The sequence below is a fragment of the Coturnix japonica genome, chromosome 2 (assembly GCF_054131305.1).
Source record: "Coturnix japonica strain WE chromosome 2, WE-NBRP24, whole genome shotgun sequence".
Taxonomy (NCBI): domain Eukaryota; kingdom Metazoa; phylum Chordata; class Aves; order Galliformes; family Phasianidae; genus Coturnix; species Coturnix japonica.
In genome coordinates, this window is record NC_140664.1 from 53311827 (window position 1) to 53440211 (window position 128385).

General features: G+C 42.1%; 1 protein-coding gene across 6 annotated transcripts; it reads right to left on the bottom strand.

Moving 5' to 3' along the window:
• Window positions 1-18487: 18487 nt before the first annotated feature.
• Window positions 18488-118955, bottom strand: ZNF516 (zinc finger protein 516). 6 transcript variants are annotated; one of them, XM_015855123.3, is made up of 6 exons: window positions 118775-118950; window positions 76861-78870; window positions 35187-36674; window positions 29261-29365; window positions 28295-28362; window positions 18488-21756 (listed from the first exon to the last, which is right to left on the bottom strand). In XM_015855123.3, exons 2-6 carry the CDS (start codon window positions 78755-78757, stop codon window positions 21697-21699), a joined length of 3618 nt encoding a protein of 1205 aa, XP_015710609.2. In that variant the 5' UTR covers window positions 78758-78870; window positions 118775-118950; the 3' UTR covers window positions 18488-21696. The 6 variants fall into 6 exon arrangements, 4 of the variants coding, with proteins under 4 accessions (XP_015710609.2, XP_085393700.1, XP_015710610.2 ...); XM_085537574.1 differs by lacking the exon at window positions 118775-118950 and adding an exon at window positions 117514-118193; XM_015855124.3 differs by lacking the exon at window positions 118775-118950 and adding an exon at window positions 116853-117498.
• Window positions 118956-128385: the final 9430 nt, after the last annotated feature.

Sequence of the window (128385 nt, forward strand, 5' to 3'; positions counted from 1 at the left end):
TTCATGTTTTGAAATCTCAACATGCTTTAGGTTCTCCAGCAATGTAGTCATAATTCACAGGAGGCAGGACACTGCCAGATGAACACGGTATCTGTTATGTCCTACACAGGAAGAGCTTCAAACACACAGTCTCTCCACTCTCATCCAGATTTGGCACTGCCCCACTACACATGAATTCCCAGAGTAACCAACACGTCAAAAATGCATCAGTAGATGTTAACGCTGTTCTGCAGGGGCACAGATGATAAATGGTTTTCTGTGCTTTCACAGGATTTTGGAAATATATATATATGTATATTTAATCAACCACCAATGAAAAAAAAGGCTTCATGCATGGGGCAGTGTTCACCACACACAGAATAGGAGCCATAAGGGACATATCAAGGGTAGAGAAGGATTAATAATGGGAAACGATGAATAGAGAATAGAAAGTAAGAAGCAGTAAAAGACATGGAGGCATGGGATTAAAGCAGTAAAATCACTTTGAAAGCAAACTCTTTCTCACGTGGCTGGTTGAAAAGAACAGATGGCATACAGTCACTCCTTGACTTACATAGCTGTTTGTCAACATAAGTAAGAAGGCCTGCCTACAGATACTCCTGAGCCTGATGATTTCTTGCTGCCTGTGACACATGCTTTTATTCAAAGTTCACATGGGCAAAGGCAGCAGCACTCCAAAACAGGGATTTTTTTGGTGATATGAAGAAAGAGGACTGGAAAACACTACGAAGTCTGTCCCATGGGGGTTAGTGGTGAAAAAGATGGCTAGCTCCAATGATTTGTAAGGGAACTTGTTTTCTAATATTTCTTCAGCAGCACATCCTTATCTATCAAAGCTTTTGCACTGACTTTATACAGTTGGACACTAATGTGTCTACAGACCACCTCCAGTTAAGCTGGATCAAAAATGTCTTCAAAAATGAAAAATGCAAGCACTAACTGGTCCCTACTTCTGAACAGAGTGCAACTATGGAGTTTAGTGCTGAAAAGGGTTGCCACCAGATCCCTACCATGTCCTAGCAGTTGTGATGTAGCAGACACACACCGGGTTATTTGGATGAGATGGTTTAACTTCTTATGGAACTTCAAGGTGAATCAAATATTCTAAACCAAATAAATATAAATGAATAGAATTAAATACAGTTTAAGTCAACTTTTTACCATAAATGAAAGTGTTGTGTTTATATGCATTTATACGTCCATGTATGCGTGCAGATTTTGTTGAATTACTCTGCCTGCCTTACAGCTGCAGCATTTTTGCTCTGTTAATGAATGCTGTGACCTTCCCCTGCATGGGAGACTGAATGCAAGAGCAGAAGAGGAATCCGTATGTTCTCCCCTGTGCTTTTCCCTCTTCTGCTTCAGTCCTCCCCCACATCCTGACACTCACTCAGATACAAAGGTCTGATTTTTTCCTTGTTCATATGTTGGTTCGGTTTATTACACCACCATTCTTCAAAACTCACCACCCCCATCTACGTTCACACTACCTATGCTCTACAGCGCCTTCAAATACAACTCCGCTCTGTCTTAAGTGGTTGTGCACTGACCTTATCAACTTCCCTCAGCACGATAATTATAAACAGCACTTTAAACACCAGATTTATTTAAAAATGAAGTGATCAAGTGAGCACAGCATGACCAGGGCTCAGGAAACATGCTTTTCATGCCTGGCTCTCTTGCTGACTGAGTGTTAAGACTTCAGGCAAGTTACTGGGTTTCTCTTCAGCATGCAGACACGTCCCTGTCTAAACCTCATGGTCTCAGAGACAAGGACTGTCTTTTATCCCACATTTGTAAAGTGAATGACACAGTAAGGCCTTGTTAGCAGCTGAGATCTATAGTCATTACGGCAATACCTCAAGCGCTGTTAACATTTTATAATCAAATACTATATTACAAATATATTTAGCACCACATCATCAATTAACGCAACAGATCCCTGCCACGTAGTCAAGGTTAGATTTCACTTAAAACAGTAACATTACAGAAGGCATTCAACTGTAGAAGCTGGAGCATAGGTGGGGTATGCCTTCTGTGATAGGCTTACCAAACCTTTTCCACCCTTCATTTGTTCTAGAGCAGAGTAGGGGTCTATTCATGTGTGCTGATTTTTGCACTTGGGTGAAGCTGTCGAGTTCATCTCTGACATATGTTAGCTAAAATTTGTAAAAAACTATCACGTGACATAAAGTAAAAAATCCCTGATGAGCTTTCTCTGTCACAAGAGTCTCCAGCCCTCTGAACTTTCCTAGTAAAATATCCGTGAGAAGCACAACCATGCCATTTTTAGTCATTGTCTCATTTTCCAGCTGTTGGTAATGGACATGCTGCTCTTTAGCTTATAACGATAAAGCTGAAGCCACACTCTCCATGCTTATGGGTCTCTGCTATTTCCAAGTGGTGACAAGCATGCTAAAGTAAGGCTTTTTCTTCTTTTTGCCTACAGCTGGAAAAAGAAAAACCACACCAATAAGACAGTTGCCTGAAACTTATTTTATTTTAAAGAGGTGAGAAGGATTACTACAAAAATTCCCATAAACATAATGGTGCCTCTTAAAGATTTTTAAATGCTGAAGAAGTACTTGATTTATAAGGAAGAACAAAAAGCCTGCCCTATACTGGGTATGGTCTTTCTGTATCTAAGAGTGAAAATTCCTATAGACTCTTTTAGCTGTAGATATGGTTTTGGCAGGGAGGAAGACCAGCCAATCCAGCCAAAACAATCAATTTACATACTGTGTATGAGCAAATCAGTGCTGTGGGGACTGAGACTGCCTGGTGAAGACTAAGGAGAAGCCTCTAGTCAAACATTTTGCCATAAATGACTATCTGAAGGCTTTTCTAGAAGGACAGTCCTCTATCAACAATAATTAAAGCGTCATCTCCAATCTAGGAGACATTATGATCCTGTCTTGATGGACTCCAGCAAAATATGATTGATAGGAGAATGCCTCGGTACTGGGCTGTTACAGGGTCACACATGACTGTCTAAAATTATATCAGTAATCAACTGTCTGTTGGAGATGCAAGTCTTAGGAGACCTCCCAAAATGCAATGATGTCATTTCTTCTGTGCCCTGCTCTGCCTCAGGCTTCATGCTAAATGTTCCTTGGATGGAAGTTCTGTGTTACCCACCACCTCCTTTTCTACCTAATGGCAATGCTCATATCCACTGTACTTGAGCAAACATGCAGAGGCTGGGTTGTGTTTATGCCCCCATGTTTCACATGTATTCTCAAAAGCAAACACAAAGCAAACTGAGAAAAAAAAATCCAATCCTTCTATAAAAGAAAGCATTGACAGTGCTCAGGAACTGCTCCTCTTAGTTCACCCACTGTTGCACCCATCACACTCTGGGTGACTGGAAGGTTAGGATGGGAGAAGTGGGAGCAGCATATGTTTCAAAAGCTCCCAGCCAAGCAGTCTGGAAGATGTTTCACATCTGGGAAGGAAAACATTCACGTGTGAATAGCAGTAGTCACTTAATCCCTATATACATAGAAAATTGGAGATGGCGGCAAAGACTGAGGCCTTTCTGTTTGTTCATGTTGAAACCCCCTGTTTTGGCAACTGAACCAATTTCTTTTTACCTTGACCCTCCCTCCACTCTCACCACCAATTTAAACTGGAAACCAGTTTAGATGTTTTTCTTAGGCCTGTAATTCTAATTCTTTGTAGCCGTGTAGGGTTTGGGGTTGGGTGTTTTTTTGTATGTAACATATGGTCTTTATAAAGGTGTCTGTGTACTAAAGGTAAAATAGTAAAGAAAAAGACTGAAGTTTATTATTTTACACAGTGAGGTGGACAGTCTATACGGCTGATTCTTGAGTAAAATGAGTTTTCCAAGAAAATGTTTAGTCTTTCATTGAACAATTATTTTAAATACTTTGCCACCAAGAGAGTAAGGCAGTGTAAGTTATATGAACATTATTTTTTTTCCTTCCATGGAAACATTTGCTTGACTGATCCCTTATAGTTCCAGAAACAAATATGAGTGCATTTGCTTAAAATAACAAAACCACACACAATACTTAACTCATTAGGATGATTTAGCAGTGGTTCAGTATTTCTTTTGGCTGAGTGCACTGGATGAAATCCCATATATACAGTCTTATATTTTACACCCCTACTTTTTCTTCAGGTTATACAGCAATCTCTGTTAGACACCATGCCCCAAGTAGTACAAAAGGATATCTGCTTATGGAGTGTCCCTGTCAAAAGGGCATATGCAAAAGAGATTTTTAAAATTGAACATGTTTAATGCTTTACACTTTATGGGTGCTAGAGCAGGGAATTAACTGAAATAGTAAACGCATATTCCCCACCACCAGGAATATAAACACAATAGCTGAGCAAAGGCTGTATTCACGATGAGGCAAAAATTCACCTCAGTTCTACAAAACCTACATCGGACTGCCCTCCCTCATCTTCACACCTAACACGTGTAGAAATAAAATCTCTGAAACTGTAGATTTAATTCAAAGAAACATTGTTAAATACGTTAGTACAATCTCCTTGAGTGCTCCTCTATACAGAACTTTTACTGGCTTCCCTTTTCATATGCCAGAATAATCATTTGTGAGATTTCTCCTTAAATACCTTTAATTCATGCCCCCCCGGTGGTGGCACTCATACTGTTCATCCCTGCAGTATTAAGGCAGTTGATTTTAGCCTAAGTATCATGTAGCAAGTGTTGCTGCATAAACCTTCCATTCTAAAACTTACCTGAGGTCTTACTGCAACCCCATGCTCAGCTGCCTACTGCTTGAGACCACTTAGGTACTAAAATGTGACTTTGCCTTGGGAAGAGTGACAGAAAGTACTCCTAAACAGGGACAGGTATTTATAGGTCATATTCCTTCATCTTTCCCCACATATGTTTCCTGCTGATTTTATTGGAATTGGAGGGGACCTTCTAACTTTTTTGGTCACGTTTTATTATCCTTTGATTTTTAGCCATTGTTCTTCATCTTTCTCTTTCTTTTTCTTTGTTTCTTTGGTTGATTTGGTTTGGTGGATTTTTGTTGTAGTTGTGGGGTAGTTTTTTGTTGTTTTGTTGTTGTTGTTTTCTGTTTCCATAAACAAAATTATATGCATATATATATATATATATATACATATGTCCAAAAATGAGTAATTTATTGAAAATCAATTTATTCTTTTGTCAAAGCAATTGCTAGCTGAGGGTGATAACTTCTTTGTTCAGAGCAGATACAAAGGCTATTGTCTTGGCCTTCTAAATCGGTACGCCATACCCCATGCTGCCTGCAAGTATCAGTATGGAGCCATGCACAGTGGATGCTGAATATACTATGTAAGAGAGGTGTCCCTGTCTAACAAAAACTGACTCTTTTTTTTTTTTTTTAATGGAAGAGAAATAATGAGACAACCACACAGCATTTTAGTCCACATTTCTCTATTTCCTTCCCATAAAAGGTCTCAAAGAAATGCAAAGCACCATTGAAGAGTTCAAAGACGTACCTCCGAATGTGACTGCACATTCAAGGCACACTGTCATATTCAAGACTGGATAGCTCTATTGGAGAAAAAAGGAGAAGGAGAGAGAAGAAAGAAAAAAGGCTCAACATACAAAATACAATACACAATATCCAGTTCTACCGTGTGAAACTCACTGCATTCATTTTGCTCATGGAGCAAACTGGGTCCCAGAGTATAACACACACAATAAATCCTCCCCATTTTTTTTTCCATAGGAGTTGATTCCTAGAGAAGCTAAAAATCATTTGGTGTAAATGATGCAGAGGCTGATGCAGCTGAATTTATAAATTGGGTTGAAAAGTTTGACGTGTTGAATTAGATTATACCATAGAATGCATCACTAAGTAATTGATATGTACATTATGTGCAAAAGAGAGCTCCGCTAACTCAAGTGTAACTTCTTTTTTTGCATTATTGTGTAACTCGGCCATCAGTTCATTGCCAGTTGAACAGATTTTCAAAAGGATATTTAGTCCTTTATTAGCTGAATGAAAATACCATTTTGTTATATTTCGGTATTCAAAAAATTAAATAAGGAATAAAGGTTTTTTAAAAAATAGAAAACAAAAAAAAAATGTGAAAGACCTGTTGGGGAAATCTCCCCATCTTTAGGAAATTTTCTCAGTGTTTGTTCAAGGAATGCAAAAGTCCAAATGAACGATGCGCAGTATCAGCACCAATTGGAAAGGTGATGGGGAATGGACAGGAATGAGGAACAGACAGTATCCTCAGCTAGTAGGAAATAACATAACACAGAGTTCACACGTTGGTTCTAGGAGCAGAAGAGGAATTTTAGAAGTCCTACAAAAAATACGTCTTCGTTTTATTCTAGCTGGTAGGTATATTTCAAGACTTCTACTGACGATCTGCATTTATTTCTAAGAGATGAGAGCATTTCCCTCCACAATTACTGGAATATCTGCCCTGATCCACTGCTGATTACAGCACAGGGTCTTAAATCTCTGTAATCTGTCTGAAACGTTATTAAATATTAGATTTCAGTGTGATTTGTTTTCTTATCACTTTACTTGTGACTTTACTGCCATTCACCGCCAAGAGACCTTGAACTGGAGGCTGCTGCTTTAATCTCAATTTGTTATACTAAAATGCAAAATTAAAGAAAAGCGAAGAAAGTTGAATATTACCAAGGAATGTGATTGATCACATTGTGTCACTTCTGAGTTTTAATATTATAAACTGAATTTTATGATACTCTACCCTAATAGTGACGTATTTAACATTTTAAGACTGCATATAATAATTTTATGGGGCAAAATGGGTATTGTTAGAAGATTATACAGTAGTACTTTGTCAAATCCTTGTATATTAAATACCAAAACACCATGATAAAATAATAGTAAGAGACTGACTTCTTCTCAGAGAAGGGAGATAATCCATCCTTATTCCTCTTCTCTGCTTAAAGATCTCCTAGAGGTCTCTGGTCAGCAAGAACTGCAGCATGCAGCTTGTGCCACCATACTGCACTGCACGGCAGTAATGGACAGTTAGCATTTATGACATCCTGGCTGTTTTAATTTGAAAATGCAAAGTAGGGCCATTTTTATATCCTGACAAATTCTTCTTAGCTTCCAGGCAATTCTAGTTTGATATATACCCAAAGGACGCATACCAAAGGGAGCAGGCATGAGCACGCTTTCAAACAGCACAAGAACAGCCAGGAATGGATCCCTTTCTTTTTCTTTAAGTATTTGACCAGTTCCCAGAAGAGGGATCCTCTCTTTCATATCATATCATACCCTTCCCTACACCCATGTTCCACTAACACATTTCTGGCATGCTGCTGATATCAATGCTTGTTGATTTGTATCCTGTTTTCTTCTGGTGTCCTCTTTCCCTGATCACCTCTACCTTCCTCTCAGCCCCACCTTAATACTAACATGATAGATGTTGGTGGACTTATGGCCTCCCTGGCTGAGAACAAGGAACTACTCTCTGTAGTCAGGAGTCTGAAACTCAGATGATTTCCAAACCCAAAATAAACACAAAGTAATCATAATTCATCAGTAGCAATATCAGATGCTGTACCTTTATAATGGCACTATGCAGTACACAACTGCCTTACTAGGGATACAGTTGGAGAGCATGGTAGTGATGGCTGATGGTTGGACTTGATGATCTTGGTGGTCTTTTCCAACCTTAATCATTCTGTGATTCTGTGATCACATGTGCAGTGTATGGACATGCCACGAAAGCCAAGAGCACAGGATTTACAGCCGTGCAGATCGGTAGATTGGAACACAACATGAGCCATTCTGCTGTGCTGTGTCTGTCTGAATCATTGTGAGCCATCATACAAGCAATATTCCTCCTTAACAGTCTATTCTTAAAGTGCATACTGTAAAACGAGGCCACTGAGACTTGTACCGTCTCTACTGATTTTAATTCACTAAGTAGCAATGCTGCTCAAGGTCAGTTTCTGTGGAAAAATCTATATCGGTGGGGGCACACATTGACCCTCCTTTAGGGAGAAAATGATAGGATTTCAAATTAGGTTTTCCATATGGATGTGTAAGGTCTCATAATGAGCAAAATGTCTATTGAAAAGAATCGCAACAGATTTTTATATATACGTTGAGAGAGCCGCAATGAGTAGCAGTGCTGCAGATTGTTAATTAAATAGGTTTCTCTGGAAAGACTGTGGATTCACAAAATTTCAACATGTCAGAGAGTGAGGTCTGGTGAAATTTTCAATCTATTCCAATAAAAGAAACACACCCTAAATAAGAAAAGACAATGCAACCTATCTACAATTAATGCTCACAAAAGGGTTAATTTTAGAGTTGGCTGCTCTAGAATGTGTTACAGTTCTGCCTGAGAAGCTCTGGAGCAGTGATATAAAGCTTCAAGCGTGATAATTTATTGCTTAAATGTGTCATCCTGTACTGGTGAGATCCAGGGACGGAGCTCTTTCCCCAGTCCCTCTCCACCAAACACAGGTTGACAAAGTCCTTCCTAGATGGGTGTTTTCCTGGCTCTCTCTCAGATCCCCATTGGTGATGAATACCTTACACCTCTACCATCTATCTTCTGCTCCCTGGTTTCTGTGCACTTGCAGAAAGGGAGACACTCTTTATTTTTGGTCTGTCAGAGAGATGAAATTTTTTTTACTGTATTGTTTAGTTTAGAGAATCACAGTGCAGGAAAACACTGAGTAAAATTTAGGGAAACTCAGAGGTGTCTAACTATAGGGAGAGAAATAAAGTTGAGATTAGTTCATCTGTTGTATTGAGTTTAAACCTACGAGAAACAATAGAAAATATGAAGGACAAACTTCATATGGAACTGTTGGAGCTCTGAGGAAGCTAAATAGATTCTCACTCCATCCACGGAGGGTCCTGGGAAGAAAGGTCAGAATTGCCTCCCATGTTCTACTACCAAATAATTCCTGAGACAACAGTGTCAAAAAGAAATCAATTTATCTGCCTCCACCACTATCCAGGGGCTCAGAACAGAATGGGGAAAAAATGTTTAAAGATGCCAGTTTTGCTCATGGTGAAAGAAAAATCCCTTAAGAATATTTTTTAGAACAAAAATGAACAGCAATTCCCCCAATTAAAGTAAAATAAGAAATCAGCATTTATGGAATGTGAAATGAGTCCTGTCTGATCACACTGGAGGAATATGTGCACTTCTGTCATACAAAACAAGGAAATGATGGTGGTGAATTTTGCCTGGCTGTTGTTGGTTTTGGGTTTCTGTTTGTTTCTTTTTTTGCCTCAGAAAACTCAGAAAAAAATAAAAAGAAGGGGAAAGGGGAAGGGGAAGGGAAAGGGGGAGGGAAAATGGAAGAGGAAAGGGAAAGGAAAAGGGAAAGGGAAAGGAAAAGGGAAAGGGAAAGGGAAAGGGAAAGGGAAAGGGAAAGGGAAAGGGAAAGGGAAAGGGAAAGGGAAAGGGAAAGGGAAAGGGAAAGGGAAAGGGAAAGGGAAAGGGAAAGGGAAAGGGAAAGGGAAAGAAAACAGTGGGAGCTGTGCTTTCATTAATTCTGCCCTGGGATATGTCAGCAAACATAAAGAGATTCAGTGGCAATTGAGAAGATGGTTGTGGCAATTTGGAGCTGCATGTTTCATGCCAGGGTCATCCCAACAGAGGTGCACACCTGCACAGAGCAGTTCTTGGTGGCAAGGCTGGGGTTTGCTTTGCTGATGCTGCAGAGCTGCTTCACAGAATAGCAGTGGCGGATTTGGGGCAGGGGAGCACCTCTCGGCATAAGGGTCCTGCACTGAGAGGAAAGGACTCAGTGCCTGCACACAGTGGGGTGCTGGGCTAAAAATGACTATTCCTGACATAACACTGCTAGGACTTGCACGTCTCTCTAAAAAAATTATCAAAATCAAAATCCACCTAATAGATGAGTTAGACTTCTAACAACAGTCTGATTGCATTTCAGACATATTTAAGCAGAAAGCCTGAACAGCCTGTCCCAAAGCTCTAACATCCCAGCAATCATTTCAGGGAACATTTTTATGCTATGAGACAGTTGTGGCACAATACAGTCATGGTGTTTGGGCTTGTCAAAACAAACAAATGCTGCTAGGTGAAATCTGCTGCACAAAAGAGCTAAACAAATTATGGAGTAGAGGCAAAATCGGCCACACCATCAGCATTCAAGACCTGAAGGAAAGAGTGGAATCTTTCAGGGTCTGAATGCAAGAGTGGGAAAGCTAATTGAGCACAAATGAAAGGATCTATTACGGCTGAAAGAATAAGGGAGGGTACAGGCAGGACTGTCCTCTCATTTATGATTCAAATATCCACAGATAGCGTGGAGTACAGCTTTAAATACAATTTACAGCCTTGATTACAAATGACTATGTGCATCAAATTGGAAGGAATGCAAAGACCATGAGCAAGAGAAACAAGCTGCCTTGTCTAAAAGGAAAGAGAAGGCGACAAGTGAAGGCAGAACTCGGCTGGACAGTCAGAAGCAATTGGAATGTGTGGAATTATGAAATAGCGCTTTTAGAAACCTGAAGATGAACTGATTAGTGGCCAAGAAGGCTCACATTTAAAATAACCGAATTGCCCAGTGATAAGATTATAAAAGGAGATTTATGCCAGATAATCGCAGCGAGATCAGAGGAACGGGAGCATCATTCTGTCCCTGTGTCTTCCAAAAGCAAGATAAAAATATGAATGCGGTAAAAATAATAAGTGCTGGAAATGAAGAGCAAGGATGGGCTCCTGCTTTTATGGGAAGCAGCAGCAGCTTTACTCCCCAGCTTACAGGAGACCTAAAACCGCTTTCAAACCACCCCGCTTATGAATTACTCTCTACCCAAGAGCTGCCCAATCCCTACTGTTTTGATATTATTTATTCCTGTAATTCATACAATTATTCATTCACAGAGCTTGAAAATTCTAAAAACCTCACAAAATCTCTGGAGTCCTTTGAGCTGTGCAGCAGGCATGTCAGGCACAGCCCCATGGAGAGGCACATGCCCAAAAAGCAATGCAACCTTCAGATTGCATGGGCTGTATCTTCTCAGGCTTACTTTCCTATGTTCACTTCAGGCTCCCAAGGGCATCACATACCACTATGGCTAGCAATAGTCAGTAGAAGAAACATCAACTTGCCACAAGTCACAACTTCTCAATTCTTACTGAGCCTGTCTGAAACAAAAAACTCACTGAAAGCAACTGATGGGAGTTACAGATTGGTTACAGGCGGGTTATGTACAAGCAGAAGCAAGCAGCTGGCTGAATGTGTGACGGGCAGACACCAGTGGCTGAGCACTCAGCCACTATGGGATTAGGGTAAGGATGCACAGATCTCTAGACAACCCTAAACGTGGCTCACTCAACTGTGCCTCTATGATTGTTGGGCTGAATTATCAGCAGTGTTCCACGTGCTCATGGGTAAACTTGAAATTTAAGAAGCCTCCACTCCTAGCGCACCATGCAGCAGCCCCTCAACTAAACAACATTAGGGAACTGTGTGTGTGTCACTGCAACATCACAATCAGCTCCTGCTGGAGCTGTCAGAATCGGTTTCCAGAATTCACTGGTCTTGAGAATAAAGGCATGGCAGCACCTAGTTCTTCTCCCATAACCAAGAGCCACATTCCTCGTGACTCTGGGTGTCTGTCTGTGCAACAAGAAGGAAGAAAGGAGAGGCATCTTGATGGCTAATTCAAATCTACAGATACTGCATCTATGAGCCCAAAAAGTAACCACACAAAGGACAAAACCAACATCTCCTCTGCTTTCCTCATCACAACCACTCATTGTGGAGCACAGTAGTGCAGGGGTAACTGTGTGCATTTTTATCTCTTTTGTAAGGGCACTTTTCTTAAGGAAGGCAGTTCACATGAATAGCCAAGCACTGCGCCATTTCCCCACAGTTATTCATTTTCAAGAACATTGTTTGTAAAAAGAAAAGAGAATGAAAATATATGGCATGTGCTCCCAGTTTCAGACTGGGTGTGGAAGAAAATAATGGCCACACACTGCTATACAATTAGGTCTGTTTTGGAAAGGAATTATAGTGATATTTTTCTAAGCAATGCCAGGTGGTTTATTCACCAAATAATGAGACACTAAATGCATCTAAAGATTCTTGGCAACTGGTAGATGCTTACCTTGGACTCCCTATTCCTCTCTTCAAGAAATGGTTTGCCTTTCCCAAGAGTTTTCCTAAGCAGTTCCTCAGTGGTATTCAAAAACAAATAACAGTGGACTGAAGGTTGGTTAACTAACACTTGTTTAATGATACAGCTCAGGGAACCAGAAATGCACATGAAGTGTTTCTCATTGATTTAGTAAACAGCTTCAGCTGTCAGACGGACTTGCTTTCAAAGTCCATAATTCCCTTAAAACAAAGAAACAAACAAACAAAACAAAACACCTGTTGTGGTTAATTTCATGTCTGTCCAAAATCCGATTAAAAAAACCCACATTTTCAGCAAGAGCAACAAAGGAGTACAATTATTTTTACCTATGCTACAGAAGAAGAAAGACAAGTCTCAAAAGCAGGAGAGTCTTTAGCAGCAGTGGCTACGGCAAAGACTTGCCAGAGCCCAGCACTGAGCACCACAGTGGCCAGGCTTCCAATTGTTCTGAAGGTGGGTGAGGAATGGAAAGGCCGTACATCAACAGCATTATGGCAGCCTCCTCACTTCACATTGATGGTGAATCAAGTCTGTTCCAAGGAGCAAGAAGAGGGACTTGAGTGTCCCACTTCCAACATCTACGTAAGCCCAACTGCCAGCAAAAGGCGAAGTTGGGCCAGGAGGTCCATGGACACTCTTGGGGCTGTGTCATGCCCACAGCAAGAGACCCAGCTCAGCAAAACACCATATGAATCTCCCCATTAATCACTGGGGAAACTCAGCATATCCAGCCTGGCTGTACCCATGTACACTCCACTGCTCTGCATCACTCTGTCTTCAAGAACTGGAAAGAAGGTGCTCTAGCTCCAAACAAAACTAGCCTGGAAATGGCGCACCTCATATATGTGTATCCATAAAGCAACATAATGAATAAACCTGGGGCTGCCAGGGACTGCTGATGTCAGAAGTGTGGGCTTCTCTGTTTTCCTCATTGCTGCAAGTTGGCTCCTATATCAGACCCTCATTGACCAGGACTGAAGCCAAGGTGCAGAGAAGCACAAGCACCTGGTAGGTAACAGCAACCTAACATAATACAGAGGAAAGGCCCTGAAGAAATACACTGATATGTAAATGTCAGCAGTTGGCAAATCAATTAGCCCATGTTAGAGGGCAAAGCACATGATAAAAGAAAATAATGATGTAAAATAAAAATGCTTTGAATCAGGTTTTACTTATGATTTCCTTTCCAAATATTTGGTATTTAAAATTAGTACTACTTTGGTCATTTCTGTCCAAGACCTCTCCCAGTCACTTGAAGAGATGGCTAGCCACAGACAGCAATTCTAAATATCGTTTGTGTGAATATAAATGGATAAATGGATGTAAAACCCTACAATATGTCCTCTTAAGAGTAATTTTCTAGAATATTCTGCAAAATGCTAAACATGTCGAGCATTGTGGAGCTTCTCAAGAAGAACTAATTACAATGCCCAAATTAATATTTGAGGAAAATCTTGAAGCAATGGCTCTGTTGTCATTTAAATATGTGACTATTGTCTTTATAATGTGCAAAGCATAATAACCATTTGTATATGCTCCAAGTGATACATTACCAAGTTGAACCTAGAGTTTCCCCTTCTTTTGTTATGGGTTCATAACCCTGCTGTATTATCTTCCATTACTCTATAGCTCGCTAATGCATAATTCAAGCCTCTCTTATTGACAAAAAAGTGGCAAAAAGAAAGAATATTTCAATGGCACTTTCCCACATAGATAGCATTGCATTCACTTCAACTGGCATCATTTCCATACTAAAGCCAAATCCCTTAAAGTATATTAAGTATCATTTTCCCTGTTTCATTGCGGTTGATTCACTGGGGCAACTACACCTGTTTACCTCCATCTTCTGAGAACACTTTATGGCAAGGCTATTTTTTCTGTTTAAGATGGGTTTCTTGCTAAAAGAACAAAGACAAGGAGCTAATGTACGACATCAGCTGCATGCTAATCTCTTGGTTTAACCAGAGCTTGGCTTCAGAACTGGTGTCACTCTTTCCTCAGCTGTGTGTGATCCTTTGGTGATCATTCTTCATTCCTGGTTTGAATTCCTTTCCTTCACAAAATAACTATGGAAATAAGCATACTTACAGTTTCCATGCATCACTAACCGGAGGTCAAATTTGTCCTCATATACAGCTATGCAGTATGTAAAAATCCCACCCATGTTAATGCTGTTGCTTCAAATTACCACAGGCGGGAAGAAGTTTGAACTTTTCCCATGCTGGAGAATCACGATAAGAACTCTGTGCACTTTTAATCCTTACCTCACATTCTTCCAACAATACAAAAGTGACACGGAATCATGGATAAGCAGAAAAATTAGGAACAATAATTAAGTTAACTATAGATAGAGTGATGTATCAAACTGAGCAGATTAAGACTCACAAGTTCTTGAGCCTCCACAGACCCTGAGCTCAAAGTCCTCCTTGTTGGAGCACCTTTTGGACACATAGAAAGGACACCACACCTTTCTTTACAGATTGCTATAGGGCAGTGGGCTACTGTTCTCCCTTTAGAATGGTGCAGTGCAGAGGCTGCCATCATATCCTCTTTATGCTGTCTGTTGTTTGCAGCAGGGCATACCACAGCAGGGGATGTGTAGGTAAGGTTCATTCACAGCTTTCCTACATGGCCACACATTTGTCTGACCTGCGAACCTCTGCTCTTACATCTAAGCTGCCCTTATGGGCAACATGGACTCAGTTAGAAATCCCACCTGCCTTTGTGACAAGCAACATCCACAATCAAGACAGCATTATTTGTTAGGTATCCTGGTTGCAACAAGAGCAGATTGACTATAAACCAGGTATGCTGGTGCTCACGAACAGGGCAAGCAATGCCTTCAGAGCACTGCACATGTGCTCCCCGCACCACACGTTGCTGCGCAAAGCTGCAAGAGGTTTGCCTTACAGGCAATTGGAAGGCACTCGAGCATGTAAGCAAGGTGGGCAGAGGGTGAATTTGCCCTCAAGCCCAGCTGAGAGTCACTTCTGCACAGCAGCCTACATGCTGCTATACAGTGCCTAGCGCAGACACCTACCTAAAAGGACCTTTTTATAACAATGGAAACAGCAGTCTTACAAAGGAAGTTGTTCTGTCAAAATTAGTAAGAAATATGATCTGAGGAGTCCCTCCAAGACACATGGTATTCCCCACAGTCGCATTCACCAAACCACACAGTGGCCAAGTCAATGTTTAGCCAGGTTGCTTCTTCCCATGCCACCTACGCACTCACTTCCTTCTTGCAAGTTCAAATTTGTGAAGCACTGCAGCTCTGGCTACTGCCAAAATCATTTCTCTAAACTTACATGCTTGCCTTCTAAGAGCTCGTGAAATCTCAGTAAAGACTCACTTTCTGCAAGATGCTCAGAAAGTAAAACTCAAGAAGTAAAATTCAAGTGGGTTTAATGGTGTCTCCAGCTGTGTCTCATTTTAAAGACACCATTTATTTAACAGAACCAATGCAAAGAAGAAAGAACTCAGTTACTAAATAATTTAATGTCATGCTCTGTAAAAAAATAGCGGTTTAGGACAGTAATGCTGCTGCTGCTTGAACTTTTCCCCTTTTACTTGCCCCAACCTAAAAGACATGTAATTTCTCACATCTTGTGCTCACAGATAAGCAAAAAATAGAAATTAAGTAACTTTGCAGGGAATTCCTTAGATGTTTCTAACTCTGAACACACTAAAAATTTCAGGAAAATTATAAGAAATGGAGTAGCCCATAAACAGTGTGCTAAGAGGTAAATCATCAGCTTCTCCAGCAGCAAGTAGAAAGCCTGTGTCATTTCTGACACTTGCTGCCACTCCTTCCTGCTACCTCAAACACCATGGTGGTCAAATTGCTTTGTCAAACATTGTGTACAATGCTAAGCAAAGAAACTGATCTATAAAATCATCCATCACATCATCAGATTATCTTCAAGAATAACAAATAGTGAATTTGCTGAAATTTCCCTTAGGTCTGCTTGGATTTAACCCCGGTGCTGTGGACAGCCTAGCTAAGGAAGTTCCCAGAAGCTTTCTGCGTGTCTCTCCTGCCCATGAATGACCTCTGGCTAAATGCTAGGGAGCCTTGCACAGGCAGAGGATGAAAGCAGTCTTGCCAAGAGCCTCTCCAGAAACCACCATCCAGAGTTACTCGCCACACATAGTGTACCCCAGGGATTGCTGGCACAGGTTCTCAGCTCAGGAGCTCAAGGCTGCTGGTTCCTCTCAAGGTATGTTGAGCAACCAGAGACCAAACACCTAATCAAATTTCTGCATAATCCCACCTTTTGATTAGCAAAAAAAAAGCATTTTTGGAGCACCACCCCAGTACTCTGTTGCACGCCACAGGTCTCAGAAACTACAGGTGGCTTGGTCATTGTCCCAGGTATGACACAGGAAAAGTAACCTGGAACTTGGGAGTAAAATGAACCAGAACACCAGTGCCCCTTTTCTTTTATATCACACTAGAAAAAGAATATTCAGAAGATGAATTAAGTCATTTTCTCTCTTCTTAGAAAAGTCTTCTAAGACCCCTGTGATACTCAGGTTGATGATGATGAAATATGACATAGAGATTTCATCATCATCATGGAAACGTGGGTACATCACATTTTCAAAACTATTGACAAGTAACTTACCTTTGTAGATAACACTGATGACATAGGAACAAATAAGTCAAGCCATCCAGTGTATCCAGCAGAACTGGTTTGCAATAGAAAGCAGTTCACAGAGAGAGTCAAGTGCACAGAGCCATCTCAGTATTGCTCATTTTTGAACAGCTTGGAGCATTCCCAGCTCTTTCCATCTAACATATTATGAGGCATCTTAAAATATTCTGGGTTGGAATGCTATCTGAATGTACCCTCGAGCATCCTCAAAGGATTGCTGCGGTTCAGTATCTGCTTAAAACACTGTGCCTTCTTGCCTTTTTTTTTTTTCATCTCCTGCTTGGGGCTAGACAGAGCTTGCTTATTTCTTGAAAAGAGCAATATGCTTTTCAAAACCCCTTGGGTACTGGACCCTTCAGTCCAGCCTGGACTACTCATAATTATGGTCTTAACTGCAGTTTGTGTCTCTTGCAATTTTCAAGACCTGTTCTAGTTAAGTTCCACAGTTTCTGCTCCACAACCACAATCTTCTGATCCCTCATGTTGTGGACTTTGCCTTTTTTTGGCAAGCTTTTCACTCAGTAAGTTTTGGTGATTCTCTATGAACCTCTCGTTGTGCTGCTAGCTTCATCTTAGTCCCATCCTCAGATAACACATTCCATCTACTTATGTGAACTTCAGAGGGTCAAAACTTAGCCTCTTACTTCAATGTGCTTTCTCCATCTCCTTTTTTTACTATATAACCCTGTGGCAATATCCACTTCAGTATTCAAACCCACAGAGCTGGGTCATGTTCATGCTCTTGACCTCTTACCCCAAGCTACAAGCAAACTACCTTGCTTTGTGCCTTCTTCCTACTTCCAATATGATATCTTTTCTGTATCTCTCAATAGCAGAAGTGTCCTTCACTTTGACTACTAACAGGTGATCAGATTTTTTTGCTATTCATGCTTTGCCCTCTGTCCAACAGCTCTGAGCTAAAGGCAATTCTGTGGCACAACTATCCGTTTTTTAATATTTTTCCCCACAAAATAGTATAAATGAATCTCAAAATACGTTATATATATATTTATATTTATATATATATATAAGTGTTTCTCTCTAAGCACCAGGATCATGCAGGCACCTTGCTACCTCTTTTCATAGAACGGCTCAACATGGCACACATACTCTGAAGTGTCAGGCATGAAGAATATATGTGTGCACTCCAAGACACAGCAGCAAACAGTACCACGGGAACACAATGTGTTTTGAGGTTATCACAAAATGGGCATGTTGTCAAAGCTTGGGAACCACTGAAGATCTGACAGTTAATAGCAGAAAACTTTTGCATGAATGGAAGATGCTGTCATCTAAAGGATGATTTTAACTACTTTGCATATAAGCAGTCTTCTATAGGACAGCCGGGTGCCAATTTAAACTTAGTCTTTTCACTGAGGGCTTTAAGTGGTTTACAAATACAAAACTAAAAACTGTTTTGGCTAAACTGCTTTCCACTTTGTACTATGTAATGACTTACTCATAACATAGTAACAGAAAGAATTTCAGGAATGCAAACAGAATTATGTCAGTGCCGTAGCTGACTACCAGCACAGAAAATGTTTCTCCAAGTTCAACTTTTGGTCAGCCCAGGATGCTCAGGACACAACACCGCTGTGGTGAAGAGAGGTCTTCCTTTCACCTGCACTTCAGCTATAATGAACCACACAACAACAGAGAGAGGAGTGAGAGAGAGAGATGGCAGATACACTGAGAACCTGCAGTGTAGATAATCAAACCCTTTATTGTCTAAGTTACATTAGACTTGCAACACCATAAAAACCTGTTAAGAAGAAGAAACAGTAGACTGGTAGAGGTAGTAGAAAGTCCCTGTAACAGTCATAAAAGGGCTTTTACAGGAGCATGTCATGCCAAAGAACTTATCGCGTCATTTAAAGGAGCTGATCAAAGCCTGTTGACTAAATAAATAAGGAACACAACTCAATTTTAAATACTACGGCCTAACTAAAATAACAAATCAATACAATACAACGATAAAGAAAAAAGAAGAAATCATGGGAGTCGTTTCAGAAAACAGATGGTCTTTAGGGTTGGCTTTCTCCCACCCACTCTTATTTCTGGTTTAATTAAGAGAAAATCTCATTTCTGTGCTATATGCAGCATATAATTATTTAAACTGATTTCCCCTGCCGTTGTTCTTCACGTTGCTAAATCATGATTGTAAACTTTGCTGATTAGTACCCTGGTAATGGCGATGACAGCACTGGCTTCTCTGTCAGATATTTGGAAGAAGAAAAAAAAAAAAAAAAAAAAAAGAGAGAGAGAAAAAGAAAAAAAAAGAGAGAGAGAAAAAGGAAAAGGAAAAGAAAAAGGAAAAGGAAAAGAAAAAGAAAAAGAAAAAGAAAAAGAAAAAGAAAAAGAAAAAGAAAAAAGAAAAAGAAAAAGAAAAAGAAAAAGAAAAAGAAAAAGAAAAAGAAAAAGAAAAAGAAAAAGAAAAAGAAAAAGAAAAAGAAAAAGAAAAAGAAAAAGAAAAGCTTCTGGCTCTAAATGTTAACTAAAATTTTCTATATCAGCTTTCAAAAAAAAAAGAATTGAAATAAAAGAAAAAAAGAAATTACAAATGTACGCTACGCTTTTGTGCCATTTTGGGTACACAAGAGTTTTTAATAACTAAAACACAAACAAACAGGCTAAGCAACTAGCTTCTGTGCATTCCTGAACCATCACCGTTAATTCCATTCATGGAAAACATGACTCAGAAAAGCAACAAAACAAAGAACAAAACCGAAAAAGAAACTAATAATAATAATAATAATAATAAAAACAAATGAGAAAGCTAGTGCAAACCCAAAATGATAATCATTAAGCAACACAGCAAAATATTTCTCTTTTTTTTTTCATTTTTTTTTTCTTTTGGCGTACAATGGAATGTGTCTATGCGACCTCCCTCAGAATAAGTTCAAAGAACAGTTAATTACAGTCACTTGTAAGCATTTGCACAGGCATTCCTAACTACACCAAGACTTACAGAGAATTCTGGAATACATCTGGTGTAACGGTATAAGGAAAAACTAATAAAAAAAAAAAATACACAACAGAGTTAATTTGCATCGTTGCAAGTGTTGCAATGTAACAGAAGCTGTCAAGTAATTTAAAACAAGTAACAAGAAGTACCCAGAACCAATTACCAACTAGATTTTTCTTTTTAAAAAAGCAACCCCTCCTCCCGCCAGCCCCTCCCCCCACCCCCCTTTCCACCCACCAGCACTGTTGGAATAGAAAGATCACACTTTAAAGAGGTGGGGTTTGTTTTTTGTTTTTTTGTTTTGATTTTTGTTTGCTTTTTTTTTTTTTTTAACAAATCTTTGTGTCAGAAGCCCTACAAAAAACAGAACTATTCCGTTATTGTATTAAGTAAACTGTTGCTCTCACCTGTAGTAAAGGTTAGCATCATTTCTGTACATGTAAAATTATTGCTTTTTTGAAAAATATATTTAGCATGCTAGGTTTTTGTTGTTTTTTTTTTTCTTTTTAATTCCATTTCCTGCCTTTACAAAATGTTACAATTAAAAAACAGAACAAAACAAAACAAAAATACCCCAAAACCTAGTAAAGCTTTTGCAAAAAATTCTCACAGAATGTTTTCTTTCAAGGCAGCAGTAACTTTTGATAATGCATAAAATTATATGTGCAAAATCTGAAAGTCTCAGAACTATTACCATCACACATAGTGTCACAGCAATAAGGAAAGGAAATATTTATATCTGTGGAATACATTTTAATTGCTTACACTGCACGGTTAACAACCTGTTATGTGCCACAACCCCACCTTGGAAACTTGCAGTTAAAGAGTTACTGTAGAAGAGGTATATAAAGCTTTCTTTTTTTATCCTTTTCCCCCCCTCGTAACACCACCAGTGACCACCGCGTACAAGACACAACACATCGTATGAACATTGACCTGCCACCACAACAGAAGGACCTCGTCTTCTTGGAGCGTGGCCGGGCCCAGAGAGGAGGAGCAGAACAGCTTCAGGCTGAGGCACTCCGTGACGCCTTCTCCATTAGCAACATACGGATGGGTGGCGTTAGACAGCTGAGCAGATCTATTTATTTAATTGTTTAAAACGTGAAGACTTCCTTTGTGATCAGGTCGAAGAAAGTAGCCCTGTTACAAAAAAGGTCCTGAGAGTAAAACACAGAAGCCTGTTTTTCTTAGTGTTCAACTAGCTTTTCTTTTCCCAAACAGAATAGAAGCTTTTCTGTCGAAGTGTTTCCATTTCCATATTCACATACTATTAATGGTGCGCAGTCAAGAACAAGAGCACTAGAAATGCAAGTGGTCCCCAAACTGTAATGAAACAAACCATTGCAGAGTGACGGTCTTTCTCTTTAGTCCCTTTAATCCTTCATCAAGCATTGCTTTCTCAGCACCAAATGCCACCTTCTCCCCACACCCCCTTTCTTCCTCTCTCTCTTTTTTTTAATTTGCTTTTCAGCATGACAGGCAGTGGCAGTTTCATTAATTAATACTTCTCCAGCCCTCGAATCCACTGCTGTTTTTCAAATGTATCAAATAGTCATTGTGAGCATCGGGGAGGTTTTTGTTACAGTGCTTAACTTCTTCATGCTGTCCAAATCACATAAAGTTTAATTTTTCCAGTGTCTCAAACTTCTCTTGATTAATATAGATGCCTTGTGCTGCCACGGCGCTTGCCAACTCCACTGTTTATTATAAAGGAAATAAGGAACCATGGGACTGATTAGTACGTCAATTTATATATATCTCGGGTAGCATCTTCATTTATTTCCCAACGACGAGCAGCGCGGCGGCACCCCCTGCTAGCAGAGCGCGGTGCCGCTCCCAACACTGCACATTGATGCTGGCCAAGGTGATGCTCCATGCTCTGCAGGGACGCCAGGATGCCAGCGGGGAGGGGGTTGCAGGGGGATCCTGGGCCGGGGCTTTAGGTGCCCTTGCGGAGAGGCAGTGTGTGGGCAATGTCAGCGCCGGTGTGGTCTCTACCCTGTAGGAAGGAAAGAGGGAAAAGCTCATTCTCACCTCCTCCCCTTCCCTATTGCCCCTGCATCAAGCATCCAGCGAGCCCTTCTGGTGCTCGTTCCCTCTGACTAGCATCACACATTTGTCAGCCCCTATAAGGTCTTGGACAGACTAGAAAAAAAATGGAGCCACTCAGAAATGTTAAGGGCATGGAGGGATGTTCCTCCAAAGAGGGGTTCATAGCCCAATGAGAGCTTCAAAGAGGCTGAAGGTGGAGGTCACAGAGGCAGCTCAAGGAAGAACAACCAAATTCTTGTGTGGGTCTGTCAAAAGCTAAGAAGGCTCCTTCCTTCCCCTTGTCATCTTCCTTTGGGTTTTTGAGCCAATTTCAATGAATAATTACCACGTGGAAAAAATAGAAGGGATATTATGAAAATCAAGTGAAATTAAAGATAACATCATGAATAAGTGGGAGCCTGCAGCTCCCAAGAAAGGCTTTAAAATGACATTTAGAACATCACTGTCGGAACAATGCAGTTTACAATCTTGATCCTAAAACAACATGGCAAGATTAATCTTACATAAATGCACTATCCTTAAGCTAAAGTCTTGATGAAGCGAAACAGACCATTTTAAATTAATGCAACATAAAATACAGCACCCATGTAAAATCCAAGCGCGTTTCAAGCTGTGCCTATGGCAGCCCTAGAAATAGCTGAGGAAAGCCCAGCTCTGGTTGACATAATGTATTAAGTGCATCTCTTTTGTTAATAGATTTAGAAAATTCCTAATTAAACCTGGCTCAAGATTCATGACATTTACCAGTCAAAGTTTGGTTTAAGTCGGAAAGATTTGCAACAAAATTAAAGAAAAAAAAAGCCGCTGTACAGACCGCAGTATATTTGAAATGTAGGAAACAGTAACTGAATGAGAGATGTGATAAAACTTCCTTAGTTGGATGCTGAATTTCCTGCAGTAAACTAAGAAAGATGCTTTACATTTTTGCACGGCTACATCATGCCTGAGAGACAGAGCCACAATTCCGAGCAGAGGCATTCATCATTAAAACCTCTCGCATGGAACCAGCCCCACGGACATGGGGGAGCATGGCAGGCTTCCTCCCAGCTGTAGGAGGGGGAGAGAGGGGGGACGGGCATCTTGTCATGGTTTCCCCAGGCAAGAGCTGACAAAGAGGGTGATAGGGGCTGCTGCTTTGGGACAGCCGTACTGTGGGCAGCACACACCCACAGAGCATCAAGGATATGTGAAAGGGAAGATTTATCACTTTTCCACCTGGAAGGGATGCACAGAGCATCAGGGACATTTCCCCACTGTCTTTCTTGGCACTGGAGAAGTCCTCCTCCTCAGTGTGGAGGAAGGCTTTCCTGCAGCAGCACTAGCAAGAAGAGATGAAGGCTTTAGAGCTCAGCTGAAAAACTGCCCCAGCAAATGGGAGCTCCTGGAGAACACCAGCAAAAGGAAGGCAACAAGAGCCTTCCAGAAACCACCTCACCATAGCGGAGGAGGCTAAGGGGTGGTGGAGGTGAAGATGATGGCCCTGGGCAGGAGACTACCTTGGGGGCACTGCTGTGCTCTCCATTCCACCAGGAAAAGGTATCTGAGCTTTCCGAGGGCAAAAGTGGTTCTCTCCTTCACATCCATGCCTGCTCATGGTAAAGGAGGGATGTCCCCCAGTTTCAACCACACAAAGTGGGATCAAGGACAGATTTTCCAGTAGATTGAAAGCTCTTGCTAAGCCTTTGGGTTTGTGATGTGTTAGCAAGGCAGTCAAGTTCTGAATCAAGTTTTGAGCTTTTTTGTAGAGGACATCTTCAGCTTCCATGACAAAAGCTGTTTCTGTACTGAGTTTTAGAGCATTACACCAGTTAACTAGAAAAGGAAAAATTAGTCTGCGTGCATTTTACTGTATTGGAGATAGATGATCGCATGACATCAAAATAAATTACAGTGATCATTTTGGACCATGGACACCTTTTCAGTTTGTTGGCAAGGGTATAAGACTTACAGCAGCTTATCCTGTCTATTAAATTCCTAACCTGGTGGGCTCCTGGCACATGCATATTACTCAGATTCCAGTACAGCAGGCTCCATGATTCCTTGATTGTTTGCATTATAATCTCCATATGTATGAACGAGACAAATTAGGTTGCCATTTATTTGTTCATTATCTATTATTTTGATTAATGGAATTCTTGTTCTCAGAATAACTATTTAAAAATAACATTTGCAATAATGAAGACTGAACTATTAATCATGATCTTTAGAAGAAACTCAGCAAGGAACTGGGGCAAGACATTCCGTATGAACAAATGTCATAAATAGGACTTCTAACAGGCAGTGCCAAAACTTCAAATGCAAAAATAAAACCCCAAACACAACTCTAACAGTTTAAATAACTTTTTAAAAAATATATTTTGTTTTATTTATTTTCCTTTCACTCTTCCCCCTCCAGTTGGTTAACTAAAGCACCTGGTTGTGCTGTAGTTGGCCTACAAGCCTGTCAAAGATAACAGAGGTCTCCAGCCTTTCCTCCAAGTTTCTTTGCAACACCTCTTGGTTTTTCAATGATGGTCTCTTCCAGTCTATCACTCAAATTCTAGCTTCTCGCATCATTATCTTATGTGGGTATTGAGCACTACAGTCAGTGTTTTTAAATAGACATAGTGGAGAAAGTTAAAGCTCACGGGCTCCTTAATGAAGGTGTTGTGCTCTTACCACAGAGGCTCTGCTGTGTCTCTAATTCTTTCACAGAAAAGGAGTGCCACTGCATGTGGAAAGCTTCAGCCACAGATATCCATGATACTAACCGTTAGCTTTCTTTCTTGGCCTGTAGCTTTCCCATGACCTTCTGTGAGTAAAAGAATGCTTTTCTGGACAGGGCAAAGGTTAGAGTTTTGGGGGTTCTGCTTGTTTCATTTGAGCAAAAAACAAACTTGCAGAGAGAGCTCCAGCTTCTTTGGCTCCAGCACTGTAAACATGCTTCACATACATGTGTATTCTCAATTAGAGAGAATGCTGCTAACCAGCAAGCTATGCCTTTTGAAAATCCAATTACTTGTCCTTTAAAAAATTTTAGAGCGTATTGTTTGACACAGCAGTGATAAACTATATCCCTAAAGTGGAATTTGTTTTTATATGTTTTTAAAAAATGATTAAGATAAACATGAGGCATATGCATTAGAAACTGCCACCACTGCTGTTAGCATTTTGCAAAAGCAGACTATGGACTGATCCTTGTGCTACTGAATGCACTTGGGAGCTGGGCTTCTGGCTGCAGTGCCGCAGCATCAGGATGTTCCTCTGCAATGATCCCACGCTTTAGGAGAGCTTTGTTTCAAGAGCTGCAGTGGTTTTGAGATTCATGCTGTAGCAGGGGCCTTTCCAAAAGGGAGCTAGCTTTTGTCATGCTACATATAAGCAACTGGAGTGTGCTTTCCTGGAATTCATGCTTACTAAATCAGGCCTTTTCATGCTGGTTAGTGTATTCCAAATTAAGATACATATTCATAGTGGATAAGTAAGCTTAATTATGGATATATTGGGATATTTAGCATTTATAAAAATATTCAGAATATTCAGTATGTTTAGTATGGCATAATTTCAAGAGGATCTGCAAGACTTTGCACATATTGTATTGACTTGGGGTATATTATAAGCATCTTTTGTCCTTTAGAAAAAGAAGGCTAGGAAATATTCTAGAGTTCAAGAGAAAATCATTTGGCGAAAATTTTCGTTAAGCATTTGGGGAGAACAGAACACAGAAATTAATGTTATGAGATACAAACAAAATGTAGGAAATAAGGTATTTAATTCATCGGTGCTAAATGCCAAAGCATACTAAAAGCCAATGCAGACTAATGCTGACATGACCAACATTAGGTGTGCATGGCCCTCTTTATGTACCCCTACAGGTGGCCTACTTTTGAGTGCTGCTGAACACCTGCATCTCCTCTGGGTGGTTCGTTACCCTAAAGTAGGTTTCCTATTTGAACACCTAAATATAGACTTAGCTGGCTCACTTTTGAAGAAGCCTTGCTGTAGACTCTATTTTTAACACGTGGAATTAAAATTATTCCATGAGAAAACTGCTACATAATGCAGCACTGTTGTAACCTACTGTGTCGGGGAATTTTAAAAGCCCTACGTAACTTTCTTTTATAAGGGAAACCTTTAGAGATGATCTTCTCTGACTACTGAAGGGAATGGGGGAACTGTGAAGTACTAATATTAATATTTTTACTCTTTAGCTACTACTCAAGGGAAGATATTTCACCTGTAAGGAGGAAACATTATGTAAAGTGAATCATTTCCACTTAACGTTAAAAAAAAAAAAAGTCTCATTCTAAAGCTACTGAACGTGCTAACTATTGTTTCTTGCTTGAAGCATGTGCGTGGCACTTCTGTAACTTGAACTGACTTTACACTGTAAACTCTCAAGAATAGATCTGTCCCCAATTAAGAAACAGAACGAAGACACAGAGTGACAATTTTTAAAGTGGGAAATTGTAATGTTACCAGAGTGCTGCAGGCATTGTTCCTGGTGCAAACTACTTCCCGTGCTTCTAAAGGTCCCTGCAGCTGTGGGTAGAGACAAGCGTATTCCCTTGCTGAAGCCTGGGGACTGTGCAGGTGGAGGCTTCTGGGGGAGTGCAAAGCCTGCTTGCGATGAGAACAAGGAAAACAACAGACAACCGAATAATCCTAACTGACACAGACACCGACAAACTGAGACAAAGGCTGATACTGAAGAGCAAACAAGACAAAAGGAACGAAACTGTCTCACAGAAAAGTGATCACACTGCTGCTTCTGTGGAAGAAACACCGATGGGGAAGAAAGAAAGTGGTTCATGAGCCCAACCGCTACCCGCTATCCTAGTGCACTGAAAGATGCTGTAATTTAAACAAATGATTTGAAGACAGATTGGCATGGACTGAGTCTGCAATAGCAAACTACATTTGTCAGCCAATAAATTCTGGTGTAGCAGGTTACTAAGACAGGGTTATGAGTAAAGTGTTTGTTAACAAATACAACACAACTTTTAAGAAGAGTCCAACTTAGTTGCCACATGTCTTTTTGGTAGATATGGCCAATCAGTTTTTGGAAATATATTTCCAACTGTGATCTTACATAGTCTTTTAGAGCAAGATGTCCAAAAATGTAACACTGCATTCAGAATTTGATTTCAACTATATAGGAGACAATCACCTGGCAGGAAAAGATAAAAGAGCATTTTCAAGATGTTTGTATTTACTAAATCTACACCACTAAACTGATGAGAACCAAAGAATGGCTAGGCTAGTTTGCAGCACTGCAGTGTTCCACCCCAGCATACTCTTCTTGTAAGAGGGATGTCGTGCATCATAATGACAGCATTTTCATCTAGTTCTCCAGCTAGAACAGAACTTAGCTGCTACTTTCGCATGAAACCAAAATGAGCATTGCCCAGAACAAATACTTGAAAACCTTATGAAGAGAGCTGTTGGCCGCTCGTAAGACAGGCCAGATGTCCTGGTGGCAGAGGCTGAGTTCCCAGAGTAGCCTCCAGGGCAGAAAGAAGCAAATGCAACAGAGAAGACATGAAGGATTTCCACAAAGGGTGCAGAGCACATGAACTAAGCAACGTGGTGGTGCCTGGTGAGGATAATTACTGAATATGTTGAAACAGCTCCTCATCGTTATGAAGGTAGGACTAGTATTGAGCTCCATTCTCTAAGCATGAACATAATCAACTGTAATTGCTTACTAAGAGACGAGAGGAAAATCATAAAAAACTATCTGTAGTAAAATATTTGAAACATGGAAGGAGTGAGTGATGTTGCCGGCAGTTCCATATGAAAGAAAACTGCCCATGAGAAGGTGTGCCCTGAAACCCTCCTGACAAGCTTGAAGATGGAATGAGAAGGCTCACGTTATGACTGTGATATCCAAAGATATACATATACAAATACACATACAGGATATTCAAAATAAATTGAGTTTAATGGTTTTCTAAGTAATGGATTTCTTATACGTAGTTCAGAGTGCTGAGAAGTGCTTGTTAAGACAGGAAATATTCTGAAAACAGGAAAGCAATACCACCTCAAAAAGTCCACATAAAGTGGGAGATGAGCCTTTGAGAGACTAGATACTGGCTGTTAGAGCATGAATACTCTTCAGAAAAATACAGTCTAAGTGCTAATTGAATTGTTGTAGCAGAAAGCATGTTAGATGTAAAAGCAAATTATTCCTAGGAATTCTTTAAATTCCATCTCACTATTTCATATCACAGCGCATTACAGAGCTGGCTATCCCACCCACTCTCCGGTAAGCCAGTAACATGTTTATTTAAACACTAACTACCTGATCCACAATTTACTGACTCCCTATATAATAGACATTGACAAAATGCTTAAAAAATTTAAGAGCTAAATATCAAGCAACGCCATCATTATTATTTATACATGTTATAAAACAGTCAGTGCTTTACTGATGAGTATCACCGTGCAACTTTTTCCCAGCTACCACATTAAAAACCAAACATCCAATTAATTGTAAAACATACTTGTTTTGGGGCATCTGCGGAGGTGGTGTGAACTTCAGTACCTCGGAGTCCATTAGACTCAAACACCACTGTGGGAACAAGGGGGCTTGTTAACAGATGAACATTCAAGCTTCGTTAGTGTGTGTACATTATTTGAGACCATTACAGATTAACCACGTTCAAAAAAAGACACCAGCTACTAGCCTGTGGCCGGAAAATACCAATTTACCGTAACACTTACTGTAAGAGAGTGTGCTAATGGCAGCCTAGGGCCACTGCCCTTTTTAATTCAGACTTCAGCGCTGAAGAAAGCAATCACTGACAACATTAATTATCGGTGTATGTGTAAAGGGACCCTCTTCTTGCATTACTTACCATTTGGCCTCTGTCATTTTGCATCAGACTGGCTTATGTATGCATCATTCACACTTCTCAAAGAGAGCCCGCTAGTCTCACTGTCTCGTGCCACGCTCAGAAGGCAACGATACCACTGGCTCTGGCCTCCCCCAGCTCAGCAGCAGGCTGTGCCAGGTTAAAAACCTGCTGCTGAGGGCTGCTGATTTTGGGACTGATCTGTCTGAGGGAAATCTCGTTTCCCACCAAAAATGGTCCTGTCAACAGCAATGATGAGGCAAAACAAAGCCTTATGTTCTGCTGAAAGGAGTACTTTGATTTCAATTTGTGCTGGTGGCAACGGAATTCATTAGCATATTCATTTCTGAGTACCCTACTCTCTAATTAAAATAAAACATTTGCAAACAGACTTATCTTAAATGCATTGCAATTTTATGGAGTTCGGGCGGGGATCAGGTAAGCAATATCCAGAGAACAAGAGCAATAGTCGTAAAAATAAAAACCTGTATATTAGATTTAGGTATTGGAATTACCAAGGTTAACGTGGTACTGGAAACGTAATTCTTGGCATTTTGTCAGCTGAATCTGATAGAAGGCAAGAGAGAAAGGGAGAAAGCAACTGTGAAAATGTACCTGTGTGGGACCTCTGATGAGTTCTGAGGTGACTGGGTTGGTTAAAGCATTTTCCACATTCCCTGCAGACGCAGTCTCCTTGGCGTGTTTGTGTCCTAAGCATCCCTGTAGTTGATAGGGAGGAGGGGAGGGAAGGAGACAGGGAGGAGGCGGGGGATGAGGAGAGAGGAAAGTTGAGAAGAAAACATTATGCCAGAAGAAAACATCATTAGTATGTCTAATGTGTCATTATGTGAGACTACCTTCAGGCCCTGGATGACAACTGTCAGCCTTCATCTAGGCACCGGCTGACAGGCCAGGCACACACAGGACTGCAAGAATGCATAAATTACATTGAATTAAAAAATGCTCCCCATGATGTGCCCGCACCAGGACTGGCATGTCAGGTGTGCGCTTTTCAGAGCAGCTGGATCCACTTTTCAGCTATCACCCAGCTTTGTCAAGCAGTACATCAGGCAAATCAAAGTGACTCCAGCGTGGCGGAGACAAGTCACATGGATAATAGGAAGTGAGTAGGACCAGAGCCCGACTGTCCCCCCCGGGCGGCAATACCTCAGAGACAAATGCAGAGTGAGTGGAGCCATCACAAACTGATCAAACCTTTAGCCCCTGCCTACCTGCCTGCCGGTGCTGCTTTGACCCCGGAGCTCCAAGGCACAGACGAAAGACATCTGTGAATGAAAGTGTCATTCCGGACATTTTGAGCTAGTCGGGCACAGCAGTCTTCCTCCGGCCCTCGGTAAACATGTTTTCTAGGCCATTAGCATTTGTGGAAAACCGCTCAAACCTCTCCTTTTTCTCCAAAGGTCAGTTTACAGTATCTGACTTAAAGGGCTGGTCTTTGTCTTTTTGCTGCTGATCAAAAAAGACACATTTGACTTTTATTGGGCTTTAAAAAATAATAATAAAAAGAAAATGGCTGAACATCATCTTTTCTATTTTGGTAAGGCGCCCTCTTCAGAAGGGAAGAGTTGATGTTTTCATTTGCCATACTTCGGCTTTTAAAGTCATTCTCAGGGGGTTGTCAGCAGAGATGAAGTTTGAGCCTTTCGTTCGTTTTGCTTTGCTTTTTTCCCCCTACCCCCCCCCCTTCCTCCTCCTTTTACGGCATTTTAGAAGAGTGAAACTGTGAACAAAAACAGTGCCGGTGAAGAAAACAAACTGACAAACATATACTGAAATCACCTGCAGGATGCCAGACGGCCCATCCAAAATACAGACTGCTGTACCTCAAAATGAATGGAAAAGGAGATGGGCTGCCACTTACTGTGCTTGTATAACACCAAGCATCCTATGATTACTTTTACCGTAACATGGATTATGAAGAAACTGCCCTGGCTAAGGAAAAAAAACAAAACAAAACAAAACAAAACCGACCAAACCAAATCAAAAGTCCTATGGCTGTTTTCTATTTCTATAATAGCACCTCCAGTAGATAGCAGTATAGTCTACATAATGTAACTGAACAGCCACATCTCCAAAAAGTTCATGGCAGTCAAAAATCAGCTCATGACCTAGGGACAAATCCAGACTTCTGTCTCACACACACAAACCCAATGGCTCCCTGAAGCCCAGGAGACTCGGGTTTCTCAGGTGGCTGTCTGAAACCTCTGTGAATCACAGAATCATTTGAGTTAGAAGGGCCCATTAAAGGTCACCTAGTCCAGCTCCCCTGCAGTGAACAGGGATACCTACAGCTACATCAGGGTGCTCAGAGCCCCCTTCAGCCTGACTTTGAGTGTCTCCAGGGATGGAGCTTCCACCATCTATCTAGACAACCTGTTCTAGTGAAAGACAAATATTCTTTTCTCCAACTTCTCTTTATATTACCACACACTCTGAAGCAGAAAATGTTCTTTTCTGCTATCAAGTACAGCAAAATCTGTCCTGTCTTCTTGTTTCCAATAATATGAGCAGCCACCACAGTAACCCACTTGCATTCAGAAACAGTGAGGCTTATTTCATCCTCCATCCACACACACAGCATGTGTACTCTGATGAGCACAACTCCCCACAATAAACACAACTCCCCACCCAGGAACGAGGACATTAGTAACAGGCTCTGAAGCAGCCCAAAAGTTGTCCCAGCAATATTCATGGAAGCACACTTCCCATCTCATGTTTTTAGCAGGGAAGGCTGAGAATTACACACACACACACACCAGCAGTTACTTAATGGCAGTTATCTTAAAACACAGGTGGAAAGATGGAGATAGCTTCAAGGTACGATTGCCATTGTTATATATCCTAAGGACACCATAAGGCTTTTGATACCCCACAGCTTTGTGCTCTGGGCATCACTGCTGCAAACAGTCCCACGAGTCACCGTGCAGGACACACTCTCTACACATGAACAAAAGATGCTGGATGTTTGCAGGTGTCAGCAAATTCAGGTAGCTGAGGGTGACCATGTGAATGGGAGCTCCTGTGAGAACAGCTCTCAAACCTGCCCTCAGAGGAGCCCCAAAGAAAGAGTGCACCTGCCACCATAACCCCTCATTTCCAAGGACCACAATTGATGTAAATACTGCGAACGAAATAAATATCTGCTGTGATGTGTAACAATAAGATTTTTTCTGTGAGTGTTCAGGAAGTTTGGGCAGCACGAAAACAAACCTATTCCAAGCACAGAACACAGAATTTTCCAAGGATGTGTTGAAATAAACACAAATGTAAAAGGAAGGGTCCCAGAAATAAACCAAGGCTCCACAGAGGAAGTTAAACCACCCTGCACAGCCACACATTAAAATATTCCAGTATGTTTCAAGATGAGGACATACTAATTGCCCAACACCCAAATAAAGTCTATCGGGAACATTCAAACAGGAAAAAAAAAACATGTGACAAATAGGATATCTAAGTAGGATTTTTCATTGTCCCTTATGTCACGATTGCCATATTCACATTGCCATATGCAGATTTAATTGTATGCTGCATACTGACAAGACTCAAAGGGATAAGCCTAGGCCTATGTCTTAGTTCAGACAAGGTTCGTTTAGCCTCCTCTGTTTGCAGCTGGGAGGCTCTTGTTCCTATTGCCTGCAACAGTTTATTTTTTATGAGGAGTGCTCTGAAAGTAATGCCTCCTATTTTATTATGTTGGTCCACAACAACAGAGGCAGATGTTGGTGGTATGGCAGTAGAGGTTGAACCTTCCCACCAACATCCCATTATACATCATTGCCGTGAATCAGATGGCAGCACAGGAGCAGTCTGACACAATGGCGCCTGACATGGAAGTGCAAATGGAGCAAAGGCATCACTGAATTCCTCCATGCAGAAAAAATGGTACCTATTGACATTCAGTGATGTTTGCTAGACATTTTATAGAGACCAAACAGTGGATATGAGCACAGTGAGGCAGAGGGTGGTGCATTTCAGCAGTGGTGACAGCAACTGTGGGTCACCTCTGCTGGTGCAGATGTTTACAAGTGCAGCATGCAGCCTCTTGTTCATTGCTGGTAAAAATGCACAGCTAATGGTAGCAACCATGTTGAAAAACAGTGTTTTGTAGCCGAAAAAACCTGACTGCTGTAAAACACTGTGAATGGAAGAAGAAATGTCAAAGCAGAGATAGGCACTAAAGTACTTCCAGTTAAAGTGTCTTTGGAAATCAGTGCCCGGCAAAAACACAAAATAAATGTAATAAAATCCCTCTCTTTAAAAGCAGGTAAATTGAGACCTCCTTGGAAACCCTGTCCCTATTTTTACTGTGCTCCAGTGTTCCTCATAGGCTTTCTGGTGCCTGCATTCACTCAAGTCAGCTTCAGTTTATGTCTTTTATTGTTTCTCCCCACCTCTCTTAACATGGCTGGGAGCTCTCCGGATCAATACAATTTCTCTGAGCAGGCTGACAGGATGTAGTCTTAGATAACATCAGCAAGATGACCCACACTAAGGTACCTCAAGGTGCTGGTGGAACAGTTAACCAGTACTCAGAGCAGGAAGAAACTTTGGACAACATTCCCAGCCCCCGTGATGCCAAAAGGGGACTCAGATAAGATTTGTACATGAACACTGCCCCTGCATTTGTAGAAAACGATCACAGAATCACAGAAGCACCAAGGCTGGAAAAGACCCACAAGATCATACAATCCAACCATCCGCCCATCATCAATAGCTCTCACTAAGCTGTATCCCTCAACACAACATCCAAATGTTCCTTGAACACCCCCAGGGTATGTGACACTACCACCTCTCTGGGCAGTCCATTCCAGTGTCTGACCACTCTTTCAGAGAAGTAGTATTTCCTGACTTCCAGCCTTAACCTCCCCTGGTGCAGCTTGAAGCCATTCACTCTAGTCCTATCACCAGTTACACGAGAGAAGAGGCCAACCCACAGCTCACAACAACCTCTCTTCAGATAGTTGTAGAGAGCAATAACGTCTCCCCTGAGCCTCCTCTTCTCCAGACTGAACAATCCCACAGCTCCTTCAACTGCTCCTCATAAGGCTTGTGCTCCAGACCCCTCACCACTTCTCCTCTTAACAAAAACTATGATCTTGATGTTCTTTATAATAATTACACAGCTTCTAAGCACCTGCTAAATGACTTACTCAATAGTAGTAACAGTCAGCTCTCATGCAGCATTATTTTTTATCTCATCAAGTAAAACCAACAGAGTAGCTTATAGGTGCACCTCATTTGGCCTCCCTGTCTTCTCCAAAAGGCTTTCACAGAGACCTGACCGAACATTATGGGTCTTTCCCTGCCTCACAGCTGCCAGAGCAGTCAACCTGCATACAGCTTCTAGGAACTAGGCTGCTGCTGGCCCTAGACTACCAGCTTTTCAGTGTCCCATGTTTCAGCCCTCATTGTAAAATGGGCTAACAATCTCACAGTCCTTTGACGAAACAGAGCATCGTGTCATGCAAAGACACGATGCAAAGGCACTCCCAGCTGTAGGAATAAAGATGTGAAACACACGCTTTTTGCATGTGGAAGTCAGTTCTTGAACAGCTTCTAGTATGAGAAGAAATGTTTAAGAAGCCTGGACAGCTTACAAATGGCAAAAGCTGGGACTCCAGTTACCACTCTCCAATCCTACATGCCCATCCCAATAGTAATAAATCACTGTGACTTTAAGTTTCCAGCAAGGCAAGCTAATTTTGGCAGATAGTCAGAAGAATATGGTTTCAAATGCAAAAGCACGGGTTTCTTTTTTATCATATATATATGTGCCTTGTTTTGCTTTGTTTTTACATGACAGTTGACTGGCAAGAGACAGAAGGAGAGCTGCGGTACTTACTTTCTTATTCCCTGAACTTTAAACTGGTTATCTGCACAGCAGTCTTTCCTGCTTACGTGAATTAGCAGGTAACATATTCAGCTCCACCACTTTTTAATTATAAACATTCAAATGGATCAAAAGAATCATTTGAAAAATACCATAGCAGTCTTTGGTACGGACAAGGAAGATCTTAAGACTTTTGTCAAGAAAGACAAAGGACACTGACAAGTGATTATCTCTTTCTGTAGTTGGAAGACTTGTTTGCAGACAAAATTGAACAAAACCTCTGAAATAACATCACAGATAAGCCCCAGAGGATGTTTATTTTGCCCGAAGCAAAAAGATTATGATGTTTTCCAGCACCAGCATATCACTGGAATCACAGTGTGACAGCGCATCTGTGTAACTCCAGCCTGCTTGAAGCAAGGGGACAAAGGAACAGTAACACTCCAGGTGGAACCAAATACATTTAACCCGTGACAGAAATGTCACGCAGTGCACAAGGGGGGATGCTACAATGTTAGAGATCAGTAAACAAATCTATTCAAGCCTATCCAGAAATGACGGAACACTGAATTTATAATCCCAACAGCTAAATGGAGAGGAGGAAACCATTAAACAATGTGTTGTGGCTCAAATTGAAGAAAGAGCAAGCAATCCACATCTCCAGCTCTGGAAGGGCTTGTGAAATCTTACCTGCGTGATCCAGGACTGGGCTGTTGGCACCGCAGGTTTGGTACAACGAAGCAAGGTCCTTTGGAATGTATGTTTTAAAGATATTTAAAATGTCCAAACGTTTCTCATGCCCATCTGATCCCAGATCCTGTTTACTGGAGTGTAAAACCGAGGAGACTCCTGCTGCACCAGGCTGGGGCTGCATCAGTGGACTTGCTCGTGTCATGGCTGTGCAGTTTGCCAATGTCCTCATCTCATTCCCAGCCTTTATGTGAGACTCCCTCTGAGGCACCAATGGCTCTTCATGCTTAGTGTACTGCTCATTTTTGCAAAGGGGATGATACTGTGGCGGTGGGTTGTATTTGGCCTTCATGGAATCAGATGCACAGTGCTTACCTGAAGGGACAAAACCAGTACTTCCTTGGGGAACCATGTACTTTTCCACTTGTTTACTGTTGGTAGGCTGCATGCTAGGCCTGGATATGACTGTCTGAGTAGGCGTTACGCTTCCGCTATAGGCTCCCATTTGCATAAGTTTGGAATTTGCTTCATATTTACTTTTTAGAGGAGACTGTTGTGCTGCTGTGCTGTATTGCTCCTGTGAATGGTTTACTTTGGGCTGTCTGTACCCATCCAGACCTGATAAGCGAGGACCACAGTGGCCAAATGCATGACTGTCCTTTGATTGATGCATACTCCCAGACTTAGCAGTCATCCCAACAGGAAGAGAACTGCTTTTGGACCCTGGTAATGCACTTGGCACTTGAGTACGTGTAAATCTGGCAACGGGCAAAGGCTGGCATTCCTTACCACCAAGAACGGGAGGAGGGCCGGTACGCCCACTCCTTGCCAGGAAAACCAAGTTGTTTTTAATACTCTTGAATCCATTCTGTTGAACCCATGGGGGGACCATGGAGTTACAGCTGATTTTGTGCAAAATTCTTTTGTGCATCCACAGGACCTCAGGGTAGTAGGTCTTGTGACTGCAGAAAGGACATGGGTAGATAATTAAAGCAGCCTGCAAGGATATATTCAAATTTTTATTGCATGAATTATCCCTTGTTGATTTTTCACTCAGATCAAGCGGAGCTGCCTCTTCAGCTTCAGCACCTTTTTCTATCAGAGGATGCTCCCTGTGTAAGTCTAGCAAATTTTCTCTGGAGTGACTAGCTTGCATTTCAAGTGATGTTTTCAAGTCCATGACCATGTTTGAAGATGTCTGGCCTACACCTGAAACAAAGCCAGCAAAGTGACTGGAACAAGGAAGCCCTTGGCTGTGGTGAAATGCTGGCATCTTTATATCTGCAGAACCTTTCAGATCCTGGTATTTAGAAAAGGGCTCCTTGATGACACTCTCCAATGTGGACACCAACACTGGAATCTCTGGTTTAGATTCACTGGCCTCATTTTCTCTTGCATTGTGGCTTCCCAGCTTCATATTTTCCTCCAACTGAGATGTTACCATAGGGGTTTCCTCTTCAGAAAAACTGCAGTGGTATGGCTTTTCATCTGAATGGGACAAACAAAAAACATAATTGTCACTTGATGGAAAAAAAGGAGTACAACAGACAAAGCAAAAATCACGAATAAAGTAAGATAGAAGGATAAAAGAACAACGTTGGAATTAGTATTGTAATGACACACTACAAACTAAATGTACTGTATAAGCAAGAAAACTGTGAAATAAGACACAACTGTTCAATTTCCTTTTAACAATCACGGTGAAGTCTGGATAAACTCTCTAATGCTGGACATTTTGAAGAAAAAAACAATTCAATAATATACCCACGTTAAAATTCTGTAAGTCTAAGAAAGATAAACAAACATGCAGCCATTTAATGCTTTAACAAAAGCAAAGATAATGGAGCCAGATAAGACTGACCTAGTTAAAGGTCTGTCAGCATTTCCATTACAAGCCCCTATTTTCAAAGCGTTTATAACTCAGCAATAAAAATTGGCTCCACACTGAAACCAAAAATATAAGCAGATACAGAGTATAGAATAAATTGCTCACTTAAGAGAGACTTTAGCAGTGGCCCAGTATAAAAGATGAGTCATGGAGAATGTAAACTTTGGGTTTTCTGTCGGTTAGTTTAATGCAGACACGTTTTATTTTAACATACGTTTATGTTTTGAGTCAAACTTTAGGTAAATTTTATGACAACTCAATCTACTGAGAGATAAGGAATTCATTCATTGTCAGCCACTGAGATTACAGAATTCAAGCCAGACTTTCAATTCTTCTCAGTTTCTCCTTTGCTTCTCAGCTCTCCAGAGCAAATTTATCTAACACATGTCCTGGAAAGGGAACATACTGGGCAGTAATTAAAGTAGTTTAGAGGGAAGCAGAAGAGTATGATTTGTTTGCTCAGAGCGCAGTTACCTCCACCCGTTCTCACAATGCTTATCACTCAGAGCTGCAGATAAAGTCGTTGAATCCCTCCAAATCAGTTCACAAATCAATTCCAGAGAGATTTTCATCACAGCAGTAATGCTTACTTCACTGAATCCATTTAACATGTAACTGAATTGAATCATCTGACAAACTTTCAGTTTCAATTAGCATGCAGTTAATGAGCCACTGCCAGGCAAGTGTAAGGAGACTATGCTCCATCTAAAATGCCACCAGTCCAAAGTGATCAGCGTATCCAGAGGAGGAGTGACAATGGGAAAGGAGTGAACTGCTCTGTAGGTGTGTATCCTCTCCCATCAACTCATAAAAGCGCTTCAGAAAATGAAGTGCTGTTCCCCAGCAAGACGCAGTGCAACTGGCATTCTTCTAAATTTCAGAATGGAAGAAGCATGCCTCCTGGAGTTGGAGTTCCACTTCAAATAAAGGCTATTTAACCTCATATTCAATTCAAGGGTTAAAAACAACAACAGCAAACAAACAAACAAAAACCCTAAAAATCATAGAATGGCCCGTGTTGGAAGGGACCCTGAGGATCATGAAGCTTCAAACACTCTGCCACAGGCAGAGCCACCAACCTCCACATTTAATACTAGACCAGGCTTCCCAGGGCCCCATCCAGCCAAGGCTTGAACACCGCCAGGGACAGAGCACCTGCAAGCTTTCTGAGCAGCCTGTGCCAGCTCCTCACCACTCTCATAGTAAAGAACTAAGTAATTTGGCTAAAAATAACCCACAAGATTTCCAGTCCTGGAGGGCTGAACACTCATTCTGCTACTCTGCTAAGATTATTTTCCTTTCAAACTCTCAAAGGGAATAAACTCAGGAAAAAAAACCATAACCCCCCCCCAAACAAAAACACACCACCAAACTTGTTTTTCCTGTCACAGGGGGCAGGGCTTTGGGAATGCACATGCCTGGCACTACTGGCTAAGTTTACAGTTTGAAACAAAGACACTGCATGCAGCAGTGAAATCTGACACTGCACATCTGCGTTACTTTCAAAGCACATCTGTCAAAGCCCAAAATATTTGTGCTCTTAAATAAGATTTTAAAGCTTCCCTTTACGATCACAAGGAGCGGCTCCTTTGATCAGCGCAGTAAATAATGAAGGAAAGCAAAACCAAATCATTCAATAGCAGCAACATTCAGCAGGGCTGAACCGGCCTCCAGGCTAAGCTCAGCTCAGCACAGAGAAATGGGGAGGTGCGGAGCACCCCAATCTGCTGCCAGGGCTGAGGTGCATCAGTGACTCTTCCATCCTCACAGCTGTTATCCCATCATTTTCGGTCAGCTTGTCTGCGATGAAGGAGCATAGTCACAGAGGCCATCAGCTGTGGGGAGCTCTGCCTACCTCTGGTCCTCCTCAATGCCTCCTGACTTTGTCCAAACCAACACACTGTGCTGTTTCAGACAAACTGATTGAGGCGGCTTGATGCTGAGATGTAGCAAGGTCCACACCTTTAAGTCCATGCTTAAGGAGAAGGGAGGATACAGATAGACGGATCACAGATCTGTGAGACCTAACAGTTGTGAGAAAGCCTGGGAGATGGCTACAGCCCTTTTAGGCCCACCCAGGTTAGTGCAGCTAACAAGAAAAAGGGATTTTCCAAGTGGGAAATGAAAATGTATGGTGGTGGTGATGAGGTAAATCTGTGTACTCCCACAATGCTGAAGTCAGACAGTGACAGTGAAACTCATGGAAACCATAGAATCATAGAATGGCCTCAGATGAAAAGGACCATAATGATCATCGAGTTTCAACCCCCTGCTACGTGCAGGGTCACCAACCACCAGACCGGGCTGCCCACAGCCATAAAACACAGCCTCTATCACCTTGCAGTACCATCTTGGTACATTCAGTTCCTCTCACGGCTCACACAAACAGTACTAAACATACCAGAAATAATTTTAAAGATCAAATGAGGAGCCTCAATAGCAGCATTTGTATTAATTGCACAAGCAATTAATAACAATTTTAGCTTCTAGCAATAAAATGACAGAACGATAAATAAATAAAATCTAAAATTAGCACTAAATAAACACACTGCTACCTCTCTCCCCCAGGATCTGCACACACACACAGCCTAGGTCTCTATGCATGCCTTCCCACCTGCCCCAGGAACCCAACACCCACAGCAGGGCCAGGGCTGTCCCATCCCCACAGCATGTTGGGAAGCACGGGCTGGGTGCAGCAAACAGTAGGAGCTGGGGGAAGTGGGGATGCAGGCAGAAGGAAGGGGAGACAGCACATGGCCCAGTAATAGCATCACAACCTTTTTTAGAAAAATAGATGAAATTTATTCCTGCCCGCTCCCAGCCGCTTGCCCCAGCTGAAAAGGGGTACTAACAATCCTTTTAAATCACTGGTATAAAATATTGCTCTAACCAGTGCAGTGCAGGCATTACTGTCACCAGAAACTTTTGAAATTTTATTATGGCCAGGTCAAAGCAAAAAGTCATGAATGGGATGCCTTTTGCACAATCTCCAGGGACTATAACTCATGTTCCCCATTGAAAGACTTCTTAGCTAAGCACTCTCTCGCTTTCTTCCCGTCAGTCTCTGTTATCTTATTTTCATATTAATTCCTTTGCTTATTACACAAAACAGCAGTGTATCTCTTGTACTTGAGAGTGACAAAGGTCCTTTTACCACAACCTTAAAGCATTACAGGTTTTGTGTGCTGCAGACAGCTGGCCAACACTTACAGTAGAGGAATTTTGTCCAGTGCTTTGGAAGGAGGTGGCTGCTGATGCCATCTCATGCCTTCAGTTTGGACATAGCTTCAGATATTGGTGCTCTTAAATTAGATGTTAAAGCTTCTCTTTAGGATTTTTTGGACATAGCTTAAGATAAAACAGGCCACAGCAGGACAAAGTAGAATAGCTAAAAATGCTATATGGGAAGAACAGATCCAGAAATAGAAGTACACCTGGGGATTCAACCACTTCTTCAGAAACAGATATATGACTTCTACTCCTTAGTTATGTATCTTACACATGCAGACAAAAGAGAATCCAGTTCCTCCCCACACAACCCCCTTCCCTCCTCTTCTTTCTCACAAGCACAAACTCCACTTATTTCCTCCCAGCTCTGACCTCCTCAGAACTAGAATTCAGAATGGGCTGCACAGCTGTTTTAATTCACAAGGCTTCCTATAAAGTAAACCAGGCTACAAGCCTGAGGACAATGAAACTGTGATTTCTATTCAGAATCTATTTAGAACAGCAGAACCATCTAGAAATTGGCCCCTTTTCTGGCTAGCACTGTAGCACAAAGAGTTGAGGGAAAGGAGCAGATGTGATGTGTTTGATTTTCAGTAAACATTTGATAGTGATTTGCACTTTGATATGAATGCTATGACTTGATTTGGAAACTGAAAATAAATTATGATAAAAGCAAAGGAAAAAAGGTGCAATATTTCAAAGATTTGGTTCTATTTCACTTGATATTTTCCTTAATAATCCAGAAGAGACTCTAGACAGCACGTTAGCTGAAGTTTCCAGGAAATGCCACATTTGGAGGAACTGCAGAAATAATGGGGACAAGGAAGTAACGCACAGGGACTTGGAGAGAATAGAAATGCAGTCTGAAAATAATCAAATGAGATTCATTCTGAAAGAAAGCAGGCTAAGACAAGTGAAGGGAAGCGATCCAAAAACCCCATGAAGTGGGAGGGAGAAATCTGGGATGGAGCAACACTGAAAATAACAGATGTTACAGTAGACAACAAGTTAAATAAGAGTGTACTAGGTGAGGTTCTTCAGCATAACTTTCACAAACAAAAGCATGCTATAAAAATAAAACTACTCCTCTTAAAAGGACACTTACATGATGACAGTACCAGCTGCATTGTTATACAAGCATTAAGCATAATATATACACTGCAGTCATGGGCAGGACGGAAGAGCCTGCAGTAAGTACAGACCACGGCAAGAGGGAGAGGCAAAAAGCAGGTATGCAGTACAAAATTGTGGCATTTCACCCTGAGAAAGGAAGGCCCATCAAAAAGATACCGCACTCTCAGAACAACTGTGCAGACCTGCAAATATAAACAAGTTTGGAGGAGTTTCAAGGAACTGTGACAGAAAAGTAACCAGCTATGAAATAAAGATGAAGAGTTAGATGTCCCTAACCTCACTGGTGGAAGACAGAAAGGTGACAGGTCAGTGCCTGCAAGCTCTTGAGGAGCACCAAGTTCCAAAGGAGAATTATGTCATCCTGAGCACTGGAGTGTATCACAACAATAAGATATAATTGCAAATAGGAAAACTTCCAACAACTAGAAAAATAACCTCCCAGTTGTGTGTACTTGCATAGTAAATGTCAAGGGAAGAGTTGGAACACCACACGGAATGTGAAACTTAGATGAAACACTGCTTATGTAGGATAAAAATCAATCATTTTCATAGGGAGACAGAAAGCACGACTTAGTTCTTCCCTTTGCTCTACTCACACAGCAAACCAAATCCCCTACTAAGCTAATACGCACATCAGTAGGGCTGCATTGTGCACACACACCAAAAACAGCCTTTTCATACCACATCCCTACGGGGTTAGCCATGAGAAGGACTCCTGGGGAATTCACCCCAGGATGTGCCCTGATCCCATTTAGCAGTGTGCTGATCCTCTGGGCGCAACTCACACTGTTCAAAGAGACCCATTACCTGTTTTGTTGAGTATGATTTGCTTCCCAGTGACAATGCCCTGTCCCAAGGTTCTTATATTCTACACCACCCATTTTCTGCCCCAGCTGCATTACACAGCAGTACCCCAACATGGTGTTAAAGTGGATACGAGGTGAGAGACAACTCCAGGGCACTCTCTTAGATTTCCTTACAGAACAAGGCTGCTTGCTGCAGTGATATACCAGGAAGAAAAAGTTACCTTGTTTTGCTACAGCCAGCGTCTCATCTGAAAAGCTCACCTTGCTCTGTATGTTGTTGGATATTTTTAGATGCAGCTGCAACAGCTTCTCAATAATTCACAAAAACAGATGAACACGATTAGACTGGAATAGTCAATACAGCATGACAGGGCACACTAGTAGATAAGATGGTAATACTGAAGGATAAAAAGCACAGGACCAACTAATAACCCTGCTTCCTCTTGAACTAATTTTAGAACAAGGGTGTTTTTGGCTGAAGTTTGAGTTTTTTATCAGAGCAAACTGAATACACCTCTTGAGATTGTTGATTGTTGCAATGCTGCCCAACACAAAGGGTTTGTCAGTCTCCTACTTCTCCCCACCCCACAATGACTTCACTGCAGCTATGCTGGAGGGAAAGCCAGAGGTCAGCCGTGCATAGAAATAAGTCCAAGATGCTCCAAGACATCCTGCTTTTTTCCCTGTCATCTGGTCACGAACAAGAAGTTTCTGTTTTATACCACACTGCTTCTCCTTATTGTTATCAGCAGATTTTATTTTTTTTTTAATTTTTTTTTTCCTTGGCTATATGTTGGGGACTTACTTCTCCCTCCTAAGCTATTTGCTGTGTATTTGTAACAGCACTACATTGTCATCCTTAGCAAATGAATCCAGAGGCAATGGGAATGCTTGACTTCTCTTGATAACGACACAGCAATTTTAGTGTACCGATCAGAATACCTGCCCTTTGGATTAGCTTTGTTCATGATCTCCATTCCCCTTTTATAAACCTTAGAGTTCCTAAAATGATTCTCAATTACTGTTTTTTTAATCTCATGTCTTTCAGTTTCAAGACAAGGATGCATGATGATCATTGCCAAATTTCTACCAAACTGAGAGTGGATGTGGAGGACAAAAAAACACCGTCTAACAAGAACAGGGAAGAGCTGCAGTTCTGTGTTGGTTTTTGGGAGTGGGCCTAGAGAAGGGAAATTATCATCTGAGCATGGCAAATTTTAAGTATTTTAGGAACCTTACAGCAGCAAAATTGCATTTCTTTCCACTCTTATTCTCCTCAAACAGCACTATTATGGTTCTCACGATGATTATATGACTAATGCTTGGATCCCTACACATCAACATTAACAGTATTATTCTTGAGTTATTTCTCTTGCACACTTCTTTCTGTTCCTGAAACAATGATTTACAGGCTTATACCGAAGGTCCATTTGTTTTATTTTATCAATTTTACACTCTGCAACTTCTGACCTTACACACAAGTTGCTGCTTCTCCTTGCTGTGGAACATGTACATTCTCATGCTGCCCTACTTCTTCAGACAACACATCCCCAGTGTGCAAACAGCCAACCGTCCCATCATCATATTGCTCACTTCTTCACAGCAGAACTGTGGACGGTCCTTGAGATGAATGAGAAAAACGACAGCCCAGTCCAGCGCTCCCATCACTGATTCTCCATCTGACTAATCTCTCCTGCATTGTCTGGGAGGACACCTGCTGCTTGTGGAAACAAAACCCGCTGAGCTCTTACAATCTGGGCAGCAGAAAAAATGAATAGGCAACCATCAGTCTGATTCAGTAAAGTTTGTTCAGCACTGGACTGCACATGTTGTGGGTTGTTGTTTTTGCTTTTTAATTATTCCAGATTATTATTATTATGATTAGAGCCACTGACTGCACTGGTTTTGCATTTTGGAAAGGATGCAAAAGGTCACTGAGCTGATCAGAAGAAAAAAATACGAAAATCTTAGTTGATTAAGTTTGAAACTTAACCTTTTAATGCGAGTGAAATCCGAGTCTGAGCACAGTTACGGTAAAGCACACAAAGGACCTCTTCTACAAGGTATTCCCTTGCTCAGTGAAATTACAAATTCCTTTGCACAGCAGAAATGCTTTAGAGTTATGTCACACTTCAAGGATCTTTTCTTTCTTTTTTTTTCTTTAAAGGGGCCTGAAACCTCCCTCCACCCACACAGCTCCAGCTGCAAATGCCTGCAGGTTTACTGGAATTTCAAGCACTATCTGAGAATATGTACTAGCAGAGTAACAGAGGAATTCAGAGGGGAAGGGCATCACGTCCAAAGTCTGGCTGAAGCTTTTGTTGATAAAGAAGAAAAAAAAAAAAAAAAGAAAAAAAAAAAAACAAGCACGAAAATTCACACTGAACTTTTTCTTTCCAGCTACTTGTATTTTTCCTCAAAGAATATTTGGCTTCATTTTCTAGGGTACCGATGCTACACGCATTTCAAAGGCCAACTGACTGCAAGAGCAGCTCCATGTGCAAATGACACCAGCCTGCCCCACTTTCTACCACCCTCAGCTTCACAGAGGTGCTGGCAAGCTCATGGTAATGCCTAAATTCAAGCTCTCTTCTGGGACCCATCTTCAATGGCACCATGCTGGTGCCAACAGCAAGCCTCAAGCAGAGGACTGGCCTTCCCAGCCATGTCTCACAGCCACAAACAAGAGCATCCTGATACGCATTGTCTCCTCAGTCACCCATTAGGCAAAGGAAAGTGAACTGTCTGCATTACACAAAGCTCTCGCATCTCTGTTACCACGCCAAAAACTGCCGCTTCTTCCTAAAAAGAAACTTAAGGCAAAAGTGCATGCACAGGGAAACAGAGAGTCACAGAATGGCTTAGGTTGGAAGGGACCTTGAACACCATCTAGTTCATCAGGAAATCCGGGCAAAGCAGTGACAGCACCACACAGGTTTGAGAAGTACAGGTACCTTCACCAGGTTTGAGAAGTACAGGTACCTTCACAGTCCTTTCACCTTCTGGATGCTGAGAGACTGACAAGCACTTATCTACAAATTTGGGGAAATAGAAAGACAGATCACTACCTACACAGGACCAGTGGAAAACGCTTGTAGGCATGGCTTGCCAAAATGAAAACTGTACAATTTGGCATAGCCTGAATATTGCTGATCATAAAGTATTTAAAGAAAATTACAGGATATAAAACCCTTGGAATGCTTTGCAAAATTAGGAAGTGATCAGGCCAGACGATACCAATTTGACTGTAACACAACTTTGTCATAATTCCAGACTTAACAGCAATGCTGCCTTAACTGGTCCAAAACTTAAGTGCAGTACTTCCAGGGCACTGCCTTAGCATTTCACTGTGTGTGGCCCTGCTTGTTAACCGCAGCACAGGTAGAAGGGGGGAAAAGGAAAGACCATTAACTCAGCAGGGCACATAATTAAATTTGAGAGGGTTAGATTTGGGTGGCACTTTTTCATTGTTATGATTTAAGGCACAGAAAGAGAAATACAAATGGTTTTGATGCGACAAAACTACTAGGAGAGGAGGTGAAAAACTGTGATTCAAATTTATTATGATATTTTCTTTTTTAAACAAGTGGCAGCCTGCCTTGCCTGGACAGCCACTCCAAACACAGAACGATACAGCTGTAAATCTTTCTGGAGATTTTCCCTTTCATTCCTACAGTCAGACATGCCACAACGTCTGCTCCACAGCGTCTTCTTGACCACCACCTGTTCTTCTTACTTCAAGTATAGTAAGGAAAAAGGCTTTCCAGGCCAGGACTGTGGGTTGGCAGCTACAGCCAGTATTTCATTTCTCCTATCATTTGTTGAGCACAGGCAGCTTTTTGCCATACATCATAAAACCTGTTACTAGAGCTGCTCAGTCAAAAAACAGAGGGCACAGCTGTGCTGCAGGCCAGCCTTCTGCCGAAATACCTCAGCTGCAGCCAATGATTGCAATGTGATAACAGAGGTAGCACGGCTACGGAAATACAAAGATCTGCATGATCTGACTTACATTGTTTCTCCTACCAGAGGCCATGACACCAAGGCTGGCTCTTATGTTCATAGGCTTAAAGACAGACAAAGATCTGTACTCTACACGTCAGTCTTGTCAAAGGCAGTGGCATATCACTGAAAGGTGAACTTAGATTATAACTGCAAAAGTACTACAGGTATTCAAAGGTGCTCTAGTTGTAGAGTATTTGGGTAGAACATTTTTTTTTTTTTTTTTCTTTTTTTCTTTCCCAGACCATCAGAGGGAAAAGGACTGTAGAAAGAAAACAGAAGAAAATAGGGCTGGAATAAGAGGGAAGTCCAAAACCAGAGACAGACTGACATTGGTGAAAACAAGAGGGTCAGTGGGGGGTAAGACTGCGGGATCCCAACTATCCAATTTCATGGGATGCAAGCACCAAGCTGCCATGAAGCCGAGACAGACCTGGTGTGCAGCAGCTCTCCTATACTTGATATCACATATCTCTGTGCCATGGCAAGAAGGATGTGGCAGGACAGGTGAACATGGGATGAAATTTCCTCAAGCGAGGCTTGGTGGCAGGAAGGCTCCAAACTATTATTGGACCAGAAGTTGATTTTAATAGCTCTGCTTTGGCTGGACTGAAGGTGAACTGTAAGGGAACCAGGGTTACCAAAGAGGATGGGGCCACAGCCAGAAGGGCAGCAAAAGACATGCTGCTGGGGCCACCAGTGATGTGCTGACTGCAGCGACAGCAATGACCTTCACTGGATGCTGGCTTCAAATGACCAAATGTGTTGTACATGTGCTGCAGAACCTGCAGATCTGAGCAACAGGCCTCAAGAAAAAGCCAAACGCCCTGCCTTGCCATTCCCTCTGCTGAGCATCCAGCACGCCAATGGCGGCATTTGGTCCATTTGACCTTGTACAGCAGTGATATTCACGGGTTAGTTAATTGCTAGGTAAGTAACGTTTCCTTTCGCCTTCCAAACTCAGCATCCTCCCTTGCTCTTTTGTGTAGAAACAGAGGAAATGGTCACAATAAATATGGGAGGCATTTCCAACAAAGTAAATGGCCCTTCAGACCAGTCTTGAAACAACTCTGTGACAGCCTTGTGGAGATCACTAAAGACATCAGTCATTTACTGGCAACTTCCACAATCCCCCTGAAGAGCTAATAGACAAAGAATCCTGCAACCCACTGCCAGGAACAAGAAAACAGAAAAGGCAGTTGTTTGTGGTTGTTTTGTGCTCTTAAAGGGATTTCAGGGTTTTCATTATTTATTTCTTTTTCCTGGTGCTTTTTCTTTTATACTGAGAGGTAAATTTTAGAGCTCCCAAGAGCACCAAAGTTCTTGCCTAACTTAAATTCTTGCCTTTAAAAGCCTTTGTAATCTGCAAAATGAGCCATAAACCGTAATTTTTAAGGAGTAATTTAAAAGACGTAAGAAATTTTGAGCACTTATTCACGTACACCGTGCAGGCTTCCCTTTTTTTAAAAGGAGGAAGCCGTCTGTTTGGAAAGGAAGTCAGATGAGAATCATCCCACAGTGCATAATGTAGATCAGAAAGGTCAGGAGACAGGGGGATGTCTCAAAGATGCATCGGAAAGAAGAAAGGAGAACTGGCCGTAAATGTGTTTTATTGAATCTTTCAAATAATAGAAACATTGTTCTGCTAAAGGAAGAAGGGGAGAGAAATCAAATCCATTAGAAAAAGAGAAGCAATAACAGTGCATCGCATTTAAAATAATTTTCATAGACAATGAACTCATGGTAACTCTGCGCCTGGGAGTCGTCATTACTTATCAGACACGGTCATTTTAATAAAGGATCGTGTTAAAATGCTTAAATACCAACAACTGAAATTAACTATTGTACATAGGAAGCTGCCCAACTTTTCCAATTAGTACCACAGCTTCAGCTTTAAATGCAGAAGCAAAAGAAATGCTGAAAAACACTGCCACAGGCTGGCTTGATTTGGAATTTCTCCTTTTCAAAAGGATTAAGACACACATGCACACAAAACCAGAAGGGCTGGAAAGTGCTTCAGATTTCAGTCCTTTCCCTAGTCCTTGTCACTATATATGTTGCAAAAGAGCATGAAAGTATGTTTAAAAGCAACTTGTAATCTTGGTTTGATAGAAAAGAGCGTCTGTATTCACATTTACAGCAGACTGCCACCACCATTTTGGGCAAGAGGCCTCGTTAACCTCACCTCTGCCTTTTGCCTCCATATTGAGAGCAAGCTCACAGAAAGCTACGTGAAAAATCCCTGCGCCTGCCAGAGGATTATTAAGAGACTTTAAAATTCAGATGATCACCTACTGAAATGAGGTGTCTTTAAACAGAAAGACACCTGCCATCTCAGTTCAAAACTCTTATCCTCAGTCTTGAGAAACTAGTGGGATGTAGGAACCCATCCTGGGGTCTGGCACATCCTTGCAGTAGCAGTACTGACACCACTCCTCCCCAGGAGTTTCAGTGTTAATTATTCCCCAGCATTCAGCTCTTGCAGGGAACTGATATTTGGAACCTCAGGGAGGCCATCTGTTCTCCCAGCAACGTGCAGCGGCTCTGCTCACAGAACTCCATTAGGGTTTAACAGCGTACTGGGGGAGGGATGGGGGGAATGGAGGTCACCAAACCACCTCCCAGCCCCGCTGCCCGAGGGTGCATCAGCTGTGGGCTCTGCTACATGCAGAGAGAGGAAAAATGAGGGTTAAGTTATCAAAAAAAAAGAAAAAAAAAAAAAAAAAAGAACTCTTCAGATTACCTGCATCGCTTACCTGCTATTTATCCATATCCTCCTGTTAAAACACAATGGACGTGAGTTAGAGGGAATGGTGGTGATGGGGGTTATGGTTGGACTAGATGGTCATTTCCACCCTTAATAATTCTATAGCTCTATGAACAATCCAGGCACTCCCCACCCCAACCACACTGCTCCTTGGAACTGCCTTCGGTCAACAGAATAAAAATTCACCTGAAGAGTATTGGATTTAACAAACGTGGCACAGGCAATGCAATAATCTGAATTTGTATGTTTTTTTCCTCTTTAGCCCTAAGAAAAAAACAGCTTCCACAATGTCTTGAAGTAGTCATGAGAGAGAGGAGACGCAGTTAATGGAGTCACCAACCTGCAGCAATTCAGATGCATGCAGTGAAGGCACTACAATGCTGGAGGATTGCACTGTGGTGAAGTTAAAATGCTGCGCTAAGAATTTATTGCTCTTTGCAATTCTTCACCTCTTACAATCATCATGCTGTAATCCCTGCGCCCAAAGAGTACAGCTAGAGAAACCTTTTATATTCAAACAACACACACGCGCGTGAAAAGAATCAGAGTTTTCCTTGTTATTAAAGGTGCTGATACTTCTGCCTTCCAGTCACCTCCTGTACGTACACCTCAGCAGCAAGTGGGCACCAGGCAGCTGCAAACACGCAAAGGCAAAAGGAGGAGGATGCGGCCATAGCTGTCCCTGTGCTACCGCCAGGTGGCATTGCCGCACAGCGGATGAGCCCCGCCGCCTTAGCGAAGCCCGACCCGGGGATGGATATTAGGGAAAATTCCTTTTCATAAAGAGCGGCGCTGCAGTGGCACAGGCTGCCCAGGAGGTGGTGGGATCACCGTCCCTGGAGGTGTTCAAGAACCCGTGTGGATGTGGCACTGAGGTCAGTGGGCAGCGGGCAAGGCAGAGGTGGGCTGATGGCTGGACTGGTTGATCTTAGTGACCTTTTCCAACACCAGTGATTCTATGGTTCTACATCTACATACTCCAGCCAAGCAAAAGATGCTTCATGTGCACACCTGCAAGATGGATGCATTCTAACGTGCTCTACAAGGATGAGATAAGCATCTATGTTAGGGACAAAAGAAAAACACCCTCAGACGCAGAGGTTTTGACTTTTGTTCAGTTCTCCTGATATGCAGAAAGACCTCAGTCAAAACAGGCTGTAGTTTGTGCAGTCAGCAGTAGAATGAGGTAATGCCAATCTGTATCTTTCTTTTCATACGGTCATTCTTGATGTATAGTGATCAGCCCGCATGCATCTCTCTGCATGGAGGCATCACTTAAACTTTTTAAGCAGACACTCAGGGAAATACAAAAGCACGGGAGAAGAAAATATAAAGACCTCACAACTTTTACTTGCAGAGTGCTAGCTGACTGACTGAGCATTCTTACAGATCGAGACAGTGCTTTGAGAAGGCTTAAAATCAACTAGCAGGAAAGTAAAGCAGTGAGCAGTAACAAGAAGACATCTATACGAAGATGGTAGCCAACACCTGCAGCTAGGCCAGTTTTGAACTATTCTGGATTGATGTTTTAAGATGTGAGAAAGGCAAGCTAAGATGCTGCAGTGATGCATTATTAAATTGAAAATATTAGCAGAGGGCACATGGGAAAACAAACAAGCAAACAACGACTAAATCCACCTTCAGATTTTGCCAAATTTAACTGTGAAAAAACACAATGCTTCTGTGTTTGGAATTCAACTACAAGCATAAAAAACAGAACAGGAATAGGACACATATTGGAGCCATCTCTTAACTCTCAGCTAAAAAATAAAAATAAAAATAAAAATAAAAATAAAAATAAAAATAAAAATAAAAATAAAAATAAAAATAAAAATAAAAATAAAAATAAAAATAAAAATAAATTGAGGACTTGGGCAAACAGTCTCTGATTGAAAGGCCTACCTTTGTTAATGCTATTAAGGATTTGGGGTTCCATATGTTTTTATTTTTATTGTTGTAGCATTGAAGTACATATAAAATAATTAACGGGATACTGGTTTCAGACTCAAAGTATATTTCATTTTCTTCTGAAAACTTGGAAATGATCACAGAAATCATAGAATGGCCTGGGTTGAAAAGGACCACAATGATCATGTAGTTTCAACCCCCCTGCTGAGTGCAGGGCCACCAACCACCAAACCAGGCTGCCCAGAGCCACATCCAGCCTGGCCTTGAATGCCTCCAGGGATGGGGCATCCACAGCCTCCTTGGGCAACCTGTTCCAGTGTGTCAGCACCCTCTCAGTGAAAAACTTCTTCCTAATATCTAACTTAAACCTCTCTTGTCTCAATTTAAAACCATTCCCAAGTGCACTTGGTGTTTGACAGGCATTTATTTTCCATTTCAGGGCTCCTCCGCACTGCTACAGTTTTCCTCCTGAGTCTTCAGGAACTGAGAGCAACAGTAACAAAGCCAAAACATGTGGTTTAAGGATATTTGATGAAAATATAAGAACGGGAGGTACTTGGTACTTTCAGGATAAATTCTAAAAAAATAAGATATAAAAATAATTAAATATTAAATTTTTTTAAAGCAAAATGCCTGAAGATGTAGGTTCCACTTACATATTAATTATTTCATTATTTCACAATAAAGGTTTCCTGCAAAAAAAGAAAAACAAAACAATACAAAACAAAACAAAAAAAAAGAAGAAAGAACATAAGTGAGCAGAGAGAGCTTACCAGGGACTTTCCAAGGCTGTCTTAATTCTTTATTTTTGTTCATGAAATACTGAAAGACTGGCTTTCCCAGCTCTGTGCCTACAGTTCCCCCTGTCTCCTCCCTCTTTTTTTCTTTCTCTTTTTTTTTTTTTAAGAGCCTTTAAAGTTTTCTTTTGTCCACAATTAAGAAATTACACACTGTGAGGTACCTCTTTCCACCGTGTCTGGTGTTTGCAAGCAGGTTTCCCATGAGAAGAGAATCTTTAGCGCAACTTTTACATGCTGCTTCTAATCCTTTTCTCCTTTTCCCTTCCTGTTTGAATCTTCCCTATCTATCTTTTGGTATTATTCAGGCAGCTGAAAAGCTTGTTAGAGCTTGTTTTGCCTTAGTCAAAACCATAAAGGTGACTTTCCGAGCTCCTTCTCCTACACCCTTCTACCATTTTAAGAATACATTCTTGTTACACACCTGTAATCTCTGCAGATTTGCTGTGCTCCATTCTCTGGTCCATAAGAAAAAATAAATAAATATGCATCACTGAGAATGGAGTTTTGCAGTTAAAGGCATCCTAAGCCACTCCAAGTTACAATTTTCAGTTTGACCACACACTTTAGTGCCACGACTGACCACAAAAGAGTTTCTCAGTCACTCTGAGGTTAAAGTCATCTATTGTCTAGAACAGGAGTACTATTACTCAGAAGTACGAGCATGTCTTAGCTCTAGCTAAGTTCCATTCGTCCTCTGTCTAAGATCTCCATGTAAAAGTCTCTACCATAAATTTCAGTTGCAGTTCCCTTGCCTTGTTCCTACCTTGGTCAGGACAAGAATCTTAGGTTGGTCCACTGCCCATTTTTGAAGATGGAATGCAGTGAGAACAGCCGTATACTCAGCAAATCTCCTCCCCTCTTCATTTACTACAACCGGATATTCAGATCAATCTGGTTATTCCTTCTTTTCACACAAGTTAACTACTTGCAGTGAAGCTCTAGATAAATACATACAATGAAATAACTCCCCTCATTATGGGAAAAAAAAAAAAAAAAAAAAAAAAAAAGCCATAAATTTGCAATAAACAAACAGTACTTTGCATGCCTTTCTCCTCTCAACATCTCTCAGCAACACTTTTCATTCTTTTTCTCAGCTTCTTTATAGATTCAGTGGTTTATACTTGTGCTTACATAACGTAGAAAAGCTTCTTTAGGCAACTTATCTTGCCTAAAAAATTCAGCCCCCTTCTACCTAAACATAAGATTCAGGTTTAAATTGGACAACCAGGAATTTTATCCAGCTGAATTTTGCTGGCACTTGCACTGTGTGCTAGGTATTTTCTTGCTTCTTAGTGTTGAACTTCAAAGAGAAGTTTTACCCTGGAAATCTCAGCAGAAACAATTTAAAGCATTTAAGACTGCCAAGTGCTTTTAACATCACTCATTTCTTTATGCATACCCTATTCCAGTTTGAAATTGATGCCCTACTATACTGGTTGCAAACTTAAGCTGAAGTGTTAAGAATATACAACATTATTATTGTTTTTATTATAGAAATTGTTTCTACGTTAAATAATTACCCAGGTTACTATCTGAGTCATCTTGTTACTAGGCTGGAAAAAAAAAAAAAAGCCCTACCAACAACAAAGCAATACTTTGTGTAATGACATTACTGAACCACAAGAAATTATTTTCTATGGAAAGTAGCGATTTAAGCACTGTAAGATCGAACTGCTACAAATAATATTTCAAAATACACATATTTGACTCATTTTCAGAGGCTTCCATGAAATTGTTTCAAAAATTAAGAGAACTCTTGTGGATCAGTGTAAATTCAGTTAAAGTTGCTTCAAAATTATAGGCTGGCAGGTTTAATAATGCAAGAAGGGTTGTGAAGAGTGTGTCTGTTCTTCTGCCAGTCTTCTCAACCCTTGCTGATTTTTTTTCTCTCTCTCTCTTTAAAGCAGGAGGTTTTCCATTCCCCCAAACCCAGGCCTATGCTACTAACAGCTCATTAGTGCATTTTGTGGAGGGTGGGTGTGCCAACCTACCTCTTTACCATGCTGCTCCCTGCATCTAAGAGGATCTACAAAATCCCTTATTTGGTGTGGTCTGCCCTCTAAGACATGAAGGCTGGGGGGTGATAATGGGTCAATACAGCCTAAAGATAGATCAGCCTGCCCTAACAACTTAATAGCTTGTTACAGGGAACTGCAGCGCTTAGTAAGACAAAGAACAAGAGCCCAACTCCTGTGAGGTGTTGCTCCCAATTGCTGGGAGTGGCACTCTATAGCTTGGCCAAAAAAATAAAAATAAATAAAAGAGATAATTTGTGGTTATCATCTTACTATTCATTTCTAAGCCAATCTCAGAGCTGATGGCAACATCCCCATAGCCTAGCTGCAAAACTCATGTTTAGCAGTTGATGCCTGTCACAGATGGAAAGGATAGATCACTTTTGCCTACTCAGCTGCTGAGCTGGTACCTGAACATACTCACCAGCAGTCTTCCGGAAATGGGTGCCAGCTCCACCACATCTCCTCCTCATTGGTTTAAAGGGAAAGCTGAAAAGCTGTTGGGTTGGCAGCTCTTCTCCTTTACCTTGCTGAACTCCAGCAGTGGATCACCTGCTTTGGCAGACAGTCTTCACCCAGCCTTAACCCATGTACCTATCAAGCACTGCCAAAGAAGAGCCCTGACTACAGCCTTAGGATACATGGTTTGGAAGAATGCAAAAGCTCGACCTGCTTAATTAGTTAATTCCTCAGAAGGAGTTCATTCAGGGGAACATCTGTTCTACCAGGGAACTTGATGCACTGTTAGAGGAGGCAAAATGGTGCCAAATCCACAGTATCCATAGGATTGACATTTTTAAATAAAATCTGTAAGGCAGTTACAAAGAAGGCCTTTGTCTTAAAACCACCTCCTTACAACCCAGTGATACAAGACTCCAGGAGGATGGACAACTCTCCTGCCATGGGCTGCTAAATGGGAACCCTTGATACACTTCATTTTCAGATTCGTAAAATCATATTTTGCAGGGAAAAAGTGATAAAGGACAGGATTTTTTTCATTGTTTTTTTTTTTTTTTTTTTTTTTTTTTTCCTTAAGAAAATTACTGCAGGGCCTGTATTCTGACCCCTTCCCATATTAAAAAAATACAATACTTTGGACCTGGTAAGAAGTAACTGAAATTGCTGTGATTCTTCCCCTGTGAGCAAAATAAGTCAGGAAGAGAAATGTATGAGCCACTGCCCCAAGTGCACTGATGGTACTTTGAGGCGCATCAGACTGCTGAGCAGTGAAGCATCCCTGAAGCACCGCACTGTACCTTGGATTAGAAGTTATAATTCAGAAATCTCCCAATGACCCCATTATCAGCATAGCACAGAGAAAGCAGACTTGAACTCGGTATATGATGGCAATGACTATTCAGGGAGCTTTAATCAGGAGGAATTTAACTGAACAAACAGCCACAGCTCCCAGGGAAGGGCTGAGCACTTTCAAAAATTGAAAGTGGTTGACCGTATGCTTTAGAACAATAAGATAAAATTATTACACTAAAACCCTTTAATTAATGCATGCAACAGAAGCTGTGATTCTTAAAGCCTAATCTCCCTGTCATTTCAGTTTTTAAGAAATAGTAAGAAGCACCCATCTGCTCAAGCTGCCACAGGAGGCCCAAAGTTCTGTTCTCACACCAGTTTTGTGCCGGATGTCTCAGTAAATATACTGCTTATTTACATCAGCCAAAATGGAGGAGTAAGCTGCTGATCCCATAATTTAGCCCTAATGCAAAAATGGCTAAAATGCATTTTGCTGTTGCACACACGCCACTTTTACCCCGAAGTGCTGGGGTGCTCTCTCCCCTCCCTTCCCAGAAGAAAAACCCGCAGGGCATTTTGAAAATCCTGACAGATGTTTAATTACAGAGGCACTTGCAGGCATTATTTTGATAAGGTCAAACACAGAATGTAGCTGACGACCAAATGGTTTAAGTGTCTGCTGTACTAGCAAAGCAAAAACTTCGGTAATCCACATTTTGCTAATTCAAACACCTAATAATTCACATACAAGCAAAAGAACTGCTTGTAGCACAACACTTCTGAATAAGCATTTAATAGCAGGAATCTGTAATGCCATTTCATGTTACTGGGGGCATATTATGAAATACACCAAACAGCAGTCAGCACTGTGTTATGAAATATCAAACCAGACTCTTAGTCTCAACATTTAAAAAACAAAGTACCTTTTGTAATGCAGTTTTCTTTTTCCCTGTGCTTATTAATTCATGAAGTTCATTCATTTAAATAGGCCCTTTAGTCACTGATGTAAATGAACAGGGTTCCACAGTACATCCGTGGGTTTGTGGCTGGTACAGAATAGAGATGGCACTGCCCTCTCCACTGTTATTTCCAGTTGTTTCTTTACATTTCTCATCAATTCACTGCAAGTTCTCACACCAGGTTCCTATTGAAAAGAACTGTTTTATTTAGAAGGCTAGAAAATCGTAATTTGACTCCCTAAAAATAAAATAGATAACAAACAAAGCATGCAAACAAACATAATATAGACGCCAGGACCAGTGACTAAAATTTCTTGGATTTGACTTTGAATGGGGCAAGACTTGCCCTTCTTTGCTGAGTCAAATGCAGTAGCAATTAGCCTTTGTACATTACCCACGTTCACAGCTGAGAGTGAGACACAGGCACTTTTCAGTGTTTCTGCACTGTGTACCAAGCATGCACAAACATGAAATATTTTACTAACAGATTTAATCACATTTGAAGCACATTGTTCTGACAGCGCCTGGGTCTCCGTCATCACTCTCCTAACTATCAATGATTCTGGTTAATTTTACAATCGCAAGAGGTACAAAGCTCCATCTGGTCAGTCTACATAGTACTGCAGAGCTGGAATCATACTGATCAACAAAGTATGTTAGCCAGGAAGGCTCTGTTAAGGTGGAGCAGTGAGTGGAGAACAGTCGGGCTTGAATTTACCCTGAAGATTCATCACGACTGCAGCAGTTCAGAGCATGAGGAGTAAGGGTCACCGTGCTATGGAGGAGGCAGCAGGAGCAGGACCCAGGTGTGCCTGCCGAACTGCTTGGCAGCACAGAGAGCTTAGCCTCCTGCACGTCTGCAGTGCGCATGGCAAAACCCTGCTGCATATTTTTCCTTGGAATGAAAGCAGAAGCCGAGGGAAGAGATTTCCTGGTTTAATGCCTATGACTAAAGCAGCCTTGTAAGTTCATGAGGCAGTGTTTCCAAATGCTTTTTGTTCCCTGTTTGTTCAAATGCCAAGCACAACAGCACCCTCGCCCATGACAGAGCAGCAGTGTAGCTGTTACTACCACACGAGCCATCACCATCCCTGTCATCTGTCCCTCACAGACAAGCCCTGCCTCTTGAGTTGGCTGGGGATCAGATGGGGAGACCAGCCCCTTGCTTCAATGCGCAGGGCCCCAAGCCAAGAGTCCCAAGGCCATGTCTGTGCCAGGAGCCAAAAATCAGACACCCACAGGACTGTTGGTTGGGATACAGCTATTCTGTCAAGTCTGTCACTTGCATCGTTACAGCCACAACTTCCTTCTTTTGCATAAGACCAAGTCAAAATGCCACTTGACTGACAGTTGCCTCTGTACTAAGGGGTCCTTTACACTAGATCTACACTGACCATGGGGTGACATCACCATAAAAGCTAACAGAGATGAAGCTGCTGGTAGAGCCTGCCATGCAGGCTGTCACTAAGCCTCCTGTGAGAGTTGTTTCCAGCTCATCTTGCTGTGAGCTACTCTGGGCTGTTGCCATGGGCTGGCACCTTACCCCACCCAGTTCTGTCTCCCAGTACAGGCTCCAGTGTTGATCTCTCCAAAGTCTGTCCAAATTTTACTCATCTTCTACACATGGCCTTTGTGTGAACCCCTGGTAAACAGCAAAATCAAATGCAAAAATAAGTCTCCCTATATTTGTACCTACAGAAAGTTCTCAAACTAACAAACTCCCAAGTTACTATGCTTACTAAGCAAAATAAATAGAACATTGAGCATTTTCTAGTTCTGGACTTCAGAAAACACTTCTCCAATAGGATGCTAAGTATGGACATTTAAATGTTCTTTAAAAGCATACAGGTGGGAAGCAAAGCACCCCAACCTTCCAATTGTTCCAGTGCATTATTTGGACTTATCTAACACACTAACAGATACAAGCCATGAGCAAAAGGAAGGCACCCCTTCTTTCCTCTGCTTTTGTTGAAGACAGCTCCCCATAACTAACTCACCATTAGCCACAGTTCAGAATTCCCTGACCACGTTTTACTTCATTCACTTAATATTACTCTAAATATGTAAAACAAGAAAGCTGTCATGACCTCGCTGCAGTCACTGATTAAACAACAGCTGGAGTCTTAAAAAGCCCAGTGGTTCCATGGCATAAGCAATGAAAACTAGGTTATAAAACTCAGCAAAAGGAATTAATAAAAATGACCAAGGGTCACCTGTAGCCTGTCAATCACTGCATCGTTTATAGTTCATACGACAGTAAAAAGGTCCAAATGTTGTCAGAGCTGTATATTGGCTACTCTGATATCTACCATGAATAATTGATGGAGGTTATCCATTTGAGTCCCAGCCTATTATTCAAAACTCTAAACCTGCCATTCACCAACAGCAAAGAGCACTTTGGATAAAGGATGAAGGGGTACTAGAGGGAACCATTTTCAACCATGCAAGCAGTGATGAGGTAATGAAGATTATCTGAAAACAAGAGCTGAATTTTACTGGGAGCTGAGGCACCACTCTTTGTGATACAGTGAAGCAGCATTTCATGTCTGCCTATTTTGCACAGTTTACTTTAAATGAAAAAATATAGCAGCGAAAATTGAACTTGAAGCTTCAGACCTAAATCTCTTAAAAGCTTAGTTGCCTGTGTTAAAAGTCTCAAAAGTGCATTTGCCTCATATACCCTTGCATGTTTTTGCACTGAACAACCAATATGTCTTTCTAAAAAAGGGACTTTGACCCACCATAAAAGAATAAAGAGCTTAATATCCAATCTGAACCTCCTCTGACACAGCATGGAGCTGTGTTGGTGGAGGCTCAGGTTGAGAGTTAGAAAGAGGTTCTGCACCAGAGGGCAGTGGGCACATCACTGAGCTGCCTGAGTTCAAGGAGCATTTGGACACTACTCTCAGACATAGGCTTTGAATTTTGGGTGGTGCTGTGTGGAGCCAGGAATTGGACTCAGTGATCCTTGTGGGTCCCTTCCAAATCGGGATATTCTATGATCACCACTACAGGGCAACGCTTTGATGATACTTTTAAAATAAGTAATAAAGAGCTATATTTCTGAACTACACTGGATGTCTGAGGTGCTTAATGTGTAAAAATGACCTATGCTTTATTAATCACAGCTGTTATCCAAGTACCTTACTCCACTGATGGCATTAATTCCAACATAGGCAAACAGCAGCACACCTTTGAAATGAAGAGTAAGGTAAATACACCAAACATGAATCTGTTAACCACCAACGCAACCATTAGTTTGCAAAACAGGATAATCTGCAGGTCACCATGACTGAATTCAAGAACCACCATGCTGAATTTTAAGTACATGCTACAGGGTGCAAAACAGATCATAATTTCATCCAAGATTTAAGAAGGTCAAGCTCACTGAGCCTTCTTTGTTTGCTTTATAATGTCAAAATAATCCTGTGCTACAATGACAGCCTGAGACGATGAATGGGATTGTCTAAGAACAGCAGCTCTGTTTATTCCTTACAGCAGGGGCTGATCAGCAATGTTCGAACAAGCCACAGTGTAGTTCATCCTTTAACAAGCAACACCCAAAACAACTTCCTTATCTTCATACCTCCCTGAACACAGAAGTATTTTTTTTCCCATTAAATACAAAAAGCAGGTAGTAGAAAGATTCCTTTGCAAATTCAGGGACATCAGAGCCTGCTTTAATTCCCTTTGCAGAAACACAAGGCCCTGTCTAGACACCAGCCTTAAGGCTTTCTCTTTGCATATATGGAAGGGTAGACTACATTTTAAGTATAAGGATTGTCAAAAAACCTGTTTGGGCTTTAGCAAATTAGTATTTAACATTGTGTAGACAGCAAAATTCCTAGGTTAATGTCTAACAGAAGCAGAAAAAAAAATGCTACGGTCTAAAAAACTCAAATTTTCCACACCAAAAGCCATCTTCTCTCCAATTCAGCCTGTTAGGAAACCAGGCCTGAAGAAGGTTGTGCTCAGACCTTCACTTTTTCCTATCAGGAGACAGTTTCACTGTGTTTTGGAGGCTGGAGGTCCAGAAGACTAAAGTATGCAAAATCTTTAACACTGGTTTCATACCTGGCTTCTTACTATCACCCACTCATCATTTCCATCAACAACGTAGTGTTATTTTGTAAAGCAGTATTATCCTGCTTTAACAAAAGAGCAGCACCCCTTCTCTTGTGCATCATGTAAACAGCAAAACCCAGTCCTGCTTCCATCTTCCTCAGAGATCATTAACACCTTCCACATCCAGAGTCAGCGGTTACTTTCAATGGAACAAATCCTCAACTTAGTCCATATCTGAGGCTTATGGATACAAACAGCAAGGAGAGGGGGTGACAAGGGTTTGAAATGCCATTTTGTTGAGCCAATAGTTGAAGAGACCAAGCATTTTCACCAAAAAAATGTACCGCTGAATTAGCCAAGTGTATGATGGAAGGGTGGGAACTGGGAAGACAGAAAGACATTTGATTGCACACAAACAATTTATCACTAACATAACTGTGTGGCTTCCACATAATTCTTCAGCTAGATACAAGGTCAAAAGACCAGTACAATATTTGATGTGGATAGGCAAATACAAACAGCAACATTTAGGAAATCAATTAGGAAGATTACATCTGAGCAAAACATTAGATCTAAAACCCAAATGAACTTCATCATGTAAGAAAAAAAAGTAATTGCTCTTTAAAGAAAGCCTAGTAAAATTACTGCACAATCAGAAGGCAGTCATTTATTAATACATAAAGATTGTATCCTTCTGTTCTCTTTAGTTAAGATTAGAACTGAAATATGAGCCTTATATGGAAAGAAGCTTTGCTGACAGTCATTTATTTGGGAAAGCTTTTCCAGCCTTTTTGTTTCACACAAATGATTTGAATGTTTAAAGCATTTAAATAATGCCACATCTAAGTATTAATAAAGTGATTGTCTTTTCCATCTTTTATGTTTTTATTAAGCTGATAGTAAAAATGCAGCTGCTGACTTATAAGCAATTCAAAATTAATATATATACAAGCAGGCAGCCATTTTCACAATCTGGCAAGTAACACGTTTCCATAAATAACAAAGAATACAGGGTCATGATATCAGCTGTTGAGAAATTTTACTAAGTCACCATGCCTCTAATTTTGCTGTAACCATTTGCTGGATTGTTTTACTTATAGCTTGAAACTGAATTTAGAAATGCTTTCACTAAGATGCTACTGAACTTTATACATTATGTTCCCAATTTAACAGCTTTCTCTCTGCTGCTTTCTCTCTAGAATTCCACACGTCTTTGTCCACACTGAGCACAGCGGATGATAACAGAGCACAAGCTTGGTGTGTAAAGGTTTATGAACATTCGAGTCAGCTCTTCACACATTCATCCATACATACTGCAGCCACACAGGGTTATTTGTCCACATACATGGTCAGATGCACTATTACCCAGCTCTTCAGGCACACAATATTAGTTAATTGCACGGTACATCAGCTTTAGATAATTAGACACAGCTGTATGTTTGAAAATAGTAACACACAGTGGGAAATCCTGATGGAAGATTTTTGTCATAAACACTTTTGTGGTTCTCAGATATACCATTATCTACTCCTTACGTCTCTATTTTGATCACTATTTAAAGTTCTTTGTCTTTACTTTTCTCCTGGGGGCTGTGCCAAGTATTCCACTTAAAAACAATTTTGTGGCATTGTCACTCAGCTTCTTACTAACAGAAAAAAAGAAATAGAGACAATTCCTAGAAAACGTAGGCTGTTTCCTTTAAAGAATCAAAGAAAAATAATATTTTTAACTGACAGAGCTAATGGACAATGAGGGGTTATTACATTTTGCTTTTAAATAGCATGCGGAGTAATACAATTCAATCTTCATTTTCTCCAGGAACAGCTCCCCCTCCCCACCCCCAAAGCTGTCAGGAAGCTCCACAAGCATTTCTTTAAAAATAAAACCATCTCAGATCTGCTCAATTCATCTTCTTTCACAAGCATAAAAGTTACAAGCTATATTAGCTTAGAATTGATTTTGACAATCTGATTCTTGAGCGATTCAAGTGACTGAAAAAGAAAAAAGAATGATTTGGTTTGCTGTGTTCTATTGGAGGAGGATGCTTAAAAATGAAGGAGGGAAAATTATACTGGTGATTTGGAAAGCACAAAGATTAAACAGTCACAAAGGCATACACAGAACTAAATAGAGCAAAATGAAAACAAACACAGTGATCAAATCGGAAGGCATACCTGGCATCACAGAGCCAGAGCACAGCATTAGTTTCAGCAGCGTAACAATGAAATGATTTCTCTCTTGTTGGTTTTTGGAGCGCAGACACAGAAGTGCTGTGATCACGCATGTAACTCCAAAAAACAGAGCAGAGAACAACCATTTCATTTTGATTTATGAGCTAAGATGCTTTTCCTCATTTTTTCCTAACTGCTACTAACTGTATTTCTGGTCTCCCGTTCAAGTGAACTCCAAGCTACTGGGGGATTTCCCAAGTGGGTTTACCCGTGTTTCTTCAGTTCCTACTAGCGTCTTACAGTGGCACCTGTGACAACTTAGCTGAGCTGGCTGTCAACGACCAGCAACCAAATGTGAGGAAATAGCTGACAGATTTAAGCTGTTTCAGGAGACAAAATGTAACTTTGGGGTGGGGTTTCTTCTTCTGTCTGAAATTTGTAAGAAATTATAGTTCCTAAGAACAAAAAAAAGAACAGAAAATTGAAGCTACCCTAAAACCTTCTGCCTTTTGTTCTATGAGGTTTTCTTGTTCTTCCACTCAGCTTTTGTCGAGATACAATCACAGTGCATAAAATAATTAACCTCTGATTAAGGAAATAGTAGGAAAATGTTTCCCCTTCTGTTCCTAGGAAAAGCATTTTGGGGGTAAAGGGTGGGGAAGTCAAAACAGGAGAGCACCAGAGCTTAAAGTATAGAGAAGGACCATTAAGCCTTCATACAACATCTGTATGACATTTGCACATGCACTCACTTCCAGTGAAGAGACTGAATTCAAAACTAATGGAGAACATCCCAAGTCTCCCAGTGCAGGAAGAATCCTGTAGCCTTCCCAGCTGTGTTTCTAGGACTGTGAAACGGGAGGCTGGCAAAGCAGCCTATTTTCTATTAAATTGCTTTCACTCCTATTTTTGGCTAGGTGGTGTTACGAAGTTCCTAAACAGATCTATCGTACTGCTGCATGTATTAAGAGACTAGTGTACACAGAGACTACTGTAAAACAATAGCTATAGAACAAGGCTCGTCATTTTCTGCTTGTTGTACACAGTAATTGGTTCTAAGGTCAATGCTGTGATGTTGCAACAAAGGACGATAGCTTAAGGGTAAAGAATGAACAGCAGTTCTTAATGGAAGTTCTGTTGCTATACAAATGCCCCAGAAATGAATGAAATAAAATAGTATGTATTAGCAAAACTGATTACAGACACGTTGTTCAACCTTAGCTCACCACAAACTGTCCATTTCACTGAGGAAATGCAGTAGATACTTTCGAGTATCTGAAACAAGAAAATAAGACTGATGATGTGTTATGATTTTGAAGCAGATTTGACAAACACGGAACTTGCCGTCAGTGGTAACTTACTCATGTTAAGATATAAGGAAGGAAAGGTACCTGGATATACAGTGTTACTTGTAAAATATCCATTACTACGGGTAAGGCAGTTTTGTTCAAAGCCCCATGTGGGATTACTCGACTGAATCTAAACATCTGGGGCAAGTTATGTATCTGGCTTTCATGCCTTTGGAATGACATGCTACATTTAAGCCAAGAGGTTCAGACACACCACTTTTAACAGCCATGTTTCAAAAGTCCATGACTTTATCATCTTGAATCTTCCCACTCAATGACACTTTTAGTTAAAAAAGTGTATTCTCCTTTCCCACACTCCAAGTAAAAACTGGCATAGACATGGCAGATGTCATCTTCTCCCAAAGTGTTCTCCCAAATCCAGTGAGTACCACACAATGCTGAAGCACTCAGATGGGAAGTTACAAAGGAAGAGTCACCTGATGATTCACAGTGTAAAATACTGAGATACAGATCGTATCAAAATGTGTTCCCTCATTTACGCACTTCTCCTTTCTCTTTTAGTTTCCCTCAGGATCTCAGAAAGACTTCCATTTGTTTTCCTTTCACCTGTTCTGCCTCCTTGCACTGCTCTGAGCTCTGAGATTGTTTCTGCAGGGCTGTGGCAGCTGCTCTGCTAAATCTCCTGTGCTGACAAACCCCCACCCCGTGCAGACAGGATTACGCTCAGCTACGGCCTCTCCTTCCCTAGTACTCCACTTTCTCTGTGTGTGCTCTGCACTCGCTCATTTCCTCCCTTCAAACAACACTCATTTTTTCCCTGCCAACTGTGTCTTCACAGCCTAATTCCTCACAGCACGCCAACCTTCCCAGCACGTGCTGGCCCAGGGCTGGGCTGTCCTTGTGGCTCTTCTATCAGCAAGCTAATGCCATGACACCACTTACGCAAACATAAAACGCTTACCTCCAGCTTACTTCCTTACGCCACTAATTCACCCGTTTTTGAAGGCTCTATTTAAGGCTCACATTCGCTGCAATTCCTACACAAACCCCCTATGGTAAGTAGCTGACAAGAGCAGCTGAAATGATTCAAGTGGGATTTTTGGAAGTAAATGCTCAGCTGTGTCCTCGATCCCTCCAGCAGGCTCAGATAGGTGATTCCCTCAAGGTCTCCTGCATTCCTAAACCCAGACCAAACTCTGAGACAAACACTTTTACTACTTCTTTTGAGTAACCCCAAAGCACCCTTACTTCTTTATAGTAAGGAGAGTGACAGAGCACTGCAACAGGCTGCCCAGAGAGACAGTGGATTCTCCTTTTGTGGAGATAATCAAGACCCATCTGAACACCTACCAATGCAACCTTCTATAGGGAACCTACTTTAGCAGGGGGGTTGGACTCAATGATGTGTTGACGTTCCTTTCCAACTTCTGCAATTCTGTGACTTGTAAAATCATCAGAGCAAGCTGGATCTAGTCATGGTCTCTGCATAAAGGAAAATGCCCCCAGCCAGGTCCCACCGCCCTTGTCACAACATGATCAGCACTCTGTCCATAAAGCAGCTTCCTGGAGCCAACGTACACAGGTAGCACTGCAGAGGTAAGGAGAGAAACTGCACTTCTGTCTTACTGATGCTTCAAACTGCCAACAAAAGAAATGCAGATTGGCTATCACAGTGGTTGAGTTAAACATTTAAACTTACTGAATATATCCTAAAAGGTTTTAATTCTTGCTCTAGTATAAATGACAAAGTCGGTCTAGAAGAAAATTTTACTATCACATATAACATTCACGATGCATTAATAACATCTAATTTCCTGCTGTTAGTATGAGGGACTCGCATGCTAACAACACCAGAGATCTAAAAAGAAAAAAAGAAGAAAAAAACAAACAAACCAAGAAAACCCCAACAAAAACACAAATCTAAAAACTCTATTTGCAACATAAAGTGATAATGTTTGGATTATACCTAATATGTCATGGCTGTGTGTATAAATTAATGAAAACAAAAACCAACACTGCGCATTTCCCACATAAACAATAGTGTTGGGCACCCTTGTCAAATATATCTAGCACTGGAGTAGCAAATAAGTGATTCTCATGTGCACCAATTTGTTGTCCCAGAGCAATTCAAGTAAACAATTACTTCTTCCTGTTAGAATTTTACTCTCTGTTACTGTGTTTGGCAATTTTTCCAAAGGCTTCTCTAGGCTTCAGAAGTACTTAAGGTTAAGACGTTTGAGAGAGATTGGTGTGCGTGTGGATATAGCAAGTGTAAGGACAAGAAACTTCTGCAAAGTATTAGAAGAGGTTTAGGATTAATGCATTCCATGTGCAGTGTAAGCTGTGCTTCCTGAATGATCTTTTAAGGAAATAGAAAGGCCTCTTTACTTCAGTATCTAGTAAAAAAAAAGTTTCACTACCTACTGAATGAAAGCTTAATTGTAGAAAACTGAGCACTCCTGTGGCTCACTGATGCTACCAAAACACTCAAAGTCCAAATGCAGCACCTGCTCCACTACCTTAGAATATAGAGGGGATAGGAAGAGATGAAGCTTTTGCATCCATCTATGGCCCCAGTTCCTACAACACACTGCGCTCAGTCTTTCACCATCGTGACACTTGCTCACCATCACTATTATTTATATTTATATATTATAAAACATGCAGCAAATGTTTCATGGAGAGCAAAAATGCTGTTTAGACCTGAGGTTGGTGTTCCTGAAAGAATCCACGTATTTCCCTTGTGGCTGTGTTTTTTTCCCCCCCAAAATTTAGTTTTTTGCTGACAGCAGCTTGCCTCAAATGTTATTTAAGCAGTAAGACATCATAAGACATATGCTGTTCTGAGATAACACACACCTCTGAAGTACCGTTAGGTGTAGCTGATGCCTTCAACTGCCTGATGAATTTGTTATCTCAAAGAAACACAAGGTTTGGGAGGGTCTTGTATTACGGGCTAAATCCAAATTTAGTCTTAAAATTTGGGAGAAGGAAAAAAAAAAAAAAAAAAAAAAAAAGAAAGAAAGAAAGAAAAGAGAAAAAAAAAGTGTTTTTCTATCTCTTTAGAAGGAAATAGATTTCACTTAGAGTAACTACCCCTAATTTAAGGCTGCCAAAACAAAACCAAAATTACAGCTGTGATATGACAGGAAAATCATGTTAACGGCTGTTTATTCTTCTGCTACTTGAAGTAACAGAGAAAATGAAGTGATATTTGAAGTTTGTGATGGCCAATCTGGAAAACAAAGTTCTAAAAGAATATAAGACCGTGTCTAAAAAACACATCCTGTAAAGAATACGGACCCTGACAAAGAAGAGTATCTACACCCATACTCAAATTACAATAACCATTTATTCAGAAAGTACTTGTCCTTCTCACATTAATGCTTCCTTGTTAGAGAATCTGCACTTTAAATGAATGAAGTGTTGGATTTTCATTATTAGCATGACCAAAACCTCAACTGAACCTATTAACTGAATATCCACAAAAGGCAGTTTTGAGATTTGCACCTCACTGTGTCTTATCTCCTAGGACTAAAGTCTGAATGCTCCAGTAGATTTCACGATGTGTAATTTACACTGGCACTGATTGCTGAAAAGAAACGTTTCTCTGTTTTGCCTTTAACCTCCAGCCAGTAGGTGCCAAGTGGTTCAACAAAGCAATTAATGATGACTCCAGCCTGACTTCACAGAAGCTGAAAACCAAGCCAGCAGTTACCACTTCTGCTGGATCAGCACCGAAGCATTTGGCAATTCACCAGTTCAAACCCTTGTTGTCTATGAACAAGAAAAACTGTGGAAGGACTTTTTAATAAGAGCATGTAGTGACAGGATGAGTAGAAATGGCTTTAAACTGGAAAAGGGTAGATATCAGGAAGAAATTCTTTACTGTGGACACTGGAACAGGTTGTCCAGCAAGGCTGTGGATGCCCCCCCACCTGGAGGCATTCAAAGCCAGGCTGGACAGGGCTGTGAGCAGCTTGGTCTACAGAGAGATGTCCCTGCCTATAGCAGGGGGTTGGAAGTAGATGACGTTAAAGGTCCCTTCCAAACCAAACCATTCTATGATTCTATGAAAAACAAATTCTCCATGAAACTAAGTTCACTACACTTTACAAATCCATTCCCATAATGCCAAGATTCTGGTCACAAAGCATGGAGCAGTCACAGACCAAGAGCAGAAAGAATCTGGAAGTCTCAAAGACCAGTTCTAGGGCATTGAAAATAACCATATAATGAAAAATAAAAAGTTTTTTCTCCAGTTTTCGTAAAAGTTACTATTTGTTTTCAGTGACTCCCAAAAAACTCATGTTTATCAATGATAAATCTTGAAAGCAATCAAGAGCAAACTGAGAATAATGGGAAGGAAAGGTTATTCACACTCTCTCTGTAAAGGGTTCCCTTGACTGCAGTTAAGTTGCTCATGACTTAGTTTGACTGATGGATGCCACAGCCAGGCCCACCTGAACTAAAGCTAAACGACTGAATGAGACTACTGGCGTAGGAAATAAATAAATAAATACAAGAATAAAGTGAAGTCAGGTGACCTAGTGAAACCCATATTTGCAAAATGCAGCTGCTGAAAACAAGTTAGCTGAGCGTACACCAAGCCAAACTGTGTTACTTTTATATCCTGTGCAGCTCTGGATCCCACTAGGTTTCACCTGAGGCCCATCCCACCCACAGAGGCACACCAAGAGCATCCACTGCCAAACCCAGCCCTTAACAAAGAAGACCCGACTCTCAGTTTAAGAGGGATCAAACTGTGAACCACAATGTTAAGGGCAGCAAAAAAGATCAAACATCAAAGACACCCACACTTATCCCCTGTTAGCAGCCATTTAGAGATCAGCAGAATCCCCACTCAACACAGCCATGGTGCTACAGAAATATTTGGAAATCAGATTAAAGCCACTAGCGTTGCACAATTTGCATTGCTGAAATCTTGTTTTACTAGTTGGGGGGATGGGGTCCTTGCTCACTAATCAGAAACTGCTAGAAAATAAAAGCATTACACAATGTGATTTTATGCCTATAAATGTCACAGGGTGATATTGCACGTGCTATATGTTAATGTAACAGAAACATCAGTAAATTGCTATAGTGGCTTTTAAAAAGGCAGCAAGGTTAAGGAAGGCATAAAGAAGTGATGCCTTTGAGGAAGCTGTTGAAGTTACTGAAGGCTGAATTCAAAAGTAGGTGCCTTATATGCAGGAGTTTAGTAAACTTGCTGAAAAAAAGCTGAAAGCCAAATGCAAAAACTGGACCCACTGTGCAAATTTATTAAACATAAGGGGAGGTATTTTTTTGAATGCATCAACTAAACCCAGCATTGCTAATAGTTTTCCACATCCCTGAAAAAAAAGTATGTATATATTTTTACATGCTTGTTGTAAAGCATGAAATGGATACTGGTGTTTTAGAAAGGATTGGCCAGCCACAAACAGTCCTTAAAGAACCTGGCGTGACAGCAATTTCAAAAGCTACTGAAGAAGGATGAAGACGTAATCTTGCTTTGGGCATCTTACACAAGCTCCAGGGCAAAGTTTATCTTGCTATCATGTCCCTTTAAGAAACCACACTCACTTCGTTGCTTCCTGACAGATAAAACAAAGGCTGAGGAAACCTATCTCTCTGTCGGTATCTCCGCACAAGTTTTCTTCCCAGCTGAACCATGTCTCCGTTGCTCATATCACATACTCACAGCTACAAAACTGCCTAAATATGCTGGTCTAATTGATTCACTTGTTATTGTGCACGTCAACACAGGCAGAGGAAAGTAACAGTTAAAACTAAAATACAGCGGAAGTATCTTTGATGTATAAAATTCTGCAGTATTTACACCATGGGACTCCCACTGAACCTTTTGCACTGAATAAAAAGAGTGCAACAGTTGCATTAGTAAATTCAAAACGTTGCTGAAACTCACTCTCCAACAACAACAGAGACCGTACCTGGCAGAAGTCATGCATTTACTGAGGTATTTCCTTCTCAGCCAGCACTTGCTGTCTTAGTTCTGACTTGAGCTGACTGTGCGTTATCTGCTCCCCATCACCCTGCCCCACTGCAGGAGCAGCTGGAGCTCCTGTTCAGCTCTTGTGCCGGCCACCCACACTACATCAGACTGAGTTAAGTCAGGACCTAGTAACAAGGAGCTTGGTAATCAGGAACACAGTGGAAATTACCCAAGACGCCTACAGGGCAATCATTAAATGTTCCTTAGTTAGTATGATGTCAGGGTAATATATAGCATTAAAGGGTACAGACTGCATTATCCCACAGTTACTGCCCTGTTCCAATCAATCATTTTTGTAAGAGCTTCTCAGAGCACAGCCTCCGGGAGCCTAAAATAAGGGGCTAAACAACTTCACATTTATGAGGCACATGCACCAAAGAAGGTTTTTAACCACACATCTGGAAGTCCTGTGCCTCTCTTCTCCTTCTCCTTGATACACACTTCAGCAATTCTGGCTGCCAGTAATCTTCTTGTCATCTATTTCCTTGAAATGATCAGCATTATTTCTATTATTTCATTCTGTTCCATCAGTTATTCTTACCATTCATATTGTCTCATCATTTAAGAAGATAAATGAAAACAAAAAGCTACTGTGGATGACAGCACCACAGGAAGATTTTCACTGCACTCCTGAGGATTGTACTAGGGACCAAAGGGGAGGGGAGAGGCAATGGAGTGCTGCTGCACAGATGCACACAGGTCTGTACTGATCAAAAGTGCCTAAACCTGCAGTGCTGTGCAAAGAAATTTGAGCTCATAAGACAATGCCACACCACATGCAGCTTTCCCACATGCATCAGAATGGGACTATGTGCATTACTACAAGGCAAAAAGTTTCTCAATTGTATTACTAGGCATGGCACAACTATGTAGCTGATTTAGTCCTAATCCACTCAATTTGTTTTGAGGAACAAAGTCCAAATGATGCCTAGCAGATCTCACTTCTGCAAGCATTGGGTCCTTGTCTCTCTCTGTTTCCCCTGATGACTTGAATCGTCACTCTGTTGCATTTCAAAGTCTCAGCATTAACAATAAAAACAACAGTTGAGAGCTGTAAAGTTGAGGTGGTTTTGTATTCCAACAACCACTCCTGGGCAATGTCAAAATTAATTGCTAGACAAAGAGCATAAACCCAGCAAAATGTTATTTCCATTGTAGGGTTCTAACAGAAGCCACTGACGCTGTTCTGCCTTGAATCTACTCAATTTCAAGGAAACTGAGGCAGAAGTTACCAGCTGTCCAGCACAGACATATTCCCCAATTTGTTGTGCACTTATTCTACTAAACAAATATGCTAAATAACTTCAGCACACTCAAGCTTGTACATGTAGAACAAGATCATCATTTGGTGCAAGACTTCATAATAGCATTTTCTTTAGTGGCAGTTACAGAATCAGTGAGGTTGGAAAAGTCCTCTAAGATCACCCAGTCCAACCATCAGCCCACCTGCACCACGCCCACTGACCACATCCCTCAGTGCCACATCCACACGGTTCTTGATCAGCTCCAGGGATGGTGACCCCACCGCCCTCCTGGGCAGCCATCACCGCTCTTTATGAAAAGCAATTTCCCCTAATACCCAACCTGAAGCTGATACAACTTAAAGCCAGTACGTCTTGTCCTGTCGCTATTTACCTGGGAATAGAGGCCAACTACAGAAAGTAATTTGCATGAGAGTGCAATGGGAATGTGGCATGAGAAGTTCCTGAAGTACAGTTATTTGATTAAGCTACACAGCAAAATCTAAAAATAGTGGAGAAGATTTATCTTGTATACCCATGTATACAGATAAACATGTTTTCATATAAGCAAAACAAGGAAGTTCTGGCATTAGATCCTGGCAGCTATACTGCAAGCACTCAGTTTTTCAACAGCATATATTCACTAGAGCTTTCTTTCTTTATTCTTTGTTCTTACTCTGGAGTCAGAACATGTTTTCATTTTTCTGTTTTTACTTGCAACTTCTCTTTATGTCTACATACTGTTCTTCCTCAAACAACAGTCCCACCATTCTACTGGAAAATGAAAGCAACTCTGGAAGATGCTTACCTTCTATTTCTTTAATTTAAATCAAAACTCCTATGAGATTAGGCACTTTTTGTTATGGTACCAGCTCTTGGATTTGTAAGAATTTATATCTGAATAGAACAAAATCCAAATCTATGCTTCACAAATCTCTGCCAGTCATACAAATGTCATTATCTTTCTATTCTAGCATTACAATTTACATACAGGATTTTCTTATAACGTGTCTGGGATAAATGCTACCTGTTACATCTTCCTGTTTGTATTAATCTGTAACAATTCATAGGTAGCTCTCCTCCCTTTCAATTCAACAACAAAGAAACTAAATCCATTGAATTTCCAAGAGTTTTTAAACAGATGCAAACAAGCCCAGGCACTACTTATTTTATTTATTTATTTATTTATTTATTTATTTTTAATTAAAACCAAGTAAGGAGATGTGAATTCTTACAATTTAGTGAGTTCATAACATCAAGGTAGTGGATGCACTGGGAGGAGCAAACACAGGGAGCTCATGCAGCTCTGTCTCCTGTTTGTGTGACTGTTCCTGACCTCTTGTTTTAACAAACACATAAAGCCTCCTGGCATCACCCACCTCAGGCCAGGATGCTGTAAGCCCTTTGGCTTCAACACAAGATGCCCCAAATCTTGGTGGGTTCAAAACCCAGTGCTGTCCTACACTTCCTTCCACTCTTCCTTATTGCCACATCTCCTCTTGCCCTTCCATTGAGCTCATCTTCTCCCAGGTAAGTCCCACCAAACCACTGGTATTTCCCAATGCAAGAAAAATACAGCCACACACAGCTGTTTTGTTTTCATTGTTTTTTGGTTTTTTGTTTGCTTTTGTATTCTGTGCTTTCCAGCCATTTCTGTCCATCTTATCTTTTCAGACTGGGAGCTCCTTACACCTGGTGTTATATTTATGCAGGGTCTCACACAACAGGTTTCCTCCGCAATCAGTCCCTTCCTGCATTAGCCAGCATAATAAAGCCAGCATGTATCAAGTAAGAAGGAATCAGTTTCTCCTTAAAGTACTTTGAAAATTTGGAGGAGACTGACATAGGGGGAAAAAAAAAAAGAAGAAAATAGAGGTAATAGGCAGAAAAGAAACAAAACAAAATGGAGGAGATTATTCCCACTGAAAGCAGCATCCCCTCTAAGATTCAATACATTCTCTCCTTTCACTTGCTTCCTTCCTTGATAATGTCAGGCTAGAACAAGAAGCATTCCTTTCCTTTATTCCTACATAACAATCCTGGGTTTGGTGCCTGTCTGTCTCTTCCCCCTTCTAGTTTTATTTTAGTATTTTGCATTCAAACACCGTATTTGGCAGAAAGAAAAAGAAGCAACTTTATGACATTTTCCCTTTCCCCAAGATCTAGACTGGGATATCAAAGACCTGTTCTTTTAGTACATGTTTGCCGAGCACCAAGTGGTATTTAAATTGTTTTCACTTCTTTTCTTCATCTTCCCACCTGTCAGAAGCAGTCATATCTTTAAAATCATACTTCCTTCTTTATTTCAGGACTCAAATAGTCCCTAGTGCCTAGTCTAACAAAATGCAACACCTCAATTACTAAATATACCATGACAGCATGAGTGCCCGTCTTAAGCCTTAAAAATACTGACCACTGAATGAACACACATGTACATACACACAGGCTGAACTGTTTCTTTTGCACATTAAAATTTAGGAGAGAAGTTAAATTAAATTTAGGAGAGAAGTTTAGACTGAAGGATAAGAACACTGTATTTTTCCTTCCACTTCTATTGCTGTACAACTTCCCTCTACCTGCTTAGTCATAACACTGGAGTTCTTTTAATTAAGAAGTTAAAATCATAGAATCTGTCTTTAAATGGAGGAAGTGCTAAGCAACAAGTTACCAGTGGCTCAAACAGCGTCAAATTCAACTGAGTGGAAATTCAGGTACAGTTTGCTAGTGACCTGAATACCAAATAAAAACAAAGACTCATTTGGAGTGGGGAGAGCTCAAAAATATACTAAGTCTGCTCTTAGAATATAAAGGTGCTCTGGGGCACCTTTTCCCAGGTGGCTGTCATACAAAGCACATGAACATCATGCATATGACAACTTTGTATGACGGGTATCACATGGTACTCTGCCCGCCCGTGTAACATAAGAGAATTGTTTCATTTTTTGCCCTCCTTCCAATAAGATGGAAATCAGTTTGTAACCTGCCAACTTTCCCCTGGCAGCTGATAAGCAGGGTCTGCACGCATCACTCTCATGCCTGAGAAATCATTATGTTACTCTATGTACACAGCAGAGACAAATTACTGATGTGTTATGAGCAAAGAAGTGGTTACCCTGGAGGCTCTCAACCCCATTTCACATGCAAAGTGCATTCCTTGCTTTCCTCCCAGTAAGCTCTGTTGCTTTTCCCCAGCTCCAGTCACCCTCAGCCCCAGCATCTGTTTGCCCAAAGTGAGGATGGAGGTGCACACCCAGCTCCTTTGATGCAAGATATGGGGCAAGCCACTTACTAACTACTCCATGTGTCAGCAGGACCACTCAGATTACTAAGTTAAATGCACAGAGGTGCCTTCAGCTAAATCAGGACTAGAACTTTCAATGGCTGATAGTACCAAGACCCTCTTCTGACCCTGTGTAACAGGGTTAACATGTCAGATGGGGAAAAAATAGATATGAAAGTAAACTTCTATTATTTAAAATAACCTTGTGATTAATGCAAGATTTTCCTGACCACAGTCTGAGTAAAAATACTACCACAGCAGGCACATCAGGAAGAGGAACTGAGAGCACAGAGCACGGTTTGCCCGCCTCTGCTGGGGGTGGCTGCTGTCTGCAGCACTGGAGCTCTGCTCCCAACAGAAAAGGTTCACCAGCAAGAATGGCTACAATGAGCCACAGCAGAGGACAGCAAAACACAGCACTTCTAGGGCAAAACACATCTGAAAGCCACACTGGACCATCTGATTTTAACAGGACGTTTATGAGTGTGGAATTTGGCCTGTATTCTTAAGACCTTCTGTCTGTGTTGGTTGAGGAGGAAAAGAAAGCCTCTCAAATTAAAACTCTAGCTTGCAGAAGAGTAAAACGAATCCTACAGCTTGCTAGACACAAGGACCACAGTCCCGTAGCAAACAGCATAAGTGCAGTCTCAGCAAACCTGATACAAAAAGGACAAAAGTGAGAAACAGTCCTAAAATTTGATGTGCTACAGGGGGAAAATAAATTAAATAAAATAAAATAAAATAAAATAAAATAAAATAAAATAAAATAAAATAAAATAAAATAAAATAAAATAAAATCCTTCCTTTTCAATTAAAAAGTCTTTGTCACTTGTGAACTTGTAAAATGTAAAATGCAGCAGTGACCATTACAGACAATCAATGCAAATGCATCCCTTTTTTAAGATATATCTTTACTGAGGCCTATCAGTTTTCTTCTTCTTTAGTATTCAGCAAAACAGATAAGAACCAATTTGGCACCCAAAGGAATGAGTTTCCTGGTGCTGGTTAGAGACAGTGGTTAATCCAGTCACCTTAATTCCTGTGAGAGAAACTGCTGTGCAACTCAAACTCTCACGTTTCACTCATGAGACAAGGGCTGAGCTTCTACTGAGGTAAGAACTGGGACAGCGAAAGAGATGAGACAGCTCCTCTTGTTAAAAATAAAGTGCTGAATAGGGAGAGCACAGAAGAACAGCCTCACTGTTTGAACATCATGTGAAAAGTGTTCCAGTGTTTTCAGCCTGTCTCCAGAGAGATGGTTTTCCATCACAGTGGTTTCCATAAGGGCACTGTACATTACATCGGTAAAATATGGCAGCCCCATTTAACTCCAGACAAAGCTGCAGCTTTAGAATTACGTTTTGTATCAATTGTATAGAGGTGCTTCAGGCAGCAGCTGATGGGTTTCCACACAAAACAAGTACAGGCCCATAAACTACAAACACAAATCCAAGGAAATGTAGATAGGAAAACTGAATTACAGATTTTTAACTGTGCAATAACAGTTAATAACAGTGACAATATTTGAGTTAATTTGTCATTAGGACTTCTTGGAGTTGTGAAATGGATAAGAAAGCATTAAAAAGGGTGGGGGTTCTTGGTTTAATTTAAATTTCTGTCATCCTGTGAACCCAAACTGTCCACAGGGGACTTGACTCAAGTTGTGGTTAAATCAAGCTGAGGACCCTTCCTGTAATTACTAAAGACAAATGGATGGGTTTCATACACCTTCCTGCCCAACAGTTTCAGTCCTTTGGTTCCCTCTTCACCTTCAACACTTTGAAAACCACACTGTCAAACGATGGTGGCCCAATGTTAGCCGCCCTAACCCCCCACAATATTTCATGAAAGAAGCTTCATGACACAGTATCCCAGACTGCTTTACAACTGTACAAAAAATGCAGTTATTAATGCACAGTACTGGCAAGCATTGCTTTGGGGTCACTATGGGGTTTGCAGCCACTGGAGAAAGCATTACAGTACATGAAAACCTAAAGAACACAGCTAGTAAAATAAATCCGCCTTATTCTACAACAGTGCAGATTATACTTCAGAGATAGTCTTGAAAATGAGTTTAATTTACAGATAACTTTGTTCTTCATATATATTTGTATATATATTTTTATGTGTGTATATATATATATACATATATATACACACAGACAAAAAGTGGTTAATAGTGTTCTTTTAAATATTTACTTTGCTGTTATTTGGAGCATAATTTGTTCCATTTAGTAGTGTTGGGCTCAAAGGACCGCTTTAACCCGGAGAGATTAATTATAGCCCTTGGAGTTATAAACACAAGTTTGAGAAGCAAAGCAGAAAGGAGAGGAGAGAAACACCTTTCATGCTGGCTATTAATGAGTTGATGTGCGTAGAAGCAACAACACACAAGCTGCATCCTTTTGAATGAGCTTGCGGAAGGAAGGATTGGGGCTGTCCATTAACTGGGGAAAAATAACCCCTGAGATATCACAGAATCATATAGGTGGAAAAAAACCTTGAAGAAATCTAGTCCAACCGTCCACCTACCACCAATATTGCCCACTAAATCATGTCCCTAGGTACCCTAGCTACACATTTATTGAGCTGGGGAGGGCAGTATGACGTAACAGCAGAGGTAATTTGCTGCAGGTCACTGAGATGGTTCCCCACTGAAACACAGATTTACCTGCACCTTCTGAAGACATCCTCTGACCTTGCATCTATCACAACAGCATCAATGAAACTGCCACGCAAAGCAATGCATGTTGGGCAGAGGACTCCATCCAGCCTGCATCTCCAGCCCACATGCTTTACTCACTCACTGCGTGGCCCAGCCAGCAGACATCTTACCTAGCGAGGGGTCGGCTACTCCCTCCTCTGAGCTCTCCTCAGCCCCCTCTTCCCCTAGGCCAGAGGTGGCTGAGTCCTCCAGAGCAGACGCGGAGTCAGGTGTGCTGGGTCCACTGACGGAACCCAAGTCCCCTTCTTCGCTGCTGGAGCCATAGCGGTCGGGCTGGGCAGCCGTCCCACCCTCGCGGCAGCTCCTCCGCTCCTTGCGGTGCACCCGTGAGTGCAGCACCATTTGGTGGTAGGTGCGGAAGATCTTGCCACACTCAAAGCACTCGGTGGACTTATTCTGGGTGGCCCGCCTGCCCTGCCGTGAGGAGGGACGGTAGTCCACAGCACCCTGGGCAGGTGGGCAGCTCTCCCCTGGCAGGACACTGCTGGCCTTCTCCAGGCGCCCACTGGGACAGCTCTTCTTCTTGGGGTTGCTAGGCGAATCCTGCTCCCGTTTGCGCTTCTCCTGGTTGACAAGGATGTATTCCCTCTTATCTTTGTCGTAAGTCACATCCGCGTCTGCCAGGGCCTCGTCCCACCCCAAATACTTCACATACTCAGAGGGCTCTGCTACTTTTCCTTTGGTGGCCAGCTGCCAAGCTTGGTAGCTACTGACTGGATCCAGCTCAGCTACTCTTTTTCCAGGCTGTCCTCTTGTAACTCTATCCGTCCCTACAGATGGCCTTAGACTGAGACACTGCAAGAAAAACTGCTTTGTTACTGAGGGGCTCAGGCTCCCATCCATTAAGCCCTCGGTTTTATCCCCAGTGCTGCCCCGCTGAGCCCGGTAGTGCACAGCATTATGAGCTTTTAGACTTTCCATATTTGTAAACAGATTTCCACACTTGGTGCAGACTTCATACAGGGACAAGCCAGTCACAATCGTCTCCTCCTGTATCACATCATTTATAGTGGCTATGAGCTCCAGCTCATTTTTCAGTTTGTTTTTGCTCCCAGATCTCGGGCCGTGTGACTTCATGTGGTTTTTGAGAAACCAGGGCTCTTTGAATCTTCTGCCACAAATGTGGCAGCCATGATCAAATGAGCCCCTATGCTTTTTCATGTGAGCTTTCAGGAACCAGGTCTGACTGAAGGTCTGACCGCAGACTTCACAAGGAAACTCACCAGCACTCAGCTCACTCTTGCAGTTCTCAGTGTAGGCCTCCCCATTTGGGACCTGAGCAGTAACATGGTCCTTCTCCACGTGGCTTAACAATGACTCCTCCCTCAGGGTCATGAAGTTGCAAAGCCTGCACTTGAACGGTTTGTGGATCTGGTGCAGGTGCTGCTCCAGGTCCTTCTTCCTTTCAAATTTGCTTTTGCAGAAGGTGCATGGGTAAGCAGTCAGCTTGCCATCCTCCTCAGCAGGCGTCACCTCTGTGGCATCCTTTTTGCTGCTTCTCAACAAGATCTTGCTGCTGTCTAACTGAGCGCTACCATTCAAGATCTTGTTGCAGGCAGACGTGCTTTTGGTGGGGCTGGTGCAGCCACCAAGGCCCTCCGACACTCCCATCTCACCCAGCTGCGCCTCTCCCATCTCCACCTCATGTCCCTGACTTAAAGTGCCTGTCCTGTGGCTACGGATGTGGATCTTCAGGTTGCCCTTTTGGGAAGCTCTGTGATCGCAGTAAGGGCATTTGTAGGGCTTCTCACCTGTGTGCTTCCTCATATGCTGCGATAAGGAGCTCTGAAAAGGGAAACTTTTACCACAGATGCAGCAGCTGTGGCACATGGTCTTGTCAGCATCCATGTCATTCTTGCTCAGCTTGCCTGGGCTGGAGGATCTCCGTAATGCCATTTCTGCCTCTCTGCTACGATCCATCTGTATTACTGCAGCAGAGGGTGAGTGGGGCAGGAGGATTAAAGCATGTCTGGCAGCAGAGGAGGGTTGAACCGTGTTCTCAATCATACGGTTCTGCAGAGATGTTTTATTGCTTCATTCTTGGAGTAACATTTCTCCTTGCAGCTGCTCAAAGCGCCGATTTATTTCTGCGTGTTCTGTTAGCGGATGGCAGAGATCACCTGGAACAAGAAGAAAAGCACATAAACTTACAAAGATCATGTAAAGCAGATTCTTAAGTGTATTTCAACTCATTAATATTTTGACTTCAACAGATTCTGACACGCCACACTCAAAAGCATACTGTGCTACAACTTATTGCACCAAAAAGCAGCAGCTTCCCTGATATTCTAGACTTCAATGGTCAGCATTCAAAGCACCATTAATAAAATCTAAAAAGAAGAAACTATAAAAAAAGAACTAAATTTCCATAAACTTACATCACGTTGTCTTACACAAATGCAAACTTTAAAAATACTTCTTGTTTTAAAACCAAGCAGAAGTGGCTAAAAAACGCACCTTACATGAGGAAAACATTTCTTGAGGGGGTTATTACAATTTAAATCTGCGGCTTTACCATCATGAGTAATTTCATGTAAAATACTTACTTGCCAAAGATAAAAGGCTTTCTTAGAGACTTTAGCAAATATCAAATTCCTGCTGGAAACTGCTTTACTTTGCATCTCAGACAGTTCTGATGTGCTTGATGTGGCACACACAGAGCAGGAGCAGAAACTGAGCACATTCAGTACATTGATTAAAGACAAAATGAGAATGCAGAGCCTGACGAAGCATTCCGGGTAACTAATAGTTATTTTCTGATGGGCAATAAGGAAGAAAACTCGAAACATAATATTTAGTTTCAGTCTGACAAAGTGAACTGATAACATGCTTAGGTATCAACTCATCTTAAAAGTGGGTGATTTATGTCAGCAAGGCGTACAGGAAACCACAAGAGCAACCACCTCAATGACAAAGAGCCTTAACCGTAAACAAACAAACAGAGGAAGAAGCAACTTCGATTAACAAAACAGATTAATAAAGTCAAAAAGCCTTTGTGTTCTGCCACAATAAATACGGTGGTCATTATCTGCCTCAGCAATGCAATATGCAATGCACCAGCATACCTCCTCCTCTCATATAGCAAAAAAAATTATGGTTAGATTTTAATACATCACTTCTTTTTCATTTACAACTGTATAACAAAAATCTTCTCCCTTTCCTATCCTCATTAAGAACTACAGACACCACATGACTGGATCAAAGGATACGACGTTCTGTAATGAACAGCACCAAACTATTATTGAGTTAAGAAAACATCAGCATCTTAAAATGTAACTAACAAAAACAAGGCTACATACTCATGCATCCATCATTTGAGATCTATGACTCAAAAACCAAAGAGCTACAGATCTAAAGTCACAAAGGTTTCTCACTGTATTCACCTTTGAACCTCTTCAGTACATGAATGAGTAAATACAGTCAAATCACATCACCAGCACAAGCTTAACAAAAAGCAAGGTAAAGCTGATGCAATGCTCATCTCAGTTACACAGTATAGCATAACTGCATTATATTTAAGTTAATTTAGTCCTCTTATTTGCTACAAAACCATTCATTTCTGGGTTTAATTTTCTGCATCTCATGTCTGTGCAGCACGTTACGAGCTATCAACAGCATCTATTCAAGCCACCTTTTTTCACAGACAGCTGATAATAATATCTAAAACAGATGTACCACAAATGCAATTTCATTTCTTGAACAAAGCATTTTTATATTACGACTAGTTTGGAAGTAACATATTAGCCTGGGGGCGGGGGGTGCAAATCATACCAGATCACAAATTCAGAAGTCCATATAAGCAGGAAGCACGCAAACGAATATCTGAATTAATCTCTGAAATTTAAGACCAAGCAAAGGAACAGCCTGACAGCAAACTCTGAGTATATAAAGGATGGCAACCACTGGGAGTTTTTGCTGTATCAGATGGTAGAAACATGCAAAATCACAAATAAAAACATGGTTTCCACTGCATACTGAGGGATGAAACAACACAGAGTAATATTTTCATTTATGTGACTCATAATGCAAGACTGCCAAGTAGCAACCCAGATTGTCTCGTAACCAAAGACTTGACCTAAAACTCATTAAATGGTAAGAAGAAACAGCAAAGTAATACTTTTTGCCTTTCACACTACAGTATACTTGAATAAGCTGCAGCTGCTTCTGAAATGTTCTGTAGAGAAAGGGAGGAAAAAAAAAAAAAACAACTAGTAAGCCTTAGGGACAGACTGTTCTGGGTATTTTAGATGCCTTCTACATTCCACGTTTTCTGCACTTTACACCAGCAAGAACACTGCTTAATAGTAAGCTTTTAGACAAGCAACCTTTTCTTTGTTTTTCTTTCTTTCTTTTTTTTTTTTTTAAATGTAGGTCTCATTTTAATTCAACTTTCTATAGTGTTTCTTGTCTGAAAATTCAAAAGAGTTTTAAGAGTCAAACTTAGTCAGACAAGAATGCTGCAAGCAGCAATTAAAGCACGTATAAATCCAAAGTGTCAGAGTCCCTTTGTTTACTCGACCACAGCTTTCCTATGCTTAGCCATGACATATTTAATTTTAATTATTCATAGCATTTTCATTAATGAAGCTTAGTTACGAAAATGAGGATATGAAGAAAGCATTACTTATAAGAGAGATACAGTCACTCAGAGAAGCTGCCCCAAGCCCTATATTCAATTAGGCCTGAGGGGGAAAAATAAGCTAGAGTTTAAAGATTGCCAAATGATTTTATTAACTTAAAATAATTAATGGAAGTATATAATCTTCATCAAAATATTGCAAGGCAGTCAGTTGTGCTTTAATACTTTAGCTTGGCCTGCATGCTGCAATTTATAGCGTAAGTTGAAATGAGCGTTCCCGGTTTTGCATTGTTTGTATTAACATACACTTAAAACTTGGAGCATTTCAGGTCTCATCTCCCACCAACAGAAATTCCAAGGGGAGGATGGGCATTCACCAAATCTGAGTCTTTACACAGTACGTGCAGGTCTGCTTTAGGCTGTAGTAAACGGACTGACAAAGATACACAGGAGCAGCTTTCAACTCCCACTTCGCATCCTCTAAGTGCCTCTTATACATAATTCTCTTCGAGGGGCTCTTTGCAGAACAACAAAGCTACTGTTCATTAGAAAGGAGAAAAGCAGCAAATGCAAAATAAAAACAACTTTGAAAAATGCTTCCATTCACAAGACCAAACCTGCAAAACAAGGAAAGTAACACCAAGAATTCTACCAATTTACGCTTAGTAACTTCCACATTAATTATCAGACAATAATTTCAACATCAGAAATGGCACAAGAGATGGAAGATGTTGAGTAGAAAACCAAATTGTACTGTTTACTCCTTTGCAGCAAGTAAAATTCTGCCACAGTGTTGTGCTGGGTATTTTTTTTCTGTCTGACTGCAACAATAAAAATATTTTGACCTAGTTATGAATTTGAAAGTATTCCAAAATAATACACTTCAAATGCACATGGTATCTGACCAACTAGTCCAAGGCATCACATCTAAGTAATTCAGGCGGTAACCAGAACCCTTTCATCTCTTTGGTCCAAATTCAGGCTCCGCAATTGTCAAGCACAGTTCACAGCAGAGTTACATCCAGTCTGTAGATTCCTCCCAGGCTGCCAAGGCAGGGAGACTCCTACTAGCAGAGGATGAAGCTGGAGTTAAAAGTAAGTGGACTCTATTTCAAATGTTTAGGCACCAAAACATCTAATAGGCTCTAATATTGAGCTTGGAAAGATTTTCTGGCTTGAAAGAAAATGCATTTGGCCAAATCCAACCTGCTGTTACCACAGGGGGCTGGGAGCTTCAGCATCACCCATAGCTTTGCTAGAACTGGGGGAATGGTTTGACAGGACAAAAAGGAACAGTTTTAAACTAAAGGAAAGGAAATTTTGATTAGATGTCAGGGAAAGTTTTTCACAGAGAGGGCAGTGAGGTGCTGTCACAGCTGCCCAGAGAAGCTGAGGGTGTGCCATCCCTGGAGGCTCCCAATGCCAGGTTGGATGGGGCCCTGGGCAGCCTGATTTAGCATTCTGCAACCTTGCCTGTGGCAGGGGGTTAGAACTAGCTGATCTGTGAGGTTCCTTCCAACCCAAAACATTAAATGATTCCCCAGTAGAGCACTGGGCACTGATGACATCACAGGCTCCATTGTCCTTACAGCTAAAATGAGTTGTAAAGTGAGGCACGGGTAAAAGGGGAAGGAACAATGCTTTAAATAAAACAGGAGCACTCTGCAATACCTGATACTCTACTTTTTATGCCACCTGCACGTTCTGAAAGAAGATGAGACACGCTTAGTCCCCGCAGCTGGCCACACAGCCCTCTCAAGGCCGTTTTGTGCCACTTGGAAAATAATGAAGGAAAGAAATACATAGAAAACAAACAAGGTGGAAAACTTGGGAAAAAAAATAATAGAATGTAAAGAGTGATACCTCATTGAAAAAATTGCAAATTCATCTCCCACATACTTAGGTACAAATATCTTGAGCAGTGTAGACAGAGTAAAAAAAGAGGAGAAAATTAACCCTGTTCCAACATACAGAAAACTGTAAATCCTTTATTTTCCTGCCACAGATGAGAAGATTCCTCAATAGGTAATAAACAAGAAGAGACATCTTAGGAAGCCTCTCACATCTTTTCACAAAGCAGCAAGTATATTTTAAACCCAAATGTTTTCAGTTTGGGTGTCAGTATTTCAAGTCCCATCTGAAAGATAAATACACTGTAGAAATACCACTCTTCTAATCTCAGAGAGGTTTAAATACACACCGCAATCACTCCATTGTGCCCCTCTGCCAAAAGCAGCAGTGACTTAGAAGAAAAAAAAAAACAAACAACACTGTGAGTTGTGATCTTAGAAACGAAAAAATCTCACTGAAATTCTTTTACATGATGCAGTGATAGGACATCGCATGCAGATATCTATAGGTGAATGTAAGGAAGTTGTATCTTTTGAAGAAATGCAGCCAGGAGAGCTGATCACTCCAGGCTTGCGAAGACTCAGACTGCCCCAAAGTCATACTCAACTGCATGGTAGAAGTCCAAGTGTATCTTTAAACAGTAAAGCCCACCCTTGACTTTACAGGAAATCCTCATATGCTCTGACCTAGGGACTAAAGTTGCCGTTAGGTAAAGGCAACGTAGCTCTGAATTGATTTTCTGAGAGTAATCCAAACTAATCCAGTGAACAGCAAATCAGCAAATCCAGAGCCAGTTATGGAAGACGACTGCCTAATTTTTAAATGTATTCAATTATTACGAATGAATCTTAACAACAAGCCTGTCTGAAAAGTTTGTATAAGCCTGCCAGAATTGACACGATAACTGGAAAGGGAAAAAGCAAAAGCTCCTGGAAAAAACACGGAATTTCTATTAGCTTAATTTTATTCCAGCTAAGTTTTAGAAAACCCAATCCTTAAGCAGCATTTTGCAATACTCGTTTAATCATTTTAAACCAGCCATCCCCTGAAGCTGAGGAAGCTGCTCCCATCTGGGAAGTTTGCCTTTCAAACACTGAAACATTATTTTGAGCTCCTCTGACTACATCGGAAGGTTTTGTGTCTTCCTCCCTCCATGAGCTAATGGCATCCTGCAGCAGGCTCCAACCCAGCAGCCAGGGCTACAAAAGCAGAGTCTGGTCTTTCCAAAGTGATGTTGCACCCTTTGGTGGGGGGAGGAGGGGAGAAGACGCTGGAATAAAGATAAAAATCACTGCCGTTGATAAAGCTCGAGGTAAGCAGCTGCAGCGAGGTGACCTCTCTCAAAACCAAGCCAGCAGGACAATAGGGACAGCGCAACCCAGTTTTTAGTGGTTCCTAAAGCAGCAATGCAGGAGTGGGGAGGGGGGAGTTTGCCCTGCTCTGCTCCAGGGTTTGTCGAGAAACACGGAGCTGTCACCCACTCAGTACATATTTTGTGTTTTAGTGCACTATGCGTGTTTGTCTTCTGGAGACAAAGCAGTGCGCTCTATTGGTTACACTGTAGTATTATGAGCAATGAATTAAAATATATCATTAACATCCAGGACAAGCTTTATCTTGCTCACAAAACAAAGAGACCATTCTTTGAACAAATTGAGGGGGAAAATCCTATAATGACAATGAAGAGTTCCTCTCCCTAAAAACGGCGCTGTACAAGATTAACAATTACGGGCTTATATCCTACAGACCGGGGTTGCAAATAGCTGCATGAAGTGATGCATTCACTATTGGGAAAGTAAGTACCATTGATGACAAGGCCTTGGGGCTTCTGCTGTTCTCAGACCAATCAATAATCCATTATGAACAAACTACATTTCCACTCTAATATGAAGAAATGAATAAAAGGGATCCAGTATCACTAGTCCTTCCATGGAATGAAAACAACAACGCAGAAATCACAAAATGCCACCATCACAAGACTTAATCTAGTGGCGATATGCAACACTGACACAACCACCCACAATAATCCTTTATTTTAAAGCAGTCGTGAGAGACCACTACATTACAGTCCAAAATAAAAAGCTTATTTTAAAGGCAAGATTCTTCCAAGGCTACTTATTCCGGCTGCGGGACAAATCAAAAAACAACATTAATCTCGCAAGGCAAGGAGAAGAAAATGAACCAACTTCATTCAAACGCCTACCAGCAAACTATTTTCTAACGCAATGTAAATAAGAACTTCTAATTAGAACTAACTTGTTATGCTTGACCAGTCACATTTGGACAGACCTCATAGCACCAGCTGTGTTGCCATCCAGACAAGAAGCCCTGGAATTGTTCTCCTATTGTCACGTTCACATTCAACAATACAATAATGAGTTGATCCATTTAAATAGGAAAACTGTAGCCAACTTCAGCATCCTCAGTCAAATTTCTACTTAGATCGCTCAACACTGCACCATAGGGTAGCAGTGAAAAGCTCTCAAGAAAAATGATAAAAGTGTTAAAAGAAAGAAAAACAAAGAAAAACAAGTTACTCATTTCTGATGGGGTAACAGTAAATTAGATCCAAAGGAAACACTGAGACCAATATTATTAATGCATAAAGGAGTCCACGTCCTTCTTCTGAAATATAAAGACCAGTAGTTAAAGTTGACCTTGCAGGGTGGGGGGCTGGAGGGAATGAATACACAATGTGATTATTGATCAGCCCTAGAAAGCCAAGAACTGAACTAGTGCAGATGTGATTTTTTTTTTCCTAGGGTCATTAATGATATATGTTAGGAAGTCAAAAGCTCTTACTTTGACAAGCTGTACATTACTAATTCTGAATATGAGCCTCATTTTAAGTTTAAAAATAAATAAATAAATGAAAAAAAAAAAAAAAGAAAAAAAAAAAGAAAAAAACCACCATGCATAATCCCATTTTACTTCATTTTAACAATAATGTTCTCTTATTTGGCCACACCTACACAAATGAGTTAGTTTTGTGTCTTTAATTAATTTAAATTAATTTAATTTAACTTTAATATTCAAGTGCTATCAAATAATAACTGAGGAAAAATTCACCATTCTGGCCATGCCACAATAAACACAAGTCACTTCCAAATACAAGCAAAGTCACCTCATACTGTACATTACCTCCTTATTCAAATCGATGGCATTGATGCTGCCCATTCATGCACGTCCATGGAGATACACACATGTATGTGCAGCACAGTACTTTCCCAGCATCCAACAGGGCTTTTATATTTAATGATCTTGTTAGGGTTTCCACTGCAAACCAATTTGCAGGGAGTTGCAACATGGCCATTTTAAATCTGCAGCATGGGGGCTGACTGCAAACTGGGTGGGCAGGGCATTTTCCTGCCAGTGTGCTTCACTACATTCTGCTCAGGTTTTAATCTTAAAATGATGGGGTGGAGGAGGGGAGGGAAGAGAAGTACCTGCTTTTATTCTCAGCATCATGATGAGAAAATATTTACTTTTAATGTATATATATTTTCTGCAAAAGAATGGGAATTGGATCATCAGCTGGCATAAAATGCTAGTGCAACTCACACATACATCTCCTTTCTCCCTCTTACATCTGCCCCATCAATTCAAGCTCCAAACAAACCACGTCCCCAGCTGCTGTGAATGCACGCAGCGCCATGAGATTAATTTATCTCAAATGGGAAGACATACCATTAGCTAAAATTGGAATATCTTTGTTCTGCGTGCATCAAGTCTTGAACACAAGAACAACGTGTGTGTGACTAAAAATAAACATTTTGAATGGTGTATTCCCAGCAAAAGTTACATTAAGAACACTGCACATAGTGGCCAGATTCTTGCTGTCATAACACACAATTACACCAAGGAGGGATCTGCATCAGTGCTGTAGTACCTGCATGCTGCATTGGAATGGCTTATGCAGAACAGAACCTGAATGCAATAAGCTGTGTGTTTAATACAGAGCAAATTTACTAGCTACAGCTAGCTGTTCAATGGGTCAATGGGAGGTAACGATTGTTTCTACGGTACATTGCTATGAAATAAGCTGTGTGGAGAATTAAGAAATTCAAGGTAATAAATTGTTTCTTCTTATACCTAATATATCCTGCTGCTCAAATTGCTACAGTAAAATCATTACCTTATAAATATAAGCGTTGCCAAGCGTTAACCTGTTAACAGATCCAGAACTGCAGCACTGTTGTTAGACTAACTATTAAAGCCTTAGTGCAATAAAAAAAGATTTCTGAACTAACACCAGCAAGTTATTTGCTCACTTTTTCCCCCAGATTATAAAAGTATTGTAAAACGCTGGAACAAGGTTTTAGGCTGACTTCCTTATCACCTTTCAAAGTCCCCCTTTCAAGAGAGCTACAAAAATACCCAACAACATCAAAACACATGCACAAAAATAAGAGTGAAAGGGGAAGGGAGGGGAGTGCAGGGGAAGGAGAGGAACTGTGCCCTGAAATACAAGGAGGGATCGTTATATGTAGTAAGCCATAAAAGCATTCTGTTAAACATTACGTTCCGAGGTAGCAGGGTTTAGCACTGAAAAGCAACACCAAGCTCACAAAGCATGCAACACCAAAAACTCATTCTCAGTTGTTAGGTTACTTTTTTTGGAGGTGGTACTTTCCTGTAAGCTCCTGCAGAGCACTAAACAGAATGGACTAGCTCTATTTTAGGAAGCTTTCTTAACCATTTAAGAACTTAAGCAGGTAATTAAGACATTCAATTACAGCTTTTCCATTCTCTGCATTCTGAGCACACACACTATGCCCACTTCAACACACAGACGCTGTACATCAGGGATCCCAGACCAGCAAAGCTGAGACCTTCTATATTACTGAAGCCACAGGCAGCTCTGGCTCAGCAGCACCAACCACAAAACAGACAAGAGCAGCACAGAAGGCAAATCTGCAGATATCCAGCACCTTAGAAATATTTTCCTTTTCACTTTCTCTTCACTAATGTCCACAGTGCCCCTGAAGACAATTTAATGCACAGTTTGTGATGATGAGCTTACCTCGTACTTGGTAGTAAGCCAGAAGACTGCTAGTAGTTTAAGGGAGGGCTTGCTAATTTCCAAGTTCACCAGCAGTTTTAAAGACCAGAATGTGTTAGATGTTGATTCATCCCTCGATAAATTTATCTTAGAGCTTTCTGCAGCTCTTAGCATTAAAAGGTAAGTTGGGAGGTAGTAAATATCACAAGATCAACCCTCATAACTCTGTTCAGGGATACTCTACTTTCCTTATATGAATAGATACAGATACTCCCTCTCCTTATCTTATCTTGTCATTTAATTAAATACTTTGAAATAAAAGACTTAAAATGGTTGGGCCAGCCCCTCACATACAGCACAAGTGTAATTTCCCCTAAAATCCACAGACACACACCCAGATGTAGTACACAGTACCACAGTGTCACAGAATCATCCAGGTTGGAAAAGACCTCTAAGATCATCTAGTCCAGTCACCATCCTATCCCCACCATGCCCACTGACCACATCTCTCAGTGCCACATCCACAAGTTCCTTGAACACCTGCATGGATGGTGATCCCTCCCTGGGCAGCCTATGCCACGAAAGAAATGGCCCAGAGGGACATTCATCCCCAAAAACAACACTAAGTTCATTGCTGGCCTTCTCAGGTATTGTAAGATTACAGATAAGGAAAGGACCAAAATCCATGCCAATTTATTAAGTCCCATACAGCCTCAGCTCACAAATGCTGAGTAACTATTAGGGAGATGGAAAACAGATAAACCCCTGGAAGCGGAGCAAGCAAACAAGCCTGAAGGGAACCAAGGCCTGGCTGCGCAGGCTGCTCATTTGTTTATTCTTCCGCTCACTACAACTTCCAAGACAGATATATCAACGGGTAAAATAAATACGAACCGCACACACCTTGAGACACGAGGTGAACATAAATCTGTTTGCATCGCTAGGTATTACAGAGTTAGCCTTTATCCCTCCAAAGCACCTTGGCTGTGACACAGCCCCACAGCCACCCTCCTCTCGTGCACACTCTCTGTGACAAGAAGCCAGCCCGATGCTATTGCCACACACACGCTTCCGTCACAGCATATGCCCACAGCATCACACTCGCACAGCTCATATGGCACTGACCTCCTTCATTGCTGGATCCCGGCCGGCTCCTCCCTGCCTTTGTCACCGCCATGCCTCCCAGCCCCAGCTGCCCACGCAGGCTGCTGCCCAGCCTGGCTGTCACATCCCTTCTGGATCACCTGCACACAGCTCCACGTTTCTCACCTCTCTCCCAAGCCGTGCCCATCCCGCTGATAGAGTTTAAAGGCCACTTTTCCCTACCTCCTCCCCTGAGTGTTCTCAGCTCACTCTTCAGCCTTTGCTTTCTCCTTTCTCCTCAATGCCCCTGCTTCTTCCAATAGGGCCTTCTCTTCCTCCTCCCATCACCATGTTGTTTATTTACCCAAACGCATTATACATATAATACTTATTACACATGATCTAAGTGGTGTGTGTGTTCCTCAAGGCAGAGGCCTGAGATCTTTTATACACTTTTATACAGTGCCAAATGTTCTGACTTCAAATATTTTCTAAGAGCAAATTATCACTATAAAGCAAAGCTTCACCTTTCAAAGAGTTGCAGTCCCTCTTTCATCAATAAGCAAAACTAAAAAAAAAACCACATTATTTTCCCCTGACCCCCACAACTAAGCTAATACCCTCTGTTGCCTGCCCAGACCTCACCTCTTACTGGGCCTCCATTTACCATGAGGTACTGAAAAAACAAAGCATAAATCAAGCGTCACTGGGCTCAGCTCTTCTTGCATAGTCATCCTCACCAAGCTTCTCTGCTCTCCTCAGGCACCTCAGCTGATGTGTAGAGCCCAATGAGAATCAACAAGCACCTGAAAAACACTACTGCTTAGCTCTCCCCAGGAACTCAAACCTCTAACATAATTGCCTTTCTGAAACACAGGTATCTGCTTATTTGCAGGGTAACAATTACATGCAAGAAGCTTCACAGCAAATGCATTTCAAGTGCCACGTACCACCTAATGAAGCAGTTTACTCCCCACTTCTTCAATTCACAGGTAATTGGAAAAAAAGTGGGCTCTCCAGGACATCAAATTAAGGTCTAAGGTATCTAGAGATGAGTCTCATATCAGCAAAGTATTCTTACAGCTGTTAATGTCTATACCCCATTAAAAAGGGGGTGTCCAGCAGCGAGAGGGAAGTGATTGTCCCCCTCTATTCAGCTCTTGTGAGATCCCATCTGGAGTACTGCATCCAGGGGTCCCCAGTACAGGAAGGACATAGAACACTTGAAACGGGTCCAGAGGGGTGCCAGTAAGATGATCAGTGGGCTGGAGAACCCCTCCTATGAAGAAAGGTTGAGGGAACTGGGCTTGTTTAGCTTGAAGAAGGATCAAGGAAGACCTCATTGCAGCCTTTCAGTACTTGAAGGGAGCATATAAACAGGGGAGGGAACAGCTGTTTACATGGGTGGATAGTGACAAGACAAGGGAGAATGGTTTTAAATTGAGACAGGGGAGGTTTATGTTAGCTATTAGGAGGAAGTTTTTCACACAGAGTGTGGTGACACACTGGAACAGGTTGCCCAAGGAGGCTGTGGATGCCCCATTCCTGGAGGCATTCAAGGCCAGGCTGGATGTGGCTCTGGGCAGCCTGGTCTGGTTGTTAGTGACCCTGCACATAGCAGGGGGTTGAAACTTTGAGGTCCTTTTCAACCCAGGCCATTCTATGATTCTGCGGCTGACCTACAAGCTTTCCAAACCAATTCTACTCCAGCAGGTACCTGTGGCTTGATACTACACATTTTACTATTCCGCAAATGCAAGTACTTCCTTGCTTCTTAGGGCAACACTTAGACAAGTAGATTTTCCACCCAAGAAGGACGATATAACTGTGACTCTTTAACTCTGAGAGTAGAATTTGAGCCACACTGATAAGTCCTTAAACCTGTTACACAACAAATAAGCATGGATTACTGCATGACTGACTAATTACGGGATGTTTGGGGATATTATTCCTAACGCACAAACGTAGTTTGCCTCAGCCATGAAGGTGAAGACCAGCCTCATATTTTCTGCTACATATCTTTTTATCACTTTCACTTTACTGCACATCACCCATTTATTACTCATCTATTCTTTCTCAATATACTTGCACACCTTAGAGAGTGCTAAATAATTGTGATGTAACAGCACAGCTTTATATTTCCTCTGTCCATAAATGACTGCTTGCACTACAGTTACTTGGCACTTCTCACTACCAGAACAAACCATTTATAACTAAATAATGTCTTTAGCACTCTACGGATGCTTCATTTTCAGCACAAACAAAAAAGGAACATTCTCCACTGAAATGAAGAGGGTCATATTTCAGTAAGAATACCAAATAAAACTAATAGAAGATGTCTGACTAAAAGCACATTTTTAGGCAGGTGTAATCTAGTTTTGGCAAGTTTACAATAGTCAGCTCCAATGTTTGCCAGTACTTCAGAGGATTTGGGATTTTAGCAGGTTTAGATAAGCACACCCGTATTTACTTCCTTAGGTAATGGGAACTTTGATCAAAGTCACTGCTTTTAAAACGAAGAGAAGATTTCCGTGCAAGAAAAACTTGCTGTATAATGAAGTCACAGTCTCGCAACTCAGCTAATGGTAAAAATAACCTCACACATTCTTGATGGCAAAACATTGTTACTGCTGGGTACTGTACCTCTGACCATCTACAGTATTTAATATGAACTATTTTCCATTCATAAGCCTTTTTCATTTAAAAAAATATATATATTTATCAGGCTCATAATCAAGTAGGACAACTCCTTATGAGACCTTATGGTTTCTTCACTAGGAGAGTGGTTAGGCCCTGGAACAGGCTGCCCAGGGAGGTTGTGGATGCCCCGTCCTTGGAGGTGTTCAAGGCCAGGTTGGACGGGGCCCTGGGCAACCTGATCTAGTAAAGGTGTATGTTTGGAGGCCCTGCTAGGCAGGGGGGTTGGAACTACATGATCCTTGAGGTCCCTTCCAACCCGGGCCATTCTGTGATTCTGTGACACCACAAGTTTACTACTAAATGCTGAATATCAGTCATTGTTCCATTATACTTCTCCCCTGATAGGTATCTCTGAATCTCCTGAACTTACCACAGGTGACTAATTCAATTAATAAAGTCAAGAAGGTGTTACTTGAAAATGCAATCCAAAAAAAACAAGTACATTTAAAATTTGCAAATAAAGCACAATAAAAATCACGATTATAGTACTGCCAACACAAAGTACTAAATCTCATGGGTCAAGCACTCAATATCAAAAGATACCGAAACACTTTGGAGAGATTTTTAAACACAACATAGCTGTGAATTCTTTTATTTGCCTTTTGAGCTTTTACAACACACTCAGTTGATTCTCAAGCTTTTTCCAACAGCCAAGAAGCACAGGAATTTACTTTCTGTTTTGGGTTGCTAACATCCAGGCTACAGAAAGACAGGCTTTAGGAAAAGATGCTTATCTTCTCCACTGACAAAATCAAAACACGCAGCTGAATTGTACAGATGTGGTATCCCTGCCTCCCTCCAATCCACCCTTAAAATGCACCTCAGAAAACTACAGCAGCTTACCTACCAACATCTAATGCCAGGTGATAGAATAATCCTTCTACATACTCATTCAGTGGAGGTCAGATTAGAAAGTGTAAGCAGACTCCACTTACTTCATGGAATTCATGAGCCATGAAACAATAAATAAATAAATAAATAAATTAAAAAGCCTCAGAGAAACTATTCTTTTCTGGGAGTAGGAGGAAAAAAGTGCTTGACGGAGGTATTGAGCAATTGAGATTTCAGTTCATAAATATTTTTCCTCAGTGCTTTTGACTAGATTTTACAAAATGAGGAATTCAAGTATAATGTTTAAAGCATCATAACTTAGTTAAGTATAACCAAGAAAAAAATAAATAAATCAGAATTTATGTAGAACAGTTGATGACAATTCCATCAGAAGACAGAACTTCTCTCAGGCAGTAGACAAACCTCACATTGTTGTTGGGCTTGTCATTGGGTTGCTTTGACTCAAATTAATAAGTAACCTGTAAAAGAGAAGTCAGAAGGCCAACTTGCTGAGATGCACTCTTGATGGTAGATGCTACTCTGAGCCTTTATCCTCTAATACACCATCTTACACCTTCAGCAGCTGCTAGCAGCAGCCAAGTAACTGCACACCTAACCCCAGTACATGGCAGTTTCCCAGATGCAGCCATCTTCTCATTCAAACAGTCCTAAAGAAGGCCTCACACAGGGTCACATTCAGCATCCCTGTAGCAGCATGGTACGCTTGCATAAGAGAAGTCTTCTCCAGTAACCCCTTTCTGGCAGCGTTATAGAGCTCTTTTATTCCACGAGGACCTGCTTTGGCAGGGGGGTTGGACTCGATGATCTCTAAAGTCCCTTCCAACCCCTACAATTCTGTGATTGTGACCTCTCATCTCAGGCCCAGCAGAAGGATCACCAGCTCACAGGAGGTTCAGGCACACTCAAAGCCAGTTTTCTTGCAAACCATGTGTAAAACTCCAATCTGAGTCAGCTGGGCGTCAATCCAGACTTACTGCACTGACTTCAGCAGTGCACCACACCACACACTTAGGTGTGCATAAGAAGGGTGACATCAGCCTTTTGTTTTTAAGTGCCAGGCTGCTATCTCATCTTCCTCACGCACAAGTACAGAGCAAGATTTCTTTTCAAACTCAGACTGAGACCATTACATGTATATCAGCTAGAAAAGAAGGCATGTGACATTGTAAAAAAGCTCTCTATTTGCTTACTGCTTCACCACCAACTGGCTCAAATGATGCTGAAATGCAAATGGACGACCTCAGACAAGAAAAGCCCATCCAGGGCTAGGAAACTGAAAAGATGGAGACATGACTGAGCATCTCTGGTGGGAACACACCCTACCCAAGGTGAAGCCAACTCCATCCTCTCCTTTTCACAAACACACAAGGGGTCAGGAGTCTAAAGAAAAGCTGACACCACCACTTCCAAGCTGGCGAAACGAACAGCACTGGTTTCCTAGAACATTAAAAAAACTGCTCCAAAAAGCAAACACATCTCCTCCCACTGCAACCTGGTGCATGTCTGTGTCCCAGCTTCTCATCACACAGCAATACCGACAGCTAGACACCACCATACTACATAAAAGACACAAATAGTTGTGCCTCGGTCAGATAGACCCCAGTAACAAAACCAAGCCAAGTGTCTCCTAGCCAGAAGGGGAAGAACAGAAACGCAGGGGGGAAAAAAAAAAACAAAAACAACAAAAACCAAAGAACATACATAATTGATTGCAGGGATCGCAAAGTAATTCAAAAAGATGTAAATTTTAAAGTAGCCAACACCATTCAATTTCTGTAGTTAATAGTATACTGCTAGGAAGAAACAGAGGACACCATTAGTGTATTTACAAACAGCCTCCAGAGCTTTAGCTACAAGACCAACAGTTTCTCTGTCTGATACAGTGAAACTCATCTGCAGAGATTTTGTGGCTAACAAGCATTTGATTTCACTTACCAGCAACAATACAGCCATCATATTAGAAATATGATCAAACGAAATTTTAATTATTTTCTAAGAGTCACTTGGTGGCTGTTAATGAAGGCAAACTGCTAGGGAAACCCTGCCAAAAGAAAGTAATGACCAGATGTGTATCAGTGCCACGAGGTCTAATTTAACTGAATAACAACTTTAAATCGTTAAAAAGAGTCGGACCCATCTATTGTCTACGTTCATTGCAACAGTCATTTTAAAGCGTTTGTCCTCACCATGAATATATGTGTACATGCATACTTGAAAAAGTGGTTTAGAAACCATGAAATATATGGAAATTTCTGAATAAGAGAAACAGTAATGCCATTAAGGGCTTCCACATCTAAATCCCAAATTGTATTCGGTAGCTTCTATTAACCTCTCTTTACAGCTTTTTCAGAGTTTATAACGCTTCTTGCCACCCCGAGTACAACAAACTGCAGAGATGTCATAAAGTTAGACGTGCACTTTAATTACTGTAAGTTAATAATGTTTGTCATCTCTATTAGCATTGTAAATGAAAACAACATATGCAAATGTGGGGATTTGCTTGCAATAGCTTATACACTTTCCTGCCACACCTATGTGCTCACAGCTCGTTACGGCAGTGAGTTATGCCGATACTGAGCTGTTGCTAGGCTATGTGATACTACATTATAACTCCCCGGATTGCAAAAACATCCATTTATATTCCAGCTTAGTTTTAACTGCACAGCGGGTGACTTCACGAAAAGACTCATTTCTTATTGGTATTATTAGATTAATGGCTTTCACAAACCCAAAGTGAACTATGTTTCTGTATGCATTAAATAATCGGAAAGCACAAGTGAAAGAACAGTTTGTATCATCTTACATTTCCTTATAAGGCCTTTGCAACCCCAAAATATTTAAACTACTGCCATAGACCTTTGTGACATAAACATACTGAAATCCAAGGCATAAAACCACATCTTCAGCACAGTGCAGAAATGCAGAAATTAAAAGCCACTTCATTTGTAAACGTTCCCTTATTAGAAGAATGTTTATTGCTTCGCTGCTTCATATTCCCATGTCTGCAGTCCATTGTTCAAATCAGTGAAACAACATCTATGCGTTTCATAATTAAGTTATCTCCACGTTATTGTTATTGTTCTCCACTGGCGAAAGCCCTAAAGGAAGAAATGCAGCTGTTCAGGCATTGAAGGCACTCCTCATTTAAAGTACCTCACAAAACATGGAAGAACAAAGACCAAAGCCAAAAGTTGGTCTCATTCACTCAGCACAATAAAACCTTTCCAGAGAGATTCTCCACAATGATCAAATACAAACACACACACAAAAACAGAGTAGAGGTCTTCACCCAACAATTCCAGCACCCACAGGCAGATTTCCTGAGAGGGTTATAATTATTTTCCACAGGGTTGTTTATCTGAAGGACGTGACCAATAGCTGATAGGAAACTGTGCACAAAGTTTTAATTATTCTGCTGTAGTCTGAGCATCAAGCTTGATCTAACATTTTTTTCAGCTGGCCAAGAAAAGCAAACAAGTGTCAAGGTCAGAAAGAAATAGCTGGTTCTTGCTTCATCTGAATTCCAGTCCTGGGCAACAAAAAACTGCAATTTAAACAGGAAACTGGCTTGATAGCACCGAATCCAGCTTTTCCACGAATGGAGATGCAAAATACAACAAATCTGCCTGCTGCTACTGGATTCACCATTGAAGGGGGAGGAGAAAAAGAAAAACACACACCAAAATTTCAGACCTACAGCAGATCTGCAAGGAATTGCTGAGTTGCTGGTCAAATACAGTTACTCTTCAATGAAGTACAGTAGATGTAAACTGCAGAGCAAAGAGAGCAAAGTGACTGTTTTGCAATACTATAGTGTTTGTTTCTAACACAAACTAAGTCTCATGAACAAAACATTCCTTAAAGTGAAGGTATCCAAACGTCAGCACTGCCGGGTCGCCCAGTTCACTGCCATGTAATCTAGTGGAGTTTCAGAGAAATTGCAAGCACTACATTGCAGTATTTGGCCAAACCAGAACTTGCTGCTATTGAGGGGGGAGGGGGGGGAAAAAAAAAAAAAAAAAAAAAAGAAGGAAAAAAAAAATGAAAAAAAAAAAAGCCATTTTATGACATACAGTGTTCCTATTTGGTGCTAAGATAACAGAGTGTGCACCATCATGAGGACACTTCCTCAAAATCTGAACTACTAATTCACAGGAAAGAAAAAAAAACAACCCACTTTTCTTAAAAACAGTCATTGTTCAACATCAGAACAGCCAGACAAGATGAGACCGATGTCTCTAACTTTAGAAGACACGAAGTAATTCATAAGCATCCTTGTTTGAAAAGTTGTCTCTCTAACTTACTGTTCTTTGTAGCTCTCTTACGCCATAAGGCATATGACATAACCTCTTAATTACTTAGTCTGTAATGCTTGGCTCTGATAGTATCTAGGTACAGTGAGTTCCCCAGATCAAATGTCTTTGGGAGGTCAGCTCATTCCTGCATCCAGCCACATGAAGACATCTCTTCTCCTTGCAGTTTCTGAGCCAACCTCACCTTTTTACATAAGCACTGTTCCAGCTCCACAGACTATTATGCAAGTTTACCGTAGAAGACCAGTAAAATAGAATGCAACCACAGCTTGAGCTTTTCCAGTAATGAAAGCTTGCTTTTCTTTTCCCATTTGACATGAAATAGATATTGCCAGGCTTACAATCAGCACATTTCATACGCTTACACAGATTCACAACAGTTACACATAGAGAAGCAAAATCTGAAATTTCCAAAGCACTCAAAGAGAATCAAGCACCTAATTCTGGAAGTTCCCTTGGAAACTTGAGCTATGTTTTTACATGTCTTCTCATCTGCTTTTTCTTTTTTTTTAAATTTAAGGAATAATCAGATAATTTAGTACAATGTACCAAAGAATGCATACCCAGGAAAACATATGTATCTATATATATACATATATATTCTTTCTTTCCTTCTCAATACATGATTATATATATACACACACTATACATATATTGTATATATTATATTTATATTGTATATATTAAATTTACATTGGATATATTACATTTATATTGTATATATATTATATATACACACACACACACAGTAAAGGTTTGTCACAGAGTGTGCTTTTGAAAGAAGTATTTTTTTTGTCCATCTTTTATTACACGACAGTTAGGTACATTTTCAATTGCTGCTTTGAAAATGCCCCATTTTGTCTGCAGAGCAAGCCAAAAAAGTGTCTGAAACCATTAAACTTCCAGGTATTGCCTGGAACATCTATTTAAAAGGACACATACTGAATCCTGTTTAAAATTTAATAGCAATGAAGCATTTTATACTGTCTGAGGAAATCTAGGATGTTCTGAGTCGTGTGGTTTGTCTATACTGTGTGGCAGTATTACAGAATCTATTTAAGACCATTTTATGAATATGCTTTTCTAAAAGATGCTGTCATACCATTTCTACATGTTCTGTTGTACACTGCCTGAATACAAATACCTGATGCACAGGCATCATAATGTCCTGAAGTGGCCTGCATTAGCAAAAAGCCTCATCCCTCTCCTCACTCTGTACAAAAGCATTACCTGCTCTGAATGGTCAAGTCAGCATTTCATAATTACAGCTCTAAATTAAGGCTTTTGTGTTGTTATTCCCCAGGAAAACTTGTGCCTACATTTTACAATGAGAGGGAAAAAAAAAAACCAGAATACATCTTTGCAAGGTTTTATGAATGAATCCATTGTACCAATGACCAAACATACACAAAGCCCAAATCCCTTCTACTTTACTTCTTCCTCCCCCCTTCCTTCTGCAGAAACAGAATTTGACCTGAAATGATTTTCTCCTCCTGAAACGGAATGCAGAGAGTGCGTTGTGCTGTAAATATTGGCTTTACAGTAATTTTCAAGAAGTTATTAAGAACCGAACAAAAAGAAACCCAAGTCGTTAACTGAAACTTTACACAAGCCCCAATTCTGCAAACACTTACGCAACAGAGTAACTTCACACACATAAATAATCTGATTAAGTCCAGTGGGAGCACTCGTATTTTCAAAGCTACTCATACATATGAAGTGTGAGTAGAATCGAGTCGCAGTAGATTTAACAAAACCTGAAATCTCTGATTTCAATGTGAGACATCAAGATTTTTTCCATACGGCAGTACTTAAAACACTTGATCAAATTCTACTCTGCTCCAAGCCAAAAAAAAAACAACAAAAACACCATATTTAAAAATCATTTAAAATTAAAGATGAAGTTTTCACAATGATCTGCAACTATTTTTCAAACAGTTAATTGGCTCTGGAGATGTTAACTAGGTTACTAATTTAGGCGAACACTTTTCAAGTCCCAGGTATCTCTATAAACCATCAAGTTTAAGTGCTTAACAAGGAGAGCCTGCCTTTCAAAGTGCTTATTACTGCAATTCCCGTTGACTGCAATGGGATTTCTAAGTACTCAGCTCTTCTGAGTAAGGGAATACTTAATACCAGGACACAGGACTGCCAATTTAGACATCTATAATTAGGTCACCCAGACTTTACAGTTTTTGTCTGAATAAGTAATTTGAGCATTGTTCTAGTGATGGTAAACCATCACACACTTAAAGCTAGGAGTTATGACACAGTCAAACAAAAAAGCACACTCCCTTTCAAAGAATTGCCAGCCAAAGACTGGAGCTTTGATCTGCTTTTTAAACAATCACTCACAGTGGATACAGTGGCAGGAATAATCTTAACCCTCCAAAACATATTCAACAAACACTACAAGATGCCTGTGCTTTCTCAACCAGCATTAAATGGAGGATGACCTCACCTGAGAAGTCCTTTAATCCTTCCTGTGTTACTTTGTTGTCTAAGCACATAGCAAAAAGCTCTCCATCGCACCCCTCCCTGCAGCTACGGATGGTACTCTCTGCAACTTGGATGCAATAAGCTGAGCTCATTTTTCCAATGCACAATCAATACTATTAAGCAGGAATTTTTTTTTTTTTTTTTTTTCCTTTGTACAAATGCTTGTAACCATTATTGAATCATTACTCCTCTGCTATCTTGCATAATGTCAGTGTTCTTTCAAGTCTTCCCTTTGTTTTTGCTGCATCTCCACTTTCAAAACTTGCTTTCAGACTTATTTGAGAGGTGTTTAGTCACAGCAGGGCTGTAAAATCATGTCTTTGGGATGCTCACCCAACACTGCATTAAAAAAACAAACAGAGCCACGCTAAATATATAAAAAACAACACTTCCCAATACTTTTGGTTTTTCTTCCCCTTCATTTCAGGGTATCAGCAAGCCAACTCCCAAATGAAATAGATGCTGGAAAGCTGTCAGGGAGCTATTTACATCTTGCAGGTTGAAAAGTGCTGAGAATGTTTATTCTTTAATTTGAAAGAATTACCTCTAACCAACACTTCAGCCCTTTCAACCATTTCTTTCCTCACGTAGCACACCCCCAGCGGAAAGACCAATACAGGTTTGATAATCACCAAACACGAACGGTCCATTTGTACTATTGATCAGCAGCTCTCTCCATGTGCAATAGTTTGAGTAAGTAACAATCCCTTGGCAGCGCCAATGCCGCGCTGACAGAACGAGAAACTGGCTGGCGTTCGTGCAGCATCCTGTCACCAGTTACTATGTCCATCAAAAGCTGACAGGTTGGCAGATCCCTGCCATAATATCATAATGACTTCAATTCATTCTCCGCAGCACCTAAAGGCTGCCATATCTGCTGCTATCTGAGCCTCTCTTCTTCAAGAGGACGACTCTGCATCTTTCACATTCTTGACAGCTCCGAGCATTTCCTGGAAGCTTCCTACCAGGCATAACAAGAACACCAAGGAACACAAAGCTGTTACCACTTCCCTTTTGATCTACACAAATAACTACCTGCTGATGGAGAAAAGCAGTGGCAGCTGAGGATGTGCGGGCCTGATGCGGAGAGCACACGTGTGTCACTGCATGAAGTCAGCAAACAAGAGTCTCAGGTGTTTCCTCACAGATATTTAGATGTTGCAACAGGGGCAACCATTCTGTCATTCAACGGCTGAAATGAGTTTTGGTATCAGAACCTCAAAAGGTCTGTAATCTCACTGCACTACTACTTTTAAGAGGACAGCTTTTTAAGTCCCCCTCTATTTCCTCTTCCTCTGCCACCTCCCAACTCCCTGAGGTCCTCTGCACTTGCCAAGAAAAGTAGTTAAAATGTTTTACATGGTCATGAATAGTACTATTTGGATCTTTTTTCTTTCAAACAGAATGAGTGGAACAAAACAAACAAACAAACAAAAGCCCAAACAAAACAGGAAAAAAGAAACAAATCAAACTTTTTTTTTCCTGAAAGAGAACAGAGAACTCAGAATTGAGAAATCAGACACGGGTTTCTGCATGTAATTTCAGCTTTCCACAGGAAATATTTTCTTCTTGCAAAGCACAGCAGCTAAACCAACACTTCTGGTAAAGTCTAGATAGAAAAACCCACCCACCTGAGAGTAAAGATGGAGGGTGAAGTCTTCTTACCAGAAGACTTAAAAGCCCTCCTCATCTCAAACAAAATAATCTCAGTGCATTAGGTGAGTACCATTTCCATGACATACCCCTACCCTCTTCTGCTTTCCAGAATCTATAGCAAAAAGGTCCCCTCATCTCTGCCTTCCACTGAGAGCTACAGTGACAAAAGAAGGCAATGCATGAGACAGTGGCTCTTTTACGTTGGATCTGATTGCCCAGGAAGGCGGACCTGCTGGGCTTACAAGGACAGATACAAAATCATTACAGCATGAGGCACACAAGCCACGGACACAAAGGCCAACTTGAACCAAAATATAGTGATTTTGAGTCACCTCAAATGTCTTCCAGTTTATAGGGTCAAAATAGAACAAGGCTTTCATTTCTGTTGGCACAATTACAATGGTTACATCCTATACACAGAGTTACAAACAATTTTATCTTATATTCAAAATAAAATAATCAATTAAATAAAACATTAAAAAAAAAAAACTTCTCAGCAACATAATGGTTTTCAGAAATGAAGCAATAAAAAACAATCTTAAGGAAAAGATAGATAAACTATCTAGCATGCACCACTCCAAGTGATTGTTATATAAATACAGAATAATTACCTTTTAATCCCCTGCTTTAAGAGAGAGATCTCGTTAATCTGAAGAAGTAGGCAAACTCTTTGTTCTGCTGTAATACCTCTCCAAATTATTAAATCAGTATGGTAATGAACTAGGTCATGCACGCAGATGCCCTGCTATGCTACAGGATGCCTCACCCATCACTGCCACCAGGCACAGTGTTAGCAACCACAGGAAGAGCAACAAGCACGGGACAATCCCAAACTGACTGCACCCCAGTAATTGCACCACCTTGGCCTTATCACATTTGAGCACACTTCCAAATTGCTACATCTCAGCCAAATCCTTTCCTCCTCCCCCTTTCAAAGTCACAGAGGACACTGAGTGTGCTAACAAAAGTTCTCAGTAGTTTCTGTCTTCACAGAATCAGACTCTTTTGAGTTGGAAGAGACTTTTAAAGGTCACCTAGTCCAACTCCCCTGCAATGAGCAGGGACACCTACAGCTACATCAGGTTGAGCAACCTGATCTTGAGTGGGATGAGGCATCCACCACCTCTCTGCACAATCTGTTCCAGTGCTTAAAAAAAAAAAAAAGAAACAACAAAAAAACAAACCTTTTTCCTTATATCCAATCTAAATCTCCCCTCTTTTCATTTGAAACCATCTCCCTTTGCTCTGTCACAACAGACTTTGCTAAAGAGTCTGTCCTCTTCCCTCTTTCAGACCCCTTTAGATACCAAAAGACTGCTCTCAGGTCCACCAGAGCCTTCTCATTTCCAGACTGAACAGTCCCAGCTCTCGCAGCCTTCCCTTGTAAGAGAGGTGTTCCATCCCCTGGATCATTTTTGTGGCCCTCCTCTGAATGTGATCCAACAGATCCATGTCTCTCCTATACTGAGGACTCCACATCTGGGTGCAGTGCTCCAGGTAAGGTCTCACCAGAGCAGAGTAGAAGGGCAGTATCACTCCCCTCAGCCTGCTGACCACATTTCTTTTGATACGGCCCAATATGTGGTTGGCCTTCTGGGCTGTGAGAGCACATCACTGGCTCATGTTCAGTTTGCCATCCACCAGTACCCCCAAGTCCTTTCAGCAGGGCTATGCTCTATCCTTACATCCCTCAGCTTGTGCTAATATTGGGGGTTGCTGCAACCCAGGTGCAAGACCTCATACTTGGCTTCATGAGGTTTTCTCAGGTCCACTGCTAGAGTCTTTCTGGATGGCATCCCATCCCTCGGGTGTGTCATATGCACCACGGCCGAATATCATCCGCAACATTGATGATGGTGCATTTGATCTCACTGTCATCAATGAAAAAGTGGTGTGGTCTGGGTAAAATGAGTATACCTGACACTGCAGTGAATACTCCCTTGAAAATGTTAAATCACCATTTTGGATTAACCTAAATCCTTTGTAGTTGCTAATATGCTTTCCTTCCTTCACCTGGAAATCTCTAAACAAAACGTGTCACACTAAAAACAAACAGCTTCTCCCAGGTAAAACCAACACTGATATATCATTTGCTAACATTTATCCTATTTTCAAGATTTAGTGCCTTTTCTTTTTTTTTTTTTTTTTAGAGCAGCAAGTAATTCCCCCTGATTCCTTCATCTTGGAATCTCCCAACTGCACACCAGAGAAGAGTTATCTGCAGTGACACCTGCAGCGTCTCTCTCTAAAAGCATATGTAAGAATGCACTGTCAAAACATGCTTCCCAAAGTGGTGCCAGAGAGGAATTTTGGGCCAAAAGACATCCATATAGGGGCTGCAGGAGGAGAGCTTGAAGGGGGGGAGACAGCATGGCCCAGCAGAGATGTGCTTCGCTACTGCCACACAGGGCACACGGCGCAATGGGAGAGGTACATGGGTACATTATCATGTCTTTGCATTGGTCAGCTGCTGAAGCGTCCCTGAAGACGATCATCATGCTGTCACTTGGGCTGCCTGCAACTCTTCTAACTGAGAATAAATCACATCTGGCTTGGGCAAGAGCAACAAGCATCTTGAAATAACACAGCTGCAAGAACTCAAGACACCCTCTTGGTCTGGAAGCTATATATGAATGCTCAGTATATCCCAGTGCTCAGCACAGTGTCCCACACTGGGGACACAGTGGACTTGTGACATTTTCAGGAAGACTCTAAATCCATAAACTAAGGGATGGATTACACAGATGTGTCAACATTGCAGCTCTGTGCAGTAACCACGCAAAACTCTTCTCCTGCCATGTAAGGTGAATTACCTGAGTTTCCATCCCCGTCGTGAACATTTCAAAGAGAGGCAGAGTTCCTCCTCTTAAATAAACAAAGCAACTATTCGAAGCTCTGAAATTAGGCAACACTGCATTGTTAATTACCTCTGAAATGAAATCCCTGACCGTACAGACCGACCCACACAGACTGACCCATATGAGCCAATCTCTGTCATCAGTTCAGTAGGTTTCCATGCAGCCACCAGAATGTGCTGGCACAGCTCTGCTTGCCAGCCCAAGGACAGGCTTTGTACTCAAGGCAAGGATGTTTATTTTAAACAAGAAGTTACATCCATTTTAATATTGGCAGAGTGGCAACCTCATACAAAAGCTTCAAAACCTATTTAAATTTTGAACCCACTCTGATATCAGTTTTAAAATATCAAATCAATAATATCCTTAGCTAAATAGCTACATTTGCTCCTGGTTAAGCTCTGCCAACACTGGAAATGAACCAGAGATTAATTTGGTTCAACGAATTTGGCTTTTAACCTAGGCAATAAAATTTACTGTAATAAAAGCTCAAATCCTCACTGGCAACGTAAGGATGCCTTAGGGCACTCTGGTTCTTGCCAGCATCACGTATCTACCTTTACAGCCTCACAATAAATCTTGCCACTTTTTCTTCCACGTGTATAGGCACACACTGCACACACGTTATACACAATGAATTCTGATGTGCAAGGGTTAATAATACAGGGCTTGCTAATATATAACATTGGAAGTACAGAGGACTATGAACAACCTATTTCTGAAAGAAATGTAAGAGGGAAAGGATTTTAAAAAATAAAGACTAAAACACAAAAACAGAATGGGAAAAGGAAATGTTTTGCTCTTTACCAAGGTAAGAAAAGCAGAAATACTGGGAACACTGAACAACTGCAGGACTCTTAAGTCACCATTAAACTGCATTCTTGCCTGTGGCATTAACTGTATCACACACCACTACTCCAGCAAGCATGTTTATTTATTTTAGCAATACTTAGCCAGGCATCTTTTGCCATATTAGAGAAACTAAAGAAAACAGAACCTCTGCACTGACCTAAGGATGCCATAACAATATTGCCTCAATTTTCCCATTGCTTAGCAAGCCACTTACCCCTCTTCTCTAAACAGCGGACCTGTAGTTTGAACAAAAACACTCACAGAACTTGGATGTGAGTGTTCTGCATATGCAGAGGAGGAACTTAGCCAGATCTGCACCCCTGAAATCCTCCTCTCGGTGGGCAGTGACAGCAAGCCATCCCAGAAAACATGGTCTACCAGGATGAATGGGAGGCAGGGGACAAAAACGCACCGCAATGCGCTGTCACAAAGATGAAGTGCTCTACATGATGCTGTGCTACTAAGGAGGCATTTTTACCTACAGGCTATAGGCACTGTGCTTGCCTGGTTTTAAATAGGTTGCCAATAGCAGGAACAGAAGTGAAAACAAGAATTTCACATTTTTCCAGCTAGGGTCTGGTAATACCAGCATTTGGCTCTATCTCCAAGAAATGCCGCATTCAGGATGGCTGAGTAATAACACTAGCTGCTGGGGCCAGACTGGTAACCAGTGCTGACGTGGTGAATTTTTGCTCATGAGAAAGCATCTGTGAAGTCAACGAGACTCCTCAGATGATCAGTAAATGCTCATCAATGTCAGGAGAAGTTATTCCATGATGGCTTTGAAGATTTTATGTTGTAGAAGCCCATGTGTGTCTCCACATAGGCACACACACACAGGAGTGAACGAGACTAAATAAAAGCCATGGATTGACCATGAATCTACACAACTATTTGGGTTACAGAAAAAAGCAGTCAGAAGATGAGATCAATGAGCCCAATGAGCCAACTGAATAACCCAGAGGAGCCAGCATAGGCTATGCCCACCTATACAAGGACAGCACATGACTCAGGGAGTACAAGGCTTGATGTACAGCACAGGGACACGGGAGGTATTCCATCAGAATCTCCCTCCATTACCTGATCTTCCTTCCATCTTGCTACACTTTCTATGCTACAGTGCATAATTAGCACACTGAATACCAAGCTCCACTCTCACGTACGCTGATCTAACTTTAAATTAATGTGGCTGAAGTCAGGGGAGAAACACCAATAAAAATCAAAGTATCAGTCCCTGGGGTCAAAATGACATGATCTCCTAACGCAATGGAATTTGTATCATTTTCTAACCACTGCATTGAAAAAATTACAAAGCCACTGACATGTTCATGGAATACAGCACCACTTTACACCCAGCTGCACTGCAGTGCTCAGAAGACACATAAATGTGAGCTTTGTGTCTGTGCACACACACTATGTCATAGAGTTCTTACTAACAAGCTGCATCACCAAAACCAGAATGATGTCGGAGCTGTCTGGAAAAGCAAGCCATCTTCACATTGGGGGAAAACTGCACAAACAACACCTTAAACACAAAGCCATCCATGCCATATGTCATGTGAAACCTACTCCTCCCTGGCTGCTCCTGACTACTGTGACTATTCATAGAACCATAGAATCATTAAGGTTGGAAAACACTACTAAGATCATTTAGTTCAACTGTCCACCCATCCCCACCATGCCCACTGACCAAATCCCTCAGTGCAACACAAACACATTTCCTGAACACCTCCAGGGACAGTGACTCTACCACCTCCCAGGGCAGCCTGTACCACTGCCTCACTGCTCTTTCTGATTTTTTTCCTGTTATCCAATCTGAACCTTGCCTGGCTTACTCACCCTCCAAACAAGATAGAAAGGGGGGCAGCACACAGATGAACCACCTTCACTTTTCCAGGTAGCTGTCAGGTTAACTCATGGGACAATCTTGGTGTGCTGTCATTACCTGCATATCTGGGTACCCACAGAGCAAGAGCCCCATGACACTGTTCTCCTGAAGGACTGGATGGAGCAACACAGCCATGCACAGACACCAGCTGTGTTTGGAAGAGAGCAGAAATACAGAGAGCTTTCCAGAGCACAAGCACACAGACAGCAGTGTTCCTTACCACAAAGAATGCTGGCAAATTACTGCTGTGTATGGTGGACAGACATTCAAATGCCAGCTGAGGATCAAACACTGAAGTCGGCTTCCCCCTTCTCTAGTGAAATGCACAGTAAATTCAATTCTAATAACTTAGTATTGTGAAGAGGGCTACGATAATTAACTGACATTTATGAGCATTTAACTTGACAGCAGATATGCTTTGAGGAATTTTAATGACCCATTAATGGATCCATACAACCACATGTACACACAAGATACAATCGAGTCCAGGGACTGATTCCTGCTATGTGTTTGTACACATCCTGGGAAAAACAGAAATAGATCATCGTTGCTGCTGGGTGCCGCCGTATGACAATGGTTATAATTACTCTGCCCTGATAAATCATTGTCTTTTGTAAGCCTAAACCACTAAGTTTGTGTCAGATGAAAACAAACACCTGGCATGATCCCACACACCTTTACCCGATCGTCATGTTGTGGTTTGATTTATAGGACAGCTTAGCAGAAGGAGGTTGCACACCTACAGAAGCCTGGAAGAAGAAACTGCTGTGTGTCTTCATTTTAACCCCTCTAACGTGCTTAGTACATTAGGTTATTACTCTTCTCCACAAGAGCAGAAAAGTTATACCCAGCGCATTCTTTGTAAAAGTAATCAGCGTTGAGGTCATAGCGGTAAAGGCCATGTCTAGAAAATGCACTTTCATCAAATTCATGAGCATACACAGAAAGGACGGGCTATGAACAACAGACTTCCCCAGTTTGTACTACTGTTTTTTTAACGGCTGGTTTTGCTGACACACGTCCTTTCCCAAACCTAGCTACTTCTAACAAACTCCGTCCCTTCTCAGGAATTTCTTTGTTTCCTTTCTCCAAGGCAGTTCATTGCCGAGTTGAGCAGCGATCAGGCCCCAGTGCCATCAGCATTCTGCCCACCGTTACCAGCACCCTTCTTTCTCGGCACAGCCTCATTCTCCTCCTGGCCCCCTTGCAACACTCACATTGCTCCCACCTTCATCCCCAGTGCAAACCTGCTCCTCTTCATATTCCTCCTCCAACAACCCTACAGGCTCTGCATGCCACATCCACCCACTCAGCCCAAGGCTCCCCATGCTCGGGCTGCTGGTGTTGACACCATAGTCAGGAGCTAGGGGCCACAGAGCAAGGCAGGTCTGGGGACAGAGCAGCAGGAGAAAGGTCTTGTTCCCACTATGCTGATCCTCCCAAGACTCACATCCTTTAAAGTAACTGCATAAAAGAAAACTCCAGCCACTCTTGCACATGCAGACACATGCTTGGCCAGCTTCCTCTTGCTCTGCTCATCCCCCCCCCTCCCTCCCAGCAATACTTGTGCTGTAACTTTTCCCAGGACCCCTGGTGACACAGCAGACCGCCTCACTTGAGGCAGTGCGAAGACACCAGACAGCTCCTGCGCAGCTCTCAGCACTCCCTGCCTGATGACACAAAGAATAAAGACACCCACCTACAGGAACCAAGCGTTCATAGGGATGGGGAAGCTGGTTCTTCATCCTTCCTGTCTTCCCGGGCACCCACGGATCCTCCCAAAACACCATTTTCCCCCTCATAATTCTGTACAGCCTGGATACATCCCCCTCCTCCTTAGAGCTGTGTTCAGCTCCACAGCCTGTTCTGTGTTTTCCTCTCCTCAAGCATTTACAGCAGCAGCTGCCCACCCCAGCTCCTCAGTGCCTCTGCAAGCACAGAGCTGATGCCAGCTGCAGAACAGCCCAGAGATGCACACAAGTCACCCAGCTAAGCCTGCACAGCTCGGCTATCCCGCGTGCAAGGTGTGACCTCACGGTGGAGTTACACAAAAAGTAATTTGGGGCATCTGTTGTTCAGCTGAGTGCTCAGAACAGCTGTTATGCTCCACGAGAAAGCTCTGAGTTACACCAGATAAAACCCACCAGACTCACAGCACAGAAGTAAAACAGGCTGACTGTAAAGAGTGCTTATATTGCTCCTCTACAGACTTGCTTTTCATATTTTTTTACACATTCATATACACCTATACTTATATAAATACATATAAAATATTTTTAACAGAAAATTAGAACCGAATAACTTTGCTTTGAAAATTCCAATGGCAAACTGGGATTTCAGCTCCTCAAACACCATTCTGTTCTCCAAAGAGCAAAGCACACTCAACAGTGCAGACTAAGATGGCTTTTTAACAACAACAATCTGCCTCTTGCCTAACATCTCTGCTGTCAGACTTGCAATTCTGATTATCTTGTCCTTCCTTCTTAAATATTGGAGAGAATGTACCCTCCACAGGGACAGCAAAAGTCACAGACTCTCCTGAGCAATGGTCTCTGCCATGTATTGAGGAACTCCCAGCATGGATAGCGATGCTCACAACCCTGTTAAGTTAGGACTCAAACCAAACTTTAGACAAAATTCTTGACATTACACTGGACTGCTCATCCTTCCTCATGCCCACTGTTTTCTCTCCTGTTTCCTGGGAGCACAAAACACACATACAAACCTAGAGGAGACATGTTAAAAGAATAACCATCTGCCCTCCTCCCCAGCCTAGAGATGCGAGACTTGGGACACCAGTCTTCAGTGTAGAAAAGCAGCTAGGCCTTAGGAAGATTAAGAAATCTCTAATATCGCAAGGACACGATTTCTTTCCTTTTCCTCAGACTACAAGACCTGCCCCAGTGGATTCCTCTTTACGAAGTATCTTCCATTTCTCTTTGAAATATGTTCTGTGTTTCTCACACTTCTTGCTCTCCCACGAGAGCCAAGCTAGCAAGAATTACAAGTCTCCCCACTAGCCTTCTCCTGCACCCCAGATCTAGCTATAAAGCTACAGAAGTCTACTACATCTGCCATTTGACTGCATTTCTCTTGGCAAGTATTGGAAAACCAACAAACATCACTAGGTTATCTCAAGGAGCACAGCAGTACATGGCAGCAAAGGGAGTGCGAAAACCACGGCACCTTCTGAGCTAGAAAGCAGTGACAATAAGATCTAAAGGACTCCAGCACAGCTCTCAGCCCTGATGAAGGCTCTGAGGGGATGCTCTGTTTTGCAGTTCTGTGCCTAGCTCACAGATGGATTTGTGACCTGCAAAATACAGGTGGAAGTTAGAAGATTTTGTTACACAGAGGTACAACTGAATGCAGTTAGTTTGGAGGTTAGAATACGGCATGAAAAAGTCACTGATCTACAGCACACCACAGCTCCTATACCATCAGCAGCCTCTGTGCAACTCCAGCATGGCTGAGGCAGAAAGGGCCCGCCAGGTGCCAGCTCAGCTCCAGCAGTGCCACCCAGAGCAGGGGCCACAGGCACAGGGCCAGGCAGCATCTAAGTAATAAAAGCAAGAAAAAGGAGGAGCAGAGGTCACTGCAAGGTGTCCATGGCTTAACTATCACACAATCATGCCACTCCCTACTATACTGTATACATTCTCATGACTTTAAAAATGCACTAAGTTCTTCACGGAAGCAGTAAGAGATATAGTGGCACACAATTCAGCATTCAAACTCCAGCACTCACTGGCCTGCATGAACATCACTGACCGTCTCAGTGCCTTAGCTCCATTTTTCACACCTCTAACAAGCTCACTCACCCTCTTACAGTCTTCAGTCCCCTCGAAAACAACATTTCAGAACCCTAGAACTGGAGGGAGGCAGTCTGGAAGACACTTTTGAGCCCCAGATGCCCAACCTTCAAAAGCATGTGAAACTCTGAAAGGAAACACTGGTAGACCGAGCCCTCCACAGTGCTTGATTTTGTGAAAGAAATACATGGCAACCTATAATCCCTAATCAACCTAGAAAATAAAGGACTGATAAACCAATCTGCTTGTAACCTTATTAACAGATTCTGGCTTCAGTATCAACAGGGTAATTTACTAAGACTATTTTTAATCCCAACTGCTAAACCATTAATCCCACAATTTCCACACAGGGTTTTTTCCCCCCTCTATATTTACCCGAGGTTACCACCACTTTTGCAACTAGTGAATTAGTAGATAAATAAGTAACACCAGCAAATATACACCTCCTGGCACCAGGGAACTGAGAGACTCCGATTACCTGCTTTATCCCCTTAAAGTCATTACTTTCTAATTGGAAGGAGTCACTCAGCAGCAAAGCCGTGTGCCTGGTGTGTCATCTGACACCGGTATGTACTGCTCACAGCACCAACTCCCAATGCACTTGCCACAATAAGAACTGAATTTTTTCTTCCCATCGTTGGTAGTCATTTCTGTCTCTACTGAAATCAGCTCAAATTTAACAGGATGAGGGTTAAAAACATAAACTGTAATGTTTTCTCGAACTGGCATTAGAAGATTCTCCAACTATTGTTATTAACGTCAACATAAATTATGCATTGAAGATCTCAGCATTCGTTACAGAGGTAAAATTCAGCTGGGGGGAAAGTACAAAAAAGACAAACAGAGTAAGTCCAATTAAACTATATATTCATGAATCTCTTGCAGCGTTGCTCAGCACTGATGAAACATTTCTCTAATACGGTCCTAAAATAAGCATTCACAGAGTTGTTAGAAACACTACCAAGAAAGTATTGCAGTAATCAACTCAAGGTGGTGCTTAATGTTCCTTTCAACTTCTGTAAACTACAGCGTTAACCATTTCTAAGTGCTGTAAGTCAGCATTCAAACATCACACTCAAACTGGATGCTTAGCAGTCTTAGGGTACTACTGCAGACACTTCATACAAACATGTGAATAAACTTGGGGAAACATTTTTCTGTTCTGAGGTTAATACAGATGACTTCAGGAGATAGTTGGTAAGCAACTAGTGTCTTACCAAGGAGCACCAGTGACTTTGGGAGTTCTCATGAGCACTCAACTAACTGCACATCTTGGGACTTCAAGGAGACCCCCATCTCCTGAAGTCTCCAAGATGGCCCTACGTATGGCCTCGCGAAGAAAACAAGCTTGAAAGCACAGCCACTAGGGGCTCCAAACCCAAAGGGAAGAGAAACTATCATCTCATTTCCATAATGGCAAGGTTTAAGCCAACCCTTCAGCTGCCTGATTCACGGCTTTATCATACTTGTGGCTGCCAACCCCAGCGAGGATGCCTCAAAGCCAAGTGAAGCCAGACGGCATCTATTAAAACAGGCAACTCAGCAACCTCTGTGCGAAGACTGGAGGAAGGGGGGGGGGGGGGGGGGAACGAAGAATAAGAAAAAAAAAAGTCTTCCCAAGCACATCCTCAGCTATTGAAGGACAGCTCCAGTTTCAGACAGAAAAGGCAGTAACACCTCACCCACGGCTCTTCACAGCACATCCCGTTACAGGCTATTGTGCGCAACTCATCCCGCAAATCATTTCAACATCCAGAGCTCAACTGTTTCTTAAGGAAATCATTTCAGGAGGAAAAGAAATTGCTTACTCATGAACCTGGTATTATTATAACAATGAGCTAAAACAGCGCAAGACAGTTACATTGCACAACTTGAAATGCATCACTTATTGTCCTAGATCTCAATAAAAGAACAGTCTGAACACTGAAACAAGTCAGAGCATAAATGTGACTCGGTGTCAGCTCACACAATATGGGTTAAACACTACCACATGGGCAGTGAACACACACTGCCCTTTCAAAAATAAAGAACATGGATAATTTCTTTCCCAAATCTATTGTTAGCAAACAAACGTGGTTATTTTAAAACCAGACTATGATTGTGCCCAAAGCACATGTGAACACCTCTGTTTCCACCCGTCTCCCTCTATTTCCTGGAAACAAACGCCACTTCACCACTCACAATCTCCTAAAAAAAAGCCAAGAAAGAATTACTATGAAGGCAGCTTTATCACTGCAACAAGGCAACATGAGCATTTCCGTGCTGCATAAAAATAGCAGCAAGGCACTCGCTGCTCTTCCTTTCTTTTACCTGCCTGAAAAGCATGTGTGTGTTTGGAATACATTAAAACTCCCTGATCTGATTTTCAGCAAATACTCCAAACCCTCCATAATGTAACATACGCTTTCTTTAGACTCCAAAGCAAAAGGGAAAGAAAAAAAAAAAAAAAAAAAAGAACCAAAGCAACCACATATGAAATAGCACAAATGCTGCTGGTTTAAAATCGTCTGCCTATTTTTTTTGCCTATCATCATAATATAAACTGAACATGTCAGGATGCTAAAAATAGCCACAAATTGTAATTACACGTGCTTTGTAGTTTCTATTTTACTTGGGAAAGAAGATTAGAAGCCAGATCGTTTTAAAAACTGTCCTTAAAGATTTGGGGAGCCACAAAATTCACCCCGCTTTGCAATTTGGAGTAGGCTGCTGGAACACGTTTCCTCTGCGACACGGCGGCACAGAGAGACAAGCTCCCAACAACGAGATGGAAATGGAGAAGGGCAGACAAAGAAAAAAGTAATTTCTTAGAGATTCTGAGAGTGCCCTGATTACTGATGTAATACCATAAGCTTTAATTAGGAGCTAAGTGCTGTGTGCTAAATTCATCCTCACACGCAGCCCTGCAAAGGCAGAGGAGCTCTACGGAAAGTGCCCATGGCGGTTGGGCAACAGCAACGCCTGCCCTATGGCTCCTGCCACTACCTACAGCAGAGAGGGGATTTGTGGAAGGAGTGCTCAGCTACACAGTATCCTGCTGAAACAAACTGAACTCTTGGATAAAAAAAATGGTTTCAATGGATGGTTAGCAAAAGAGGCTTTGTCAGAACATAAGCAATTGAGAATCCCCAGCAAAAGCTGTGCGCCTCCACCAGGCTTATGGCAGCTCAGAGCACAGTCTTCATCAACAAACCTAAACACCTGCCCTCAGCACCACACAAACAGCCACTCTCCCTACTCAAAATGTTAGTGCACATTCCAAGGAGCAGCAAACAAGCAGCATCCAAACGCTACCACTGTAAAATATCTGCTAAACTTGACGGACAGTACACAATTTGGCAGCAAGCTGAGAGCCACAAGCATCATCCATCCACGCGCTAATTCACTCTCAGGACATATGCTTAATTCCCTGAGTCTGTTTGCATAAGAAGTGTGGCTGTAATGCAGTTTCTGGAATGCAAGGAGAAACTGTGAACATGAAACGTCTAACTACACTGATGAGGCTCTATAGATAACCAAGATGTAAACAACATCAAAAAATGAATAATCAACGTTGAGTAACCATTGCATCAAAAATAACAAAGCTCAACAGCTTCAAATAGCAAAGCAGGTTCAGCAGATCAAGAGACAGAACATTCGCTGACTAACAGTTGGGTAATGAAAGTAAACACTGGCAATGAAGTCATCACCCTAATGAAAGCTAAGGCAATGTAACTACCTGGACCATACGCCAGCAGCATGCTTCAATGCAGGCTCGCTACCATAATATTTACTAGAATCACTTCTGCTGGAAGAGGAAAGGAAGTCTCACTTACTTCTCACATACAATTTGCAAACAAGAGAGGTGCTCCTCATTATGTCCTCCCAACTCTCAAGCACTGCAAGAGGTGCCCACAGTTACACCGGGGAATGGAACGGCAGAATTCTGCCTTCAGTGACTGAGTCACAGCAGCTTTACCCTTGCTCGGAGATGTATAAACATTTGCAGCACGCAAGAGGTTTGCTTTCAAAAAGCATTGTTGCTCCAAAGTTCAGATATTTCTATCGCAGATACCTAACAATGTTTTTTGTTGTTGTTGTTGTTGTTGTTGTTTTTTGCAACACAGTCGTCAGTTGTCTGGGTGACATTTATGGCTACAGAAAAGAATAATCATAATTAAAAAAGAACTCTGAAGGATTTCAGGCTCTGTCACTGAAACACAGAAACTGTAATTCCACCCTGAGAGCCCTCACGCAGCTCCCAGCCGTCACAGGGAGGGGCGAGCATGCTCACTGGGGACAGCAACCAGCCCATTCGTGGGAAGGCTGTGCGTGCCCCTAACCAACAGAGGAACACCACACAGTGAGGAAAAACAGCTGTCCCTTCCCCTCAACTTTCTGTGCAGACATCCAATGCCCATTCCAGCTGGAAAGGCGTCTATCTACAAAGCCATCCGCGTGCCTCACACCTTTAAGCAGGCTCATCCTCCCTGTGAAATCAGCAAGCTCGGACAAGTTACTTCCTGCAAAACGCAATCGCTTTGAGTTTCAGCTTTCTATTTTGATGACTTTAAGAAATAACACGGTCCAACCCAGCTTTCCAGTTTGAGAACTCCTTGCAGACTCTGTTGCTGATCTCATGGAGGCTCACCCATTTGCTCACTCTGCATACGGTGTGTGTATGCCCAAGGAAGCGCTCGGCGGAGCATGAATTTCAGTTCTTACAGAACTGAGGGCTTCCAAAGCTGTTAATGATTTTAATGGGTTTGGGCCATGCTAAAAATAGCTCCCACCTCTCCCACCCCCTTAGTTTGATGGGATCTCAGTGTAACTCACCAGGCGGTATTGCAGATAACCACTGGTAACTGTAGAAGTCCTTACCAAATAATCCAACTGCCCACAGCACTTTTTGACTATCTCACCCACCTGGCTATTCTCTCCCAGGCTGTCCCCCTGTGGTATCACTATGCAAGCACCCACATCAAGCTGCATTTTGAAGTGGAGCAGCCCAACAGGCAGAGGTTCAAGATGATGGCATAACCCTCTTCACCTCTCCAATGAGGCCTTTAGCACTGATAACTGACATTATTAAGCCCTGGTGACAGCGTGATACTATGACCAACTGTGAAAACACGGGATGCACCTCATTTTTAAAGCAGAGCCATTAGTCACTGCCACAGGAAAACTTTAATCCACAGAAGTTAAATGTCACCACTGTTGCTCCATTCCAGCCAGCGACACTGCTCCTGAGGTCACTGGCAAATAACAATAGGTAGCTTTCATGTTAATGATGTAAACTGTTTTCCTTTCTGTGACGTAGAGCAACAGCAACCAGTATTTACAGAAGGACTGTGAGCAGCCCTTGGTGCAGATTGGTTTCAGAGAATCACAGAATGGTTGAGTTGGAAGAGCACTTGAAAGGTCACCTAGTCTGAGTCCCCTGCAATGAACAGGGACACCTACAGCTACATCAGGTTGCTCAGAGCCCTGTCCAGCCTGACCTTGAGTGTTTCCAGGGATGGAGCATCCATCAACTCACTAAAGCAGTGGAAAAATGCTAAAGTTTTGGTCATGTCCAGCAATTGAGAAGGTCAAGTAGAAGCCCAGTTAGCAGACACCACTCCTCTCTTCAGGTATGATGTGAATAATCTTCTGTTACCTGACTCCTACCTTTAAAACATTATTCTCATTGATGTTTAACACTGCCTTCCCCCCTCCCCCCCCCCCCCAATTTGTATTATCCCTACCTACTCAATTAATAGCATGGGAGAGTAATGCTTCCTTATCCACAGTAGCTTTATGACTTATCACCAATGGGGCATCTCTTCACCATCACTGGGTGCAAAAGGTATCCCAGTGATGTCCAGACACAAATCATCAATGCAATCTGAGAGTGTTCCACACCAGGAGGTGGTGAAGGTGGGTGCAGCAGCAGTCACACCGAGCAGCCCACCCACTACTGCTACATGGGGCATTATGTACGAGCTATGTACTGCTACATGGGGCATTATTACGAGCAGCCCCCCCCAACCCCGCAGAGCCCCCGCCCCTCCCCCTCCCCTCGTGCAGTGCCATGCTCCCAGCCCACATGCAGTCACAGCCCTCAGCACAGGGCAACGGTCAGGCATTGAGACACACGGAACAACATAAAACTCCCTTCTATCAACCCTCCCACACTTACATGGGGAGGGGGGCCCAAATCCGACAGCAGAGCTTGAAAAGCACGCTCCTCAAAAGCAACCCACGTTTTGCCATTCAGCTTCGGCATAAATTTATGCTCTTTTTTTTTTCTTTCTTTTTTTTTCTTAAAGTGGTGGGGGAAGCGACCAAATACCGGTTGCCACGTCGAGTTAATGACAAACCCCCTCGCTGTTAACTCGTTCAGCGCAGGCAGCGTGACATACAGGCGGCGGCACGGCAACGAGAAAGGGACCCTCGATGGGCTGCTGTCCGCACGTCTCTCTCTTCCAGTCCCCCCCCATCCAACACCGGCTCGCACCTCATCGCGGCCCCCCCCTTCCGAGGAGCAGCGGGGCCGGGCGGGGCCGGAGGCGGGCACCGGGCGCTGGGGCCACCCCGAAGGGGCGGAGTCGGATGCGGGCGGGGCCGAACAGCACTACCTCCCCCCCACTCCCCCCCCAATCCTTCGACCCAGACCCCGATCTCCCCCCCCGCCCCGGCCGCCCCCGAGCCCCTCCCCGTAGAGGAAACTTCGCCGCTCGCCCCCAGAGTTCGCTGCCCGCCGGGAGCCGAGCCCGGGGCGAGTAGGGGGGCGGGACGAGGAGGAGGAGGAGGAGGAGGAGGAGGAGCAGAGAGTCCCCAAAAAGGGACTGTGACCTTACGCCCATCCCGGCGCTCCCCAAATTCCGGATTTTTGGCACAGGTCGAGGCGGAGCGGAGCTCGACCGCGTCTTGTTGCGGGGCTCCCAGGCCCTAATTTCGTTATGGAATCGTGCGGGCGGCGAGCGCGTTTCCTTAAGAAAGGACTGACCTATTTTTGGCTGGAGATAAACGATCGTGTTAACAGATGTTAATCTTGTAATCTGTTTTTCCTGTAAGCACTTCGCATCGCCGCGTTTCAGACGTTAAACAATAATAATAATAATAAGCAAACGTTTCCCAAGCGACGTCACGATTATTAATAATAAAAATATAAAATCAAAATGAAAAATCTCGCGCTGGTTTCAAAGCCATTAAATCTTTCCCACTCTATAAATGCCGATTTGTTCTGCCCCAGCTCCCACGGGCTTTTATTTGCATTACAAATTCCACAGGTTACACCGGTCGCCTTTTCAGGACGCGTAAACCCCACAGCGCGGCGGTCCGGGGGGAGGGGGCCGCGCATCTGGATTGAATCAGGCGGATGCGGGGCACAGCCCGCACCGCGCATCCCTACCGCCCCCAACGCCCGGGGCCGCTCCCGCACCGCCCGGCGTTGTGGCTCATTGCGGAGCTCGCCGCTTTGCCAACCCTACCGACGCCGGCTGTCATTCCGCACAGCGCTCCGCACACGTAGTGCACCCCCCCCCTCCTCACCCCCCCCTAACCCCCCCAACCGCCCCTCCCCGCTCGCTGAGCACAAAGTTTCCCCCGTGCAAACTTTCCTCCAACTCGCCCGAGCCCTTCGCTGCCGTCGCCACGCTAATTAGATAGCGGGGGGAGGGCGGGGGGAGGGCAGATTTAGAGCACAAAATGTCTGGAGCCGCATTATTTCTCTTTTTCTTTCCTCCCCCTTCCCCTCCCTCCCCCCCATCCTTTTTTATTCAAACACAACCATGCACGCACCGAACCGCCCCCCCACCTCTATCGGAACCGTCCTTGGTGCCCCCCCCTGCGCTGCGTATCCGCGAGGAACGGGTCCCTCTGCCCTCCCCCCCCAACCCCCTCCGAGCAGGGGCACCCGGCTCCCCGCAGCGCCCCGCAGCGCCCCGCAGCGCCCCGCAGCGCGGGGACCGAACCCTCGTACCCCCCTCCCGTAGCCCGAACGCTGTACTTTAAACTCGGGAGATCCGCTCTTTGTCTCTTCCCGCACCCACCCTCCGCACAAAGCCACCCGCAGAACACCCCCCCACCACCACCCCATCCCCAACGGTGCAAAGTTACCGTTCGTGGGGGAGGCCGCTCCGCTGACCGCTAAGTTTGTCCCGACGGCTCCCCCGCACCGCAGCCCCGCTCCGCACGGCGCCGAGCTGCACATGAGCCGCCGAGCGGCTCCACGGGGGCGGCCCCGCCGCGCCCCGCGCCCGCGCACCGCCCCCGCGCCGCGCCCGCGCCGCGCCCCGCCCGCGCCGCCGCCTCGCGTCCCCCCGCGGCCGCAGTGGTGCGGGCGGAGCGCGGAGCACCGGAGGCTGCGGGCAACGGGGGGCGGCCGTGGGGTTGGGGGGGGGAGCAGCTCCGGTTCCCACGTCCCCACGGCCGGAGAGGTGCGAGCCGGGTTGGCCCGGATGCATTTCGAATAGAAACTTTTATTATTGTTACCATTATCATTACTGTTATCATTATTGTTATTGTTATTATTGTTATTGTTACTGTGCGCGAATCTCGCTGATACAATATGCGCGGATCAATTGAAATGCGTAGAAACAACAACATTAAAGTCCTCCGTCGAGATCAAAGAGGGATAGTGCTCAACGCCCGCGTTGGGGAAGTTGAAAGACCTCCGAACAAATCAATGTGCCACATGGCTTTAAAAAACAACAACAACAACAACAAGCAAACCCCCCGCACGGAGCCCATCGCTGCTGCGTGCGAGAAGTTCCACCCTCACTGCCCCGCGTGGCTCCACCGCCCCGATGTGTGCCACGGGCGAGCGGAGTGCGTGCCGCCTGCGGCTCCTTCAACCCGCTCCTAAGCACCGAGGGTGGCAACCTTGGGGTTTTCCTTATTTTTCTCCCCCTTTTTTCCCTCTTCCCCCTCCTTTTTTTCCTCTTTTTTCCTTTTATTCACCTTTTTTTTTTTTCCTCTTTCTTTTCCGTATTTTTTTCCTCCCCTTTTGTCCTTTTTTTCCCCCTCTTTCTTTGTCTCGTTACGCGTGATGACGTCGCACGGTCACGGAGCGCTCGGCAGGAGCTTGGGGTGCTCCCGACCCCGCACCCCCCAGCCCCGTCCCGCGGAGCACTCGGGCATCTCTCGCCAAGGAGCAGCGCAAGGGCGGAGGGGTGCGGGGAGGGGGGGGGGGGGGGGCTCGGGCTGGCTGCCAGCAGCCTTGGGATAAAGGAAAGGGGCGGGAGGGAGCGAGGGGGAAAGTTGGTAATGAAGGATACACGAATCATAAAATGTAAGCTATGTGTGATTAATGATCTGCACTAATTTGAATAGCAGGCGTGTTAAAGGTCAGTGACAATTGTTGCTGCTTTCAGCATGAATGCCCGAGTGGGATGGATTTGGGACAGGCAAATTTCGTTCTAAGTCAGGGAAAAAAAAAATGCTGGGATGTGCGGGCAGTGAGGGCAGGCTTGGAAAAATGCACTGTGTCTTAACGCCCTAATGGTGTCCGGAACGTCTGCTTTCTGATCTCTACACAGCAGCATCTCAATGCTCAACTTGCTCAGGGACACGATTTAGCAGAGGGTTGTTAGTTAAGGTGATATGGTCTGGTTGCGGTTGGACTCGATGATCTTGAAGGTCTTTTCCAACCTGAGCGATTCCATGATTCTATGATTATATCTTCCCTGTGCACTCTGTCAGTGCCACCATGCTCTGTGCCGATCTACTTCGGACACACACATGGATATGCCGACAAGGAGCCCCTCAATCTGCTGTGATGTGAGCCGGTTCCCTGGGTTCTCCAATCACAGTTTGTGTGGTACTTCAGCATTTCTTGACACAAAGAATAAAAATCCCATTCTAAAAAGCATTCCTGGGCAGTATTTAGAACACCAGCATTAAGTTAATAATTTCCATATGGCGAACATTGACAAGTTCAAGCAACGAAAGGTGCGTGGGACTTCCAAACTACATAAAAACGCGATTTTCCTGACCTTCCTTTTTCTCTGTGTAGATTCTCTGCTCAGATTGTCCTCCTCAGGCAGTAAATTGCGAGCACACTCAGCACTGTGCATGCAGTATTGCTCAGTGAAGCCCCTGCAAAGCTTTGCATTTTCCATACAGCTCTCACAGGCCTGGTGTTGCACCCCTTGTTCCCACAGAAGTGAGGTGCTGAGGCCGTGGGGTGAAGCCCAGCAGTGGATGTATCCCACTTTAACGGCAAGGCAATTAAAAATGGAACAGATGCAGAAACATTCAAACAATACAGAGGTAAATTCACATCATGAAAGTCGTCGGTGGAGTTCCTCTGTCCATGTCATTTTAAACAGGAGATTTTCTCACATTTCTTCTGCTGATGCCAAGCCTGGAACAGGATAGGGATTCATATCACAGAATCACTGAATCACAGATTGGCCTGGGTTGGAAGGGACCTCAAGGATCATGAAGCACCAACACCCTGCCACAGGCAGAAACACCAAGCTCCACATTCAATACTAGCCCAGGCTGCCCAGGACGCCATCCAACCTGGAACACCTCCAGGGATGGGGCATCCACAGCTTCTCTGGGCAGCCTGTTCCAGCACCTCACTACTCTCATAGTAAAGAACTTCCCCCTGACATCCAACCTAAATGATCCCTCCTTTAACTTAAAACCACTTCCCCTTGTCCTGCTGCTATCTACCCTTTCAAAGAGTTGAAAATATCCCTAAAAAGATACTCAAAATGTTGGGTTGTTTTCTCTGGTTGTTTTTTTTTGTTTTGGTTTGGTTTTTTTTGCATCTCATCCTCAATGTCATCTGAAATTTCAGGTGGTAGATTCCTAATTTCCAACCCATTCCTAACACAGCAGCACCTCGGGTGATGAATCTCTTTGCAGACACTGTTTACCCACTTTATCTTTGCCAGAAACCTTCCAGGAGATGTCCTCCTGTTTGAAATTCCTTAAATTACTGTATTTTGTAGGAAAATGTCAGCGATATTAATGGCTCAATCCGTGTTTTTTCTATTTATAGACTTCTATGTATAATAATTCTGGCTAATGAAATACGTGGAGCAGGAAAGCATTTATTTACTTTTGCTATAGTCCAATAAATTATTTGTTCAGCGTTTGGGACTCGGCTTGCTCAAGTTAAGGAAAATGGCATTTTGATGAAAATCTGTGCAATGACTTGTCTGCATAACTTAGCCTGAGGAGCGAGCGGTGGAGGCTGAGAAAGGTTCCTGGGAAACACCATGATAGAAAAGCAGAGGGGAAAAAAAAAAAAGGCCGTGTCTCTAAAAGCAAAGTAGAAAGCATGTATAAATACTTCAAGGCAGGCAAACAAGCTAAGTTTAGATTACATTTTATATGTGTGCGTGTGTGTCACATGCACAGTTACTTCCAGTGAAGTGTAACTGGAGGAGTCAGCTCCAGCCTCAGCTTCAGTTTTTGCTGTGTGCTTGCTCAGAGTTGCGTGTATCTACACCATGCTAATCCAGGGTGGCTTGGGGCTCTTGGGACTCTTTGAAGGATGCTGTTCCTCCCTCTCAGGACTCAGACCAGCGCTGCCCTTCGCATTTACCTCTCAGCTGTCATAGAAGCATTGAATGATCAAGGCTGGAAAAGAACACTAAGATCAGAGTTCTCTGGTTCTGCCAATAAAGCAATATATATATTTTCTAATCTAAACCAGAGGTTTTGCTTTCAAAGTGCGCTTGGTCAAAACCAAAACAAAACAAAACAAAAATACCCCACAAGGTTTGAAAACAAATAATGTTACCCTAGTTTTCTATGTTCCAAATGAATCTTTTATTTCTTAGTATGTTTGGAAATGCAAAGAGAACGTGTAGAATTTACAGACTAGAAGGCATGGGTGGCTCACGCACATCTGAATATCAATGCACAGAACTATTTCCAGTGATGATTCCTAATGAAAAAGTTACATTACTGACTCCACTTACAACGGGCTCTCCTACCACCCATGTGCTTTCAGTGTTTATGTGGGTGGTATGAATTTCCTCTGAAACAAAATGGTTTCAATCAATAATATGCATATACTCTTTGATAACATGCCTTGGTTTCTCACATACATTTCAGAAATCTGTCTCTCTGCTTTAACCATGCCCTGGTGTGAGGCTGGTCCTGTGGGAATGCAATGTGGTCAAGCAAAGGTTTGCATGCTGATGTGCTCTGGCTCTGTGTGCCATAAAGGCAAGCTCTTGTGCCCCACTGGTTTAGTCACGCATTAACTCAGCAAACAGACTGAAAAATAGTTTTCCATTGGAAGAACTGCACGTATTTCTGGATCTGAAGAGTCTATTAGCACGTCATCACAAAAAGAGACTTGGGCATTTCTGATGACAAATGGTATATGGCATGAGGATATGGTCACATCCTCTTTACCTTTTACTCATCATACAAGTTGTCCCATTGCTATTCATGGAATTACTTTAATGATAAAAGATGACCTACGTTTATCCTCATCATCTTATTTATGGCTCACGACAAAATATTCCTGATGGCAAAAACAATCTGGAGAACCTTCTTGAAGAATCAACATCTCAGACTCTGATGTCTTTCATATTTGCCCTTACCATCAGTGCAGTTGCTAGGATATAGACTGATTCTGATTTCCATGCTTTGATCCTCTCAAAACCACATTTCCTTACATCAAGTTATTCAACACTGCTGTTACGATGACATTGAGGAGGAGAGCAGAAGTTAATGCTGCAGAGTGCGTACAGCCCCGGTGAATGCGGTTATTTTGGGTTCCTGCTGAACGCTGGTTATAGTACCAACTTTTCCAGCCCTGGCAGTCAGATTTTGTCACCCATATGTCATTCTATAAACTACATCACGGCTTCACAGCAGGTAGGGAACCCACAAACCTGTTCCTAATTTCAAGTTAACTGAAAGAATCTCAGCAGCAGCTGCTTTCAAAATAGCTGATACAGAATTCCACAGATGTGGCCCATAATAGGTTCAGAAAGAAAAGGAACTAGGCCACGGCATCAAATTAATTTCAAGGAAGACAAATTCAATGAGGATGCCACTTTCACAGATATTTTTAAGAGATCTTTGGGAGCATGTATTTTGGCAGCCTGGGTTCTTTCATGCTGTATACTAACTGTAGTGCCCCATTTTCTGGCAGGCGGGACCAGGCTTTTAGCGTGCCGCACTCCTCCCAGCCCAGGAATGGGCTGTTTTGGAGCTTGTGTCCCCTCCCCCAGATCCTCTTATGTTCCTCCAAGCATAACTGATAGCGCTGGCGTGCCTCTGCGCTTCTCTGACGGGACCAGACAAAAGGACACAGCAGCAAAACACGGCCTCTGGGACACCGAACCGCTTAATAGACCTAAAGAAACTGGTAGCTAGCTATGAAACAAAGCGTTATCGGATGGGATTTCACAAACATGAATTAAAGAAACAGAGGGGAAAAAAAAAAAAGTTTCCCAACCATTCAGTAATGGAAACGCTTCGAACAATTTGTAGAACAGCATGGCGAATTCGTTGATGCACTGTCTCTGCTGGGCAAAACATCCCTCAATAGTAAAAGTGGAACAAACTCATCGCTTGTTCTCATTGACAAATTTTCCCTTGTGCATTCCCTTTCCATTCTGTGCAGTGCTCAGAGTGTTTGAATAATCTTGGTTCGTATGGTTTTTCAACTCAGGCATGCAAAGAAAAAGGGGACTTCAAAAAGAGAATATTTTACCTGATGCACTCTTTTAAGGCTTCAGTAATTAGAGAACTGCAAAGGTCAAAATAGCCATCAATATCATGAGCAACAGAGTAGAAGTAACATGTTGAAGAGGAAGTTAAGTTGGTTGGCTGTAACTTAATACGCCATAAGCACTAAGATGTGGATCTGCAGTGACAAGCAGCAAAAGAAACGGTAACACATAACCACAATCAGACATTTGCTTTGCTGCAATCATACCAAAAGCTGTAAATAAGACATAGAGCTCCTTTCCAGTTTAAACCCCAGTTTTTTATCTCATTGCATGGAAATTCATCCACACGTATCTGTTCACATGCTGAAGAAAAAGTTTGCCAGTGCCCTACAATGTTTCAGTGAGGCAGACAAAAACTTCAGGTTCAGAAGCTCCCAAACTGTTTTTCCACCCTCTGGTTCTCCTTCGGATAGGAAACATGTGGCTTTAACCTATTTGTGGTGTACTACTGCCTACCTCTTAAACTCAAATCATGAGATACTAAATTAAAGTGAGTAGTTCAGATGTTGTAGATCTGCTGCTCTTTAAACTGTGTGTTGCAGCTCGTATTTCTGAAACAGCATAACTTGAAAAGGAGCTACAGTTCTGTGCTTATATCCGAAGATGCAATAGTTTACAGCAGGGTAAATCGCAATAAAGATACACAATTCTGGGGAAAATTATTTTGAGAGTGGGAACTCTTCCAAAACCTTCCCACTATTTCTTTCATTGCTGATAGACCATTTTTCTTGCCTGTGCAATTTTATGCCAAATTGGCCACTTTTCTAATTTACCCATAAATCACACAAAACTCACGACTCCTTTTTCCACATTTGGATTCAGAAATCAACAGAGTACTTTTTTTTTCCCCCGAGAAAAAGAGGCTGAGCAAATACTTCAGATTATTAGCAGTAAATGAATAAATAGATAACGATTAGCACAAAATTATCCTCACATTTAACAGAAATTGCAGAAGAGTTTGAACTCCTTTCCCTTTGATAGAAAGGCAGCAGTGAGCCGTGGAAGCCAGTCTGCTGCAGACGCTGAGAGGCATTTGCCTTTTTCCTCTGTTAAACTCCAAAGCTAATAAACCTGGAGCATTTGGTAACAAGCGAGTCACTCATGTCAACAAAGGCCTTACTTAGAGGCTGCTCGGTTTTTAGAAACTTCTGTGGCGAGGATTTGAAGATATTTTAGTAATATGTGGCATGCTTGGGATCTGAGCGTGCACATTTGCTTCCCTGTTTCCAGCAGTGTAATCCCCTTTGCTTTTCCTCGATGTTTTCAAACGAGTGCAGAAAAGGCTGAGTGTTAAACTACAATATACAATTGTCCAGCGAGTACACAAATTCTGTCTGAATCAGAGCAAATGTTTTAGTAGACGGCGAGTGCTGTTGGGCTTTCCATGTGATGCCAGGACCCTGCTGAACACCGGTGGGCAGGGAGCACGACCAGAGCCGGCCAACAAAAGGCTCCCAATGCAGCACAACCCCCCCGCTTCTCTCCCAGCAAGCTGACTGCTGTGGTTTTGCTACCGTAATTGTTTGCAGAAGAACCAAACCTGTTCTGAAGCTGTTCCCTGCGCTTGTTTGGGAATAAGAAGTGCTTTGATTCCAGGTTACTTACCTCCCTTTCCCATGATGAACATCGTATTTTGAAGATGTTTCTTTATTGTTCTTGTGGAGAAATGCCTTGTCTTTTTTTCCTTCTCTTTACTCTTTCATTTGCTCCTCTACCACAAGTAGCAATGCCGGTAAAACAGTTAGATTCTCTCTGCTGCACTAAAGATTCCTGAGTACTGGTTTTAATGCAGAGGACTCCATTAATATCAATGGTGCAAGCATCCCTTTCACTCCTAGAATCTTCATATGTATCATAAAGGGGTTATGCTTAATAAAGTCCAATGAAGTAGGCAGATCTGCTTTTCACATCACTAGTATCACCATGTTCTTGTAACACAAGCTGGACCCCTAGCCACACTTTTATTACTCCACAGTGTATTGCCATTTGATATCCCAGATATTTACCCCTAAGACATCAGAACATTTCATGTCAAATCCCTCTAACAGATGAGGAGTCCAAGATCCTATTTACTTCAGCGTGATTTGGTGTAATAAAAATAATATGTTGCAAAATAAGGGAGGTAACAACTCTGCCAAAAATGTTTGCAGAATGCTGCTGTTAGTATTGTGTAAGCTAATGGTTTGTGTCTGCCGAGAAGGATGTATACAAGAGCATACTGGCAACTCCACCTTGTTTATCTGCATGGCCACTAAAGCTGAAGTTACCTTTTGCTTGTTTATTTTACAAAATTAAAGAGAGATGGGTACAATGTTTGGTGCTTAGCTCCTGGAAGGCTCCTTGAGGTAGAATTTAACCTATCCATGCATCTTGCCTTTTGTAGTTCCTATGAGGGAAAACTGGGGTGGAAAGAAGGATGAAGGGGCTGTGGAATGAAGGCAGAAGCCTACTGGCTATGCTCTCTTGCTTTGTAGCCCCAACCACTGTGATGGCCCTGCTGCAAGGTCCAGCTGAGGTCAGCTAGAAGCTGAGCTTCACCCTTGAGAGTTTTCTGCTCAGAGCCCACAGTGCACTGCTGCAGGACGGGTTGTAGTAGATATAATCTCATTATTAAAAAAAAATTGCCGGTGAATGGGATATTTACATGAATGACCTCATTTTTCACTTGCTCCCTAGAACATTTTTTAAAAGGAAGTATTTGTTGGTCTTTAGCCAAGCATTTTCTCCTTGGATACCAAATGTATTTAGTCCATATAAAGGGTAAGATTCTCTTCAAAGTTTGCTTGTGATTTTCAGATACTGTAAGATTTGCATGCAAGAGAATGAAAGCTACGTTCTTATTTAATAATTTCCCACCATGTTTAAAGATCCTCATGACTCCCAGATGTAATTTGGAATATCTCAAAAAAAGCGTTAGTTCATCTACTGCCATTTAACTCACACACAATCCTGCTATGCTTCTGCTGCTGTATCAAAAACAAGTGGATGTATATAATTTAAAGTTTCTGCTTATCTGGACTTGCATAAGTGACTTCAGCAGCTTCCTCAGATGTGTAGTTAATAAAAAATGCTGTGAGCTGTACACTTCAGTTTCAGCACTCAGAGATATGAATGGAAGAATGCAGCCATCAAAGCTACTGCAGGGTCCTCCACTCCCTGACCCTTGGGCCCATAAACCCATGAATGAATTACATTCATCCACACACTAGCCCATTTTTTTTTACTGGTAATGCAAACCATGGTTAGAACTCTAGATCATTCCTCCAAGCTGAGTTTCACATGAGCAGGGCAATGGTGGATTCTCAGCCTTTACCAAGCGTTTGCAAGACTTTTCTTTTTTCAGTCTGCACAGTTCAGGTGCAGCAAAGGGACTAGCCTAGCTGAATCCAGTGAAAAGCAGATGTACAAGAAGAGAGGGAAGATCATACAGGAGAGCTGATGTGGGTAATATGGGCTGGCCACAATAGGCAACTGCATCTGCCCATTGGATGCCATGCTGAAGGTTCTCCTTTCCCAAGGTGCTGTCTGGATCATGCCACGCATTCATCCCTTAGTTTCTACTATATGGTGGAGAGTTGTTGGGTGCATGCCCATTGTGGATTCAGAACATCTCATCTGAACTCAAAACACTCCCAGATGACCCCACTTGCTAGACTGCATAGTTAAAGATGGGAGAGAAGTACTGACCACGGTGAGGGAAGGAGAGCAGAGACCTAGCAACAGGCTTCAAGGGAGGGTTCAACTTGACCCCTGGTAGCCAGCTGCTGTGCTGAACCTGATGCTGGCAGGATATGCCAAGTTTTCTCTCAGTGCCTCACTTTTTGCAGCTGTAAATGGGTTAGGGCTTTTAGGGAGCTACACTCACTCCTGGCATTTGTTTAAGGGCATACTCAGAGGATTTTCTTGATGCAGGCAGAGCAAACAGTGGCACGCTTCATGGACTGCACCTGTGCTTGAGATAGCGCTTTAGCATTTTTACCTGTCATGGTGCACAGCAAGGTTTATATCCATGCA

Excerpts from the sequence above, each read along its gene's own strand:
- ZNF516 (XM_015855123.3), bottom strand. The coding sequence starts at position 78,757 with ATGATTGAGAACACGGTTCAACCCTCCTCTGCTGCCAGACATGCTTTA. Across the intron at positions 29,366-35,186 it reads CCCAGTCCTGGATCACGCAG|GGATGCTTAGGACACAAACA; the intron begins GTAAGATTTCAC and ends TATCAACTACAG. Across the intron at positions 21,757-28,294 it reads CCGCAGATGCCCCAAAACAA|GGTAGAGACCACACCGGCGC; the intron begins GTATGTTTTACA and ends TCCTTCCTACAG.